Source organism: Corvus hawaiiensis, chromosome 5, assembly GCF_020740725.1.
Source record: "Corvus hawaiiensis isolate bCorHaw1 chromosome 5, bCorHaw1.pri.cur, whole genome shotgun sequence".
NCBI lineage: Eukaryota > Metazoa > Chordata > Aves > Passeriformes > Corvidae > Corvus > Corvus hawaiiensis.
The window spans coordinates 36,138,252-36,262,922 of NC_063217.1; the positions used below are offsets into that span (position 1 = coordinate 36,138,252).

At 36.3% G+C, this 124,671-nt stretch overlaps 3 long non-coding RNA genes across 3 annotated transcripts; 2 read left to right on the forward strand and 1 right to left on the reverse strand.

Annotated features, from left to right (window-relative positions):
• Window positions 1-38,616: 38,616 nt before the first annotated feature.
• Window positions 38,617-70,530, reverse strand: LOC125326694. The gene is made up of 4 exons (XR_007203946.1): window positions 70,145-70,530; window positions 48,797-48,841; window positions 46,796-46,851; window positions 38,617-40,535 (listed from the first exon to the last, which is right to left on the reverse strand). It is a non-coding gene; the product is annotated as an uncharacterized LOC125326694 (long non-coding RNA).
• Window positions 70,531-70,733: 203 nt separating this feature from the next.
• LOC125326693 lies at window positions 70,734-94,843 on the forward strand. Its single transcript, XR_007203945.1, has 2 exons — window positions 70,734-70,771; window positions 88,086-94,843. It is a non-coding gene; the product is annotated as an uncharacterized LOC125326693 (long non-coding RNA).
• A 5,593-nt stretch (window positions 94,844-100,436) lies between these two features.
• LOC125326781 lies at window positions 100,437-120,803 on the forward strand. The gene is made up of 3 exons (XR_007203992.1): window positions 100,437-100,448; window positions 104,472-104,475; window positions 120,261-120,803. It is a non-coding gene; the product is annotated as an uncharacterized LOC125326781 (long non-coding RNA).
• Window positions 120,804-124,671: the final 3,868 nt, after the last annotated feature.

The following is a 124,671-nucleotide window of genomic DNA, read 5'->3' on the forward strand; positions in this document are numbered from 1 at the left end:
ATTTGGCACTGGATTTATACACTAATCAGCCTTCATCATAGTATTTTATGACCAACAGGTTTGAACTTAACCGCTGTCTAAAAACTGGTTTGATCACTCCGGAGTAGATTATCAATGATGACAAGTAAATTAAAAGGTGTTTTAAAAATAATAAAGAGTATTTAATGTTCTAGAATTTTTTTGTGCCAAAACTGTTCATTAGTTCAATAGTCAATATTTGGAGAAAGCAGTTGAAAGTGTTCCTTAAATATTGAGAAATTTAAAGGCAAATTACAATACACTTCTTAAAGTTCAGCTAGGATTGGGAAGAATAAGTTTGGGTTTTTTTAATATGTAAATAAAAGTCTCCAGTGAGCTGTTTACTCATACGTCTATAACATTCACATTCACATGTATAACATGAAGTGATTATTCTAGTACTTTTTGGAAGTGTGTTCCATTTTTTGGCCTTATACTAAAAAAATAGTAGTCCAAAAGTAAACAGCTGGGTATGATACTGAACAGAGGCACATGTGACAAGAACTCTGAATACTGAGCCCTCAAAGGTACCACAGGAACACTATCTCAGGTCCTTCACACAGCTTTAATTACTTATCTCAGCAAGTGCTACTGCAGAGCTAGGCAGGTAGCAGAAAGGTGGGCAGTGTCCAAGAGATTTCAGGTCTCTGACAGCACAGATGCTGCCCATAGGTACCCTATCTCATTGCTCAATCTGTTTGACCAAGAAGCACTAACCTGAATAAATTTGCTAAGCTGGACCTTGACAAGAGAGCAAAAACATGTCCAAAGGCTTGCTTACATATTCCAGCCACATCCAATAAATCTATTACTTCTTGAAAAAATTGCTTCACTTATACCCCTTAGGCTACTGTAGTTAGGATATTGCTTCAAAAGCAGTTGTCTAGTTGCCTCCCAGATGTACCTGGGGTATCTTTAATCAAGACAGCTTTCACTGGTGTTCATAGCGGTGAAAGAAGATCATGGACTTCATCATACTTCTTCCTACACTTGAAGGATTTTGGACCAGTTTGTTTGAAACACTCATTGGAATGACTGCTGGGATCCCAGTTCCTGAACTAAGCACAAAGGTAGAAACATATCTTCTACATTTATTATTGATATCCTTATTGTTATTTTTATTGTCATCATCCTTGTCATCATCTTCAACACAGTTAGAGGAAAATATCCTACACTGCACTCAACAGCTCCAGAGGTGAGAAGCTGCTGCACTCTGTGTCCCCAGTCCAACCAGCAGTGCGGGTGTGTTCCCAGCAGGCACATACAGTCAGAGCACCTATGTACACCACATATGTATTCACCCAGCCACGCAGACCCCAGACAGACAGAGCACTCAAATGAACACAAACAGCACCAACAGCCTGAGGAGGACAGAGGTCTACAGTACATATATACAAAGGTATAATAAATATATATTAATAATATAATAGAAACATAATTCAATATAATTTAAATGTACAATAATTTGATCATATGATTGTGCTATATTTAATTATATATAGTCAATATATAATTATCCTATATAATAATTTTATTTATTTAAAGGATCCTTTCTTATTTTCCCCTCCATCTTACAAGTTGATGTATCCTTTCTCTTTTTCTTTCTTTCTCTTTCTTTCCTTTTCTTTCTTTCTTTCTTTCTTTCTTTCTGTCTTTCTTTCTTTCTTTCTTTCCCTTCCTTCCTTCCTTCCTTCCTTCCTTCCTTCCTTCCTTCCTTCCTTCCTTCCTTTTTTTCCTTTCTTTCTCTCTCTTTCTTTCTCTCTCTTTCTTTCTTTCTTTCTTTCTTGGCTGAAAAATATTTCAATAAGCTAAGAACACTTAAATGCTAATCACAGTTTTGATCACTAATTACCTATCAAAAAGTTTAGCATGATGATCACTAGGATATGCAAAGAAGGTTTTTATGGCCAGCGAGAGATAGAGAAATTCAAAACAAGAGACTCTGCAGAGCAGCAAAAGAGATGAGAGGGTGACAGATTAAATATATAAATTAACTACTCTAAATAAAGGAGGCAATGTTGATGCAATAAAACTTTCTTTTCAATATGCACTTATATTCGATTAGGGACACCAATAAAAAGAAAATGTTGTAGAAGGCCAACAGATGCCTTGAGGCAAATAAAAATCCCAAATGTCATCTTCACAGATGAGACAATAGTTCCAATATTTTATATTTCCTATGGACAGACACAGCTCCTTTAAAGTGTGACCAAAATGCTTCCTGTAAAATCATGCATCAGAGGATTTTGAGAACAGGGAAAGGTTGCACAAATATCTTGAAATATGGCCTGTCCTGTTCTGCAGTTTTTTGCAGTGGTTCTGACTTTGCAATCCAGAAAATATAGTTTGTGTATAGATGACTTTTTGTATATATTTCAGATATGATGATATTATAATATAAGATACGTGGACAAATATCGATCTGTAATGGTTAAAATAGCAAATTCTACTAAATAATCTTTCCTTGTATCTTTGAAGTCAATGAACCAAAGTTTACTTGCACTGTAATATTCAGTAAAACTCAAAGAGTTATAGAGGAAATGTGACACAGGAATAGGGAGGGTTATTGCAGAAAAATCCTGCTGTTCCAAAAATACATAGCACTTTAATCCCAAGGAAGTATCCATGTTATACTTTGGCATTAAACTCTTGGACCAGATCCTTACATGTTGTAGTCTAATAGAACTGAAATTTATTCAGCAGTAAGGCAGTTTGTCATTCTGCTCTACAAGTCATTAGCAGTAAACATTATGTAAATTAAAAAGAATAGAAAATAGCATAAACCACAGGCTCAAGCAAAGGCGCTCAAAATATTTAGAGTATAAGTGTGTAAATCTGAACAAATAAATTAGCAAATCATGAACTAAAATTGCTCACTTTCAGTTCTAGGAAAAAAAGTAAAACCAAAACAAACAATTTTCCTGGATAAAACTGAATATATAATCAATAAACTTTATAAAGAAATGTCTATCATGGCTGGTCAAAGGACTACAAACAGCACATTGGCTGATGAACTACATATGGTTTTTGCATCCACCTTTTTCTTTTATGATAAAAAAGAATTTTTGCTGAATGTGTTTGAGAGCCAAGGACATGGCCTGAATCTCCACAATTTGCACAGGATGTTTTCTTAGATTTGGGGTGTGGCTTCCTAAAAGTAAAGATTTTTAGTTTCTTTTTTTCCTCTTTTCACTCACTTCGGCCAGAAAACACATCATTATTGTATTCAGTCAGTAAAATCATTAGAGCCGCATCTTCAAATTTTACCTGAATTTCTTCTCTAAACAAGGACATTGTGCAAGTGTTGCAAAGGTATTTGCCATCCATTGAAGCAGAAATTCTGGAGTCCCTTAAGAAGCCAGAAAAATGGTAGGGGGTGGAGAAGGTGATAAAGACCTGTCACTCATCTGAAGACATTGCCTTCCCAGGGTGATTTCCCAAACAACAAAGCACAGCAATTCTAGGGCTAATAATGCCTATGGAGAGTAAAGAAGAACAGATGAAGTATTACGGTATTTAGGAATACAAATGTATTTACATCTTTTCACCAGAGGTGCTACAAAGCCATTGAATAAATGTAAGATAACAGACTAGAAATACTGATCTGGAAACACTCAAGGACAACTGAATCTGCGAACCAAATGTCAAATAAAAATATCAGCTTCCGTCCTGTGTGCTAAGATACAAGATACAAACATAGTTACTTAGACATAATGTACACAGCCATGAAAGTTTTCCACTGAAATATGTCTGTGCCGTAACTAGGAAAGGGCTGCTGCAGATGCAGGACTTTGGTGAAGCAGAAGCTGTCTTCTTCCTAGTAAGTGGAGTAATACAGTATTAATGTAGTATATTTTCTCACCTGAAGAGTATTAAAAAGCCTTGTGGAGGCTTAGCAGTATCAAGATACTGATTCATTATTTTACAACTCAGTGTACTCTGATATACCCCCTCAAAAATGACACAAAATTATGAAGAAAGAGATCTTGTTTCTTTGTCTCCTCCTTCCCAAACATAACTCACAGGACACAACTTACTCAACAAAGGTTCACTGAAGATACATGACAATTCCAATATATTACCATACCACACTATTCTATCATATACAGTTTAGATATATATATATATATATTTAGAGTCTCACCTTCTAAATTTTTCTGGGAATGAGGACATTTCAACTCTTTTGCTGTGTATTTCTGCACTTATTTATTGGTAGTTTTAGTGCTACTGAAAAAGGTTGGATTGGCAGTCCCAGAGAAGAAAATCCTACATAGAAAAAGGATAGGGTCAACAGATTTCCCTGCGCTAACGCAGCAGAGTGTTTTGGTGTTAACTTATAAAAGAAGGTCAATCCCATTGGCCACTTAGTTTTTAGCCTTTCTGATCAACCTGCCAAGTTTTCCAATTAGCGCTAGTTGCACTCAATATGATCTATGATCTGCTTTCTAACATAAGCAGGCTGCTACACAAATCTGCTTCATGTAGGCAAACAAAACCAGTGTTTTATCATTTTAAAGTCACTTCTAAACTAAGCATTATTTGCATTGACAACTAGAAAGAGAAGCTTTGAAATACACTCATATACACTGTGTATATACATATATATATATATGTAAAATTCAAAGAGAATGTTTTGGTGAATTCTGAACAAAATCCCTGTTTACCCACAGCACATTACCCATTTTAATATAAATGAATCACTTCTGGAATCTGTAACACAGTTAAGAACAATTTACAGCACTCTAAATAAAAAGGATAGATGTTTCACACCATATGCACAATAAAGGAAATGACAGGGCATGTGGGTATGTACTATAAGACTGTGACAAATATTGGCATGAAGTGAAAGGCAGGGAACAATAAATAGGGACATATCAGTCTGAAACACAGCTTGTCTCTTACTGTTACATCCTAATCACATATTACATATAGTTTGCTAGTGTCAAGAGACACAAAATTCCACAAGACTTAATAGCAACAGAGTATGAAGGTGGTGTCTTTTTATGAAGAAGGAAGAAATTACGCCTTGAGATTTTTTGAATGTTAATTCCCTGGAATAGCACTCAGAGCAGGTTTGAACAGAAGAATGACAAAACTGACTTTATGGCTTTCGTGGATTGTGTAAAAAAAAAAAATTAAAATACAATCCACATTAAATTAAACTCAGTGTTGGATGTGGGGGTATTTGAAGGGGCAAAGATAAGACTGTCACACAAATAAGGTGGGCTTGTTTATCAGGTATGTTTCTTTAGGGATTGTCAAGGATGTGAAATGATCTTAAATTTTTATTACATTTGCCATTTGTCTGCAGGAGCCCTAGGAAACCCGTCACTGTGCATCATCTCACTATTGTATTCATATTATACTGCCTTTCTAAAAATGGAAGAGAAGATAAAGGTACAATATTTTTGATGCACACATAATGAAAGGTGTCAGAGAAGAGGAAACACTTTTTAAGCATTCTGAGATCCAGCAGTAAATTTAATTACTGCACATAAAAGCTTTAATTATCATTTTAAAATAGGTTTTCTGCTAATACTTCCTATATGCCAATTTCATTACAACCATAATAATTCTTATATGCCAAAAACAAAGGAAAATCCCAAACGAGAAGAGTCAGACACCTATCATTACTGATAAAAGACTATTTTAACTGTGGTAAAACTGCCCAGGAAAGACAGAGTTACCATATGCTCTTCAGTAATATATAATAGCATTAGAAAATCTTAAGGATACATCTGAAACTGCAGAACAAATTCTTAGTTAAATCATCTAACTAACAGGAATTAAGTAGAAAAAAACCCTGAACTTATTTGGCTCTGTTGGATGCACATGCCATAGATTAAGTAAAAAATCTTGGTACTTGAATTACAGTCCTGGTCATCAAAAGGACTCTACAATTTAAGAAGTCCTTCAGCTTTTCATACTCCATTTTTAAGGTATCTATTGTAGATAATGTGGTGCTGTCATAGCATAGCAATATCTATCCTTGTACAGAAGTGTCTGGACCACCCACATATGATCTTCAGGTAGCAAAATATGTTACCAAAAGTTTTTGCATACCTTTTCCCATCTCAGAATTCATTCCCTTTCTCATATGAAGTCTTTATGATTCTTTTTCCCTCTGTGGATTGTATTACAATTTATCTTTCACTGTAAAGCAAGGAATACCACTGATATTGTTCAGAGTGAAAAGGCACATAAATACAGCTCTGCAGATAATGACGGCCTGTTACAACTTTAAGAAAGGTTCAACAGCTTTTTATTTTGAATAACTTTGAATTACTGTTGAAGGTTTGTGCAAGCCATGAGGACCATATCCCAAAGTTTCTAGTAAATTGATTTTGCAGCAGGGAAAATAATCTTTATAAAAAAAAAAGGTTATGAAAGCAAGGTTTGTAAACAATTACATTTTTCTTTCCAATTTTTCACTATGGATACCTCAGATACACTTTTGAAGTTTAAAAGACCTGTATTTGGCTTGGCTTAGATTTCAGTCCCATTTGAAGTGACTTCTCATGTATTTGTTTCAACAATGAATAATCCCACACTGCCAGTGTGAAAAACTATTTTGTATATTTTCTAGCATACTAGGTATTGTCCATACAATCCTGGTCATAAGCAGGATTCAGCTTGGAAAAATTTTCCTCTTAGATTCTGACCACGTATTTTCTTCTAGAAGAACAACAACTCCAACTCACTTTGATGACTTTTAGGAAGAATGTGTTTGTAGGTGAATATTACACTTTTCAAGGAAGTATATGTTAGTCATGCAATCTTTCATTCTCAAATGAGCAAAGGTTCAAAAAGGTCATGAAATGCTTGTTGTGATGGTTACTATCACACCAAAAAACCTGGCATTATGATACTCCATTGCATTAGTGTTATGAACAGTTGAAACCTCTATAGACAGTGCAATTAATCACTGAGTTGTGTTCCCAGCAACTTCTTATTGACTGGGATATTAAGAGAAATAAGTCTGTGTCACCATAGGATATTATTTTCAAGTGTCTTATTGTTGAAGTCAGCAACACATGAATACAGCTGAAGAAGATGAAAGACTTCTAGAAATATTAACCGATTAAAATATTAGCCAATTAAACAAGAGTAAACCATTTGCTTGGGGTTGTCACTGTCCTTGGCTCTATTATTGGCTCCTGTATTTGCTTTTTTTTTTGCTGAGTTCTTAAGTCCTGAGTTCTCTGCCGCACACTGGTAGGCTGTGACAGATTCTGCTCTCACATATAATTTAAAAGATAAAATAGTGAAAGGAAAAATTGGATAGAGTCACTCTTCTATGCTTGGATTCTGCAGGATTTACTGGTTGAACTATTTTCTCAGCTATGCCACAGTCAGTAGGGTATATTACATCTACACTTGCTTCAGCAGCTGCTCCTTAATGTGTCACTGGCGTGCCATTCATAAGCAAAAAATCTCATGAACCTCATAGTGCAAAATCTGGCTGCAATTCAGAGGAAAGAAAACATGCCCTTCCTACTAACTCCAGGAATGCACAAACATTCAAGTCCCCAGCACAAATAAGAAACAAGTTCAAGTCCTATATCAGTGAAAACTGGAATAAAAAGATGCAATTCTTGTGGGTGATCAGCATTTCATACATTAATTTGAAATTAGAAAGATCTTTCACATTTTTCTCTAGGTGTTCCACTGAAGTTCTCATTTTGAATATTATATGTTTTGATAGAAAAAAAGTCTTCATAAATCTTAGATTTTAAAGGTAGATATGGACATTTAAATCACCAAGATTGTTAGCCTGTTAACCAAAATCCTGAAATCTATATTTTCTCTCTTGAGCTGATAGTTTTTCCTGCTTTTATGCTGTCTTCATAGCCTATTCACCTAAACATCACACACCACACGTTCTCAAGATACTTCTAATGTGTAGATTATTGTATTCACCTAATTTTTTTTCTGATTAGTTATGTTCTTCCTAAATGTTGATTTTTTCCATAAAGCAATTTCTGTAACTACATTTTTTAAAGTCACAGGTACCATTGAATCAATAAATATTTCTAGATTGTTCACTCCATTTTTATGCTCAGGCAGTGAAGAAGCTTGTTACAGTGCAGATACTGCAACACGCTGTATGAGACAACGAGGCCCGTGGAAAAGAAATAGATATGGACCGATTCTTGCTAGATGTTTCAGAGATGTTTATTTCTCCAGCCGCATGGCCGGGGCTCTGCTGAGGAACTGCCGCAATCACGGGACCCGAGGGTCCTTGCCCGCGCAGGGAAACACAAAACAACCAATGGGGAACGAGGCTGACCAGGGGCAGGGAAACCCCGTGTCTCCTCCCCAGGGCCCCTCTCCCAGGACCACATGGCAGGGGGAGGGCCCCAAAAGAAGCTCTTGTAATAGACTGTATTTCCAATATTATTCAGGAGTCAATCAAGAATGGGAGAGTTTTTCCAAAATGTTTGTGCACATTCTTTCAGAGGACGTTGCATCAAATCATGTGAAAATAACCATCTTTCCAGGGCCAGCAGAATTACCTACTTAGGACCTGATCCAAGATTCATAGAAGACACTGGGATTTTTCTATCAGTCTTTGTGGACTTGTGATGTCATAAAAAAAAGAAAATTTTGTACCCTGCATGAGAAGTGGGGCCCAATAAGCAAAATAAATGAGATACATCCACTTTAACACTGAATATTAAACATCTCAGTTTAGGCAACCTGTTTTCTACTTGTATAGCAAATTAGAGGTGTACAAATATTTTATAACATAAACAGACCTCATTTCTTTCTCTATCTCCTTATCCCCTTCTTCCTTTGCCAAAAAATATCTTTTGAGAAGCAAAAAGTAAAGGTACTTCTTCCAGAAGCATGTATATAAAAAGTTTTTCAAAGACGCATCACCAAATGAAACTGTTCAAAACGATTGATATCGGTCTGCTTAGCCAGCCTACATCAAAGTTACCAACAAAAACCTACAAATGCAATGCACCAATGTAGCTACAATAAAACAGAAAGAAATGTTCCATTCATCCTTGAGGTATAGACTGTAAAAAACAAAGTGCACTTGTAATTATGATTTATTTTGAGCATGGCAGTTGAGTCCCTGGTGTTATTTTGCTGAGGATTTCTTGCCAGCAATGTGAAAACCAGAAATTTTTGCATTTGGCAAGGTTAAGCAGGGAAAACTTGTTCTTCATTAGGATCATAAATGACTTCAGCATCTCTACTGAAATTTGTGACTGAAATTTGTGCAGAATGAATATACATCTGAGAAATCATTTTTTCGGGCTTTAAAAATATCCCACTCTATATTTCTGTGTTAAAAAAAAGACTAACTAGACAAAGAAAAAAAAAATTGAATCAGTACTCTGGGTTGACTTTAAGGAAAAGTCATAGAATTTGTGAAAGCAGTGTTTAGATTTAGCTAAATTATTTTCATGTTACTGTTTACTGATCATTCATTTGGTTCCATTTTTTCCATTGTTTTCTTAAACACAGGTACTCCTTATGAAACTAGGCAACAAAATGTACTCTAGCAGGTTCAGACATAGGGTCTTGTGCATTTGTTTCACATTTTGTTCCTGTGAAATTTCACGGGGAATGCTAGTTATTACCACTTGGTAATTCCAACATTATTTATTATGTGTGAGACACTGCAACAGTACGGTTTACAAAATGCCTCCCATGAAAATGACTGTAATTTTATCTGTTTCACTGGAATATATAGATTATTTCCCATTATCGTGAATGTATTATGCTTTATCTACAACTGTAGAAAATGTGATCTATTTTTTCTCAGAAGAGTATGCAATATCATAATTACATTATTGTCTTTTCTATGTATCAAAATTGCACTAATTAATTTGATTTTGACTACATACATCAACTGAGCACTTTTCTGAAGTATAACATGATTGCAGAAAATACAATACATAACCTGACAATAACTCCAGATTGGAAGGGTAGAGGTTCAACTGCTCCCCACACAGAAAATGTTGGCATCAAGAAATCTGGATAAAAATAATAATAATAATAATAATAATAATACCTCCATTTCCTCAAAGCATATTTCTAGTGAAACAGACCAATTTTGCAGTATGACCAGAAATTTCCATTTGCCAGCACCTGAGATGGGAATACACTGTATAACATGTTAATTTCATTCCCCAAGACAGGGCTTCCCTTGCTGTCAAGCATATTTCAAAGCTAAAAAATGCAACAACTGTTTCTTAATATTCAGCTATGTAGTGGCTGGGGTCAGATGAAGCACACAGCAAATGAGGAACAAATGCCATTCCTCCCCATTGCTGCAAACACACACACACAAACTGAACTTATAACAAATCTATTTGGCCTGAGGGAATGAAAGATGTTCGAAACCAGAAGATTTAAGTGCCAGTAATGGTTACTCAATCTGATCAGAGATTTTCAAAACATACATATATTTTTAGATAAAGTTTAAACAAAATTGGGAAAAAAATTGGTCAGAGGTATAAATATGAGCACTTCACCGATACTTTTTTGACTACTGGAGTATCTATCAGTGGAAAAAAAATCATCAGATCTGCTTGATTGAAAATGGCACTATTCAAAAGGAAATACCTAAGAAACATTCTTTTTTTTTTTTTTCTTTTTGTAAAACAAAAGTCACATATTTACTGAAAACCAACTGGAGATAAAGTGCTCTTGGAGTCAGAGACCAAAATTACTACCAAAATGAGGAGGGGGGTGGGGGAGCTTATTAGCTTATGGAAGAGAGAAAGAAGTTGTCTATTTATGAACTGTGGAAAGAGTTAAAACAAACACAACATTCACTGAATTTTGGAAAGCAAGTATTTGTGGGGGATTGAGCTCACCCTGATACTTAAATTATTTTTACAAAAAAGTGGAATCATTTCACCATATCTATCATGAAGTATTCAACAAAACAGCAACTGAGAGCAACATCAGAAACAAAGGTGTTATTATTTAAAAGTTTATTATTGAAATGTATTTTTTTAACTCCCATTTTCCCAGAAATTATTTTTTGTAAGCCTGTGAGACCAAGCTCCCCCTGCTAGAAATGGGCATAGCTTCATTGAAAATGAGCTATGGTAATTTACCTCAGTTGAGGTTCCCCAGGTCAGTAGAATGAAAGCATTATTTCCTCTTTTACTGTGCCATGACAGTATTGAAGGTTTGAGGGTTTGTGTTTGTTTTTTGGTTGATTTGCTGGGATTTTTTTTCTTAATTTCCCTAGCCATTCTTTTCCTTCTCATTTCTTAACATGTGTCCTGGACTTTTTTTGTAATTTTGTTCAAAATTCTTCATCTGCTTGCAATTCATTTGAAGGTGTTACTAATAGATAATTATTCCCCTTTTTTGCAGGGATTAATTTATCACATACATTTACATCTATTCTACATTTAAATTATTTTGTGTTCCTCATATATATGTGAATAACACCTTTATATCAATTCCAATCTAAAATCTCTGGTTTAAAGTCATAATATATTGTCTACATGATGCAGACCTGCACTGTTTTCTCTCCAATGTTTATACTAAAATAGACACTCAGTTCTCTGCTTTTCTTAAAATCAAATAACTAAAAAATTATTTTGTTATTTTTTTACAAGAGAATAAAATTACTTACACAGTGATTAAAAGCTACTTCCCTTACTCAATATTACATAGTTGACAATTAATATTTTAGCACATATGCTAGACAAAGTTTTTTGCTTCAACCCTTCTATGACAGATTCCCACTGAAGGGGATCTGGTTCAAAACCACTCCTCCTCATCAGGTTCACTTTCTGTAGCACGGAGTGACTATTTTATTCTTTTCTCACACAGAATGTTTCCTTCTCCTCTATCTTGGAAGCAAGGATGCAGAGCAAGCATGCTGCCTCTGCAGCCCCTCACTGTAGTCTGTGATTAAAGAGTAATATCTCCATTTTGTTCCATCTCTACCCTTACAGATTTTTTGATAATACTTCCAGAATTTTTGCTTCCAAAGGACTTTCTTTATTTTCTGTGTTTACTTAAACTGAAAAGTTTGCATTTGGAATAGAATATTGTGTCTTTCCCAGGAAAGAACTAGTCCATAATCATTTCCTAAGAAAGAATTAGTCCATATTCATCTGCAGGTATTCCTATTGCAGTTTCATTACAAGAGGCATTGTGCCATCACAAAACTCCATGTTTTACCTAAGTCAGTATTTTAGCTTTCCTCTGGTAAGACTTTCCTTCTTTCTAAAGAATTTCCCTAGTAGTGAGGAAACAACAATTTCTCCTGTCATCTGAAATAGTTGTGCATGTACATCTGTTCCTAGGGGTACAAAGATAAAAGAAAATGGAAACATTTATTTGAGTAAATATTGAAATGTAAAAGAAGGGAGATGAGCTGCCTTATTACTAGGTAATGTTACCTGTATATTTTATACCTTCCTTTATAGTGTCTCTGAAACACAGTGCTTGACACATGAGTTTAAAAAAAACTTGGGAAGATTTAAGAACAAACAGACCAAACATATCAAAAACTCTTCAAATATATCAAACAAATCCCATAAGCCAGAGTCTGAATTCTTTAGACCCCAGAGTGCAATCAAAGAGGATCAAAAGTTTTCAGGAAAAGTAAATGATTTATTGGCATGGGTCTGTACCAAAGAGGACATTACTATCCTCAGATTAGTCTTTACAGGTAATGAGAGTAAAACCACTACAGAGATAAAGGGATCAAAAAGAGTTGATGGAACAACTTCAGAAACACAATTGAAATCAATCAAAAGGACCAGATTGTGTTCATCTAACAGATCAGTGGAAACTAGAGGATGGAGTAGCCAACCTAGTAATATACACATGGCTTAAACACATCCTGAGAAAGAACTAAAATAAAAACCAGCTTAATACTCTGTTTGGTCAAGAAAGATTCTCAGGATGAATCTAAGAATTCCAGAAAAAAACCTATACTTCTTTGCAGGCCTAAACCGTAAAAGCTCTGTAATTTACACTATTCATTGAGAGTCACATTCCAGATTGCTAAATTTTACATATTAGCAATAGAACCGAAACAAAAAACATGAAAAAGAGTGTTTCCTTCCATTAAAGTAAATTAAGTTTTAATTCTTTCCTGCCTGTTTCTTTCAACAGGAAAATATGAAAGAAAGAAATAACATAATGAAAAAGTATACCATATCACATAATTATTCTGAGGAATTTTTTAACAATAGAAATTCAGAGGAAGGCTATATTTTATGTAAAACAAAACAAACTTAATTATACAGGTATGTCATACCTAAACATTATTATGAAAAATTTGGGGCTGTTCTATAAAAGGGGCTAGCCTACAAAGCCTTAGTATTAGAGAACTTTTGGGAAATAATGTGGAAGATTTTACCCAGCAAAATTTTCTTAAGGTGATAATAAAAACTTCACAGAGTACTTAAATGTCTATGTGCAAAAAAGCCCCAGCAAGTCAAGTTTCTGGTAGCCTGTTATGTTGTGGTGCAAGCAAAATGTGGACTAAGGAACTAAGATAGTTAGAAAGGCAAGGAAGTGAATGTTTTAAAGTTTATGATTTTGTTTGGTTTTTTTAACTTATTTATGCAACTACTTCCAAGATCTATCTGTGTAGACGTTCTGTTGAACAGGCTTGTAAAACTCTAATTGACCATGCTATTTTCTCACATGACTATTGTAGATATTTCCTTGTAGATATATCCTTCCTAAGGAGATAAAATGAAAATTATTTTATTTTTAAAAATCTTTTACAACATTAAATATATACACATGTTAAAAATTGTCTTGCATGTTGAAATTTTCTGAGACAACCTACAAAACTGATTAGTCTCAGACATAAATATATGTAATAAAAGGGACACAAAAATATTGAAATGTAGTCTAGTTAATTCCACTGACATACTGGAATATTGGAATATACTGGGATATCTGCAATTTTTCATCTTTCAAAGCAAATATTGCAGTCAATTACAGAGGAACTCAGTAGGACATCTTAGAAAGTTTTTGTGCATGGACACGGTAATTAAATACTCTTTATTCATGGAAGACTCATTTATGCACACCACTAACTGCAAGGTGGATTTTTCTTACTTCTGGTCAGACAACATTATTTCAGTGATGGAATTTGAATTTCCATTAATTATAGCAAGGTCTGTCAGCTGACATTTTCACTCTGGGTGATATAGTGCTGTGTGAAACCTAAATACAGCTCAGATTATTCTGAGAAGCCGAGCAGATAGTCTGGCAGCCGGCCACGCTGAGCTCCATGCTGTGGCAGCTGCCCTGTTAGCAGCACCAGCTGATCAGGGACGTCTACCTGAGCTGTTGTCAAACCTTTGGCTGTCATTTAAACACCCTCTAAGAGGATGCATCAGAGAAAACGGGGAGTTGAAAGCTCCACCAGAGATTGGGTCTTCACAATCATGGAAGACAACTCATGCAAGTTCCAACAGCACTTCATTGCATGGCTGAAACAAAAAGGGCACTAAGAAGAGAGCAATTTTTGGCAATGCACAACTCTGGTTTCTCCTCAAATTTGATTGTAGGATGCTAACAGTGTAAATTTAATGCAAACATTTTAGGCATTAAAAAGCAAAAAAAGTCTTGTCTTTATAAGGCAGCAGTCAAAAAACCTGAATGAAATGAATGAAAGCCATTTATTTTCATTTTCAAAAGTGGCCTGACAAATGCTCTGTAAGCAGTAAAGTGGGATTCTTTTAGCTAAAAAAATATGACTTCTAAATTGTCACTGGATTTCCAAACACTTATATCTAATATGTTAAAGTAAAAAACATATAAAAATCAACTCCATCCTGAAATATATATCTTGACTTAAAAAAAAAGTACCCCCCTCAAACCAAAACAGAAAAAAACCCCACCCAAAACCCCCTAATAAACCTAATAATTCTGTTTGGAGTTGGAAAAAAAAAGAAAAAACTGTGGCTGACAGAGCTGTTTCTGAAACTGAGACCCTGCAGACTGTAATTAAGCACAGGTGTCTCTGACACTGTATTCCCTACCACTGCTAATGATTACATGAGAAAAATTAAGTATGAAATTAGATATAAAAACCCACGATGATGGCTCTTCATGTATTCTGGCATGAAGAGCTAAGAAAAAAAGATATGTGAAGGTCTTTTAGGGGCTGTAAAAAAAAAAACCTAAGGTGAGATTCACTTATGTGTTATGTTACCCTGAATGAACAGTCGCATAAGAAAAGATTTTAGGAGTTGTCACACATGCAAAAATATAGGCCACATCATGAAAAACCTCCTGCTGATATCACAGTAAAAAGCAGTATTTGAAAGTGTAGTTTAGTTTATACCTTTTTTCTTCAAAGTTGCATCCTGTTCCAGCCCTTTTGTCTCACTTTCTGCAGACAGTTTTTACAGGAACAGATAAGAGCTAAATTGATGATGCATATATCCTATTTTTACTAGACATCATAATTTACAGAGTAATATATGACAGTAGGTCCTCCTTAAGGGAATGAGCTTAAGTAATTTACAGTTAAGTACAGTTTAGACATGGAGCAGCTAGTTCTGATCATTTCTGTTCAACAGCTTGGAAAGAAATAGTGTAAAAATAGCACTGTCCCTGAAAGAAAGAGCTGGACAGCCTTTGTCTGATACACCTCTATTGCTGTTACATACACGAGGAGCATCAGCTGAACACGATTTTGTACCTGCAAGCATTTTATTAAATGGAAATATGGAAAAAAGGATTCTGGCAATATAAGAAGCAGATGTCAGAATCATTTGATCTTCCTAATGTATCAGATTGTAGATAAGATAAGCAAAGACATAATTTTTTGGGAGCTGCTACCACTATAAGAAAATAGTGTTGAAGTCATTAGATGAAAAATGATGTCCATAAACAGCAGTCATGTCATAAGTTTGTATATGAATTTGTCACCTGATACAGACATCGCAGAGCAATAAGTGAGAAAGATGATCCAGTTTAATGAGGTCCAAACATTGAAACAAAGGAGCCCAAGGACAGGGACAAGCAGAACAAAAGCATTCTTACAGTGATATTAGAGTGATAGTGCCATCATATCAGGAGACCTCTGCAGATCTGAGGAAAAATGCTTCAAGAACTAACTGACCACCAGTTGAGCTGTTGAACTGCTTACGAACACAATAAATTGTTTGGCATATCCATGTCGGCTTAAGTATTACATCATATATTGGCAGGGAAAATATGCTAGTAAAGACCATGACACTGGGGTGACTTCCTGTGACACATAAGATCAGTTGCCTGAACCTCACATTCAGTCTGGTGTCCCTTAGGATACCCTGATTTTCTGTGTGTGTGACTGATATGACAGAGGACTTATGTGAGACTCATGTCATTGTGGAATGACAGCTGGAGCCCATATGTAATGCTCTGAGGGACTTGGATGTCCTTACATAGTCAACCTAATGAGGACCAAATTCTTAAAGAGGAACTTCTCTTTCAAGGATGTTTACAAGCACCCAGAGCGCGGGATGTTTACTGAATATAAAATTTATGACATTCTCAGCCATGTGCAGTACCTTTTCTAAGAGAAACGGAAAAACCAGTGAGCTGTTATAGGGTATTGCTGTATGAGGCTCATGAACACCTATGCATTTTATCAAAGAGAGATGCATCAGTGTTCAGAATGAAACATTTTTCTGTTACATACTCAAAGAATAGCACCTGGAATTACGATTATGAACAAATTATATGTGGAAAGTTACATGATCACGCTTATTTTCTGAAAGGAAAACCATTGCCACTCCAGGTCTCTGGACAAAAAAAAGACAGGGATTAGACAGGCTTAATATAATAGCTGGCATGTTTTAAGCTTTTGATTCAATTAAGTTGTAACACTAAAATGCTAGGTCTACTTAACTTGCAGTGCAGTGTAAGACCCAACATGTGGGGTTAACCAACACTTTCATGATATACAGTATTTACAGCACATTAAAAAGTGATGCCCTGTTTCTGACCTGCTCCAAAATGAAGGGCAAATTGCTTGCAAAAAGAAAAAAACCAACAAAACAAAGCCCTATTTTTTTCTATGCAAGTATTGCAGATCAATTGCTATATTATGTGGAAAATTTGCATAAATATTTTATCCGTTTCACCACTGAGAGAGCATAACTTTTTTTACCCTGCTAAGCATCCTTATGACTGACCTAAAATGTTCAGTGGTTAAATTGTCCCTGGGACCTGATTATATTGAAATCTTCTCTGCAGGTATAAAGAGCTAGCTGTAAATACAGTAATTTGCTCCCTATACAATTCTCTCCTTTTCCAGTTTTATTCATTGTCTAATGAAGGTCTCACAGCTCAAATATTGGCTATTTTCTTTTACCTACAGCAGTATGCATTTTATTAGTTTCATTTTTTGGATAACAGATTTATACCTTAAGTTTATCTCCAGGTGGGTTCCCATAGTGTAAGAGTGACTAGCCCCATGCTTCCCTTCAGCTAGAGCAATGGTTGCAATTGTTAGGAGAGCTGTCAATCTCTTCTTAATACATTCAAGTCCTTTGGAGGAAAGCACAGGACAAAGGGAAAACCCAGAAAGGAATACTTCTGAAGCGGATTATAAAGGAGGCTGAATGCTAGTCAAAGGTGCAGTTCCAACACAGTCTGATTAACACTCTCCCATAAAATAAGGACCAGAGAGTAAGCCATTAATTTTATGGCTATTTTTTCCCACTGCTTGGTTTTTCATAAGTTGGACTTCCTTCCAGGCTAATTAACCACTAAACATTTTACAAGCAATCCAAGTGCGGAAGCAGTAAAAGATGAATTGCACTTATGAAGTAATTGACAAAGGGTATATTGGGCCTTTTAAGCAATGATATTTGCATCTTAATACAGGAAGAAAGGAACCCTGGTACTGCAGTTTGATAGGTCATTAGTTAATTCTCAGAACTCTGCACAAGATAATAATGGCTCAAGGCTAGAATGAACCTGCCTGGATTAGGGTGGAGAACCCTACCTCAAAACACTGCCAGAGAAAACACTAAATGTTTGTGTCTTGGTATTATCAAAATACCCTCTGTGTTATCTTAGATTAATTCCCTGGCTATTTTCTTTTCTTTTGACAGCAAAGTCAGAGCTGACAAACCAAGGCAGTTCTCAAGGAAATTCAATTACTGAAATGTCTGACAGCTTGCTTTGCTGCTTCTAACTAAAGTTTTGAAAGTTACATGCTGCATGTATAATATGGTTTTCACTACAAAGGAATAGATTTGCATTTTCTAGGGGGAAAATCATTTTCAAGCTGTAGGAGTTTAATGATAAAAGATAAAAATTGAAATGCTGAAGTTTGTATTTTGCAAAGAAATGAAGTGAGTTGAGTGGCTGCCACATGAAACTAGGAAAATACTGTGTTTTCTTAAAAGCAGAATTCACTTGCCTTTCCATAAATGAGGGAATGCCAGTCTACCTGAATAATACCTGCATATATAATTTTCTAATTAGTCCATATGATGCAAGATGCAAATGTTTATAAACTTTTCAAAAAACAGGAAATTTTTTTTTTCCTATCTCAGCATCAGTAACATGAGCTCTGGGTCCTATGAAGTGGTACCTCCGTGTTTGTCACTTAATTATTTTTAGAGATACGAAAATGAAAAATGTCTTGGTCACTGCACTTGCTAAAAGCAAGTCATACCACATTTCCTCTCTGTTAAACTCATCCTTTTCCTTTTTCTCCAGAAATCTGCAAACAGACAAAAGGCACATCTATAAGCAAGGAATACTCTCTCACAGAGCTAAGCTGTTAGCCAACTCCAGCTATCATATAGAAGGGGTAAAGTTAGAAGCAGATTCTGGAATAAGAGCTTTGGGCTGTCTTGAAGTTGTCAAATCAAAAGTTGTGATTCAGCAACTTCAAGAACAACTTAAATTCATGGGGCGTGTTCCTAATTCTTATGAAAGACTTAGCATTTATAATTTCAAATGTGAAGTGCCTTGGTTTGGCACAAATATCTTGAAAATCATATTGTTGCCTACTTACTAAGTAGATACCCGCTAAGTGCTAACCTGACAGTTGCAGTATGCTCCTGGGAAGCAGTAATTTCAATCTCTTCACTGTCCAAGCTGTAGGTTAAATTACTCTTGAAAGAGAAGGTTGGTGCAGTAGGATGTGGAACAATCCATTGTGCCAAAAGGAAATATATTTTAAAAAAGGAAAGAGAACTTATGAGGTATCAGCTTTTTCTTTTTCCCCAAGGCTCTTTATTCAATTCACATACAACTGTCATTTGATTGAAAACAGAACGGGTTCCTTCTCACACAGTGCAGAATCTCAAGGAGCAGCTGTAGTCACAGTTGCAGTGGCTATTGCCCATTCTGCTGCACTGAATCTTGCATTACTGTCACATAACACCTCAGATTCAACGAGAGGAGAAAAATGTCTTTCCCTAATAGTATGGCTAACATAATGCTTAGTGCACCAGCACATACCTCCTTTCGACTGGAATTAGAAGCTACAATTTATCACTGAAAAAATATATCAGGGTTGGTGTTTTTGACTGCGCTGGTTTAAAAATGTAGCCTTTGCTTCACTACTGTATCACTCCTGCTTTATATCAGAGAAATTCTATTACAGAAAATGAGCTTATGCCAGCATAAAATTAGAATAACACAATGATGAAACAGCCTCAACTTTCAGAAAAAAAAAATAGGTAATGGGAACAAGGAGGTAATAGGTAAAGGAACAAGCTGTAAACCTTCCCAGCATGCAAAATTCCTCTGAAAATTTCTTTAGATTGCCTAGATCACCAATCTGGTTTAGATGCAGATTCATTGTTACTGAATCATTATGGAGTGTAGACATTTACCACATAGTACTCCTTTCACTGGGGCTGAATGACAGTAACTACTACAATAAAACTACTCTCAGATACTTTTTTCGACAAAATGTTAAATTCAGAGGTAACTTTAAAAACTTATTATTCCAAGTGAACAAACTGGATAAGGCTCAGAAGAAACACCTACCAAAGGATCTCAGTAAAAATTAGACTTCCAAATCCATTTTCAAAGATGACAGGTAAACAACACAAGAGACTAAAGTTTTGGGGTTTAGGGTCTTCTGTGCTGTAGTGTTATCTGATAGAGACAGTAAAGTGTTTTGAAAAGTTTTACCATAGTAAAAAAAATTACTACCCTAGAGACAGAAACTCAAGAGCATAGGCCAAGTAACAGAGCAGGAGCCTCCAATTTGTAACATGAATAAATTAGCTTCAGGGATCAGCATACAAGGCATGTTGTATATTATCCTGCTCCACAACCAAGTGATTCATGTGAATATGGGCTTGTAGATGGACAATCTTCCTCAAGATTTGGACTTGAAGAATTTAATTCCATTTCATTTCACTCCATTCATTCAGGCGATTAAACAATCAGCAGACTTTCAACTAAATTTGATCTAACAACCCTTGCTATTTTTACATTGCAGATTAAGCACTCGTACACTACTCACTTCCAGCAGTTAAAAACAGAAGTACGCCTACTGTCTCCTAAAGGCTAAGCCCGCATTTTAATAGGTCTAGAGAGGTGCAGTAAACCACCCCAGATCCTCAGCAGAGCTGGATCTGCAGCTACAATATAACCTGCAACTGGGGTAGTTTGAATATACCATAAAGTATTCATTACCTTGAATATAAAAGTGTAACTCACATCTACAACTACAGTGTGGCCAGCATCTTAGAGATGAAAAGCAGTATTCTCCAGTATCACCTCTGGGAGTTTTCTAGTGTCCCCCTGTTATTATTGAAAATTCTTGCTGAAAGCACATTAAGTTATAGTGCTTGGGCAACAGAACCAGCAATACCATTTTGGTGCAAACTTTTAAAACAGTGTTTCCTTAGAAAATCTGGATGTGACACCTAAATTCTCAAAGGATTTGGCTGTTTTATACAAATTCAATACACTATTTTAAGGTTTTGTGCTAATGATTTTTATGTATTGTTACACACGCTCAGTGTGTTTGACTACAGCAGGGATTAAATAAATTGTGTTTTAAGGATTTAATGTTGAGAGGGAAGGATTTGGCTATGTAAATTAAGGTCTAGAAGGTCCTTGGTTCATTACACCTGTCTTTGGGGTTTTGTATCACCTTCACTCTTTGTGAAGACTGCTATGTATATTTTCAGATACATAGGATTAGATGAAAGATAACTAGAGTTATTAAAAACTTCTTAAATTAGCTTTGAAATTAAATATAAAAAACAAACTTGCCTGTTTTTTAGAGTCTAGAGCAATAGTTTACATAAATAGAAAAAGAAAGGAAAGGATTTACTATGGACTCAGTTAACTCAGCACAAACAACTGAGTCACAAACAATTTTCACAATCTTTTGTGGTAATGGATGTACCCAGACGCCCCAGAGCAAACGTATCAAGAATTGGATTAACACATAAAAATATAAAACATATTTGGTCATAAATACGCTTGGCTGAAAAGTATGCCACTGAGGCCTTCTAACAGGGCCCTCCTCAAGTCTTATTTTCATTATTTTAGTGGGAAGTGGGAGCTGGTTACATTTTTTTTACAAGATTGAATTTCAAAGGCGTAAAGTGCATTAAATATTTCAATTATGCTTTTCTAGAAAAAATATTTATTAATTACCTTTATTAATAATATGAAAAACCTAACTGTCAAAAATTAATGTATTATCTCCTTCAGGTATCAACCAATAATACTGCAGTAATGACCTTGTTGCAGGAAAATCTCCATTTTATAACACTGAAAATTGATTTTGTGAAATCTGACTGAACAAAAGACAGACCAAAGAGAAAGAACAAAAAAAGAAAAAAATCTGATGCCTAATTGATAACAAACAACATTATTTAAAATGTATGTTATTTTCTACATCACAATCTTCAGACTCCTTGAAAAGACTAAATTTGATTTCATCTCCTCGAATTTTAAGTCTTGGACTAATCAAGGAATAAAATGAAAGCAATACTTTGCACATAGTCACAGCAACCGAAAATAATTTTTGTGTTATTTAATTCCACATTAATACTAGCACAGAACAGTTTAGACAGAAGACAGTGTAAGATTGTCATGGTACTTTGAACAACTGTGGTTTACTGACACCTTCTTCTGTCCTCACATGTATGGAAAATATCTGATTAACCAAACAGAGATTAATCATAAAGAATTACCCAGAGGAACCATTTAACTTCTGAATTTATGTTTAGGTGGATGTATTTGGCTAAACAGAAATGATAGATAACAGTTGGTTGGATTTTTCTTCATTAATATTTCAGTAATATCCATATATCCAATATGCAAATGTTAATTATATCACATTTACCATGTTTATTAACATTTGAAGATTTTTATGGTATGAGTACATTAACATGATCCTTGACTGAAAGAATCAAGAGACACAACAGACTATGAAGTGAGTCAAAGAAAGAAAGAGTAAGTTAGGAGGTATGATTGATATGATATATAAAATAGCCGAAATAATATAGCATAGTCTGAGATATTATGCAAGTACTGATGTTAAGGAGCTAACTAGGGTCTATACATTGGTTTGCTTGTTCCTCAGTCCTGTTCTTAAATATAAACCTATTTAGCTAAGAATTACATTGGACAAAGACTTAAATTGGTTCACCAGACTATCAGGTAAAGCCCAGGTTGGAGGCAGATGAATTTTGTGACATTACAACCATAACTAGTGGACTATGAACAGTCCACTAGAAAAGTCATAGAAGAGAAAGATCCCGTGACAGATTGAAAACCATAGAGTAAGTTACCATAAACCCAAAGAACTAATGGAAAAAATTATTTTAAAATTATTTAAGAAGGAAGTAAACCCAGCAACTTCTCAGGTCTTAAATGTGCATGAAATTACCAGCTACTCAAACATAGCTTTGGCGTGCAGTTGCTATATGAAGAGCCTTGGAATCTGGGCTTCCTTTAAATGTGCAAATACATATCCTGAAGAAAATCATCTTCTAACCTGTACAACAACACAACACTCATTTTCTTTACTCAGTGAATGCGGTCTAGCAAAGGCCGCAGACCTGACACACACTCAAGTCCACATAATAGCAATCTGGCACCTCTCTCGCTCTTCATCCTGATCATCATGGAAGTAGACTGCAGTAATGTTGCATGTGTCCCCAAATACAACCATACTGATGTTTTTTACATAAATAAAAGTGGTGAAATTACCAGGTGTAAGCAATGAGTTCTTTTTTGGTATTTCTCATGGGATGAATGTAACTATTCATAATGAATTCAGACCGGAATTTCATTATCAAGCCAAAGGGTATAGGAAATGTATGTTAATATTTTCTCTCAGTGGAATGCGAAATATGAAGTCACAAATGATCCTCATGGTTAATAAATAGTTATAGTTATTACACATGATAGGAGTCCAGATTGCACCATTCTTCCTCATAATGCATGGTATCTTCATTTTCAAGTGGCTCTACTGAAATTAATATTGCTTTATGGAGAACAAGTTATGGCTCAAAATGAAGAAGAATAAAAAATATTTCATTTGGGTTTTGGACAATAATTATAATACCTCCTATAATAATCTAATAACACTCTACCCTCTCCATCAACAACCTGGATGCACATATCAAAATAAGGAGATGCAAGGTTATACAAGGTCTGGATCACAATCAGTGTGTTTGCACGTTCCTCCACAGATGACTGCAGAGAGATCACCCACGTATGTAATTTTCAAGTATTTGAAGCTGTTGGTAAGAGTTAGGCTTAATGGCAGCTATGAACTATTTTTTTGTCTTTTTTAGTACGTAAAACTTAAGCTTTTAAATTCTTGTGCTATTAGACATTATAACCTTTTAAAAGTCTTCTCTCCATTTTTCTTTTTGCCACTTTATACACACTCTTCTTCATGCCTTATTGTGTTTAACATTCTTTCAAACACTGTTTTTCATCCCCATAATAAGTTGAGTCTGAAAGGACCTTTGCTGTGTCATCTATCCATTTCATCCTCCCTGTCTCATGTTACTTCTTTTAATTTGCTTGGTCCAAGAGATGAATAACTATTTCACCTTGAATACCTCTGGAGGCAGTGACTCCCTAAAATCCTTTGGCAGTTTGTTTCATTGTCTATCTGTTTTGATAGTTTCAAAGATTTTCATACTATTTAACCTACATTTTCCTTGCAACAGCTCAAATTTATTACTCTGTCTTGGGTGACTAATGAGAATAATTTCCCTTGTCCCTTCACATATCTGTAGAAAGCTATCACACTTTTCTTAAGTCTTCTTTTCTTTAGACTGAACAGCCAACTTATCTTATTAACCTTTTTCTCCCCTCACGGATCTTTCTTTCCAAACCTTCTATCATTTTCTTGATCTCTCTTTTCTTCATTTTATGTCCCATTGCTCAAATGATAAAAGGAGAAGACAAAAGCCAAGAAAAACTGTAGGCAAGCTTTTGAAAACAAAGCACAAAATAAGAATTTGTTTTAATTCATACTCAAAAAATACAAGTGCAAAGAATAAAATATCCAACTGAAGATCACCACTGGGGGGCTGATGTGTGCACACATGCAGGCTGTGTGCGTAATTGTACGACTGTCCAAATCCTTTGGAAAATAGTGTGGCTGCTTGTCAAGATCTAAAGCAAAAGGACTGCGATTTTAAAACAGAAATACAGACTCAAACAATCCCTTGCCTATTGAAATAATTTGTCCTTGCCTCAGCTGCAGGTCTCGTTTGATTTTTCTTTTTTTTTTAAGCAATAGTTTGATGCTTTTGCTTCACAGTGCTACAAAACAAAACAAAGAGAACTTTTTAAAAGTAGTAAAGAACTAATTAAGTCATGTCTGACTTAGGATATTAGAACAATGAAGCTCTGCTAGTGGTCAGTCTTTAAGAAGACAAGAGCAGCATTACCAGGTCAGAACAAAAGACCACAGCAGTGTCCCTGGCACTGGTCAGCAGGAGGTGAATATATAATATAAGAAGCAGAATATGTTGTACTGACAGAGCCTGAGTATGAAATATTTTAACTGAGAAGAATTTAGTTTACAATGGATTTATTGTTCAGTTTGACCTCTGTAATTGGTTTGTTCCTTGTTTCATTGAGCTCATCTTTCTCACTCCCTTGTGCAAGACTGACTTCCACAGGAACTCTGCTGGGATGGTATTAATCAGTTTCAATTAAAAACATTACCACTGATGATGTTCAACTTGCCAAGAGAGATGATAAGTACCAATTTGAATTGGCATGTTTCACTACTGAAACAAAGGCAAGTTTTCTGTGACACAAATGGGGAGAGAAAGCAGACACTTGCAGTTCTTATTCGGTTTAGGATTACTTGGGAGGATTCGTTTTCCTCTTTTCCCCCACCTCCTCCATCTTCCTTCAGTCCCCAGATGAGTCTCATGTCAAGAAGAAAGTCTCACGACAGAAGAAACTGGAGTGTTATCACTGCAGGGGACTCGTCTAAAAAGTAATTAAACTGCTCAACCAGAACTCTTATTACCATTTTCCTTCACAACTTCATCCAGAAAACACAAAGAGTGAACTCAAAGCTAAAACATCAGAAACATCTCATAATGCTGTTACATTCTTATGTTAGATATTATTCCATTTATATCTATGGTATGTGTAAGGAAAAGCTGCTATTTGAGGATCGACTCTCTTACTGCAGGAGTCATTAATAACCACCAGATCATTGCGATAGCTTTCTCTTTGAACACACTGTGCTGCTGGCACAGTTTTACGAGACCAGAGACAGTGAGACTGTGCTCTGGTGCTTAGGGGCTAGGCTGAACTCTGCCCAGTGACAACGGTGGTTCCATTCACACAAATAGCTATGGCTTGGTAGGTGCTCCTTATCTTTACCAGGACTGTTAATGACAGGTGAATTATAATAGAAATTTCAAACATCCTTTTTGAAACATAAAGTGTGAACTACACGCACACACACACACACACACACACAAATAATCATTTTATAGAATTCATTGTTTTAGCATTAGGAGAAAACCTGATCTGGGTTATTAATTGATAGAGTCCACTTTGGAAGGGGTATTCAAACTGTATGGTTGTAACCATGTTTCATGTGGTAATATATACCACTTCCTACAATCTCTGAGCTAGCTGCTAACATGGTCATTGGGATGGAATATGATGGATGAGATGAAACATTTTGAATCTTTATCATTCAAAATATAAAAAATTCCATCTTGTTACTCTGTGTTAGGGAATATTATGTCATTTCTATTATATTAAAGCCATTAGAAAAGGGAATGACTTCTTTTCTCTTTCCAGTTCTAACTCAAGAAATATTTCTCTCAGATACTCTTTGTTGCATCCTGATGGAAACCACAAAGAGATTTCATTTGTCATGGCATTTTTGCCTGTGTCAGTCAGGTAGCCAGACTGTTGTGCTGAGCGATGAGTTGTGCTGTCCATGCACTTACCTCCATTCTTCCCTCCTCCTTCCCCCCTGTTGAGCAGGACTAACAGCTGGGTATCCTGTCCTCACAGGACAAACATAGGGTTCTTACTCCTTTTCCATTAATTTTATTAGTACCTAATGGAAATTTACTAAGGTTGAAGAAGTCCTTTATGACACTTAGTGGCTACTGACTTATGCAAAGAGTTAATGAATGAAGGAAGTGTGTGTTTTGAACAAGTTGGTGTGTAAGTGGCCCTTGACTCAGAAGAACGGGATCTTTTTTGCATGCTTGCTGGGTTTTGCATCAAACAGGCTGGAATCACATAGCAATTGGGAAGGGGAGCAGAGAGAAGGATTGTGGTGCGTGTTACCCAGAGTGCATGAAGCAACCAAACTATCAGATGTGTAGCCTATGTTTTATAAGAAAATTCTAGGGAATGAGTGTGATTCAGTTTTGAAGATTGGGAACAGACGTTGCTCTCCCACAACCTTAGAAGCAGCACAGTTGACAGTGATTTTGCCTTTTCAAATATGGGAGGTTGAGACTACAGTCTGCCATGCTATGGCAGTCTTCAGCTGAAAGGTCCTTCTTGGGATTCATTCGCACTGATCCCAGATTAAGGAAGCAACCAACTCAGTTACTGAACCCCAGATCTATACAGCATCCCTAATAATTTCCTTAGGCCTGCCCCTGCACTGTCTCTGACTAAACAGAAACTTGGCACATTACAGGCTTTGACCTCAGAACCAGTATAAAGAATGTACTAGATTGTGTCTTTTTCTATGTATACAGTTCCCATCAAACCACTTCACAGATATCAGTGTCTATAGTAATTATAAAAGTGCTGTCTCCAAATGATATGCAGCTCATTCACTTCACAATAAGTCTCGTCATTTTTACCTTCAAACTTTGTCATAAATTAGATCATTTTGTGTGGGAGGAATCACTCGTGACAAATGTGACATATAACACAATTGTTTAATCTGTTTTCCAAAAGTGAGCTCAAGTTTCTCAGATATTATTCATACGTATTTGTAAATGGATTGAATTATTTTTCTTCTGAGGTTATTTGTTTGCTTACACTTATTTATAATGAATTCCCTTACACCCATCTGTCACCTGAAAGGAACCTCAAAATAGGTGCTTTCTGTGACTTTGAGATCCTTTTGTAATGCCAGAGTGGTGAAAAGAGGCCTTAAGGTAAATGACAATTAAGTGCTACCTCTATTTGCCATTCATCATTCACTATTTCTTATTTGTATTGTGCAACTTGTCAAATGCATTGTTTCTTTTCAATGAATGAGGAATTAGAAGGTTTGAAGCAGGAGAATAACAAAGGTGTTGAGTAAATAAAGCACTTCTCTTTTGTCACTCACCCTGAACAGGAGGTGGAAATTGGCATGTTCAAAGTAAGTGCTAAACCAAAAAGGAGCAGCAGGGTAGCCCATACAACAAAGCAGAAATTGAAACATACTTTACACCAGGTCCTGAAAGACAAGTGATGAGGAAAACTGTGCCCAACATTTGGGATAAATGAGAGACAGAACAGAAGTAATCAGAAATGAATAAGTCCCATAATTATCATGGTTAACAATCCATTCTGTTCTCTTTCTCCCTTGGTCATACATTTTATGTGAAAAGCTGGAAATCTGGAACCAGAGGAGACAGAGGTTTACCCTGTACTGGGAGAAAAGAAGATTAATTCTCATTCCTTGCCCCTATTGGAATGAAAATGGATCCTTAACACTGCACTGATGACAAGCGTACTGAAGAGAGAAAATTTGAATAGCTCTACTGCTTTCATTATGGCAAGAATAAGCCTTTTTTTCTCTTCTGCTGGAAAGAAACCCTTAAGTAGAACTCAAAACAATAATCTAAAAACTTAAACCTCCAATCGCCTCTTTCTGCTGAAACATCTTACAAGTGCTTGCCATTTGTAAAACAAAAAGACATCAAAAAAGATTTCCAACAAAAATAAATTAACAATGATTTAAAATGGTGAAAATTCATCTTTCTTTTTTTTGCTTTTCCAGGAAAGTCGTTTCAGGTTTAAGTTGTATCCAAAAGGCTCACAATTTTATCAATAACAGAGGAAGCCATACTGAAGAGATAAAATTTTCATCCATTCTGTACTTCTAGATAATAGATTTATTTATAGAACCTTTATGAGGTAATAGAGTCTACTTTACAACAGTTGAAGTTTCACGGTAGACACTGACATAAGGCCTTGAAAAATTATATTACTACAGAGTTCTTGGTAGAAACCAATGACTATCACTACTCTTCACTTTAGAGGACTTGCTAACTTTTTGTCCCATTCTTTTTTGGCTGTTATCTTAGAGGTGATCAAAGTACTTTTGGAACACATGTTGCATAGCAATATTTCTGAAAAACACAGCTTCCTTAAGAACACCCGTACAAAAGTTTCAAGTGACAAACAATAAATTGCCTGTCTCAGCAAAATACCTATTAAAGTGGCTTTTCTTCAGTGGATTTTAATAGGAAAAAAGTGGAATTATCCAATTCTAGTCTAAACTAATTCTGCCTAAGCTATAACAAAACCTCCACAATCACGCAAATCATACTATTCCATTTAAAATGCTACAGTGTCATCAGTGCACTCTCCCCACTCCAGTCCTGTAAAAAAAAAACCCAGAGGAAGATACTGAGATAAAGTTGTCGCTTCAGATCCGGTTCTATAGTGATGTACAAATATTTTGTAGCAATCAAAGTAAAATCAGGCTTTCTTTTCTGTTGCAGCATGAAGTTTTTTGTGTCTTTACTAATGCAATATTCCCTTAATTTCACATCCTGAGCTCAAGACTCACTACCAGTTGGGAGTTTCATCTCTGCAGCTGAGCTTGCATTAGTTTTATCTTCTAATGTGAGCTAGCTGAGGTAACAACCCTTTCATTTGGAACCTCCATATTAGAAGAAAGAATATTCTGATATTGGTCTCAAATGTAGTTCTGCATGCCCCCTTCATAAATGCCAGTGTTGTAGGGTCTGCAGAAATTCATCCAAACAGTGCTTTACACGGGTCTTTTAGCATATGAACACTCAGCTAGTTTAGCATTCGTAACTCAAGCTAGGCAGCTTCACAATCAGACACTTCAAAAAGAGAGAGTTGAGGTCTGTGTATGCATTCCCAGCAAGTTCCCGCCTGCAATGAAAGAGAGCCTTAGAGCTTGTGTCTGTTACAACAAATTTTTGGATAAGCTTCTATACAGCTCAATTCAATTTCAGTATGCTGGTGAAAATATCTAAGAAATTCGGGATCCCAAGCACTAGTAAAAGTATGCAAAAAAAGAGAAAATTATTCACATGCAAAAATGCTCACAGGAGACTCCAAGACAATGAACAATGGATGGTTTCCTCACCCCATCACACTTTGTTTCACTGAAAGATGTCCTGAAAGAGTCCTGAAAGATTTCCTGAAAGAGTCCCTTTTCCCCATCCCTGGCAATGATGTAATGTGGTATCATAGTATCTTGGCCACATCCTTCCCACTGGTCTGGGCCAGAACCCACAACACCCTCCTTCTTTCTAAGTTTTTATTGCTGACCAGATGTCATATGGTATGGAATATCCTTTTGGTCAGATTGGGTCAGCTGTCCAGGTAATGTCGCCTCTCAAGATCTTGCCAATTCTTAGCTGCTGATGGGGGAGGAGTGTTGGTGAGACAGCACTGATGCTGTGCCAGCACTGCTCAGTGGTACTCTCTTAGTTTTGTTACTAAAGTTTTCTTTATATTCTTTAAAGTTTTGAGCCTGCTTTGCTTTTCTCCTAATTCTTATCTCACAGAGGAAAATGAGTAATTGATGGATGCCAATTAAACCCCTGCACTTAATTGGTGTTTCCGCCTGGTTTCTCAAACCGAACCCACTACAGGTACCTAAAACAATGGTGTGTTTTCAATACTTTCCTAGCAAAGCATAACACTGTGATGGTTGCTATGGGGAAAATAAATTCAGTTTCAGCTAGAATCAATGCACTGATTCAGCAGGATCATTTGGTGTCAAAAAAATTCTAATACTGAAAAAATCCCAAAACCATGGTGAGGGGTTAAAGAACCACACACACATGGAGATGCAAAACCAACCAGGAATAAATAGTTTTTGTTATAGAGCTACAGTAAAATAACACTTGAGACTTTTGGCTTTTTTGAAGTCATTTTAATGAAACTGGATCAGAAGGATGAGGTATTGAAATTTTCTGTGTAAACAGTTATTCTCTGTTGTTTACACAGACCACAGTGGATGTCAAAAGTCAGTCTGAAAAATGAGTAAAACTCATTTCAGAAGTAAATGCAACTGACATATAGATCTCTGGTAAGAGGTCAAGAGAACTATTGTTTTTTGTCCCCAGACTAAAGGAAATCCCTACTTCCAGCTGAATAACAGGTCAAACTTCTGCTCAGCGTCCTTCTGCTGAAATGAACTAATCATGTAGGTATAGGTGAAGAAGTGGCAATACAATAATAAAGAACATATGCCCATCAAGTGAAACTAAAGCACATAGGCAGTGGTTATTCAAAATATCTTTTTGTAGAAAAATAGTTGTTCTTGGAACTGAAATGCCAGCTCTGAAGAATTAAGATTTCATCTCTTCAAACTTTCACAAGTAGCTGGATGAGTGCCCACATAGGCTAGATTTGCTGACAAACACTAATTTTAGAGTTAAACTTATTTCTAGTGATATAAAGGTCTACTTGACCTGAACACAAGACAGAGGAGCAGATAGACATATACATGTAAATATGCGCGAAGGAATCTAATTCCAGTGAGAACTGCAGCTCAAACAGTAAAGAAAATTGGTGTTCTTTGTTAAAACTATTATTTAGAAGGCAATAATTGGCACTTATTAAAAGCATTGGTCTGGCTGTGTTGGAAAAGATGTAAACACAGGCAGGAGTTTTTTGAGCTTTCCACATTTGCCCCAAAATGCTTTTGAACTGACCTGGAAAGTATTTTAGTGTCTTTTAGCCTGTCTTCTGACCGTGCCAGTTGGGGCGCCAATTAGTGCCTCTTTGGCAGTGGTTTTATGTGACTTGCATGCCTCTCTAGGAGGCTTGGGGCTAAGATGGAAGGAATGTGTTTAATAAGGATGGAGAGAGAAGCTGAATGGAATGCAAGTGCCTTTTTTTAAAAGTCAGCAGCTCAGCTAGTGTTGACCCAGATGGATATCTGTGATAAGCACCTGTCATGGCTGTTACTACCCTACAGACAATTACCAAAGCTTAGATTTCTATTTTTTTCAGGTTCTAGATTATAAACCCTGCTTTTCATTTACCTATGCATATTGTCCTTTCAGCACTGTAAATACCCTTCTATGCCAAATAGTGAAAAACACAGTCAAAAACTGTGTGAGGAACACCCTTCTTTTTTATCTCACTCCATTTACTTCCCACCTCTAAACTTAACCTTTTTCCCAAAAGAGGACAAGAAGATGATTTTTGTTAAAATTGAATTCAGTGTCTCCTTCATTGCACAATTTAATTACTATTCACATGATTTAATAGAGACAGGACTCATAAAACTGATTTATTACATTATTATTCTGTTGTGATTACAAAAGTTGTGGGTATATTCCTGAAAATTTAAGATAAGTGTGGATACCAACCCCTTTACTGAGTGTGACAAATGCAGAGAGCTTTTGTTTCAGCAGTGAAATGCTGCTCCATTATAGTATTTCCTATCTTAGAGTTTTACCCAGCCTGTGATATTTTGCCATAATAATTCCGACCTGTTATTTGCAGCACAATATCCATGGAGTTGAAACCAATACAAGACCTGCACATTAAACGATTAACTCTTGAGGAAAGCATAATGCAACAAATTAATAAAAGTATAGGGGTATTATGCCAAGAAGTTGGTGGTCTCAGTCAAGTTGCTGATACACAAGTTTCCACATTAAATAACACCACCAGCAACAACAGCTCTGTTACAAACCCTACCTGAGATTAATAAATGTGGGAAAAGTTACCTGAGAGTAGGATAAAAGACTATTTTCAAGGAATTAGAGGGGGGAATTCTCCATTACTGTTTTTATCCTATAAATAGACAGGGCTAGAGTCTGAAGGGCAGTCAGCTTGGCAACTTTCCTTCACTTTCCCTGAGTTCTGAATTGAAATTATTTATTTTTAACTCATCATATACCTAAGATTTCTCTTCAGAACATTTTACCTGTAATATTTTATAAATATAAGAGAGACAAGAGAAGCCAAGTTACTTTGTCTTGATAAAAATCAAGAGTAGTAGTGAAGAAATTGTGAAATAAGAGAGCAAGAGTTTTCAAGAAACAAAACTCATAAAAAATGGGTAATTTCTACAATTGTAATTGTTAGAAGAATACTACAAAAGGAGAATAGGAGGTATAAAAAGGTACAAATATTAGGTGCAAGAGTTATCAGGTAAAAAAGATACTTATATAAAAGTTAGCAGAAGATTTAGAATAGCATATCCAGGTTAAGCCAGTAGAATGATTAAGAGCTATCTAGTTAGTCAACCTTTTATAATTATTGGAATTATTTATATAGTTAGAGAAGTATGCCAGCACTATCTGTCTACAGACAAGATCACCTGAAATTGTACCTGACAAGAAGTAAAAATTTTGCTTGAGAAAGTCAGACAAAGATTAGTGAAATTTCCCATTGTATTTCCAAGGCAATATTCTCTTCTTATTAGAGATATGGTGATGCTTGCAGTCTTCCTGGCAACTGCACATCTTGAAAGATTCAGCATTGCTCAGGACTGTAAAACTGTAAAACTTCCCAAATCTGTTTTACCACTGACATACAATATGGATTCACAATTCATCACTTACGATTACAGAAAGCACAAAAAGCAAGATCAGATGGAGTTCTTCTAGTTCTTGCTTATGCAATGGGCTGCTCAGGTAGGCCAGATTAGCCTGCCTAGTCTGAAGCCATTTCAATTCAAAGCTGTGATGGATGGGGACACATTATGGACCAGTTTATTGTCCATCTGTGCTTATTAATGATAAAGGCATAGTAAGTAGATTACCCATGCTGTGAAAATGATCTCGGTAATAGCAATTGCCTCAAATTAAATGGAAGTACTAAGATTATAATTCTGAGAATAACTAATTTTTATTTTTCTGGTCATATAAGCACATTATTTCTATAAAGAAAAATTAAAATTGTTCAGAAAAAAATGAAGGCATTTTTATTTGCCTAACAAGAAAAATAAATGTAGGACAAAATAATTTTGTGTCATCCGCAATATTTCACCTCCTTTTTCTTCACTAATATTTTATGGAATTGCCCCCAGAATATTTTATTTTAAAAATACTAGAATTCAAATATTCTTGAAAATTTGTCTAAATCTTGTCAAAACTATTAGAAACTTTCATTTAGGAAAAGAAGGACCTCAAATCTTGAGGAACAAGTGTCCCAAGCTTAAGAGTTCCTGTAGTTACATTCCCTCACTATGAGAGACTTTAGAGGATTTCTCTGTAGTATTTCCTTAAGTTTGATCATATGGTGTCTATAACTACATCCAAAAATGCCTGGGCTTGTGAACACTCCCCCACTGTGCTGTTATGACATTTAAATGTATTCTGTAATGCTGTTGGTTTTTCACCGGCATGTCATCATCAAGAGATCCTTGCACCTGTGTACCACACAGAAGGATGCAGAAAACTTCCATAGAGTAACACCAAAAACCCCTATGCTGAAATACACTTGCTCTCTAAGCTGTTAAAGATGAAAAAATAGCTTGAGGTGAGATAAAAGAATATGGAGAGAGATCTACTGGATGGCAGGGAATGACTTCACCTCTAAGGTGCTGCTTTCCATGATTGCAACAAACTTGTTTTGAAAAAGAAGGTATGTTATGACTGATAAACAGAGATCTTACTCATTCTTCATTATTCCTTTTAGAATTTCAGAAACCTTAATTATGATCAAGATAGTTACATTAGGTGCAGTTAAAAATACGTGAAGAGACATGGAAGATATTCACAGAGTTCAGCCTAACGAGTTTAATGATATGGATAAATTAGGAATCACACCCTAGCAAATCTATGCTTGCTTGCTCTTTCAGGGGACAACAGAGCACTCAGCAGACCCCATTCATACAGTCAATGGGTTCTACATGTCAATTTTCTAAACTGAAGAGCCTCACACTAAAATTAGTGAGAGTGCACATGGGTTCAGAGCCTTGTATTAGTTACCATTTAAGAAAAGTGTAAGGCTTAGCATAACATGCCAGCTAGCAGTAGGTTTTACTTCAGTTTATAACTGGCAATACCTGATGAAAGACATCTAGCAGTAGAGATATGCTTTTCTCAGATCTGTGTATCTTTCCCTGGCAAGATTATTTTTGAGCAGGGAAATTATGTATTTACTAAAAAGATTTACTGGAAATCATTGTTCTAAATTCGAGAAAGGGAGACAGTAACTGGATGTAAGTAATAAAACAGGAGAAGGAGAAACTTAAAGTACCTTACTTTCTAGTTACATGCACAGTTTTATTGTACTAAAATACAGAGTGACATATATGCTACAGCTAGGACTTCCAAAGACTCCCTAAGACATGACTTTCAGTAAGCCCAGGATAGTCCAACATCCTCAAACACCTTCAAAACCTCCAGATTAAACAAACCAGTAAGCATTGTTTGAAGGAGAAATTCTGATTCTACCATTGTTTTCAATATTCCAGTCTTAGCTTCCCATCTATAAAGCACTTGCCTTTGGACTGTGCAGAAGGGAACCACTGTCACTAGGAGGTTGATCTCTGTCAGGGGTACACATAGTGGAGCTGTGAACAGAGTCAGAATAAGCAGGGAATACAGTAGCCTACAACAGAGATACCTGGGGTTCTGACTGTGAACCAAGGAAAACCACCTTTGTTGCATTCATAAGTTAACATACTAGGGCTATTGATTTACACTCACTTTAGCACTCATTTTAGCCCTGGTTTGCAACCACAAAGAGTTACTCTTTCAAAGAGAACTCAGTCCTGTTTTCCTTTGTGCGCAAGTGCAAAATGTCATGTGCGAATAGATAGATAAAGTAGTTTTTCATCACCCGAGTAGGCTTTGGCTCATATATATATATATATTATCACTACTGCAAGCAGATGACAATGCCCAAAACTTACACAGGGCAGAGATCTGGGGCTCTGGGGTTTTACCCTTCTCTCGTACAGATGAGTCACAAAAAGATATTTTTGAGTACATTTTGGATTTTGTCTAAATGTGTGTCTGGGCACCATTTTACATGACATGCGAGCTTGCCCCTTTTTTTTCCCTCCAACCAAATATAAGCTCACTCTGCAATATTACAATCTGGCCAGACAATGTGCAGCCTGTTCACATGGGCCTGAGCCTAAACCAACATAAATTCCTGACAGGATCTGATAGTTCACAACCAACACCTGGCCAGCAGAATCTGTACAATTGCAAGGTTACAGCTGGCACCCATTTGATCCACACAGAACTCACACAGTAAAAGCCTGTATCTGCCTCGCAAACATCATGTTGGCAGAGCCTGAGAGACTCAGCAATTGAATGATGTAGCCAATTCATCTCTCAGGTAGCTAATACTAGATAAAAAATGCTGCAGTCACATGACAGAAACTGCTTCTCCCTCTCTCTGTCAGCTCTGTAAGTATAAACTCATTTTGTCATCTCATAGCGGTTCAAAACACTTGGGTACTTACTGGCAGGCCTTTTGCTGGATCACAAGACTTCTGCCTTCCCACAGCAGCAATAAACCTGACATAAAGGCATAAAAATGGCAAACACTGTGTTTCACGTCCTTCGAGTAATCTGTCAAAACAATTCTAGGTTCACTTCTGAGCTGGTTCACATTTCTGATGCTGGACAATCCAACACAATCCAACACAATCCTCTCTTCAGTACTAAAGACTGCAGAGTATTGCCTCATCCTCAGGGTGAGATTTTGAAAGGGTGTCAGTGTTCTGCTAATTCTTCAACAGGTGAAGTCACTAGAAATTATACTACTAAAATCAAAGTAGATAACTTTTAAAATTCTGATCTCTTGCCTCTTAATTGTTAGATTCAAACACCATGCAAAATTAAGTATTCTATAAAAAGCTGCACTTCGAACAACAAGCAACAAGCAGGAATATAATCAAAAAGCTCAACTGATGGAAAAATGCATTATGTTTTCCAAATAAACTATAGTTTAGAGCTTATTTTCTATATTTAATGTAATAGAGTGCACCTGCAGAGCAGGTAAGATAGCTGACCACCAGTAATAGAGCTCACTACACTGGTTTAGGGAACTCTGTTCCCCAAACATTGCAGTGAGGGAGCTAGGTCCCTCAAAATTATGTCTACAACCACTGGCACAGGTGTGCAGAGACATCTAAGCTAAATAGAAGGGAACTTCGATGAAAGGGCACATCTTAAACCTGGCTCATCTCTGGGGCTTCTTTCCTTTATTACAGGCACTTGTTAGACAGCCTTTCATCTTCTCATGGAGGCTAACAACAAAACCTAGAAAAAGTGATTCTTTCTTCTAACAAGGTGGTGGCAGTGCAGCATCCTTTCCTGACATACATCCTGACATTTCAGTGGCTAGTGTGTGAAGTCAGGGACTAATAAATTCAGACTCTTCCACTGTCTGAGAAGACTCAGACCTCACCTCACCTCACCACTGCATAGGCTATCCTGGTATGAAGGAGACACTTTCAAATAATTTTGATTCAGTGTGGAAGAATACATGAATATTCTCTGGTAGCTTGAAACAGGCTAGTGGTGTATGAGCACAGAACAAGTGACTGTCTGCATAAAGGCCTCTCTGAGAAGCAAAGGTCCAAATTATACTTCCTGATGCATTTACATTTTCTGGTTTTGTATATTGTCCATTCTGTACTAAACAGCCTCCGAAAAGAATCACCAATTGCACAGATGTTTTTATTTCATTTTTCTTTCTCTGGTCTCAGTTTAGTAAACCTGTCACCACAGTTTGTAAGTGCTCATTTTATTTCTGTAGTTTCATTCTCTACATTCATGTTCTTTTTCATACATGTATAGTAATCTCTTGAAACACACACATTGACAGTTAATCTACAAATATTTTCCCTAGGAAAAAAATATGAAAAATTTCTGTTTCCTTTCAGAAGCCAAAGTGGGTTTTTTCTTGATTTTGATTTCTTAAAGCATGTACAGGAATCTCTTTTACAGTTTTTCAAAATCCTATTTACTTTTCAATGTAATGTCATGGGTTTGACTGTATCTTGCAACATCAAAGCCTAGAAACCAGGTTACAGGGGAAAAGGATTTGCCTTCTTGGCATGCTTCCCAGAAGACAAAACAAAATTCTCATATCCACTGTCTGCTCTTCTAAATTTCCTACCTGTCATCATTAAATGAGTCAGTGTCAGGATGTAAATGAGAACCTAACTGCTTTACCTGTGGATCTAGCTGCTGAATTTGAAAAACAATCAAACAAACAAACAAGCAAACAAAACAAATAAAAAAGAAAGCATATATAACAGAACATATCTTTTTATTGTATTCTAAATATGTGCATCAATATTTATCTTTGATAATTTAAAATAGAGATAATAAGGCATATACATTCACTACACTAACCAGACAATCTATTTAAAGGTTTATTGTACCCTTACAGTGGGTCCCCATTAACTTTTTAGTTCAGTTTGTGAGCACATCATCAAGCGTGTAGCCTTCATGGAGCTGCCTCTGAGCACATGAACTCAATTCCTGTTAAAGGAAGTCAAGCTATGGGAAGAACCAAAGACAATAAACTTTGCATGTTTCAGTTATTAATGGACACTCAGTCAGCAGGACCAAAAGCTAGAGCAGGTGTGAAGTGAAACCTCACCAAAACAAAACCCAATGTTAAACTTACAATGTGAACACCAGGAGTACCCCACTTACTCTTTTAACACTCTTACCGTGCTGCAGTTCTTTGTAGAGGGACATGGTAATATGAATCTCTGAATCTCCTCCAACAGTGCCCTTCTTTCTCCTCTGAAGAAAAAAATAAGCCAGCTGAGGCAACTAACTCAAATACAGGAGACTTGTTGAAGCAAGAGTATCTCCCATCATTGTCAAGTCCCACTCATACTGCATCAGGTTTTACAGCAATAGATACAAGACCTGACAAAAGAAATCCTCTCAAAACAGATGAATCTACGCTATTACACTCATGAACAAATAATTCAATTATTCGTCTCAAGGTAAATGGAGGTTTCACTTCTTGTTATATTGTGTGCAGTTATCTGGCAGAATGCATTGCAGGGAGAGCACCTGCTGGAAAGAATCATGACTTTTTTTTTTTTTTTTTTGTTAAGGCAAGCTAATTTTATAATCAGTAGCAGCAATTTGTTCTATTATTTAAACAATGTTAATATTGTGGAATCATATATTTTGAAGAATAAGTTTTCTCCATGGAGGCCAGAATACTTATTCTTCATTGTGGAAGGAAACATGCCTCATGGGCTCCTTGTTACACTCTATACTGGAACAAGGTTGGAAGCTGGCTTTTCTTATTCCATAGGTGTTGTCTAAAGTCAGAGATAGGATGATGAAGCCGATTGAGAAACACAGTATGAAAAAAGGAAGATTTAAAACAAAATAATTTTTATTCACCTCCCAGACAAGATTCTGATTCCTAGATCATTATCTGTTTGCTTCTGATTTGCTTCCAGAGACAATTACTATCATCTTGCAACATTTTACATAATTTTTCAGTTTCAACAGGGCAACTAAACAGACTTTTAACTGGAGAATATAATATAGTTTTCTTTAAAGATTCAACTGGCTTCACAGTATACAGCTAATGAGCTATCTAAAAGTGTATCAGTGAAAAGAGCTCATTGTGCTGTGTCTTATCCTATCTGTAAATGAGTCTTTAAAAGCTCTGATCACTATCTCTATACCATCCTCAAACAAAAGGATACATTGGCACCAAGCAGCAAGAAAAGCATTAAGCTGAAATGTTAGAGGAAAAAAGCTAGTTAATTGATACATAGATTTCTCAAGATGATAGCTTCTGCTTGAAGAAAAATAAATCTTCTGTCATGAGGATAAAAAACAAAAAGCCATTTAAATCCAGATAGAATGCAATGGCACCAAAACATTGAAAAATCTGCTTTTGAACCTCGTTTCTCTAACAGACAAGTACACTTCTCACTGCTCTTCACTTAATATACTCAATAGTAAAGTACAGAAAGAACCGGTTCATCATTATCACGAATTTGCCAATTATAAGAAAAACATGTTGGTGAATATAAATGCTTTGTGTTTGACGTTGTTCTCATTCCTCTACTTTTCTTGCTATGGCAGGTAACTATCTACTTCTCTCCTATGGATTGCTATTGGGAATTTTATCTTTCAGAGATCAGGAACATGCTGGAAAATTATTTATTTCTCATCAAACACGTAAGGCAATTTAGAATCCCCAGATAAGGGAAGGAATTCCTGCAGTTCTTCCAGAAAAATTCCAGAGTTGTTGAAACATTTAAATAAGAAAACCAAATTTCCAGTCATCTTGCATGGACTGTGAAAAGAACACAGTTCAGTACTAAAAGAGATGTCCTCCCACCTGGGTGGTTATGCACTGTAACACAGAGGAAGGCTTGATTGCACGTTTTTAAGAGAGTCATAAGTAGCCATCATCTCACATTCAAATAGTTCTTTGAAGTATCTTAACTCATGGTGTGCCTTGCAGTTGATCACATCTCTATTTCTTTTGAGAGTTTCTTATTTATCTGTCATTGCAGATGTTCGTGATAGACAATTCACATCCCAAGGTCATGGAAGTAAGTGACCTTTTTGCTGACTCTTCCATGCATTGCAAGATAATGCTTAAAGGGTTAAGCTGATTTTGTGTGGATCGTCAGTGACATCCAGTGGCTATTCAAGGTGATCGCAGGTGTGCGATGCCAATCCAGAGTCCCACTGTAGTGGAGCGATACGAACTGAAGAGGACGTTAAATAGCTGACTATGTTCCTTGTCCTGGTTGATCTTATATGCTGTGAAAATTATAATTATTGATTTGTTTTGCAATATTATTATAATTAGCTGCATATTTTTCTTCTGTGGAGCCCAGTTCTTCCAAGCATATCTTGTCCATTCTGTCATCACAAGTAGAAAATGGAATTGCCCAGGAGATAGCCCTTATGTCAAGAGTGTATAATAACCAAAAGGACAATCACATGAGGGGAAAGGGAAGGGGAAAGAAAAAGGAAAAAAAAATACTTAGACCCCACCACTCTAAATTTCATTGTCTAAACTACACGGTGAACAGGAACACCACTGCTGAAAAAATCATAGATGGTTTTTATTTTGTTACTTCATGATATTTAATTCAGTCCATGTCTTAAATCTCTTCTTCTGTTCATAACCAATGAGACATATTCCAGGTTTAGACTCTAAATTATCAAACCAATTTTCTATCACAATACCACCCATTTCTTGTTTTGTTCTGTTTTAAATGAAAACCAGTTACTTTGAAATCCTTTTTTTTTGTCTTTCCCAATTTCTGTTTCAGTTTCACTCTGCATAGACTGGGTTGTCTTCTTATATCTGCATATTATTCCAGCATAGTCCCTACACAGTTTGAGGATCTAACCATGCATGTGTTGGCCTTGATAACTTCTCAATCTCCACAAAAACTTTAAGTCTGTTTTCTAGCTATTCATGCTAGCTCATGCTTGCCATCTCTACTGTATATGTTTATGAGCTGTATGAATAAGATGCAGGTCTCTGCCTGTGCTTGGTGGCCTGTCTGTGTACAGAAATTTGTAAGCCTGTTACAGGCTCTGGCTAAGGAACTCTCCTCTCTACCCAATATTCTGCCTGGTCACCACCAATAGGTACATTTCCAAGCAAACCAGAAAACTTTCCAGCTCATTTAACCTGTGAATTAAAACCACATTTCATTGTCTTCTCAATTGTTCAACTTAAAAAAAACCCAAACAAAACCATCCCAAAACAACCAAAAAACCCCACCTATATCTTGGTACTATAAATAATTCATTAGCTTGTTCTCTAAACTCACTACCATTTTATGTTCATTAATATTTTTACAAAACAATCCACTGCTCAGTAGCATAAAAAAAGTAGAAGTTTGGGTTATGACACACAAAATAATATTCAAACCATACTAAATATTTCTATCTCATTGGCACTTAGCTATCAAAGTCTATGTACCTCAAAACATAGAGATTTTGTCCAACCAGAATCTTTTTTAATAAAGGCCAAATGCCAAAATGTGGTGGTTTTATATCTGGCCAACAGCCAATGAAATACCAAGTGTAATACCATTTTAATGTATAAATATTTATTCAAAACTAGAATATCATGTAACAATGTACTTCTAATGCATCCATGAAATAATTTTCTTTTCTTTCCATGTACAACATATTCTAAAGCCCGTTTGTTATAACTTAACCAAAAAAACAATGGGGAAATGCAGAAATGCAGGACAACACACAGAAGTTATACTGATCAGCATGAATACTTTTCTGTGACAGAAATACTGTTCTCTTTTACCCTCCTGGTGCTGTCAGGGTACACCAAAAACAAGAACTTGTTCACTTGGCTAAAACAACCTATCTTCCCACTTCAAATATAGAGATTCAATTCATAAGCAATTAAGATAATACAGAAATCTGAACAATTCATCATCATCATCATCATCAGTGCAGTGCACATTTCATATTTGTAACTAGATAAAGGAAAATTATTAAATTGCTACACTAAATCACAAGATTAGAATGCATACTGAAATGGACAAAATGAAAAGAGAGAAAATAATTCTGAATCTCAGTCAAGTGTGATTAGTTTACTTAATATATTGAGAGATATCATTTTACTTTTGGTAGTAACTGTTATCTGCAGACCTGCTTTTAAGGAAGACAGTAAAAACATTCACACATCTTTTAAAATATTAAACATAGGTTTAGAAATTGATTAGGTCATAGAAATGCATTTGTAAGGCAGAACTGTCTAAGGGAAAGAAATACACATAGATTAGGGGAATGAAATAGATCACTAGATCATAGATCACATAGATCACTAAAACTACTTGAATATTTGTTGTCAGGCACTTATATCCTGTCTCTCAAGTTCTCCTAAATATTTGCTCTGAATTGATTCTAAAACCTAAACATCAACACTAGTACTGAATGAGAATAAAAAAATTGTTATGTAAAATAGATGGCACAACTTCAAATCACAATTGGAAACACTCTCAAAGCCTTCCAAGGGATGAAACAGCATCAGATGAGGGAACCTCAGGGATCATTTACAAAGATGCCTGTTCTTCAATCACTCTTTAAATTGAGTAAAGTAAAATTTTGTGACTTAAGCCAAATGTAAATTACTTCTTAAAACAAAAGCAAGGCAAAATTCTCTTCTTGTATCCCTTTTTATTTCCTTTTTTCAATGTAACATTAAACTTACATTAAGTTTTTTTCCATAACAAAAGCAGTTCAAAACATGTACAAAGTTCTCCGTAACAATGGTGCATTAGTGACAAACCCTATGCTTTTTAAGCAGAAAGAAATCTACATACATAATTACTGTCTTCTGTATTCACCATCTTACTGCAAAATAAGAGGATAGGTGTCAAAATCTACTCTGAAGTTTCTAAATTGTTTTGTGAAAAAAGGTGATTCCTAATTAGGAAAATCTTTACTCAATTTTCCCATCCCCACCTCCTCCACCCACTGAGGGTACAGATTATTCTGTCATAGCAATTTTTTCAAGCATACTGAGTTATAAACTCACAAGAGTTCCATTTGTCTGTTATTCTGATCTCCCTCATAACATGTCCAGTGCATGCCACATATGGATTCCTATGTCTACAGTAAGCATTCATATATGTTAAAGACCAGAATGTGCCTTCCTGAGTTCATTAAAGTTACCCTGTACAAGTGACCCTCAGTGTGAGGAAAAGTGAGATGGTACTCCATGGGCTTGATTTACCATATTTCTCTAGTTTTTTCTGTGACTAAATTCCATTTCTAAGGTCCCTTGTGAAAACAGAGGGCAGATTCTGCTGCCAGGGAAAGGAAAAACAATCTCTAATTTGTCTCTTATGCCTGACCCTTCTGCTGAGACATGCATTCATCTTCATTCACAGCCCAGCTTAATATACTGCAGTTTGACATCCTAGTGTCTGAAGCCACACAGCAGTTTACTGTAATGCTAAAGTGGAAGTGAAAGAGGGAAAGGTATCATTTTGTCACCAGATGGAAAGATGAGCAGAACGGGGTTTGACGGGATGCTTAATAAGTGTGTTAGAGAACACTGCCAAAATGGTAGATCTATTCTTTAATGCAATGATTTTCCTATAGGTATTCTCTACTCTTTAAAGGAAGACCTCAGACCTGATTTTACCATCTTTTCTAAAAAAGTGAATAACAGCTTAATTTGAAAATAAACCTTCCATCTCTGTGGTACAAGGAAATTTGTTCTTAATTACTTTGTTACCAAATGATAAAAAATGATTAGAAATTTGTTAGTTGGTCACGGGGGTTTTTTTAACTTTTTGTTACCCCTTACTCATTTTCACTCTCCATTTTATAAGCTCCTTATCTAGCCTCTTATTTTCTATGTAACAGGGGAGAAGGTGAATGTTCAACTGAATTTCTTTGTGATTTTTATTTTTTGATGAGGACAATCTTTGTTATATAGTAGAATAACTTGGATAAGGCCAATTATCGGTCTCACATTGATTAAGAAAATCTGTCATTTTGGTCAAGTTTTACATATTGAATTTTAATCACATTACATTTTTAAAATCTCATTAAAAGTTTTTGGGTTTTTTAACACAGTTGGTTCACCAGCCCTCTATTTCATTTGATTTCTAATCTTGGTGTGACAGAAATTGCATGTATTTAGAAATTAAATAATTACCAGAAGGTTTGCAAAAACAGCAGAAGCACAAATATTGATTCAGCATCTAACCCACTTTACCTTCATTGAAAGTTAAGTGTTTGCTAACACGGCTAACACTGGATGCCACAATGGTTGTGGTGTATCTTGCTGAACTTAAATCTTGAGTTAATGTAAAGCCCATGTGATACGAAAACATGTTCATGCTTCTTATAAATATTTTTATAAAGATATTTGCATTACTGTGAAGCCAAACTACATTAAAAGTGTGCCTATTCCCCTCTGTAGTGTAGCTACAAGGGTATACATTTGCATTTAAGAAGTTTAACTGTATTTACACATCTCATAGCTTTGCATTGTAGATATATAAAAAGGAAACAATTATAGCCTCCTCATAAATTCACTTTTTTATATAAATAAATGTCATCTTATGGTATTAGTATAAGATATATTATAACCAAAACTAACACAACATATTGTAAAGATTTAATCACCCTTGCTGTCTATAGATCAGAAAGCCTAAGAGTATCTATCAGGGATTTTTTTTTTATGTACTCTTTTATTCAGACGAGGAGAAATTATTCTTGATCTGTTGTTTTGTTTAAAAGCAAAAATCAAAATATATAGTAACACAGACTTTCAAAGCACACAGACTTTCGTGTGTCACTGAAACCAGACTTAAGAACTTATTTTTTTCTGAAGATTTGTGTTTATATCACTTTTGACTTATTACCAGAGAAGCATTTGCATTATGACACAATTCCTTGGAGAAGCTGCCACTTCATTTTTGTTCACAGTCCTTGAGATACTGTATTCACAAAAGAAAATTTTATGGCTGTAATTGACCAAAATGTAGAAAGTAAAACAATGTAATTAGTATATTCATCTTGGAAAGAAACTGATTTTGAGATTCATTAAGATACACAAGGTTTCTCCATAGAAATAAGTCATGTCCACTTTCAGAAAAAATTAAAAACTCATCAGATAATGTAGCTACTCAGTGATAGCATTGATTCAAAATGTTCCAGTCAGAGCAGTAAAAAAATGAAAGAACGCTCTGATAACTCTAGAAAATAAAATAAAGGTATCTATCACAAAACTGAGCTTTTCCAATGCTAACATTGCTTGGTGAAGAAAAAAAAAATGAAAGAAATTTTAAAAAGCATTAAACCAGTCAAGCTGAAGGCTATCTCATGGGTGGCATTTCCATAGCCACATGAAGCACAAGAGGAGGCCTCTCCATTGGCACAGTAACATAAGCAATACATAAAAACTCAGTTGTTATATACGTGTATGGACATGCACAGGGATTTCTTCAGTAACATTCCCATTTGGGGTAAACTCCCTGGAAACAGCAAACAGATGGAACAGAAACTCTTACCACTACACACACCATCAGAGTTAGTTTATTGTACCTGGGGAAAAGTGTCATACCATTTAAAGATCTGTAGCAAATTATTTTCAGAACAACCAGGGATATCTAGGAAGTATTCTGAGAACACACTATCATTTCATGTAGCAAAAAAAGCCCAAAAGGCACTGTTTAGTCAGAGGTATTAACTACTAAACATAATTTAAGATTTCCTGGAGCTGTGTGAAATCATGTATGTGGGCCTGGAATTTAAGGAAACAACAATATTAAAGCAAGAGTAAAAATGTCCTAAAAGATGCTGCATTATGAGTGATTCGACACCATTCCACCAATACCTTTCCTTCAGGAAAGAAAACATGTTTAAAATCTGGTGTCTCTATATGCAGGCAGACTATTATGCTCTGTAAATAGGTTTAAAATGTCCTAACATTTTTGAGGCTTTCTTATCTCTTGCTCATTTACCTTTCTTTAGATTGCTTTCACACTTTTCCCCCTTTCCATTAAATTATTCAAGAACTCCTCTTTATAAAGGTCACAGTCATAAAAACCAGGGAACAGGAGCAGTAACATGTGATTCACAGGACCAATGAGGCAGCACACAAAGTGGATTGTGAAGGACTCATAAAACCTGAGGCCAGAAGGAATCGTCAGATGGTCTAATCTGATCTCCAGTATATGACAAGTCATTATATGTCACTTATATAGACCAGAGAGTGAAAATGCCTCAGCTTTTCACTAAAAATGGTAATGTTATCTCTTCGGCAACTAACTGCAGGCAGGGGCAAGTTGACCAAACTTATTGCTAGTATCTCCCATGAAGGTTATCCTATACTTCATGGAATTATTTCTGTATCCTATGAAACAAGATTCAGGGAGATTTACTACTCAGAGCAGAGAGAAAATAGCACTCCTTCTTCCAGCTTCCTCTTCATTCTGGCAGAGGTTCAGTCTGGCACCAGCACTGCCTTGACAATCAAGCACAAACAGAGGCTTTGACAAGCAGAAACAACTCAAAGTAGGCTCATGAGCTTCACTGTGTGATTTGTTGCTGATATAGATCCCAGCTGAGTTAAGTTAATGAAGCCACTGCCTAATTAAACCATATCTTTTACTTTTTTACCTTTCTGCCACAGACAACAGATGGGTTTGGCTAGTACTTACTTTGGCGTACTCATTGTTTTCTTTGGTGGCTTTGTTCCAGTGGCTCATAATTTGCACTGTTTAAAATAAAAGTAAAATATTGTAAAAGGTGGCCAAATTCTTGTTTGCATTTATATTCCTTCAGTTTCCTGTCACTGGTTCTTCTTATGACTTACCTCTAATGAAAATAAGCCAATATCCAATGGCGCTGCTAACACACTTCATTCAGGCCACCTTTCAATCTTACTTCTGCCATTCCAAACAAGTGCCACTTCTGAAGTATTGCAGAGCAAGTCATTTTTGTGCAGTATGTAGATAATATTTCTGGCTCTGCTTTGTACCTTCTTCGCTTTTACAAGTGAACCCCAGATCTGTGTGGAGCAATATAGCTTGATTCCAGCAGCACTGATCACACAGCCAAACTCCGTGCCTTCCCGACTTGGCTTCACTTACATGTCCACTGACCACTGACTCCCACAGTTTTCAGTAAACTTATTTCCCATTCTGTAGATCTAGTTCTCATTCTGTGTTTTGTTGGGTTTTTTTCTTTATGCAAAAATTTTGTCATTATGATTACAAATGTCTATTAAACTGCCTCATCATTTTAGGAGAGACAAATACTCATCTTTTAAACTCACTACCATGCTTCATGTCCTGCATAAATTCTACTGATTCTATCTATCTATCTATCTATCTATCTATAATTTAACATAAAACTGTTGAGAAAGGTATTGAATAACTTTGGATTCAATACCAAAAGCTTGCAGCAACTCCCTAAGTAAAACTCATTTAATAACAATTTCCCATTTATGGGTTATGTTTTCATCAGCATGTTAATTATGGTTGATTTAACCACATATTTCTCATTGATATCTTACAGCATTAATCTTTTTGTCAGATTTTTAGTTATTAAATACATTAAAATTATATATTCATACATTAATGCCTCATTCATACATGCTAAATGCCTCAGTAATAATTCAAAGATATAGTTACCTTTCTGAGGGAAATTTGTAAAAGGCTGGTTTGACAAGACTTACTTGCTATAAACCCACATTGAATGGCATTAATTATATTCCTAAACAATACTTGCAGTAAACAGCTAGTGAACAATCCATCAAACAAAATATGTTTGCACACTGTATTTGGCCTCTGTCAAGAGAAGTCAGTAGGAGTGTTTCCATCCATTCTTTAGTCTTTGGATAAGGCCTTTATCAAACACTTTAAAATGTGCACATTAATTTCAAAGTCAGTCTGTTTACTGACACTTCATAAACATGTAGAGGACTACATTTAGTGAAAAAGCTTACTTGCTACAAGTGATTCATCCAGCTTTAGAAAAGCTGTATCTACAGAGCACTGAAATACTGGAGTTAACACTATTTCAAGGTCTTCCCTTTGCGCTTCAAGTTGATAATCGCTGTTCATATTTTGTTGGCTTTTCACAGACGACACCACTAAAAAAGAATTGGAATGCTTCAAATGCAAGTAAGCAGATAAATAGCACAAGGCTCATGGGCTGGCCTCAGTAGGAATTCTTTAGAAAATGCTAGAAGAGAAAATGAATACCTTGTTGCTAAGTTACCTTTGTTTCATTTAGTGCCATAATTATTTGTTGCTTAAAGAAGAAGCATTGACATTTTCCCCCTTAGTCCCTGCCATATGGAAGAGAGGCTTTTAAGATTCTCTTATGAGAGGTGCACATTTATAAGATATACCTTTATGTTCTCCAAGTGGAAGAATCAACATGCTAGGGGATAATCAAGACATTTCAGGTTTCAAAAACTTCTGCTGTTCCAAAATAATTCTGATATTTCTGACAGTTTATTTTTAGAAGCAAATATACTTCCTAACTACTTGATTATATATTTCCCTACTTTTTAATCAATCAGGAAATGTGCAGATAAAATTATCTGTCATACACTTTAATCACTAAGTAGAACTGTTTCTCCCTTCTGGAGGGTTAACAAAACAGATGGTATGAGTGAATAGGCTCATATTTCAGTTTTTAATCACACTCACCACCAGAGGTCTTATTTGGGTCCATATGATTTTGATGTATTTACCCTAAAAACAATAAAGAAACACTGTAAATTATAAATAATGCCAAACCAAATGCCATCCTAAATATATTCAGCTGAAGATGTGTGGAAATGCTTTCCTGAATTTTGTGGGAAGCGATTTTTACCTGAAGACCTCGAAAAAACCTTTGAACATCACGATGCTTCTATGTATGTGTAGGTGTGTGTAGAAATATTAATCTTTTGTTCTTGAAGCAGAGACAGTAAAGGATACTTGAACCATATAGATAAAGGGATGCAAGCAAAGTCACAAACTAAGCCAGTAGCAGAGCTAAGCAAAGTAGCTGGATCCAGTATTTGATTCTGATTCTTAATGATGTATTTTAGACAAATTCTGAAGACAAACCTTTAGCACTTTCTTCTTCTTCCAGATGTCAGTTACAGCCTGGCATCACAAGTATGTGGGAATAGAAATACCGCTGCACCCCGGGCTGTGTGAGCCATGGGATAGATAGAGTGTCCTGTGGCTGTCAGCTTAAAGTGCTGATGTACCACTTCAATGCTTATACACAGAAATAGTGGAAGCTATAGAAAGTGTCAAGAAGAGCAAATTAGTCCTTCTTTTCTGTATTGTCTCTTGAATCACATCCACAAAAATTGTATGCATAACATTTTTTTCCTTTGGAAGTTTTCCTAATCAGATTCAGAAAAACCTATGCTCAGAAATAGATGTGATGAGTCCGTAGTACCAACACAGTATGAAGCCATCCATGACCCAAAGCAGCAATGCATGTTTTTTAGTACATATTTGACCAGTAATTTTAGTTTAAAAATCTTTGGGAGGGGGGGAGTGGGGCGAGGGGGGAAGGAAAGGAGCCATAGTAACATTTCTCTCTAATGTCAAGGAGAGGAGGCAATAGTTCTTCCTTCATTCAAATTCTTGATTGCATAGTCCAAAACCTAAATACCTGAGCAATGAACCAACAAGACACTGGGATAAACACATGAAAGAAGATAATGTATTTATTTAGTCAAATAAGTAGCTTGTCCTTCCCAGGGAAGCTCTTCCTTACGCGTCGGAGCTGGTTACCTTACTCCTTGTCATGTGTCTCTATAAACAGCAGCTGTTTCACTGTTATTTGACAATAGACATAAGCTCAGTGTTTGACAAGCAGTCAGAAATGAGGAGCTATACCCTTGAAAAATAAGCAGTGTGTTAAGATATATAAAGAACCACCAAGAGAGAGAAAAACCCTAAAAATATTTCTTTAATCACTTCCCTTACAGGGTTACTGAATCAAAGAGAAAGTCCTAGGTTTATTTCAGTATCATTTCACCTTGCTTTCATCAACTCCCATGCTGCATTTTTACATTTTCTACCTATTTAAGGACCCACTGAGGAACATGTTCACACATTCTTACTCATTTATCTTTGTCACTTGTAATTACCAGAGTGGCCATTTTCTTACTTGTGCATATTCCCGCTCTACTCCTCTTTCTTTCTTTCCTCCTAGGAGGAGTGTGACACTCTTTATTCTAGGCACCCTTGGCTGTACCATCTGTAGGAAGATCAAAGACAGGGTCATATCCATCTAATAACAAGAGAGGAAACAATACTGTAGGTGAACACTCTATTAGCCTCCTTCTTCATTTTATTCAGGTCAGTGCTCAGGGACTTTCAGATGTCTTTGAACAAATGGATGTGAAAATGAAAGACAAGTTATAAAGAAATAAGTTTCTTTTCTTACGCAAGTTAGGCTGATAGGTTGAACCATGCAAGTGTTATAATAGTGTTTTCCCTGGGCAGCTCAGGAAGTATCTTTTCTGAACAACCCTTACCCTTCAAAATAAAGCATAAAAATCTGCTTCCATCTTGAGACTTGCAGCTATTAAAAAATGTCCAGAGGCAATAAACTGAAGACTTGTGTAGGATACTGAGGACATTTATTATTGACAGGAAATCAGTCTTCCATGATAGCTGAACTCCAAGATCTCTCTACAGAGGGGAACAATTTCTCCACTGGTGTAAACAGGCAAAGCTTTACTGACTCTGGTAACGCTGCATTACTTTATACCAGCAGAGAATTTAAACTAAAATCTTAAATTTATTTTGGATGCCTGGAACCCAAAGTTTGTGTCACTGTGCTGTGAGAGCACCCAGAGCACAGGGCTACAGAGGACAGGGGCTTGTGGCTGTCATGAAGCCTGTCTTCTGCACCACAACTGCACAGCAGGAAGAACACGAAAAGCAGTAGCCATTAGGTTTCACCTTAGGAGACTTTCTCATTTCTATCTCTTTCCAAGAATTTTTGGTTCAGCTGACTACCCTAAAGAATAAAGCAGCTGTTGTGATCCTCTTAGTACGTCTGAGTGCTATGTAACTGAGACAGCCTGTGTGTGTCTCATTGAAAAATATTTATATTAACTAAAAATCAGACACCACATTTCTTGCTGGAACAAAACTTACATATATGACAATATTTGGAACAAAAGTTCCAAATGCTTTTCTCAGGTGTTCTTTTGTGGGTTTTTTGAATAAAAATACTTCTTGTGTATTACAGAGAAAGTCATTGAAAGGATGGAGAAATATTTTCAAAACAGAAGACAGAAATAAAGCCCACAAAAATTCAGTTATGTCAGTATATGTGCATATGAGACCTTTTCTAGTGCTGATAATGCTGTCACAGATACTTTGTCTAATGCTGGTAATATTGAGTGTTGCAATAAAATCCTATGAAGAAGTTGAACATGTGCAAAGTTTCTAAAAATGGCATTGATATTGACTCTAGCATCCTCTAGCTGAGGGCTTGCTCCTTTATTGGATTATTTTTTCCCAGATGGAATTATATAAACTCAACTTTTCATCTGTGGAAAAGTCCCAGGCAGTTAAATAGAAAACACATTCCTACTGCAGCGTTCTAGAGGATGTTCCAGTGTTTCTTTTGTTAACAGCTTTTTCTCCACTAAACTCAGTTTTTCAGTGGGCTCTCAAAAACTACAAATGATTAATTTCTCTGTTCAGTAGGTCATCTAAATAAATTCCTAACTTCATGAATATGGGTAGTTTACTTGAAGATATTGAGAGTGCTTTTACTACATGGTCAATTCTAAGTTAATGGTAAGAGTTTTGCTAAATTAGGGCCATTGTACATGTATATAAGATTTTTCTATATATATCCCCTTAATGTAGAAAAATATATAATATTTATAACATATTATAAATCATATAAATATAAAATAATAAAATAGAAATAAATATAATAGTATTACAATATATAATAAATATGTAATTCTGTTGCTATATTAACAGTGTTTAAGGAAATCAGTTGGTGCATTCAATGATCTTGTCTTGAAAAATCATAGTAATTCCTGTCTTTCAAAATTTCTTTGGGTAGTTGTTGCAGTTCATATAAGTTCAGTCTTTTAAAATAATTGTGTTACTGTGGATCAGTAGGAGGGTAAGATGTGTTTTTCTCGGCCTGCTTGCCTGAGTAGGTAAGAAAAATAAATATATCACATAACTTATTGTTTAGTGCCTACCATATTTAAATATGCCACGCTATTAGTTACAAACCATATTTTTCCAAAAAAGAAAAGACAGTATTAAACAAGGCATTCCTCTAATCAAACTCTGCTATACAGCTCCTTGCCACTCTTTAGAGAACCAGATGTCTCATTTTCATATATACAAATGTTGAGGTAGCAATCACTGTACAGGAATAGCTGCTGAGGCCAATTTTTTGTGGGTTTTGTAGGTTTTTTAAAGCTTGTATTCTTTGAAATAACCCACTGAAACCTTGGAAACTACTACTAAGAAAGCCAGCACTTCACCAGACTATCATGGGGCTACATTTGTTTTACAGACTTACTTGAAACAGAGCCACAGGTAGAAGCATAGTCATGTAGATTATAGCTGCAGCACACAATAAATAAAAAAAATTGAAAGAATTAGTTTAATAGACAAAGAAATTACAAGATGTGGATAAACAGACCTTCAACAAAACAATGTCCCTTGCCACATTAAATGAGAACAAGTCGTCTTTTTCCTCCAGGATGTAAAGGAATAGATGATGGGAATATGAGTCTAAGAATCGAAGCTGATGGAAAATACTCCTTTCAGAGTTGAGATATTTTGAACATGATGACAAAAGTCTATTATTTTCAGGGCAGCTCATTAAAATGTATGAAGGTGTTGCCAGTATTAGAAAGATACCACTTACAATAAAGTCAGTAAATTTCAGAGAAGGTCATACCAAAGATCCTATATCAGGTGAAAAATACCTATATGGTGCTATAATGGGACTCAAGAATGTGCTGGCAGAAGTTCAGGTTTCTTAGGTCACCTGTCATCATAACAGTGACTGCTGGTTCTAAGAGAAAGATGAACGTATTTTAAGAGAGCTCTCTGTGGATTCAGCAATTGTCTTCAGCTGCACAGTGTCAGAGTCCTTGTCTGTTCCAAAATAAGTTCAGATCAGTAGCACAGAGGTATTTTACCAAGTGCTGTGGTCCATGCAATTCAGTGGACAGTGAAATAACCTGGTCAGAGATGCATGTTTTGTAGACATGCATATTCTGACAATCTGGAGCTCAAAAATCTGTATTTATGGTTAAAGTTGTTGAAGGATTTTGTTGAATTGCTTTTGCATTCTGTTGGAAAAGTGCTGTCATTATTAATTGGTCTTTCATTTTGCTATTTTCCAGGCAGTTCTCACAAATCATAGGCAAATTTTAAATTCTTTAGGACAGGAGCTGTCATTGGCTTTCTATTTGTAAAGTGCCTAACACAGTAGTTTGCCTTTTGGTCCACCTAGAATATCAATTTCAAATAAAATACCCATCATCTATCTCAGCTAACCTTTACCTGGGATAAACATAAATATTACAACACACACAGAGTTGCAGTAATAAGGTAAAAATCAGCACACCTCCATATGAACTCTCCTTACACAGATTTATGACCCAGGAGAGATGCTTGTGAAGTTCAAACTTTGAGAAGGATGGAGAAGCACTTAAGTTATTGAATGAAAACTTTTCTTAACCCTGAATAAACTCTTTTCACAACAGTTGCACGGAGGACCATATGATCAAATTTTCCACACAGTTCTAAAATGAGGTGGAAACATGTCTGACTGTTCAGCATTGATAGCATATCCTTTTCCAGGAGAATAAGAAAAGCAAAAGCAATCACAACAGTGATACTACAGTACATGTAACCTATCAAAAGTGTTTTAACAAGCAAATTCACAATTCATGTTGATGTATGAACTACAGTTTCCATTTGAACTACTGTGCCGTGTAGTTTCAAAAAAGACAGGCCTTCCAAACTTTGCTTAAAAATACAGGAACTAAAGCAAATGAACAAACTGTTTAAGAAATTGTTAAATTTTCTCTATTGTTACAGTTTTAGTCAGTCAAGAGACTTTTCATGGAAACTAAAATAAAACAAGTTCCAAGTCAGATCGTAAAAGGCAGGTGTCATTTTTAGATGGCATTCAATCCTCTGACCACGCATGGGTTTCCAGTAGCCTCTGAAGCAATGTCATTCTTTAAGTTACAATACAGGACTCAGAAATATGAGTGTCCAGGGTGATTGCCTTGTCCAAATGTTTCTTTTAAATTAAAAAAAAAAAAAAATCAAGAAGCCACAGAATCACAGAATATTTTGATTTGGAAGGCCACAGCCCTTGACTTGTATTGATAACTTTAAAAAAGTCTACTTTCAAAGGCAGATGGAAATCCGTGTTCCTGGTTAAGTCTATTAACAGGATGGGTAACAGACAAAAAGTGTTTTTCATTGCAATTTTTTCCTTAGGAAATAATCTTGGTTAACAAAACACTGGAATAAAATAACTGAATAAACAATATGGGAGTTTGGCTGAATGACAGGCTACAGTTTCACAAGCCTTTTCCTTTAATTTTGGAAATAGAGCAGTCCTATTTTACTGTACTTTTACCTTTTTATCATATTGTACTTGAACAAACATCCGATTAAACCAAATCCTTGGATCATTTGTGTGGTTGATCATAATGGACTCCTGAAAAGTAAATTTCAGGTATTGAATACTGAAATTAACTAGTATCTGTAAAAATTGGTATAACATTGATGCTGACAGTTCATAGCATTATAGAGTTCACGCAGTTCAGATCTCAGATCTCTCCTGAAGCAAGCTGAACAATCAAACCCAGCCTTAATAATTTCATCTTTCTGGGTAGGAGTACACCATTCTTCAGCTTTCTTAATTCTATTGTGGTCTTTGGGATCTCAGCAAGTCTGTACTTTTGCATTGTTTCCACTGTATAATCTTCACCATCGTAACATCATTTTATGTCTCTACATGAAACTTTAACTTTCCTCACAACGGAATCTGGCAGATAAAATTTTGAGCAGGCAGCTTGCCACCAGAAATGCTGATTCTCCAATAAGAAAATCTCTTCTAATTTACTGTACAAACCACATATCCTGGACCTTTGTCGGACTCCCTGATGTCTCATTTGGAAAATCATACAGAAATAACTAAAGGCCAAGGCCCATATGTAATTACCCATTAAAACTAACAAAAAAAAAAAAATAAAAAAGCTCTCAGATTGATATTCCTGAGGATTACTAGAAGACAAGTTTTCCTTCTTCATGTTTGTGTATTTACCTCCCAAACAGGTAAACTTTGGTTGAGTTTTATTCTGCAAGAATCACCTCAGCTATGTGAAGTTTTGGGCACCACAACTTATGAAAGATATTAAACTTGGAGAGCATCCAAGGGAGGGCCACAAGGATGGTGAAGGGCCTTGAGGGAAAGCCGTATGAGGAGCAGCTGAAGTCACTTGATCTGTTCAGCCTGGAGGAGAGGAGACTGAGAGGAGATCTCATTGCACTCTACAATTTCCTCATGAGGAGAAGAGAGGGGGCAGGCACTGATCTCTTCTCTGAGGTGACCAGCAACAGGACCTGAGGGAATGGCCTAAAGCTGTGTTGGGGATGTTTAGGTTGGATATTAGAAAAAGGTTTTTCACCCAGAGGGTGGTTAGGCACTGGAGCAGGCTCGCCAGGGAAGTGGTCACAGCACCAAACCCAACAGAGGTCAAGAAGCATTTGGACAATACTCTCATGGTGTCATCCTTGGGGGTGTCTTGTGCAGGGCCAGGAGCTGGATTTTGGTGTTCCTTGTGGGTCTCTTCAAACTCATGATATTTTATGATTTTATGAACTGCACCTTGGTCTCCAAAAGACCAAGAAAGAGTTTTCCTATTCCCTGCACTTATAGGCAAGTAGCTAAAGCATCTCTTCTGACTTCAGCTTTTGTCATGACTTATGGAAAGAGTGTCTTGTTATTGTGAATTTGTTTCACTTTGTAGTATCAGTCCTACCCTTAGCAATGTTGATATAGAGCCAAGCAACTGAGACAGTAGAGCAGTGAAGAGCAAATTAACTTCAGTAGCATTCGGTTCAAGGGGTTTTTTTCTGTGACTTACGATAGGAAAAGAAAAAAAATGCATCATTTTTTAAGAAAAAATGAAGATGACACAAAATCTTGTGCTGGTCAGTTTGATAGAAAAATTAGGACTTTGATAGTGATGCAAACATGCAAACACAGTAGATGTCATATTTTTAAATAGTTCTTCATGAAAAAGACTTTTTGGACTTGAAAAATCCATTGCATTCAATCAAGCAATGTCAGCAGCAGGTAATCAAATTCCATTGGCACAGTATTTTAAAGCTAGTTTTTACAAATCCCTCATGTTATCCTGGCTTCCAAGAATATCAAAAGATGGAAGAGCCTTCCCCTTCATTCTCTGGATTATTTGCATTCAATATCTAAAATGACCCCACTTAAAAAAAAAAAAAAAGGAAAGGATGAAGTGTTTCTAACTCTTAGAGATCTGAGATAATTCAGCCTCCAGCTGCATACATTTTTAATATCACTGACAACATGATAATTGACATATGTGATTCTGGCTCACACTTCAGATTTTAAATTATTTCACTCGACTGAAATGTGTTTAAGTGCACTATCGAGACACTTCCAGCAATTCAGCTTTTAATGATTATCTGTCTCGCCAGTGCTACCTTTGATGTTGAAATGTTTAAGAAATAATGTAATTTTCCCACATTCTCATTGGGTTATATTCAGATGTTTCTTAAATATTTTATTTAAGAACTCTCCCTGACCCCAACCACAGTAAAAATTTGAAAAGGTTTTACTTAGAGTAATTTCATGTCTTGAAGTTTGCTAAATTCATTCAGATGATCAGGACCTCAAAACCATCGATTGATGAATCTGAAATAACATCAAAGGAATAAATCAAGAAGTTGCAGCAGACATAAAAATACAAGATGTAGCAATAAGTTTCTAACAATGAGTGTTTCCAAGATTACACTTTCTCAGACTTTAAAGATAATGATTATGTTCTCGTGAATTAAAATTGGTAGCTTGAGAAGTTTTGTTACCCCATGTGCCATGGTCCACCAGGCTGAAAAGGAGCATGTACAATCCTGTGCTGGATAATATTTAATTCACTGGCAGTTAATAGATGCTTAATTGAATGCTTCAGATCCATCACACTTTGCCATAGAAATCTCCAAACTCTAAAGGCAAATAAAGAGACTTAAAAGACTATGTAATCAGCACAGTTAAAAGAAGCAGATCCATGCTTTCATTCATTATTGTACATTATTTCCAGCCACAGAGAGAATCTGTGAGGTTTTTACCTATTAAAAAAGAAATAAAACAAAAAAAACCAAACTAGAATGTAACCTGGAGTAATGATCAAAAACATTCCAACATAAATGCTGTTACTAATGGAAAATTCTGAAACCATTGCTGAAATAGACCTTATTTCCTCACTAAAAAGAGAGACAAACTCATCATAACCTTATGCAACAACTACAGTTTTAATCTTTCTTTTAATTTTCTATGTCAAATTAACCTTGCAGCCAGGGCAAAGTTTTAAAAGCTAAGTTTTCTTTCGTTGAAAGAATAGTTTTCATTAAGATGTTGCCTACTTTTGTTAATGTTTTCAGACAATGAAAACACTAGAAATAGTGTTCCACTGAGAAGTGCAGTTTCATTTTAAAGGGTTTGATTCAATACAAAAGACAGATTTGTAGCTTTCTTACTGCCTTCCTGTCATCTTGCCCTTTAAGATCCCCTCTCCCCTTTAGCACTGCTAAATCCCAGGATATCCAGATAGTTATGTTCTATCACCAGCATGTCTTTTTTTTTTTTTTTTTTAATGTATTGCATTTGGTTTAGAGAATCTTATTTTTCTTTAGATGATATTTTGTACTGCAATCAGCCAGAGATCACTTTATTGATTTTTTCCTAAAGATTTTGTTTGGTTGTGGACTGAGATGCATGACCTTCTTCTGCTTCAGGCTACCTTTTAATTAATCACTATGAGTAGAAATAATCCAGACAACAAAGACTTCATCTGACAAGTGGTTTTTCTCCATTGCACTTTGGTTTGCTTGTTTTCAGACCCTTTTTTCTAAAGAATGTTTAATGGTATCTAAGTGTGCAAGCTCAACTAACCTCCATGAGATTCCTGGTATGGAAAAAGATTCCCCACGAACCTTCTCCTCAGGCAGAAAGACAATCCTTTTTTAAAAAGACAAGCTTTTTCATATGCCCTGCAAGTCAACTAAGCACTTCACAGGCTGAACATAAAGTTACCTAAGTGTAACTGCAGTGTCATTTAGTCACTTGACAGAAATTCATGATGAGAAGATGTCACATTTCCACTCCTCAGAATGGATGTCCTATAATAGAAATAACCAATCCATTCCTCTCCAATAAGTTTCATTCAAAACATACAGAAATCTCATCAAAAAAATTCAGCTCTGCCTATGCTGGCACTGATAGCATCAGAATTCCCATTATTACTGTTGCCATCTTTACTCTCACATCCATGATTCTCTGTTGCAGGGGATGTCTCATGATCCTTTTCACAACACTTGTAGAAAAAGAGAGATGACAATTTGGGCAGAAATGGTCTGAAGAAAGAATGGAGGGCAAATACAAAGAACATCAGTAAAGTTTGAGGGAGTATGTAGAACCTCTTTCCTGGAGGTTGGATAGCTTAGTAGCAGTTTTTCTTTCCTCAGATCAGTGATTACCTGGCTGCTGGTTCCTGCCACTGGCACAAGGGAAGGAATCACCCATCAGTTCCAGACCAGTATGTTTACTGAGGGTGCAGAAAAAACCTGAATGTCTGTGGCTTCAGCTTGCAGTGGGGATGACTGGAGATGGCAAGAGCTAATTAGTATCAAAGTACTGAAAGCAGTTCCAGAGAGAGTGACAGAGACAAAGAGAGAGAGAGAGAGTTCAGCAGAGCTTGATCCGTGGCACGCACTTGGCTTTATCTCACCAAAGTAATGTGCCCGACTGGTTTTCAAGGCACTGATATGAGAAGATGAGTTTTAAAAACTAGAGGGTGAGTAGGATGCACAACACCTTGTACATGCTGAATTTGTATAACTTCTCCAGGCAGCGGGCAGGCAGGCTATTATAACTTTATTGTTTCAGGATATAAGCCTATTATAGTCTGCAAATGAATACAGTGACATTTTGCTGTATCGGTTGAAAAGATTAACAGTTCACAAAGCAAACTGCCGAGTGCGGCAAATTAAATACATTAAAATGTGCAAGCTTAAAATTCTGTACTCCCTGTGCTATAAACTTATATACAATACAGTTTAAAGGGTCTCAGTGGCTCAGTTAATAATGCAGTGGCCTGTCAGCTTTCTGGATGCGATTTAAGTCTGCTAGGTTGCAGTAAGCCATGGCAGGGTGTGTATTTCTCAGCCATTAATGAATGCTGTAGGTAAATTGTGCAGTAAGAAGGTGGCCCTGAGGTATACTAGTGCCACAGTAAATGTGCTAGGACTATTTTAGATGTTATTATTAAAAAGAAAAAAGGGTATTTTAGATAAATATCAAACAGCTTAAAAGTTCATTGTGGAGAAGGACTGGAATATTCAGACACACTCGCAGACTAAATCCATGAGAAATTTAACAGAGCTTCTTGTCACACTACTTGTCATTTTTAAGTATTTTCTTTACTAAAGCACATCTGACAGAAGAACTAGGCTTAGGAACTTTCTGTAATTTTAAGAAAATTAACATTAAAAAGACTGCAAATCCTTATGAGTCCCAAGGATTTAACATGGGGTGTCCTCCAGTAGCTAAAATATATAGTCTCCAACATAAGAAACACAAATATTTCAAAATAAATGGCTTGACCTCAGCTAATATTAATTGCCATTAATATGGATAGAAATACCCTGTTTCCTGGGGCAACAGCAATTTGACCATTTAAATGCCCACACAAAATCCATGGCCTTTTAGACCAAAACTCTTTAGTAAAACAGAATGGTATTGTGGAATCAGGTTAAAATGCTTACACAACAAGTCTAAGGAGACACACAGAAAAATATTCAAGGCTTCATTTTAAAAAGACACTCAAGATTTTTTTACATTTAGTCCTTTTGGACCAACCTGTCAATTTTACATGTTCTGAAAAGGGTTATTTTTTAACAAGTAGAGAGATGGGTAGGTTCTATCAAATCCAGTGCTAGAAAATTATGTTCACAGATTTTTTGCATGTATCAATTACTATCTAGAAGTTCTTATCCCAGGTCTGGGTCTAGACCACAGCTGAAAAATGTGCTAGCTAGAACAAGAAGATGATAAAGCCATGGGAATAAGTAGATTTGCAGAGCTACTTTCCTACTCTCATGAAAGTTCAGATTTGTTCTGCTTCAGAATCAAATAGAGGATTTGCCTTGCAGCATTTTTAGCCATGCTGAATGGTTACATATTTTCCTAAATATTACTTAATAGCGCTTTGAGTATGTGGATAAATCCTTTTGCCCACTCTGGCTTTCATTGCTCTGGTTCAGGAACACAGAGACTGTTGACTGGTGGAAACTTGCCTTTTGCAAGGATGAAATAGAGCTTAGCAGTTCCTCAGTCACTTTCATAAACCCCTTGCTGCCAATCCTGATGTTGGTGCAAAAATGTGTTGAGATTAAGAGTTCATTGAGTACATTTTAGAATTTAAAAAAATTCTTAATACATGTAAGTCTGGTTGTCCAAACTGTGTCAAAAACTTTGCTCCTACAATATTCCTGAGTTTGAATATCCCAGCTGCCAGGATGGTAAGTCTGGCCCAAGTACCTTAATTTCAGCAGAAATCAGGACAGTTGAAGCATGTCACAGGGTGTGTCGAGACTCAAGAATGTGGCACAATTCTCAGGGTTTTCAATTTATATGTTTTGTCATATACCCAAATAATCTAACCCACTTTTAAGAGTGAAACAACAGATACCATCTTGGTTTGAATGTTCATTTGTTTTTTTAAATATTCTATGAATTCACAGAATCTCAGAACAATCTGAGTTGGAAGTAACCCAGAAGGATCATTGAGTCCAACTCTTAAGTGAATGGCTCATACAGGGGTGGAACCCACAATCTTGCCGTTGTTGTCACCATGCTCAAACCAACTAAACTAATCTGGGCCAATTTCTGCTCTGGTCAGGGTACTTTTTGTACTGTTCTACCTCTGCCCCCACCATGTGAACAGGCATAACCTAAATCAGAGTTAGTGAGTAGTATGACCAAAATTTTCCAGAATTATTTTAAAACACACTTATGAGGTAAGAATTTCTATGAAGTTGATAACATTTTGGATCAATTTTGTCTTCTGTGAAAACTGAAAGAATGGTTTTACGCAGCAAATGTTTCATTTTTCTGACAGAAAAAATAGAAAAGAAAAGTATGTTTTCTTCTTCCACTACCTTCTTGTATTCAATTTTTTCCTCTGCAGTCTTAAGGTTTGCTGAACCCCGTGGGGACATTCTGTGTGTTTTCCCATGAGGATCTATTTGACACCATTTTTCAAATGTCCAGCCATACTGACTGTAGCCTTAAACCTCAGTTACCTGAATATAACTTCCTAACACTAGTGCTGCTGCCTGTGCCAGGCCTCACTGATCTGTGTTAGACATCCTAGTCTCTATCCAAATGCCACATGACAAATTTCATGAAATTTAGTGTGCAGTGGGATTCTGAGAGAAGACAGAAGATACAGCTTGCAGGAATCCCTTAGATATCAGTTCAATGCCTTTTTTCTATACAGGGATCAGCAATTTGAGTCAAGCTTCTAAAAGATTTTCTAGGATGGAAAGTCGTGGTACTTTACAGAAACTAAAGTTGAGATTATTCCAAAATATGTGCATAAGTTTAGCTGCATGAAACATGAGCTTTGTACATGCTTATAATGCATTTTTTTCATGTGACTGACCTTTGCACAAAGGCCTACAGGAATATCTGCAAAAACTAATAGAATTTAACACAGAAGTTCATGTTTTCTACATTTTTTTAATTTTAAAATTAAAATGAATTATTTATTACTTTCGAATACCCATTACAAAATTTTACAGTTAAACATATTTGCAGAAAGGCTGTCATTCCTCACTATGTATTTATGTCTTTTGAGAAGAGAGGGCTTAGAATCTGACTAATTTTCGTTTTTCCGACTAGTCAGCTTTGCGACCCTTATACTTCATATACTTTACTTATACAAGAGGTGTGCACGTTGTTTTTGGGGGAACAGTGATGGCAATTCTTGAACTAAAGTACTACTGTAGCTTGTAAGGGTGAAAAATTCTCTGGTGAATTCTATACATGTTTTCAAAATTCAGAATGAGGAAATATAAATATAAAAAAAAGTATCTAAATAAATAGTAAGAAAATATGGCTAAAATTGTTATACTGATTATTATTATTATTATGATCATTACCATTATCATTATTATTCTTTTTTTTAATCTTATCAATATTAGTAGAAACCTGTGTTGCTGTACTCTGTGTACCAAGACTCTTCAGTACACAAATACTTTCAAAGGAGAGGAAAAGTTTAGGGTTTCTTCCTAAAGAATGGTAATTTTGCAGTGATACTATAGTGAAAGCAGCTCCTCTCCTGGAATAACTCCAGCCACATTGATTTCCAAGGATCTGATAGAGCACTCAGAAGTAGAATCAGTATAAGGCAGGAGGAAGAAAAACAGAATTAGGGAGTTTCACGAAAAAAAGGAGCTCAGACAGCAGAAGAAATAATCGAAAGTCAAAATTACAAAGTATCTACCTGTGTCAAATAAAATCTACTCTGTTCCTAGGCTATGTCCCTAGTCAATGGCAAATCTATCTTTGGCTTCTGATCTGGGGATGAAATGTCTGTCCTAGTGATTTTGAATTATCTTTTATGGATTTTTTTTTTTCCACCTATACATGAATCTAAAGTATCAGTTCTTACCTTTATAAAGTAGCAAGGATCTTGGATCTTCTCTAGATGTTATCCAAATTGCTACAGTCTCTCATTTTACCTCTACAATGCCTCTTATTTGATTAGAAAATAAAAGAAATTGAGTCTTGCGAGCAGTTGGAATAAATTATAATTTTTTATTGCTTTTTACTCCAGCATGATTTTTATTTGGGTTTCAGCTGGATGAAATTTACTTAAGAACCAAAGTCTTATTGAAAAACCCTGTTTGTTTTGATTTAAGCGTCTCCCAGAGGCTTTCTGCTGTGAAAATGGAGCCTGACAACAAGGAAAATCTCAGCTCATGCCAGAAATCTCCAGCTTGATCTTTGCCATGAATATGATATCCTGGAATTCATAATGCTAGATGTAAAACTCATTTAACTCAACTATTATGCTTTCAGCAAGGCAAAGCACTTCAGCTGAATTCATATTCTCTAGTTTTATCTATGGGGAATTTGGGAGAAATAATTTTCCTTTTCAGGATTTTTTTATTTTCCAGAAATTTAACAAAAGGACATTTTTGTTTCTACGTGCAACAATATTTTTTTTATTACTATTCATTTCAGACAAGAGTCCTGAAATTGAATGTTCCTGAATGTGGGGCACAGCTTTTGAATGTGCCAGGGAAAAGGCAGCTGCTTATGATATGACTGGACAGGTTAGTAAGGGAAAAAAGAAGAAATTCATACATATAAGATGAAAATCATGAAGGAGAAAGAAATAGGAGAGATTCCTAATTCTAATACAATTTATGAACCATGGTCAATGCTACCCTAAGTTGAGTTAACAAGACTTTACACAAGACTTTGTGCTATTTAAAATGTACAGCCATAGACTTGCATATTCTCTACTTGAAAAATCACTGTGTGGCAAAAAAAACCTACATACTTTCTAGATCAGGATTCATAAAAGCTGGCATTTTCTATCAGCTTTAGAAGATGCCTTCAAAAGGCAACGATGTGATCTTTCACCAGTCTCTCTTCCTGAAGAATGCTTCAAATATAAATTGTGTAAGCCTTTTAACTGTACTTGTAATTCTGATGGAAATGGAAATAAGTAGTTTTATTAGCTGGAGTTTAAAAACAACTTAACTGCAAGAAAAAGGTTATTTATTCACACACATGACACAGAAAATGCTTTGGATTAAAGTACTTTCATTACAAAAGAGTTGGAAAGGTAAAATAAAATTAAGTTCAGCTAGATCATTTTAATGTTTGATTATAACCCACTGAACTGGGATAAAAATTTTTTGTGCCAGCACTGATGATAATAGGGTTACATACCCTCTGTAAAATAAAATGTGAAATTTACATGCAAAGTGGTGTGTTCTCCTGCTGCACACATATAATTCCCATTAGCATTAATGGGAAATATATGTGCCTATCAAGAAGAAAATATACCCCATTAAATTCCCAACCATCATGTCAGTTTCTGACATCTTCTAATATGATCTATGCTCATACAGCAAAAAAAAAAAAAAATTAATAACTCAGCTGAGATATACAGGTTTTCATCTGTAGATCTCAAAGGATTTTATGAAGAGTAAGTCCATGCAACTCAAAGATACCTGTGAGGAAACTGGAACTTCAGCTATGCCTGTGGCAATGCCTGGCAGGCATACCCCAAAAATCCCTGCAACAGATACTGAAAGCAAAGGAGCACAGAAGTCAACACAGGTGAATATAGCACAGATCAAGTCTGTTTTACATAAAACTAGCTTCTTTCTAAAGACCCATTCTGGGTTTGCCCTGGCTAAGTTCCAAATGCCCATCCAGCTTCTCTCATTCCTCCTTCATGGGATGGTGCAGGGAGTGGAGGTGAATAGGAATAGACAACTTATTGATCTATTGTTTATAAATTAGTGCAATGGGCAAAATAGACTGATTTGGGTTAAACTCAATTTAATTTATTGGCAATTAAAATAGATTTGGGTGATGAAAAATGAAGACACCCATTAAGACACACCTTTCCTCTCCACTTCCTCAAGCCCAACTTCACACTTTTATTCCTGACTTTACCCTGCTGCCCCAAGTGTCACAGAGGGGATAGAGGGTGGAGGTGGCTACGGTTTCTCTCTGCAGATCCTTTCTCCGCACACTTTTCCCTGCTCCAACATGGGCTCTCCATGGGCTGCAGTTCCTTTAGGAAATACCCTCCTGCTCCACCATGAGATCCTCCATGGGCTTCAGCAGAGATACCTGTTGTGGCACTTAAGTGCCTCCTTTGTCTCCTGCTCCTGCTCCTGCTCCTGCTCCTGCTCCTGCTCCTGTCCCTGCTCCTGTTCCTGCTCCTGCCCCCACTCCTGCTCCTCCTGCTGCAATGGGTCTGTTGGCACTGCCCCCAGCCTCTTCCCACACAGGCCACTTCTGCAGCCCTTCTGCTGCCAGCACCCTGGACATTTAAAGCCAATACAGAAGCAAAGCAAGTAGATCAGGATTTCTGCGTTGTGCTAGGTAGACACATTCTTTAAAGCAGCTGGACCTACTTCAGGCTGGACCCACTTCTGGCTAAGGCTGAAGTTTTCAACTTCAAAAATTTTGTAAGTATCTGGGCAAATACACCCTCCATGAGGCTGAAAATCCCATGCATAGTTTATGCCCACAGGTTTCCAGTTCTTTGCTCCGACTGACTCACAAAATAATCTGTTCTCAACGTACGCGGTTCTTACCACTAAATTTAATTTTTCACTGGTTAAAAACAGACCATTTCCAATATGAATATGTCTTGTGTAAAGGACTGTGACACTAAAGTCTTATCCTGAATTAATGTAATTGCAACTGGATGAGCTGACTGCTATTAGAGTATATAAGGTGTATTAAATAGGCATTCTGGTTCATATCACTGACAATGAAGAGAAAGGATATCTAGATGAGAGATGGACTAAGTAGTTTGGCAGGAAACATGGAAAATGAAATGGATTGCTGAAATTTTTTAAGACATGACAGAAAATATGATGGCATTTATGCTATTAAATACAAAAAGGCAATCTATAAATACATATTCACAGAACACCAAACCAAAAATAATTGATTATTCAGAAAAGTCTGTTCATTCAACAATCTTTAATATTTAAGTGTTTGTTTGTGTGGAATCCTTTGAGTCTAATTCTGACTTTGCTGTGAAATATAGAAAAAGTGAGAAGCAAACATTTGCTTTATAGATTTTATTTTATGTTAACATACCTGCAGATTATTTGAAATACTCCAAACTAAAGAGGAAAATTCACTAAACTGTAATTTCAAGTCTTGTATTATTTTCGTATTTTTCTCTTTTCTCTGCCCTGCTTTTTTCATGTTGCATAGATTTTTACATTTTATCATTTATGACAGAATAAAACCCAAATGTCTTAGGGCAAGAATCTATGAAGTAGGCAACGTCCCAAGAATATAGAGTTATTTCCTTTCTTCACCATCTTAGCCTTCAAGGAATTGATTTTAGGGGCATGACAAAAATAGCTCAGGAAATAGGTCCAGGCTCTGATGTAACACAGCAGTTCTGTGATTTCAGCAGAGGTATGCCAATTCACACCTGCCAGGAAATCTGGCCTTCACCCCTGAAGTGGCAATTACAAGATGTATATTGCTTCATGATGAGATTTATATTATCAAGCACATTCTGTGGAGTTTTCCTTGCTAGCTTCAGGGGAATAGATATTTACAGATGAGTCACTGACATGTCTTGAGCTATCACAGAATCTCCAGAGAATCATCAACCTTTTCTTCACAGCAGCAAAGGTAAGAGAAGCCACACTTTCAGCTCTAAAATGTTGCTGGTTTATTGGAGATCATGTCCTCTACACCCCCTTCAGCCCTTTGATTAATTAATATATTTTGATAATATTTATATTTTATATATCAAACTTCCATTCCAAGTTGTTTAGGTGACTATGTTATGATTCATAATTATTTTCCTTAAAAAAAAAGGAAAAAAAATGGATTATGTAAAAATCTGCAAAACGCCAAAGGACAGATTGAAATAATACCATGAAGTCAAAAAAGACAGAAGTGAAAGGTTGTTAGAAATGTGGAAAGTTCTCATTCAAATGTCTCCTAGTATTGAAAAAATGGTCTTTTCTTATATCTGTTTTCTGTGTAAAGGTCTTCATAACCTTTTTCTCCTTTGTAGTTCAACATTATTAAATTCCCTACTGAAAAAACTACAGCTAAAAGTGTCAATGAATATATATATCCTTTGAAAAATTCCAAAATACATCTGAATTATGTCCTTCAGATTTTCAAGTCTGTAAGAGTAGATTTGGCTATAAAATACAATAGTTTTTGGGTGCCGCTATTGTTTAAGTAGCACATGTGCCAGACAAAGTAATGAATCTTTTACTATATGTAGAAGTACACACTCTTCTTTCCTTCTCAATGCATAACTTTAAATATGGATTAAACAGTGTGTTCCCAAATTTTTCTCTAAGTCATATGAAATAAATGACAATTGTATATTATCTTTTACCCAAACATACTTATTTTGCCAAATAACTGACAAAAAAGAGCTATTGAAACAGGTGAAAAGCAGCTAAAAGTCTCAAGGCAACTGTTGTTTGCCTGTAAAATGGAATTTTAGAGAGACTAATGGGTCACAGAAGCAATCCTATTCTACTTACGACAGAGAAAGTAAAACAAAACTGAATGTAAAACAAGCCCTTAGATGGCTAAAAGCATCTTGATTCATAATTTGGAGTATTGTGAGCACAGGTCAGATTTGGACCTGATCCAACCTGTCACTTGACTATAACTTCTCACTTTTTATCTGCTACGAGGCTCTAATTTTCATTGATTAAAACTAAAATGATTTTCCAGAATACTGAAGAAAAGATTAACAAAATTGAAAACTTTGCAGTTTGTCATATTAATGAATGGAGTATAATTAATAACAAGAAAGAACTGAGACACAGTACAATAGCTCAATTCATCACAGTATCAGTAAGTCCATTTAGTGAAGCAGAATAGAAGTGAAATTACAGACTTCAGAAATATGTGAATTCATATGACCATCATGAGAGTCTAATATTTGTATGAATAAAAATAATAACTGTTCTGGATAATGGAAGGAACAAGTAGGTAGCCATGCAAGCCTAACACATTGAGCAAAATTGTGGAAAAAAATGCCAATTGGAAGTTCCACATTTAGATATGACTTGAAAGGTATACCAAGCAAAATTAACCTTAGGGTGTTACAAAATGTCTCACAAGCTTTGCAACTATAAGTAAAATAGGGGTAACATGCAATCCATTAGGAAATTGGAAAATGTATTTTAAACTCTGTCTCTTCTGGATTGATGTTTTTGCCTTCATTGATGTGTAGTCTCTTGAATTACCTACCTAAGCATTTTCTGACAAAAAGAAAATACACAGGAAAGGAAGAATGAGGACTAAAAGAAAAGAGAACATTATTTCCTTTAAAATCTACCCTTTCCTTTTATTTTTATCTGAAACTGTAGCAGTTAAAAGAGTTGCTGAGAGATAAGAGATGGAATTAATTTCTCTTCTACATGAAAAATTGTATCTGGTACCTCCTGGAAGTACCGTCTCATCCAGGGTTGAGCTAGTAGGAAAGGCATTTCGAAAACTTTTTTCAAGGCTTTTCCATTTTGCACAACATAAAGCAGAAGATTTACCAGATCAAATCAGAGCAAATGACCAGAATGCCCCTGTCTGGTGACTGCTGTCTTCAAGAACAGACATGAAATGTTAAATTCTGCTCCAGGAAGAGGTTTGTGGTTTTAAAGCAATTTTTACAGTGAATATTTGCATAGTTGCCCAGCAAGGACTGTCATCGTCATCTTGACTATAACGGGTGATTTTAGAAACAGTGAGCCTACAAACTCCTGGCTGTATTCTTTATCTCTGTCTTTTCCTTGATGAAAAACTTTGCTGTTTTTTCACATGTTTCTAGGATTAAATGAAACTCAGCAGAATTTTGATTTGTACTGAGCTACCTATGAGGAGGAGAGGTTAAGCATCACTTTGGCACCTGTATCTTGCTGTAGATTAAAAACGTATTTAATATCCTGTGGCAAATGATAACTATAAAATTATGATGTCATGTGGTACAAGATTAAATCCTTACTCTTACTCCAGTAATTGTCAAAATAAAGGATTCAAGTTATGCCATTTAGAATTTTAATTGCAGGCTTTGTTCTTAGTGTGGATTAATTTTATGCCATATTATGTTCTTGTAATAATTTTCCTATGAAATGAAGTATCAGGGAATGGAAAATATATCATCTTATGTACAATATTCCATGAATTAGAATAATGTACTCTAGTACCTTGACCTTTTCTATATTCTGTAATTTGACTGAATGGTCATTGCACTTTTCCCTCATTAACAAACTGAATAACCAATTGCTGAATTGATGACATGGGCATGAAGTCAAGAAACAGAATAATGAAATAGTCACAGCAGCATAGTATATAGATGACTATGTCTAAGAAAACACATGAGCCACTAAATCTCAGAATCAGTGAGAGGGACTGGAATAAGAACAGAAACTGCACAAGAAAGAAAATCTTTTCCTGACAATAGAGCAAGCTTAGCCTATTCTTATTAAGCCCTTGTAAAATTCTATTGCCATATAAAACTTTAGAGCAAGTAAAATATTAAGGTCCAATTTAAACAATAAGCACATCACTAGACCAGACAAGGCTGAAAGTTTCTTTAACAAAGAACTTAATATCAAATATTTATAAGCAGATTTAAGGTCTAATGAACTGACAGTCATCATATACACACACTAATACAATGACGGAAGTATTACAAATTAGCCATAGAAGATCACTGTCTACCCTTTCAACCAGACTATACCCACAAGTACAGCACTTCCCCAATACTCTGTTAGTATCTAAAAGCATAGTGCACATACTAGAATTGAGAAAAGTAGGTCACAAGAAGATTGAAGAGATGTTATAGTTGTATACTATAGAGCAGAGAGCATTGCTGTCCTGCTGGATTCAGTTTGTAGCTGATTGCAGTAAGCACTGCTGATCTGGCTACACTCAGCTTTAAAAATACTTACAGTAATTTTGTACCACTGAGTTCCATACATAGTCTTCTCCCACATCTAGTACGGAGTTCTCTTGATCATGATTTTCTTCCTTACTAAAGCCATGAGATTCATAAAGAGGGGTAGTATGCAAGCTTGTGATAATCTTTTATCAGCTTTCTAGGCAGTGTTGTTCTGGTTCACCAGGAGGAAGAATAAAACATGTTTAGCTCAGGATAGGAAGGAAGTACTGCAAATTTGCAACTAAATATGAAGTCTTTCTTCAGTAATGCTATTTTTAAACTGCTGTGTTTCACCAGTCCAGATGGAATTAGTTCCAGGGATTTGCACAGGCTTACTTTAAGCTTGTATTATCATAGCTCCTCCTCACACCAGGAAGAAAGACTGTTAGTGATTATTTACAGTCCTAGGTAACAACTAGATAATTCTTACAGTTAGGTAATACTGCAAATGTAACATTTCCAGATTGCTAACATCAAACTCTGGATAGAGTGAAATAGAACAAGAATTTTTATACTTTCTCCCAGTTTACATAAAATAGCTGAAAATTCATTTTGTAGGTTTCATCATTCATTTTGATGTTCTTTCCTTTTTTCCCAAGAAAGAAGTATATTTAAAATTTCCAGAACTGCCGCAGAGGTAAGTGGTATCCAAATATTTTTCTGTAAAAATAAAATATGTACAGTGTCACTAGTATTTGGCTGTGGATTGATGATGTATTGCACAAGGATATAGAGACATCATTACTATAAAACTTGCAACATTATAGTTTAGGGTATATTTAACCTTTAATACAAATCATTTTTATTTCCCCCATTTGGAATTCACAGCACTTTTTTTTTTAATGTTTAGTTTGTTTGCAGGTTTTTTCTTACGTTTGCCTATACTCTGGCTGCCACAATTTATTTTTCTTTTAACAGAACTAGAATAGTGGACTTGATTGCAAACAACAAGAGTAATATAAAGGATTCCAAAAAGGTTTCAGTGCAAATGAGTTGGAAATTAGGCTTTCAATAGGAACTGGTGAAAACATATTTTACATCAGAACTGTCATTCAAATCAATCTTGAGAAAAGGATAAGTCTGTAATTTAAACTCACAAAACTCCCAGAAAACAGACTGACACAAATACCCTGAAATTCCTGCTTCTGATTTTTCCATGTATTTCCTTGATATGTCTCTCCCCTCCACTCAGATCTCATACCTTTATTAGTCACCAATTCCTTTCATGTATATTATATATAATCATTGGAGAGAATTTGCCATCTGACAATATTTTCTAAGTAATCAAAATGCATGTGGTTTTCTTTCATGCGTGATTAGTTTCTTGACCTTCATTCCAAAACACAAAAGGATCTCTGTAGACACCTAGGATTAACATTTACTTAAATGTCCTCCCAGTAGCAAAGGTAACATTTGGTCTTGGGAATCCACCCTTTACAAATGCCCTACCAATACAATGACCTTATCTAGAGGTATTCCTCTGATCCTTATCTGACTCCAGAGCAAGGGGGATTTGGTGCCTGGGCAGAGACCCAGACTTCAGATCCCCTAGCCAAAATTTGTGTACTCTGAGAAGCAGACCTCTTGAGTGATAATTGAGTCAGAACTGCAGCAAATTAGGCAAAGACCTTGAAGAATGAAGCCATTAAAAGCCTCACAACAGCTGAAAAGGTAATAAAAGGAAGGCAATTTAGCAATAGGTGCTGGAGAAAAGGAAGACGGAGCTATTTCGAACAATAGGTGGCTGGCTTTGAAGCTTTGATGTTTCAACAATTTTCAGTTAATTCATGGCTGAGGAGGTTAACTATGAAATTCTATTACTGAAATTTGAAGAGTCATACTCCAAATAAAAATAAAACTTTAGGTCTTTTCTTTTTCTTTTCTTTTTCTTTTCTTTTTCTTTTCTTTTCTTTTCTTTTCTTTTCTTTTCTTTTCTTTTCTTTTCTTTTCTTTTCTTTTCTTTTCTTTTCTTTTCTTTTCTTTTCTTTTCTTTTCTTTTCTTTTCTTTTCTTTTCTTTTCTTTTCTCTCTCTCTTTAAATAAAGTTGCAGGACTCCTCTGTCTCCTTTATGGACACTGGCTTTTCATAGGGTGATTTTCTGTACAGTGCTAATTACTATTAGCTGAGCATAGAAGTAGTCACTAGATGAAGCTGAACAGAGTGGTTCGTTTCATACCTGGAAAGGTATTAGAGAACGCAAAATATCCCCAGCAAAGACATGTGTGTTCGGGTGCTCTACAGAAAGTAGTAGGGAGCCTTCTGCCAGCAGAGTTCCTCCAAAATTGGTGGACAGAAAAGCTGCAGGCAGTGAAAGGTCTCACAGCCAGCAAATGAACTACTGCGTGGAGGCTGATCTCATACTTTGCCAGAAGTTTCAAACCATGAAGCATAGAATAAAGTAGGTGCTAGTGTCAGAAAAGAACCAAACCTTTCAACACCCCTGAACTAATAAATCAGATTAAAAACTGGAGCACATAACACCCAGCAACACAATAATTTCTCTTAAAACTTCTATGAAAATTGAAAATCTTGCAAGAAGTTGAGTACCACAGCTGCTTTCTTGGTTAATGTGAATCACAGCCCTGTGACAAACTAGGTAATTTAGACTGTGCCTAATTTGCAGAAATGGGGAAAGAACTATAATGGATTGTGCAGCTAAAGCCAAGAGATGATTCACATATTGCATAAAAATGGAACATCATCAGCCCATTGGAATTCCTCATAGCAGCACTGGTGAGCACTGCTAAAATACCATGTCAATCAAGGGTTGTGATACAAAACCCACAAATTAACATTAATTAATGTCATGCTGCTACACCTGCTACCAAGACACGTAAATTGGTAATATCAGTACTTGAAGGAGACACCAATAATAAAAGGTAAATAGAAGAAATGTGACCTTTCAAATGATGCATTTCTTATTTCCTAAGGAGCTCTACCTTGTAAAAGTATAGACCAAGTGTGGAGGACCAGAACTAAGCATTTTTTGTCTCAAATATTCTGACTATTATGACAGGAAAGAGGTGATTGGAAGATATCCTGTGGAGGTGGGGCAGTGCTGTTCTGAGACAACTTCAGTCCCCGCCTCCTCGACTCACTTCCTGTCAGAGGGGTCCAAGGGGTGGTAGTGCATGTGTGAACAAAACAGTGAGAAAAATCTAGTTTATATAACGGGTTACACCAGGTTAACTGTAAAAGGAAGCCAATCTGTCCCTGTCCACCACTAGCCTGCACTTGATTTCTTTTAGGTTTTTTCTCTTGACTGCTAACCTTCATATAGTACCAATACTAACTCACCCCTTTCCGACAGGACATACCTAAATGACCTTAACTTACAAGAGCTAGCACCCACAAGTCATGTATCTGCCCTCTACCTTCCATTTGTCATTCATTTCCAGTAAGATTATAACTGCGCTGAAGTGAGGATTATTTTCTACTATGTAATCGAAATAGCAAAAGGGACCTTGATCTCAAAGGTGGCCCCAAAATACCCTGTAATGTGAACAATTATAGTGCCAAGAGCAAACGTTTTTTTCCCATACTTTTTTCAGTGTTGGGCATCCATTACTCACCATGTTTCAGAGGAAGAAGAGAAGAGGAAAATCTAGGTCTCTGAATGGGAGTACCAAACATAAAGCAACATGATTCTCTTGAGAAGAAATTGAAACTTATTATGTTGATCTACTTTCAGTAATTTTGTTTACTGTTTAGTTGAAATTGAAGGGAAGGGGGAAAAAAGTCACAAGTCTGTTGGGCACTGTCAGTTACACAAAGCTTGATGAAGCAATTGCAAATCTCATATGACCACATTGTAAATCTCGCTGTACAAATCTCTGTTTCCCTTAGTCCAAGGATTTGAGGAGCAATTTGCAGAAAGTACTTTAATGACCTAAGGGAAGGACTTGTGGGTGCATTTTACATTTGTTATATATTTAATTAGATTTACTTTGAGTTTGAGTTTTGGAGATCCTTAAGAGTTTTGTAATATTTCCATGAATAAAGTTATCTGATTTCTGCTCCTCCCCGGTTCAGGATATATAAGCTTTACAGCCCATTTCACATTTAAAAATATGAAGATATTTCTTTACAGATGTTTCAGTTTAAGGCAGAAAACAGATGGAGAACTGTGTCTGCACCAGTTCTGTCTTCCAGAAAACCTTAAAGGATAAACCTATGTTCAGTAAATTACAATTATAAGAGGAAAGTTACCTCTTTCTCTTGCTTTTGTTACATTTATCTAGTTCTTAGAAATAATTTCTTAAAATATTTTGAAGATTTACAATTCAGATTTAAAGAGCTTTTCCCTCATAGCTGGTAGAAAAATTAGGGTTAATATTTTTCTTCTCACTACCTAACTGCTGTTATGCTTTTTAATATTGAGTATTCAAAAAATCCTATTTTCATGAAAGCTAAAAACAATGTAATTCAGAATTAAAACTAAATAGTGACAGTCCTGTCACCATTCACCTGGCTCACCTTTCAGCTGAACCTGAATCCCACCTAAGCAATTGAGTGGAGAAGGGCAACTTCAGATCTGGCTGAGATCATCTGTCTCCCATTTCTTGGAAGCAGGCTTCACAATGTGATAAGTAATGTCAGCAAATGCCTTTTAATACATCTCTCAGCTCTGACATGCCTCTAACTTAATTGCCTAACAGAGATCAGCAAGACTGGCAGGTTCAGAAGTACTCTGATCTCAGAAATCAAGGTAAGAAGCACCCTAGCACATTGGTAGCAGAGTTGAAATGTAAAGGGAGGTAGTACTTTGAGGACAGCACAAGTTATGCATGCAAATATCCAACAGTCAAGGGGGTTCTGCAGTCACCTCAGATGGGGGAGACTGAGTGCAGCACTGTATGCCAGAAATTAAATATTTTGAGGGATGGAAGAATTAAGAACTGGAGTAGTTGACATTGTTAATGGCAAGGCTGTGGCAAGATAGTTTCAAGCCTATGCAATTATTAATACAAGGCAGAAAGGTTTCAGCAAGAGAGTAAGAAACTGCCAAGGAGTTTGGTGGTTTTAATACTCAAGCCTCATTTTTCATCCCACAGGACAGGAATTTAAATCTGTATCTCCTATAGCAGAACAATAATAAAACTCCATATTTAATCCAAAGCTATTTAATCCAAGCTATTTCTCTGTTTGTAAGTAGGTATAGATACTGAATGACAGAAGGAGTTTTGTAACACAAAGGAATAGCATTCATTTAGTCATCATTGAGACCTCTCCTTTGCATTTCACTGTTGCTGAGCAGATTATTGAGGTTCACATTCTGAATCTCATCCAATTCCCCACACACTTTATGCACAACATGTGGCTGCCCTTGTATCATGTGTAGGTGCCCATTTTAGCACCTCCAACCTTTAAAAACGTGTGAACGGGTGAAGCTGGCAGGCTTTGCAGCCTGAGAGAGTTCCTTCTGATTTGTTTGCTAACAAATCACTATTTTTTTCCTGCAAAACTGAAATTTCCTTGAAGAAAATCTAGGAGTGTTTCCCAAACAGTTCCCCTCTAGAGACCAAAAGTATCTTTGCTTATATGCAGTGTATTGTATGGAGCAGTCCATGTTCAGCCATGCCCAGAGTAAAAGTAGATGTAAGCCGTGCGTGCATGTACATAATCAAACACACGCACATCAAATAGTGCCGGTATTACCTATAGACAGCAAGGTGATTCACTCATACAGCATATGAAGCTCAGAGCTTTATCTGTCATATATTTTGGTCCTAAAGGTGCAAAAATAAATGTATTGTCACATTTTATCATGCAGGGTTCTGCTTTGGGGCTTTTTGTTGTTGTTGTTGTTGTTGTTGGTTCTAAAATATTTACTAAACAATAGTTAAATCAACACTGCATTCTGTGCAAGGAGAGAAAGGCACTGCTGTCTCTGGGGAGAGTTTTCCATCGATTATGCCAGAGAAGAGGAAGAACATGTATCAGCTAGATCATGTTCTCTGTTCTAAAAAAGCAGATGCAACTCTGGTTTATGCACTGAGTAGAAAATTAGTATGAGGTAATGCTATCATAAATAATTGCTTAAAGCACCTCAGTACTATGGAGGTTGAATTTTCAAAAAAAGGGAGAAAGGCCTGTAAATGTAAAAGCATGGTGAAGGGTAGCTTTTAAAGTAATTGAGGATTTTTCATTGGATGGTAGCTTTCTACAGTACATTATTTAAAATCTAAGTGTGGAGTACCCTCTAGCTGATATCTGAAGATCAAAGCTGCTATTAGATTTTTTTAACTGCTGTAAAGGTTCAGCTATTATAAAGGAAATTAAAGGAACTAATGGAACAAATAACATAAAATAGTCTTCCATCGAACATAGCAGATCAGTATAACTTGTGAAAGGGTGTTTGTTACAAAAGGCCCCAAAGCTTTTAAATGCATTTTTGGTCTAAAAATTGAATTTCAGGTAGCACAGTTGAAAAATCAAACATTGACTTTAATGAGTGCCATTTAAGATTCACCATTGTTATTGTCAGGATTTATTCTCTCTTCTCTCTGGAAACTAAATTTGAAGCTGAAATGCAAAGGAAACAAGAATTCTTTGATCACAGAGGCAAACACAAAATGGCTTATTAATGATTGCAGCTCAGTGCTCTGCCTGACCTCAGGGCAAGCAGATTTTTTAGAATAAGCCTCAATTACATTATATAGTTTAACCCTTGATGGGAAGGCAATTTTTGGGTCTATAACCTACTGTAATTTGACAGGAGGCCACAGCAGCCATTCAGCATAACAGTCAAATGTGAGGCTCTGCAGGATTAGCACTCCACCATCAAAGAGCGTAGAGCAGTGCCTGGCTCTGCCGTTGGACTGGGGAACTGTTGGATGGTGTCACATGTTAGGCTGTAAATTAGAGAACCATGGAGCTAGTCTGGTATACCTCCTGGATGAGGTAAAACACCAAGCCACCTGTGAAATGACAGTATTCCTGTTTTCATGAAGACTACACTGAAATAAAGATAAATACATGGGTACCCGATGAGATGCAAATGATTTTATAAATCTCTCCATTCACTCCAGGGCTTAGAAGAAATGACTAATTGTAACAGATCATAAGAAATGAACTAGCAGCTCCAATTCTTTATCTGGTTTTGACTAAGTCTAAAGTAAATCTTTGTAAACAAATTCACATTTATTTTTAAACAGAATTGCTTTATTCTGAATGCCGTGTTAGTGGTCCTTTATGAGAGAAAATACAACAATCTTGGAATATAAAACTTTACAAATGATACATGAAAATGATACAATGACAAGGTAGTGAAAGCTGGACTGGGACCTCACTTGTAGAGTAAAGAAAAAGCATTCTTCTAAGTGCTTTGAGTTTTTTCTTTAACCTTGCTCTTTCTTTTTTGATATTTCTAATTCTGAAATGTGACTTTTCCAAATATAAAGCCCTGACAGACAGACACACAGAACATGGCCCCAAATTTCACTATATTTCTGACCAGAACAAGAATAAATGTTAGACCATGAAACAACTTTAACAGCAAAGAAGTAAAAGTTATATTTGTCCCCAGCTTAACGAACACAAACACTGAATATCTATTCTTTCCTCTGCACCTGCAATTAATTTTCTTTAACCAGAGCACTTGAGTCACGCTTCTACAGAGGGTAGCATATATGAAGAACATTTTTATTGTATTTTATACACATGCTATTATTCTGAGGTTGATGTGCAATTTTTCCATTTAGCAGGATTGTCCAAAAAAGAAGGAAACATGGTAAAAATGTGGAAAGGAGTCACTGATTAATAAGTGGTGTAGGAATTTGGAAACTTGTGGAATCTTTGTTGAGTGGAGAGGACAGTTGTTTGAGTTGCCTTTATGTGATAAAAAAAGGAAGCATTGTGGTGGGACAGTAGTCTGCAGAGCACTAACAGGCTGGATGGGCACAAAGAGGAATACAAATCAAACAGTTAGCTCCAAAGCAAGATATTGATTACAAAATTAGCTAAGGCACTAAGGGAAGACAAGGGAATGATACTTATTAACTATTTATATGCCACTGCTGAGAATAAATAGTTAATAACACTTGGAATTGCTCATTTGTCAGTATACATTTGTCTCAATCAGAATTACAGAAACCTGGAAACCTGGAGGATTAATGACTGAAGTATTAAAATCAGTGGTTATATGCCATTACAAAAATAGTATAGGGAAGACATTACAGACATTTCCTGTCCAAAATGGTAATTTTTTGGAGTTTTTAAATCATTGATAGGTTGATGCCATTGACTTTGAATCTTCATAGACTATTTCTCTATCTTGTGCTTCTTCTAGTTAGATCAATAACTAACATGTACTGACTCACTGACTTTTGTAAGCCCAAAAGATTGGCTTCTCCCTGTATGTATCAGTGCTTATAGAGTATGAGTATGAGTAGAAGGAGAGGAAAACACTGAAATGCAGAAATGAGATTTAGCATACATCAGGAACCTTATGACATTAAGAAATATATTTTGCTTACCAAACTAAATACTACTGGATTATCACTTCTATAGGGACACATGATGATGATTTGATTATGTCTGTTCTATAAGCAGGATTAAATGAGTACATTACTACAAACTACTGCATGCAAACTACACAACCCCCCCCTCAAATACTTATGTTCGTCAGGGGAGGAGAAAATTATGAGCAGAAAAATGTGAAATTAGTAAAAAGACAACACTGAAAATTTGTCTGAGACAAATATTAAGAAAAAAAATTTTGACTATTAGGAAAAAAAAGTAACACTGAAATGATAAAGAAAGGTAATGTCTGATTTTAAAAAGTAGCTATTAGCTAGAGGATAAAAAAAAAGGTAAGCTTTTAGTCAATAGCTAAGCTAATAAAAAATACACACATGATGTTAGAAATCATTGAAAGTTCACAAGGAATATGGAAAGGAAAATTCTACATGTGGAAAAATCTTTCATTATCAGACTGAAAATAAAGGCTTCTTTTCAAGGCAAATATGGATCAAAAAGAATCCTAGCAATGAAATTGCCCAGCAGCTAGATAAAAATGTCATTAATTTCAATGATAATGGAGAAGAAAACAAATATTCATTAAATACTTGTTATCCATTTGGGAAAGATTCTCAGTACATATAATGCATGTGTATCATATGATGATTATGAAATACTTATTACTCAAAAGTCAAGAAAATAATTTACATTTTGATATCATCAACAATACAGTTGTTCAGGAATGAAGAGAATGAAAAGAATGGAAATAGAAGGGGTTTCCATGCTCAGACTGCTGATTATGCCAAAGACTCAAGGGTGCTACTGAATTGCCAGCTGTACACAAATTTTAAATCAAAAAGGAGCATCTTGAGTAGGAATAATCCTCAGTAGTGTTCCTCTTGCTTCAGTGGGTTGTGAGCACTGGAACGCTGTGGCCATTTCTTTGGAAGTTTGTACTTCTAAGAGAATGCTGACAAATGGAAAATGTTCAAAGAAAACTCATATAATTAGTATGAATAGTGGAGACCATATCATACAGACAGATGTCAGGAGCATAGTACGTTTGGTGAGTGTGTGACTCAGTCCCAATCTGCAGGAGGGAGTATTTGTCATAAATGTCCACAATACCATTCACAGAAATGATTGATAATATTTCTAAGAACTGACTTGGTAGGACATGGTAATGACTTTCAGAAGTCTGCCCCCTTGTGAAGTTTTAGAAGCCCAGTTTTCCAATGTTTTCAGACATAAATTGTCATTAATTCAAGGTAGATACCTTAAGAGAAGGTAGATACCCAGTACTTTTTTAAATCATGCTAAGCTATATTAAAATGCCTGAGTTCAGAATGGCATATGTATCAATTTATCTAATACATAATAGCAGCATTAACAGGAAGCCTTACAGCAAGTATGTATTTTGGATGGAGCACCGAGGAAGGGGAACTGTGTGCAAGTTAACTATTCCTTGCTGCTGAATGCCCCCTGTGTTCTAGATAACAAGACATGGTACATCCTGTTGGGCAGCAACCACCCTGGCTGGGCAGTAACATGGGTTGTATCAGACACACTCGATTTCATAATCAGGTTTTCTCCTATCAGAAACTACCTATAGACTTCAATTCCACATAATCCCTGCAATGTGAGAAGCACAGAGAACATGCTGACAGTTCACCCAGACTGTTAAATTTTTGGGAATGCTCTGATCTAAAATATAGTTTCAAAGCCAAAGAATTCATGACTGAATTTCTGTTGTGAACAACTTGGTGCTGATCTATCATGGTTCCTTTTAAGAAGGAAAAACATGTCCAGCATTTCCTGTTTCAGCTACACTTGAAATAATCATTACTATTACAGGCTGAGAAAAGAGTCTTACCATGCTTATTGAATGTAAAGATAAGTGAAGCCATGTGAAGCTGGAGTTCTATTCTAGTAGGAGGAGCTACAGAGCACACCTAGGCACACCTGTCTACCGTCATTGATTTGCAGTTCTAGTTAAAGCGCCTTTTGAGTATACAGACTCCCGTTTTCTAAAATTCTATCTCCTTCAGAGACAATTTCAGTTTGAGGTTTTTTTAACCAGATGCCAAAATCCTTCATCAAGAACTTAGGCTTTCCCCAAGCTTATCACCTATTGGTTACCTGCAATAAATTGTAGGAACGTCTGAAAGTTGCACTGTGTTTGGAAAAATACTTCTCTTAATGTTTATACAGAAAAATACAATAAGACAAATGGCACATGAGCAAAACTAATTCTGAATGGTGTATTGTAGTATATCAGAGTATTCACTCTGCCATGCCTATCAAGGGAATGAATGGTAAAAGAAACCTAATCAGAATGATATTAGAAGACAGCAACAGCTCCAGTTTGTGTTAGGGAAACAGAAGAAACAACGTTCAGCATATAAACACAGCAGCACTCTAAACACTCCAGCAGGAACCTTGGCATTCAGGCAATTAATCTGATAAGAGGGACAAAGACCAGTGAGGAAATCTTTGGCAGTTAGTACTGTGTTCATATATATGCAATTACTCTATGTGATTGTGACGAGCAAAAGGAGTGTATATTTTGTAAACAGCCGGCTCAGACAAGATAGTTTATGTATTTTTTTTCCTAGAATGGAGAGGGAGTTAGGTTTTTACATCCCAAGTTATCATATATCAACATATACTATATTTTCCTCAGGGAGAAAAATAAACAAGCAAACAAACCAAAATAAAGAAAATAAGAAAAGGTTAAAAAGTTTACAGTGCAGTTCACTTCTGCTCTCTCTCTGAAACCCTGAACTGCTCCTAGCCATTAGGGTATATAGGTATCAAGGATTCTTTCCTGCAGTCCTCACATGTATTTGCATAATGTTTAGGCGCAGAACCAATATTGTGTGACTAATTGCACAAAACACATAATGAACTCTAGACCCTAATGGCTATAAAAAAGTCAGGCAGGCAGCTACTTATTTTCTCCATGATGCCATAATACATCTTTCTTTGTAGTATCTCAGCTCTTGATCAAAAGAATCTGTAGGGTTAAAAATGTTCTCTTAAAATACTCAGCAAGAGAAACTCTAAAATTTGCATCTATTTACTGATTATTTGTAAACAAGAAGAAGCTGAAATTTAACATTTCCCAACATGCTATTTAAATAGCTCTATCTAACATTGAGAGTCCTCTTTATCTCCTTAGCAGTCTCAGCATTTTTCAAAGTAGTTAATTGTACTGAAAATCCAATGCTGGCATGCTATTTTTAGATGGTTTTTCCAGGCTTGGTTGCAGGGATGAAGTGATTCTTGTTAATACACCATCAATGCTAAGGACGTGCCTAGTTTGGCTTTATTAGGAACCAGTTCAATATTCTGGGATGAGCAGTAAATCTTGGATGTGAATTTTGTTCCCTCCTACCAGGTAAATGGTTTCTTGTAAACTCAAGTGCTGCTGCTACACTTCACTGATGTGCTTGGAATGAGTTTGTGAGAAACAAGGAATAAAAGAAAGAGTTCTACCAAGTACAGATAGGAAACAGAGATGCAGTTTCTTCAGAAAATTTTTTGCACTTATTACTCATATTACTAAGATGCTGAGCTAAACAGACAAAGGGATGCAACTCAATCTCAGAAAAGCAGTACAGCAGCACAATGAAGTCTGTGCCAAAAAATAACAAGTATTATATAATGCCATAATAAACTCTTGAAAAATAAATCATATACCTTATGAATTCTATTGCTGCTTTCATACTTCAGTCCTCAGTGCAGAAACTTCTATTTCTGCAACATAATTTGCAGAAGGCAGTCACTGTGCTACTCAAGGTAACAGTGGTTTATATTACTTTTGTACTCTACAGTAAATTCAGATTGAGTACCTTACAGTCTGATTTCACTGTTTGTATTATTCATCCCCACTGAAAATAAAACAGGATTTGTTGTGAAACTTGGGGGAATTACTCAAGGCTCTATTTTAAGGGGTTTCAGATTCCAACATCTCAAGATTTGCCGCTGATTAATTCGTTATAGGCCAAGACACTTGTGCATAGAATGTGTGACTACCTAGCCTCTATCCACATGGACTTAGCAGAGCCAGTACTGATAGGTTTTATCTAGGTGCTTGCTAGTGTAGTCTTCTACCATGTGAAATATTTCAGGGGCCTGTGTGGCCCTGAGAAGTTCCACTCAGCAGCAAACAGGTGTAAGGTGTTTCCTTGCAATCAATGCATACCATGGGGAGAGAAGGAGGGTGTTTCACAGCTCTCTTTTTGAGCATATCCTGCTGGAAGAGTAGTAACCCATGAGAGTTATCCAATACCTTGAAATGTTTGCTACCAGTTATTGCAGAGAAAGCAAAGCCACACTGACCACTAATGCTCTTTACAGAATGAGTGTTAGTATTTTAATAAATACTGACACAATTAACAGTGTTATCTTTTAGAACTAGTGTCTTTGTCTGCTGTTCTTCCTTGAGAGAGTCTATTATATAAATCATGTAAGCCAAAAAGATATGATTATGATAAATACCTTGTGTCGATATAAATTTGGCCAATAAAATGAAAATCTTGGTCAGGACTTGAATTTGCAAGTAAGCTGGGTTCAAGAAGAGTATTACAAAGAATAACAAGCCTTTGATTTAAATGTCTGAGTGTTTGCCTTTAATGCCCTGTCAGTCAAACCTGGATTTATTCAGACTTCTCCTGGCAGGGACGTTTTCAGTAATTTGAACAACAAATTAATGGTATCTTTTATTTATATCAAGATACCAACTAGAATTTTCATTCAGATTAATTGTATGCCTGGGAGACTTTTGCAGTCTTTAAGCTTGTCTTTTTGTACTGTCAGCATATTAAAACCAATCTCTTTTTATCTCTGGAAAGTGGAAAATATTGTTGGTTTAATGAACTGATTGTTTAGAGAATTTTACTTTAAAGGAACAAACATTTCGGATGGAGTTTGAGTCTCTTAAAAACTTATATTTTTATATTTGTCATATATTTTTGATACTTTCTAAAGGAATAGTATTTTTTTGTGAAAATATATGGAAAGAATGAAGAAACAGTGAAAACTTTAGAAATATGCAGTTTCAAGCTTTAAAAAGTCGTAGTTTGATGATTACTTTCAGCACAGTGATCTTTTATCTCTCTGATGTACAGCATCATTTTTTTCTGCTTTGTATCTCTAGAGATAGAGAGTTCTTTTATCAGCAGCACACTTTAAGTAGAACATTCTCCTATGCTGAAAATTTTAAAGGACTCTTTTCTAGGTTGATGATTTCTGGCTTCCAAAACACCAGGCATTTCCTCTGTTGGAAGGGTTTCATTTTAAGAATTAGAAGGGTTACCCTGAGTAGTTCTCCTCAATAAAGGTTATAAGAGATGAAAATTCAAGTTATTCAATAAGCACCTAGATGTCAAGGTCCAGAGGCATGGTAAAGCACTCACAAAAAAGAATAGCAGATGCTTGTAAGTCAAAAGATTTATAATGTAGTTGTGTACAAATGTCCCTTTTTTGTTATTTTTTCCATAGGTAGCTTAGGTAACAATATATTTGAGGCTGTTTCTTGTACACCAGACTGACTGCTGGTGGTGCTGTGCCAAAGAGAGAGATGGTGGGCTTTTTTCACTCTGCTGAAACTTTTGCAATAATCAGCTCAGGATGAAACACAACAGATATCACACAATAGCAACAACAAATTGCCACTTAATATAAAAAAGCAATACTGAATAGTCAATATATACATTCAGGAAATTTATGGGAAACAGTATTCGTTCTGTACTTCTTTTCACTACTGTAGTGGTTTGGTCCAAAACACTCATTACTGTTTATCTGCTGTGAGATAAGAATTAGGAGAAATGCAAAACAGGCACCAAACTTGAAAGAATATAAAGAAGTTTATTAACAGACCTAAAAGAAGAAAAAAAATTATACCACCTTCAGAACTCTCCTCCTTCCCCCACCTTCCTCCCTTCTCCCACTGACAATGTAAAAAGACAACCCTTAAGATGTTCAGTCTGTTTACCACTTCCATAATAACCTTGTTCAGTCCATTTAGAAAGAGAAGTCTCTTCTTGCTCATGCTATGAAAACAGTATCACAACGAGACAGCCGCCCACTTCCAAATAACTTTGTTCAGTCCACTTAGGAAGAGGAGTCTCTCTGCCTGCGTGTGAGTCCTTTCCCCCGACTTGCAGCTTTTCCCGCAACTGCTTTCAAGGGTCCACTCTTGAAGTTTTTTGGGGTACAATTTTAAGGTTGAGCCGTTCAGAAACAAAAACAGAGGCCCTTCTCCTTCCCTGGGAGCAAAGGGTCTTCATCATCTTCATCTTTAGGACTATCTCTGGGAGCATCTCTAGGGACTGAGGTTTTCTCCTTTCCCGTTTGGAGCAAAAGTCCTCATCTGGTCCATCTCTCCCTGTCCAAACTTCTCATGAAATTACAGCTGCGTCAGCATCTGCCTATCTCAGCGCAGGTGCTTTTGCTTACGAGTTGAACACTCCACCCCCATATCTTCATGAAATTACAACAGGATACTCTGATATATCATAGCTTCACAAGAGAATTTCAGCTTTAAGCATCTCCTCTCTCTCTTCCCTCAGGTTTTCAGCTCTTCACAGCATTAAAAGGGTTAATCTCACCTCGGCCTTGCAGCTTTGCAGCTGGAATGTTGAATTTTTCTTATCGCAGTGGAGAGGGGGGAGAGCCGAGCCGCTCCAGCTGCCCACGGCAAGGCAGTGGGGGGGTTCCACGGCTGGAACAGGTCCATCGGCTCCAGGATGGCCGTGGCCCAGCCTGGCCTGGCCCAAGCAGGGCCTGGCCGGGCCCGCTGGCCCCCACACGGGGCCTGCAGCCACCTGTGCCAGCGCCGGAAACGAGAGAGAGCTTGGAGGGGGAGTTTGTCTGTTCTTAAATGTGGATCACAGATGTGGTCACAACTTTAAGTGGCTTAGAGAATTGTCCATATTCAAACTGGCCAGCTGATAGGTTCTTTCAGTTCCCAGAGGAAACTGTAAGCACCCCTTAGCAAGGACGTCCCTTCCGGGACTATGCTTGCTAACCTATGACAACTACTCATTCATTTTTTTCACCACTTGTAATACAGATTTCTTACTCTACCTTTTATAAGTGACCATTGCAACTCATACTTCTCAGGCATCATGTCAAATGCACTTTGTACCAGCTTTCCCCTCAACAGAGGAAAGTAGATCTACCTCTTCAGGTTGAAAGTAGTGCTATATCTTAGCTCACCAAAGAATCATGTAGCTGCCTGATGAAAATGCTACTACACCTTAAAAAAAAAAAATGACCTAATGCTATTCTAGGAAGTATAATGTCATAACAAAGAGCAGGAAGGCCAAAAGGCACAGCGTGCTATTTACTGCACTACAGAGTTGGACAAGTGGTGCCTGCTTCAGATCTTGTTGCTTTTCTCAACCTTTCCTCTGTGCTTTTTTCAACTTTTCACTGAAAAATAACTCTCCCCTTATCCCTGCTATACCCTGAGAATTCTCAGATTATTTCCTGGGCCCTACAGCATTATGTCTCTGAAAGAAGGCTTCCTCCAGAATCCAAAAGCCTGAAAACAAAATCATTAATTTCGGAACAAGAGAAAAGTTTTGCCTGTACTGACTCCTTGTGGGTTTTGGATTACACACAAGGTAAATGCCTTGTAGCATACATAGCAAGTCTCTTTTTTATTGCAGTCAAAGCAAAAAAAAAAAAAAAAAATTCATGTTTAGCTTCTCAGAAGGATAAAACTCTTTCTGTCAAACTAGATTTCATTATGTTTCAAAGAATCTTGAAAAAGTATTTGGCTAGGGTAGTGGATGTATCATGTGAACCCAAACTGATGGAGTCAAATTCTTTTTTACTCCAGAATCAATGCAAATATTTTACTTTGCTTTGTGCTACAGCATGGATTTCAGGTTAAACTGGTCAGTTGGAACAGTGACATGCCTTTAGCTACCACAATGTTTTTTCTGGATTGGAGCTTGGCAATGCCTACTGTAGCTGTCTAGAATGATTTTAGAATCTACCTCCACTTAATTTATTAGGAAAAAATTGCAGCTAATGTAAGATGTGAAAAACAGCCAGACCTCCTTTCTTTGCTTAATCTTGTGTGTCTGACAAAAGGTATAATGAGTACTGCCAACAAAGGTATCATGTATGTTTACCTTATATAAGAAAGGTTGTTGTGTGAGGCACTTATAAAGTCCCCAGCCAAGACACATTTGTATATGGTTGGCTAAACAGGGGTTGTGTTAAACCTTTGTTCCAGGAAGATAAGTTAAAAATGAGGTGAACTTAAGAAGTATTTCCCTTTATCAAAAAGATATATTTGTCAATGCAATTCAGTCAACTGATGTTTTATAGAATTTCACAAGATACAAAACTCCCATTCCCCAGAAAGTCTGAAAGGATTTTCTTACAAGATCAATGAGACTATATATAATTGTTACTGGGCAATACTCAATATTTTGCAGAATTCACACCTGAAATATTATGTTATGACTCAAATTATTTCTGCTTAAGAATTAGTGTAAATTTTATTTCCAAAATGATGAAAAGAAATAGAAAGAATCAGATTCAATTGGAAAATTACAACTCTGTAAGTGTTGGTGAAAGCAGCACAGAGAGGTTGTAGATGCCCCGTTCCTGGAAAGGTTCAAGGTCAGGCTGGTCCTTGGGGGAATGGACTTGATGACCTTTAAAGGTCCCTTCTGTCCTTCCATCCATCCCAAGTCACTCCATGATTCTGTGATTCATTCTAAGTGTGGCAGACATTAAGTGATAGGATGGATGGGCTTCACTTAGTCTTCCCATCCAGAGGGTTCAGTTACATTTCTTAAACAATGCCACCTTGTTCGTTTCCTAGGACTGCTGGGTCTGCCTTATAAATATCTTAACTTTGGAACCTTCCTTCTCTCATTGACTTTAGCACCTCCGGACAAATTCATGACCATATTTATTCCGGCAAGCAGATTCTGTGGTCTTCTGTCACACTGGATACCGGTCTGAAGTAGCAACATAAGTATTGTTATGAGCTGCTCATCTGAGGAGGTGAAAATCATTCATTACATCATTATCGGTGTGGCAGTAATGTCAGAAAAGCTGTCTCCTCTCATCCATAGCACGTCAATCCAAACTGTGTTAAATAATACAGGGCCCAAGGGGAAGGAATGTAGATTAGGGAAAACTACCAGACAGAGGAGTTAAGGAGAGGATAGAGAAGAAAGGGTTGATCACTCTCGTTTTATTCTGAGCAGCAGGGGAATGTTGAATACAACTGGAAAAGAGGGTTTAATTCTGCTTTATTCTGCAATTGCAGTGAACAGAGTGCCAAAAACAAGCAATATATTTCTGAAAGAAGCTGCTTCTGAAGCAACTTAATGTTTTAGTAGTTTTCAGTTAAATCAGGCAGAGGAAATTAACGATGGACTTCTGTGTTAATGGTCTGGAAAGTGCTGCACTTCCTGTGAAAGCGAAGTATAAAGGTGATTTGATTTCTTTTTCAGTGGTATTTTGGAAATAGATGACCACAGAAGAACGTTAATGATAATGATGAAGTGGCACAAAGGAAGAATGAAGGAGTTACGGATGCTTCATTGGGAAATCAGATTTTTTTTAAAAAAGAGAAAAAGCCTGTAGGAGTGGTGCCATGAAAGACTCAGGACAAGTCCTTAGAAGTCCAACATGAGCTATCACAAAGACTGCACAATATGAAGAAAGACTCACCATGGCCAACACAAAAGAAATGAAACTAATTCAAAAATGGACATTTGTATTAAAAAGACAATCACCTCAGAATTTATTTCCAAAAGAATCTGCATATTGTGTGGCAAAAGCCAGAATTTGGGAGGGTGTCTGAGACAGAAAGGACTGCACTGAACTTTATCCCTGGCAAGAGACAAAGAAAGGTGCTTAGAAAGGACAAAGTGTCCAGTGCTGCTTGCTCAGGTAAAATATTCAAAAAGCAGTGCTTGGCCATACAAGACTGTCAGGCTGCAAATGGGACAGCTTTTCTTTTTAACATCTCGCACACCTTTTAAAGACAGCACAGTCCTGAGGATGCTGACAATACTAAGTAAGTCAGCAACAGGCAGGTGGCTAAGGTGAAACTGATGTTTTGCAAAGATGGGTTTGGTCCATCTCATGGAGTATGTCAATTAAATACAAGTGTGTAGGAAAATTTCATTTTGGAAAAGATGCAGTTTGTAACAGTGGAAGTGAAAAAAGTAAATCCATTTTTTTAGCTAAAGAGTCGCAGAACTTGTTAAAGGACGGAAACCATGAAAAATTGTGGAAATACTGAGATTGAATTTACAAGAACAGGACAGCTACTTCAGACACCTCCTAGAAACACAAATCTGGCCTGCATAGGTTGAGGAGGAGCAGAAAGTGCCTGTGCTTTGGCAGAGTCATCAGAGGAACCAGGAGGGATTCTCACTGCTCATTTAAAAGCCCAGAGGTGAGATGGAGTGATGTAGAACCGGAAAACTGTACCTGCAGATCCAAAGGATTGAACTGAGTACTTATAACATGGATCTCTTTCTAGTAAAGTGTTTAATGCCAATAAATTTGTTGTGCTGGATGTTTCATTAGGGCTCTGATAAGCAGTAACACATCTGCAGGTATTGTTTTCAAGTCTGCATTGGAAATGCTGTTTCTAAAGGCAATTTTAATTTTGAGCAGCACGAAAGATATAGTTGAGAAAAATTGATTCTCTTATTATATATATTTCAGTATACAAAGGTTTATATAGGCTACATTTTGGTCTGAGGGAAACAACCCAAAACAAGGGAGTAAACAGAAACTTTGAAAAATTTTAGAGAGTCAGGTGCAGGTATAGAACTAAACAACTAAATCCTTGTGATATAACTTACTGACCAGACTGGTTACCTCAACAGTGTTATGCAAGATGCACAGTAATGAAGTTCTCAGAGTAATCATCATTAGATGGAAAATTAAATAACCATCAAAATTGAAAATATTTTGAGGTGGAAGAGCTATTGGCAATGCATATGAAAGGAAAATTATGAAAGATAAAGAAAAATCAATTAACAGTCACTATAAGCTAGATGTAATATTAACAAGGAGAAGAAGGAATTTAATGAGATAAAGAGTGTGTCAGTTAATGTATTCAGTGACATTTCCACACTGATTAAAAAAAAAAAAGAAAGAAAATACCTGAAAATACCGGAAAAGGTAGGTATAATTTTTGACATGGATATTAAAGTCTTTTAAAAGTACCGTTTTTAATATTCACAAAATAAAAGAAGGAAAAGGTCACTCAGTTCTCCTGCCAGTTCAGGCAGAGACACTTTCCAAGATTTTCAACATTTCTCTTCCTGTATAGTTTCAAGTGCTTCAGGCAATGAGAGTACCACCACCTCTCTTTAGAAACTGTAGCTTCATACATCTCACTGTCAGAGAACAATTTCTTATATTCTGTTTAAATATTTTTTGTCTTAATTTCATTCAATTTCTCATTATTATTACACCATTTACTACCATAAATAATTACATTCTCTCAATTTGTGCAACCTCAATTAATGCAACTGTCCTTTCCTCTAATTTGTCAACAGCTTTCTGGTAAAATGATATCCACAAATGAACTCAATGTTGTGGACATAACATAGTGATATGCCTACACCAACTGCATTTCAATAGAGGGGTATGGGAGCTGACTCTAAGGGGGTACTGAGAGCTTTCTTAAATATCATTTGCTTTTTCCTAACCTTGCTCAGAAATGATCTGTGTTAGTGTGTGAGAAGCATGGTGCTAAAAAAGCCATAGTGCTTTGGAGTGGTCTCTTAGTGGAGCACTGCGCTGACATGTCCTAGAGGTATGGAGATAAGCAGGCAGGTTAGACTTGCAAGAAAGGCAGTTCCACACATTGACTCAGAATCTAAGTTTCAGGTGTTCACTGAAATAAAAGCCTCAAGTTAAAAATCTATGTTTTCACAAACAACAACAAAGACACAAAATCAGATAATAAACCAGCATGCTCATTTTTTATTACTATTATACAATATACACTGCTTATCCATTCAGTCTCATAGAAAAGAGCTTTTCCTAGATTTTGCCTTTCCAATGCTTTCAAAACCAAATAACTGAGCTTTCTCTATCAAAAGGAGGCTAGAAACAACATAACCTTGTTTATAACTTTTAACTTTTTGTGGTTATAATATTTGCCGGATATGAATGATCAATGAAGTTCATTTTCCCACCACAGCCCTCGCAGTGCCGTGCTTTGCACTGGCAGCTGGAAAGGTGCTGATAACACCCCAGTGTTTGGGTACTGCTGGGCAGGGCTGGCACAGCATCAGCACTGTCTCTCAACGTTTCCCCATCAAGGGGCTGGTGGTGGGCAAGATCCTGGAAGGGGACCAGCTGACCCAAACTGACCAGAGGCGTGTCCCATAGCATATGGCATCAGCTCAGATATGAAAGCTAAGTGGGAGGCATTCATTAATTACAATGTTTGCCTTCCAAAATAACATCTACGTGTGCTGTAGCCCTGCTTCCCAGGAAGTAGCTGAACATTGCCCGCTGATGGGAAGTAGAGAATAAACCTATTTGTTTTTATGTTTGCACCCAAACTTTTGCTTCTGTGGTAGTAAACTGCCTTATCTCAGCCATGAGTTGTTTTTCCATCTTATTTTCTCTCCCCTGTCCTACAGGGACAGGGAGCAATAGAACAACTTGGTGGGCACCTGGAATCTGGCCAAGGTCAACCAACCACACTGCTTTATCAGCAGGACATCATTCTTGAAGAGCAACAAAGAGAACTTTCCCACATTTTCCTCCTGACTCTTTTTTCTTTTGAGTGGAAAAAAAGCTCAACTCTGATTCCTGATTCTGCAGGCCTTTTTGGTTATTCTAGCTCCAGTCAAGAAAAAAAGAGAAATCCCACAAAGTATATAAGGATAATTTTGGAATGTGTTTAACTGAGGAATTAGCTTGTATTTTGTTTTTCATTATGAAGAAAGCATATTCTTCAGTAAAACAACAAAAAAAAATCAATTAAAAATATCTAACAAATTTTAGAATAACTCCCATCTCCCAGACTATAGGCAACAGATTACAATTGAAGAGTTGCTTGAGTGCATGGTGAAGCAGGAGGCATCAGATGGAAACCCTTTATTGATAAAATGAGAAAAGTATTTCAGGAAATAGATAAAAAATATAAAAGAATAGGCAAGGGACGAGTTCAAAAAGACAAAGGAAAATGTGTGCAACCCAAAGCAGAATAATCATCTAGAGGGTCACCAACGTCACAATAATATATTTTAAAATAGCCTGCAGACAGTGCATAAAAGGCACTATAAGCATTCAAAACAAACTGAAAGGCGTATTTCACAAAAAGAAGTTGAGTTTGAAAGCACAGGCTCTGGAGTTCCCTGTACCACTGTGACCTTCTATTATCCAATGTTCAACATTTTCTCAGCTGTCATACCCATAATAATCTGCTGCCCAAAGCCTGGAGGATGTGAGTAAAAGCAAAAAACTCCCACTTCAGTTCACCAGATAGCATCATATTCCTACTAATGTTTTAACCCAGAGCATCCTCACAGTGAACCTGCAGTGTTCAAATTACTTTATGCGATTACTTGATCTGTGCAGGCATGGACAGCTAAGTGATTTCTCATTTCCTCACTCTCAAAACATCTCTTTGGCTGGATTTTTGGGGTTTACACTCTGGGTGTTTTCCCTTGGTTTTGTATTTTTAACAGACTTTTCTGTAATAACAGAAGTTACCTCCATACTTGCAGGCCTGCCTTACACACAGCTAAAAGGAATAAGGCCAGAAAGAACTGGCTAACATATCACAGACCAAGAAAATTAAAAAATAAGTAAAAAAAAAAAAAAAAAAAAAAAAAATTCGAATTAGTATGAACAGTGAAAAAAAACCCGAAGAAATAATGCCATGGATGGTTAACCAGGCAGCTGAAACTATATAAAATTTGGGGAAAAAACTTTTCTGCTGAAAAATATATATAAATATTTGCCCCAAATAAGGGATGAGAAAGTTAATTAACTAAAATACTAAAACCATAGGATAAATTCCCAGGCAGTTTCCTTGGAAACAAAATTAAATCAGCAAATTCAGATTATATTAATATTAATAAGAAAAAGTATTTTGCATATTGTTTTCATAGAAAAGCATTAAAAAAAGTATAATTTCACTAGACAGTAGGAAAACATATTACCATAATGCTTGATAAAACATGAAGGTATACAACAGGTCACCAGATAATTTTGATTGTGTATTTCTGCATAATAGAAACCTTTGTGATTAAAGAGGACTCCTTATTTGCTTACAGTTCCCTGCATGCTTAGGTTCTTTGCTGGAGCCGGTCTAGGTTTCTCAGTTATTATCTTCAGCTACTTGTCCTGAAGAAAAAAGTCGCACATATGTGAACCAGTGAGTCCCTGGTGAGACCCTGATGGAGAACATCTGGTCAACAGAGGGGATACTATGACTAGTCTATCGTAAGAGAAAGGCCTGAATCCACCCCATAAATAGTGAGTCATAGTTGCCTGCTGACTAGATACCAGATTTTTTAAATATTCTTGGTCCAGACACTCAGGTCTGGTTAGAGGAGAAAGGTCAATAACCTGCAAACGTGCAAACAGTGAAATCATTTAAATACTTATGTCAGCAGCTGGGAAGTCAAGCAAACAGTTTAATCACGGCTTGGTGGTCTGGCAGGGAGATAACCATGCATTAAATACCTGCTTCACATGTCAATCACCAGAGTATAATTTCTCACTCAGAAGTTGCATTACCTCTTTTTAAACTGCTATAACACACCTTAAGCTTAAAGCACTCAATAGCTATGTTGAGTTATGGACTTGTGCAGGGCACATGTTTGTCAAGGAAAACAACATGTATATTTTGTTTATGCTTTATTGTTTTCTGCTTAGAGCCATATATACAATTTTTTCTCATGGATTTCTCAAAAAGATTTGGTTACTTAAAATGTCTACTGAAATAATGCATTGAGAGGTTCTCAGGTTTATTTTCTCTTTACAATACTTTGTTTAACTAATTTATTTTGATTTCCCTGACAGCAAAACACTATTTTGGCCCTGAAAAATGCATTGCAACCTGTACAGGCTTCTTTTATTTATGTTGACTTACACTGTGCTATCTATAAATATTTTAAAAGATGAAGTAGGTGGATTACAGCCCACCCACTCTTTCTTTTTTTTCTTTTTCTCAGACACGCACACATTTAAAATTGCACGAATGTCTGTTGAGTGAGGCTTGAAAGTCTCCCTGGATCTCTATTTCCTATTCAGAAGAAGCAGAGAAAAGTCAGAAGCAAGCCTATCTGTGTAACCATGACAACAAGTACTTGTATATAATGCTTATCTATATAGTATAGTTTCTGATTCCTTCAAGAGTTCACGCAGCCATAGGCTGAATTCTTTGGTAAGCTATCTGAGCCATGTCAAATGGTTCAGTGGAATCACATTAGTATTGCTGGGCACTGTAAACACTTTGCACTCAAGAATGAATGAGAAAATATGCTGAATGGTGGAACAGAGACAGGCCTGGGTCTGGAAGGTGAAAGAAAGAAAAAAAAAAATATGTGTCAGTAATTTTCCAGTGATTAATATTTGACAGATTGATTTGGAGTTGCTAAGAGAGATCTTCAATTGCTATTCCACATCAAATTAGTGGCTAGCAGATAATATATATGGATTTTTGGAGAACTGGGATTTTGTAGACTAGCAGACAGAGAGAGGCATTATGCCAGCTGAGTGTAAAAGGCTAGTTGATCAATAATTAAAAGAAACATCTTGAGTTGAGGTTAGCATTAAGTTATTTGAGGAATGAAGAATTCTCTGGTTTGCAACCTTCATTCTTTTTTCTTTTTCCAAATAAGTAGTTTATTGTTTTGTGTAAAACATGTATGAATTATTGTAAGATTGTTGGAATAATACATAAAATTACCAATGTTTGCAACCTCAGAGGTTATTCTGCCTTTAACATTGTTAAAATTTATCATTATTACAGAGAAAATATTATGCTCCTTTTACATATAGATATTTTTTCTTAATTAAACATTTATGTTATTTTATAATCTAACATGTTACCAATATCCTCATAGCTCCTTGTCTGGTACTTGGGGATGGTCTCCAAAACTATGCCTACTTCAAATTTCAGGTGCTGGGATTTTTAAGCAGTTAGAAGTCTGCCCTCATACTCTCATAAAAATGTCAAAGAATAAAATACAATAAAAAATAGGACTTTTCATTATAAGATTGTTGTTTTTTTATTCTTTCCCCTTTCTTTTCTTCATCCATAAAGTTTAGCCCAATTAACTTTTGGCTCCTGAAGAATTTCTCTTGGTAAGAGCCACGGCCAGAAGGGTTTTGCCTTACAGATTTTAAACAGAATAAATAGGTCAAAAATCAGGCTAATAATTACAGAGCTAATTATAACACTAATAGAAGAAAATGTGCTACCACAACCTGATAGCTGAGTAATTCTCACAGCTATAGGTTGAAAAAAAAAGACCCAGAAATACAAAGAAATTAGAATTTCAATCTGCTTTAAGCAAAATGAGATAAATACTGACAAGAATCATACAATATCTAAGGTTAAAAGAAAGAACAAAATATAAAACTTTTGCATTCCTTCCTTTGTTTTGCAGAGGCAGAATGAATATCTCCAAAGTTAAAATTAATTAATTACCCTAGAACTACATTTTTTGTCCTTTTAATAAGATGAAATATATCCTTTTGTTTTAATACATAAAGTATTCAAAAGGTTTCAAATGAGTTCACTGAAGACCACACAAAACTCTAATTTAGCAAAATTTATGTCTTCAGGGGAAAAAAGTCTGCTAGGGCACCAAAATGGCTTCTGAAAGGACAAAGAAACACTATAACACCTGAAGCAGATATAATTTTTTTTTCTTTTCAGAAAATGCAGCAATTAAGGGAGAAAAATCTATTCATTTATACATTATGCTAATTGTAACTTGGATAATACGTCACTCACTAGGCCAAGCAATTTCTGAGCTTGAGCAAGAGGGTGAATAACATGCTTTTTGGCTCTCTAGAGATTCTTAGCTTGATTCCCAATGTGGATATAAGGAAAGACAACTATATGGCAAAAAATGAATTGGCAGAATTGTTTTCTACCTTTTTTCTTCTTCTCTACCTGAAGATGTGTAATTCAGAGTTCTGAACGCAAGTCATCAGGGCAAGTATGACCTCATTTCATTCAGGAAACTTCAGTGCAGTCAGTTCACAACCTGCCCAGTCAAACAGACCTATTCAAGTAATTACACTGTAACATCCTACTACTCTTCTAGTCATCAAGCTTGAAAAGTTACCAATGCTGAACCCACTTGTAGAAGCAGGTGAAACTTTAATAAATGTTACAGTAGCTTGCAAAGAAATGAAAACTGCCAAAAATACGAAAAGTAGAAGACAATTGGATGCAAACTGAGAGACTTACTGTTACTGTGTAGACTGAGATCCTCTCAGGTACAGTAGAAAGCGATAGATAATAACCCTCTTTTAAAATTTAAGCTTAGTGAGCAGACAGTGAGAAAGCTGTCCATTCTACCCCATTTACCCTTTTGAGGGCAAACCAAGTGAAATCACTCCTGGACAATCTCATGGAGGAAGTTCATATACTGTTAACTTTGTTTGCAAGGGCTGCCCTGTGTTGGTGATCTTTGGCTATTAGGATGTACAGAGCAACAGAATGCTTTTGACCTTTGTTACCAAATCAGCAATGTTTCCCTCCTCCTTGATCCCCTTTTCTGTGACTTCCCTCTGTACATATTTCCCTCTTCTGCCATTTTTAATCTTGTCTTCAAAATTATTTCTGCATATAAGGAGATAAACTGTCTACCTCTGTAATGCCTGAGAATGGTGAGTTGAAGACCAACCAGACCAGCCAAAAAATGCCTTAGGCAAAAGAAGTGCACCAGGTCCTGGGAGAATGGCTGCAAGAGGCAACTAAGTATCTACCTGTGACTCATAAACCACCTTAAACTCTGATATTTAGAGATAAATTTTTCCTCATTATTTATTATACTACTACACTTGTCTTTCTGTCTATTTTGGCAAAATTAGAAAAGTAACTGCTGTGCTTGAGGTTGTTTCAGGGTTAAAATTAACCTCTTCTTTCCTGCTCATGTGGCTTGCTTAGGAAAGATAGAACTTTGTCAAGTAACTTCTCTGTGGCAAAGAGGCTTGAATTACCTTTGCTTTGCATAATCCCCACATTTCCTTTTATTCCTTTCTTTTCATGCTGCACGTTACTTTTCTCAATTTTGGGTTTGAGCTTTTTTTCCTTATGTTTTCCACAGGACTAAGTAGAGAAGCCCCAAACTAAAATCTCGAACCATGTTTAACTGCTTAATATTACATAGTGAAAAACTTCTGAACTTTCTGGGTCCATTTATCTCTCCTGAATTAAGAAAATATCATATTGCCAACCTTGACTAGTTCAATACTTACTAAACTTCCTCAGCAATCAATACTACAGTTTTCGTTTGAGGCAAAATTATTATCATATTCTAAGTGCCAGTTATATTTAGGCAAGATTTGTCGCTTTGAATTGTAATCAGAAGAGGTCAAAGGTAATTCAACACAGACAGCTCAACATGTTCAATATAACTGTGTATTTGTTTGTAGTAAAAATGCTGAAATATGTAAGGGTTTCTGTTTCTGCATTTTCATATAAAACATGAGCTTGCTCACCTGTAGCTAGTTTTTATCTTCTTTAGTCACTAGCCTTAATGTCTCACTCTGATAGTTTCTTACTTTAAGAACATGGGATGAATTATGTATTTTTGGTTGCATAACATAAGGGTGAGCTCAGGGTCCTCTAGATATCTCCCCCTTTTGATTACCTTGGCATTTCCCTGACTTCTGACCAGCTTTTTCCATGCCATGTTGATCAATATCCAGCTGTAATAACGAGAGCTTGCCTACCTGTCAGCTGTATGTGATTTGGCTATGCATTTTTCTATTTCATAGATCTGATCCTCTGTAATGGAATTCTGGCAGAAGATACTGCATTCAAGGAGTCTGTGGTCTTGAGCAACCCCTATCTGCTTTACTGGGCCCTGTACTTAGCGCCTGACAAGTCCATGTGTTAGCATGAGGGACCATAGTAAAATCCCATATGTATATACATACAAAAAATGTGCTGGAATGTGCTGAAATATCCAGGATACATGCCATTCCTGGATACAGTTGTTAGATGCATGTAGATGGGTATGCTCTGGTGGGCATTAAGAGATAAAATCCCTATGTCCAGACAAGATATATAGTTGTGTTTGCTGCATTAAAGAGCAGAGTTATGGAAGGAAGGGTGAACCTTTCCACAGCCACGCTGTAGCTGTCCACCTGGATTCCACCCAGTGCTGTGCAAAAGTCTTGTTCCAGTATCTGCAAGGACGTAAGGTTAAGTTTCTGTGTATAATTCTCTTCCTCTTTCAATCTTATTACTAAAGCTGTTTTACTTTGTTGTTTGTTGCCTGTTACAAAATAGTTCTGGGTGCTGTGTTTACACTAGGGTGTTCTGAGATGAAACGGGGACAACAGCATTTAGACCACTCAAAGCCCTCTTCTCTGATTTATTACCTTCCATTTTTATGTCTGGTTTTGACAAATAGCATTTCTTATACCCTTTGTGTCACTGGATCCTAAGAGCAAACTAAACCAGCTCTGCACTGGTGGTTGGACCAGTAGGGAATTTAGAGTGGTTGTAGATACGTGTCAAATTAATATAAAGGCTTTTACTTATGTAATAGCAGAGTGTTTCCCTACTAAACTTCAGTGCCTTGTGCTCATATATTTTCATGCACAGATATTGCAGCCCTCTGCCTATCCACACTCTTTTTTTCCAGGAAGAAACATGAGGGTTCTTGCCCTGGAAGCCCTGAATTCTGAATTTAGTCCTTCCTCTATGTGGAAATTCAAAGGGCCACATTGAAAATATGCAGAAGGAGGAACAGAAGGCAAGAAAGGTCATCCTGGCAATGCATTTTTCTGCTTCCTTCCTGGATCACTAAAGATTAATTTATCAGAGTGAAAAAAAAGTCTATGCAATTGTCAAAAGTATTTTCTGAATTCACACAAAGGAATCATCACCCCGGCTTTGCCTTGGCTTGTGGAACATCTACACTTTCATAGCTTCTGGCTTTTTTCTCAGTTTATCCCAGAACTGCAACATTTCCACAGTGCAAGTGACCTTTGACAATTCAGCTGCACTGGTAAGGAGTGAATTAATAATTGGTGAATTTGTAAGCCCTGGCTATGGAGGTGAGAATGGACACAGAATGCTGGAATTAGTGGTTTACATGTCCTACACTGAAGATTACCTAGTCCTCCCTGTCTTTTCCTTGCTTCATGTCAGAACAGATATGTCCCCTGTAATTCTCATAGTGCAAAGCCCATTTTTAAAAAGTTTTTTTTCTGAGAAAGAAAAAAACAAGCAAACAAAAAAACCCATGTACCAAAACTGAAACTCCTAATCCACCTTGATATAAATCTGTCATATTAAAACAATGATTAAATTTTTCTTGCAGTCTCAGGTGTGCTAGCATTTTACTTCTGTCTTTACTTCTCACTCGGGTTGCAGTAGTATTACAGCATACATATCTATGACCTTTTGAGCAACATTCATCAAAACATTCTTAAACACAATTTTGTAAGACTTGAAGTTAACTTTAGGCCTTGGGTCTGAAATTTTCCAATCTATTTTGAGGAATTTCGAAAACATGCAAAAGGCTATTCTTCTGCTTTTAATTTTGCTTCTTTTGCTGCTTTGCTTTTTTAGGCACTTACAGTGCTGCAAAATGCTGATTTCCTATGAAGACCAGTAAGTGGATATTTACCTTTCCCATGTTAGGTCTGAAGATGGATTCATCTTCTGCATAACCCTTTTTCTAGATTACAGCTGTTTTCAGCAAAGGCAATGGAAGTTTTGCCTTAAATGAGGTCTTTGACATGCAATAGGAATCAAAATGTGCAGTAATGCTTTACTAGCCTTCTGCTTCAAAAATTATTCTCCTAATCATTAATTATACAGTGATTGCATATATTTGAATAATTTTAGATTTTAAATTTATATTTTTACTTTGAAACAAGCAAAAAATAAACAAACTTCTTTAGGAAAAACATAGTTTATAATGTTAGGATTTATTTTATAACACTGAAATATATGAAAGGAATTTTATTTTCCTTTCTGGGCAATTTTTCTATATTAAATTGATATTTTATGTTAAAACACATCTTACAGCATTTAAGGCATTATAATAGAAATAAATATTCAGTTGCATCAAAAAAAAAGCTTCTTTTGATCCTACAAGGGTATATAGCAATGCCATTATTACCCATTTTGCATTTGTTCCAATTAAAAAATGTCACCATTGAATTTCGCATGGAAAGAAAATCACTTACAGTGTTTGATATGCACAAAGTACTTGACTGGCTATGACCACAGGTTTCTGTACATACAGGGAATGTTTTCTTGTTGACACACAAAAAAAATTCATTGAATGTGTACTGTTACTGCTGCATTGAATTCTGTGGTTGGTTTCGGCCTGTGGACTTCATACGCTCTAAGTTCCTGTCATATCAAATCTGACTTTCTCAAACTCCATTGCAGGCAAACTCATGTTTCTGATGGTTTGGTTGGAAAGTAACTGCTGGGTATTTGAACATGATCTTCAGTTAGCATGGAGGGTACAGCGGCGAGTTAAACTCCTGATATCATATCAAAGAGAAAATCGTGCTCAATAAACTCTGAGAAGTCCAAAATTCTCCCAGTGCTTTCTTTTTCCTCGCAAGGCACTCACCATTACAATTTTCCATTTTGGCAGAACTGCCTGGTCATCCTTGGGTAGAGCAGCCCCAGGTACTGCTCACACCTCAACCCAAGAGGATGCTTTTGCCAGGAGGAGAATCTCCACCCTGGCAGGGCTCAAAAAGCACCTACAGACCTTCTTGCAAAAAGCAGCCTTTCCCTGTTATATAGCAACAGCCACAGCTTAATGAATCTGAAGAGAGAAAGGTTCAGCTTCTTTCTCTGACTGAGGACTTTGCAGTCCTGGAGAATGCTTTAATTACTGAGCTGTGCTGGCCATGGATATTTTCCTATCATTATCCTGAAAGTGCACCAGGGCATTTTTTTCCATTTATACACATAGTAAGTGGAAAACAGAACTATTTCTCATAAAGAAGAGAAAAAATTGACTAAACCCCATTTTAGCACTAGGGTAAAAAGTCCATAAGTTTGTATAGAATGTTTTACCTAAAAATATCAGCTGAGAAGAAAAAGAGGCCATATTGATGCCCAGGAAACTTATAACTTTTTAGGGTAGGACAGGATATCTGATTTATAGCAACATAGCAGAAGTTATGGGGAAACAAATTAACAAATTGAAATTAAAATCAAAAGACTCAAACCTTACATTACATTTGTGAAAGCAAGCTGAGTTTTGTTTAAGACTCAAAGGCTTTCAGCAGAGTGTTTCACCAAAGAGGAAAAGAAAACATGAAAACTTAGCAGTAAAATTAAGAGCTAGAAAACATAGATATGCCTACAGAAGAAGAAAAACTGAAATAATAATAATAAAGAAAAGCTGAAAGACCTTTCTCAGGAATGAAGGAAATAAATCAAAAATAATTAAGACCCTTGCTTGGGGCTAGTTCATATAAATCAAAAAAGCCTTAGGTTGAAAAGAAAATTTAATTTAAAAACCCCTTCCTTGTGCCAAAGATTTATCATTTTGAATGCCCAGTGGGAACAGAATAGGTTTTTTTTTCCTTAACCCTAAAGAGATGCACTTCTGTTCTTGTTGATAAATCCAGGTGACTTGTATGTTACTAAGCCTTCTGAATTTTTTTTATTATCTCATTTTTCTTTCATCTTTAAGAAAACAAACAATTATTTTAATGTCTCAATATCTTGTGTTTGATTGGTTATTGTAAAAAATAATTTGACTTGAAAAAGTGACATTTGAAGTTGCTTTTTCCAAGATATTTTTAGTTCTTCATCATGACTATCACCTCACTTTGCAAGACTCTCTTTTAAATGCTTTTACATATCAGAGTCTAGCAACCAGGCAGCACTACAGTACAATTCTGTAACTGTTACATACTCTATTTTTAATGTCACAACTCAGACTAAGTTGAGACCAAAACTCTCACTATTATCCTGGAAGGAAATCTGATTTGATTGCATAAGGCAGGATTTCAATCAAATCAGTAGTACTGCCATGACAGGGGATGTGGCTGGGAAATGCAACCCAAAAAAGACCCAAGACCATAAACAGAAATGTGATCAGTGAAATCTGTGATGTCCTGATATTTGAGGTTCAGATGATCATCTCTAGCTAACAAGTCACCATTGAAAAGCATCCCAAGGTGAAAAAGAGGAATGAGGATAGAACAGTGCAAGACAGCAATAGCATGGATGGGGGCAGAAATAAGGTCGTGGTCTTTCTGCTTTTATTTCTGTAAGCAATGCCATCACTGCAAGAAAACTGTGAAAGAAGTCAGCAAATAACAGCGATGGAAAATGAGGGAGAAGATAGAACTATAGTACAAAGGAGAAGGCAGGCACAGAAGGAGAGTGGACCCATAAGGTATATATGTCTGAGATGAGAGGGGTCTGATTATCTGAGGCATGATCAGCCAGCTGAGAAAGGTAGGAAAGCTGAAGTCAGTGAGAGGGAACTTGATTGTTCTTTATGATTAAGTGCTTGAATTATGAGACTATTCAGTGGGAGAAAACAATGAACAATTCAATTTGTCTGGCTCAGAATAACTTCTATGATCCCTGGACACTAAGTCATATCACCCCCATTGTCAGGCAACTCCAGTGGCTGCTCATTAATTTCAGAACCCAGTGCAAAATGAACTTCTTGAGTATAAAACTCTCCATGAGCTTGCTCCAGTCTCTCTCTACTTCGTCTGCACATTTAGCACTGGCTTTCTCTTTTTCCCTCCAGACAACATTGCTGGTGTGATTAAAAGCTCTTGTTTCTACTGTGCCACCACATCACTTACTTTCCTGGTTTGCCAGTGGCTGTATGAACACAGATTATTAATAGAGCTTGTGCTGTCAGAGCAGAAAAACAAACCACTACTAAGAAACTGCACTGGATTTTGAGCAAAGAGCAATTCATGTCTGAAGATGCATTTTCAGTCCTGCAGCTGGATATGCAATGTTTAACAAATGTAGAAGTTTGTGGCCATGATCTGGCTGTTATTGTGCATGATGTCCAGTGATACTGTAATTTGCCTCTTGTCTCTAGCCAGTGAAAATGATCTGATAGAAGGAAGTGGAAAGGTACTAATACCTGTGAATTAGCTCAGGGTTAACTTCATGCACCAGAGAACAGGAATATCTAAAGTAGGCATTGAAAAACACTTGAGGATGAGCCATATTTTGTGAAAGACTGTCAGATTCGTGTTACTTTCATTGCATATCTATTGCTTGTTACAAATCTGATTAGCTGTCACACCTTGTTAAGCAGCAGGCTCTCTGGTGTTCATATTTAAGCTCTTAGTTTGACTTTTGATACTGCTTTTGTGCCAACATATGGATTGATTTTTAAGATTAATTTCTTATTTACTTTTCACTGGTAAAAGAATATAAGGATGCAAACAGAAATAGAGAATCTTAGAAATAGGAGTTTGCTTTCAAAATACCAATGCCTTTAAAGGCAGCTAACCCCATTACACATTCTTCTTACTGCCACAAGCAGCCCTGGTTTAGGGAGTTTCCAAATGAATTAAAATTAATTAATGAGCTTAGCTTTTTTGTATCAAATATCATGAGGAGGCAGGTGCCAGCACCTGCCCAAGGGATCTTTCACTGAGTATAATCCTTCTCTAAAGAAAACAGAAGAACAGAACTTGGACATACTGTTCTACTTTAAAAATGATTTACTGCAGCCTCCTTATGTCATTCTTTGGGTATTAGTCATAACAACATCCACACACAACCAATCCAGGCTTCTGCCCAGCCCAGAAATCTTGGAGCCCTACAGAATTTGTACTTGGAACAAGCAATCAAAATATACCTCTACCCTATGTGACTCCACAAAGACTGAAATTTTAAAAATTATAAAAAATATAGAATATGTGACAGTTTATTTTTTTCTACTTCCTCACATGTACAGGAGTGCAGTTATTCTTACACTATCCCTGATGCATAAAGTAAAATGATTTTATTTCTACTGAAAGTCTGCCTAAGATCACCAAAGAGTTGTGATCCAAAATAAAGAGTTGATCCAAAATAATTCTTTTTTCCGCTCTCTAACACTGATGTGGAGAAACACAATCAAGATCTCAGATAAATATGAGACCTGGAGAGGCAAGACCCACCCAGAACTTCCCGTGTGACACAAGGAAATCAGATCTTACTTCTCCACCCACACAAATGAACCCTAGCTGCTGGTTTAAATGCTACGGACATGAGGGAATGGCTGTTGGCATACCACAGATAGCTGTCCCTTTGAGAGGTGCTTGAAAACAGCCAGACCAGGCTGCTATATTGGTACAGACTCATGTAAGGAATGACTTTGAGGGTAGATGCTGGATGAAGAAAACACCTGCCATATAACTTGATCCTAAGGAGGTTCCCAACCAAACCTGATGTGGAAGACTTGGGTTGTCATCGCCTGTGGTGTGTCATTATGGCTTCAACGCTTTGTTCCCTTTGAGTAGGACAATCATTTTCTGCCAGACAGGTTACTGACAAGCAATGAATTTCTCTTCAGAGGTGAGATAAAATATGTAAGGAAGTAATCTGAAAAAACACTACTGAAATCACAGGGTTGGGAGACATTTCTCCTGCAAAATATAGATGTGTCCTAACAAAATCAGTTGACAGAATGAAGCAGAGAGGTATTATGAACAGAGGATAGACTGTACAGAAAGAACATAAGCATCACCTTAAAGCTGAAATTAAAATGGGGTGAAAGGTACAGAGTAGGAGAATAGAATAGAACAGAAAGAGTCAGAATGCAAGGCCTCACACTGGGAGAATAAAATAATGTTGATTTCTGCAATTAGCCTGGAGATAGTGGACTGTGATGACTGAATAAAATAAATTGGTCCTTGTTTTGATCTCATTATGTATATAATTCATCAATGTAGTGCTTGTGAAAAGTGGAAGTTTAAAATGCAGCCATTAAGCTGTTTTCAAGTAAGCCTAGGAAATCTTCAGCCTATTGTGCAGAAAGCCAGTAAGCGTTCAGTGAACACTGTGCAGAATCGTTACCACAAAAGAGGTATTCGGATTGGAATTGGTACAGGCACATAAGAATGATTAAGGGACCGTATGGCCTGTCTCACTAAGGCACGTTAGGAAGCTGGGTTTGTCCAGCAACCCAAAATGTACAACAAAGGGGAGAAGACTGATTTGTCTTTGTGCATCAAGAAGAGAACATCAAGCACTAACATTAAAGACAAGGACAATGCTGAAACAAGGACAAATGGAGATAAAAATCCTGTGCATACATATATCATAAATCAGAAAAGGATTTCAGCCTACAAAGCAACTGGGGAGTCAAAGAGTAAGACATCAAAATAAAGTGCTTGGCATGTTTTCAGAAGGATTCTCCTGTCCCTAATACAGAATCACATAATTGATGACACTGGTATTTTGTACCATTCCAGCCTTCATGCTAAACCCCGTGGGACAGTGTCTGGTATCTCTGCTTATGTTTGACAATTTATCAGTCTTGCTTCTGTTACAAATTTTGCTGCACTGCTCCCTGACTGACCTGAAGAAGCCCCTGTATACTCCTGTCTGATCCGTTTGTGTCACAGGACCTGGGCAGAAAGAGAACTGCAACATACTCACAGGGTTACAGAATAATCTGTACAACTACCTCAAGGAAATCACAGGTGAAAGCAAGGCACTATCATAAGTGAACAAAAGTAAGTGAATAAAAGTAACAGGGTTGATCCCATAAGACACTTAACAGAGACAGATAGATAAATTCAAGTCATCACTGAAGACAGGCTTTAAAAGGAAGAAATCAGAAGGTATTCAGTGCACCTATGAATAGAGGAACAACGATTATTTTTTTCAGGCTGAGAGTCAGGAACACAGTGCAATGTTAGAGTATATCAAATGACTGCCATTTGGTGTTAAAGGCAAAAGTTTTAGCCATTCCTTGATTTTTTGAAATAACCAGATATGTCTTGTCTCTACCCAGAAAAAGTTCAAATATACCCAACGTGCAATTTATGTACTGAATTATGTAAATATATATATATATGCTGTTTACTTGTAACTAAAGGAAGAGAAAAATATAAATATGGAAGTACAGAATGAAATAAAAGATAGAAATATATATGCCAGATGCCCACTGGTATTTATACACATTCAGTGAATTTGCAGTTTTATAAGATTTTTACTTCTGTTCTGCACCAAAACATTAGTAACACATAATAAAATGTGTTCATTATTTATTATTGACAAACAAATTACGCACATGCTCTCCTAGAGTGAGAAAACTGGAGATAAACAATCTGCAAAGAAGGAGGAAACATAGGAAAAACTAGGCAAACAAGGAAGGAATCTTTTAATGATTGAAAAAACATACTGATACAAGATAAACAGCCTCCCGGGAGTTAGACAGATGATTGGGAGATAAATTAAATAGCTTCCCAAGAGAGATCAAGTGCTGGTACATATTCGTCAGTAACCATTCAGAAGTGATGAGGAACTCTCCATGGCCATCTGGAAATGGCTCTAGCCAGCCTGGCCTGATTGATTTTATTAGCTGCACAATCTCATTTTTGTTTGATTGCTTTGTATCTGTATATGCATTAGAGGAGAAAGCATTTGGGATTTTCTCAAGTCTGCTGTTTGCTCCTCTGGACAATGCTCCTCTCCATTTTCAAAGTCAATACAATTTTTCTTCCTTCTAAGATAAGGCCTTTTTTGCTCTGCTGTTCATACAGAGATTTCAAAATAGTATCCCCCTGAAAAAGAGTGGAGGGGGAAAAGACCAGAATTTCACTTTTACCCTGAGGATATAAAGCAGAAAAGCAAGTTTGGTGTGAGGTGATGAAAAGGCCTTCCCCAGGGCAATCCTGGGTGATCCTACCTGTTAACACTTGCACTGCAGAATTTACACTTATTTCTCAAACCAAGAAATGTCTTACCCCCAGGAATATTTGAAGATTCTGTGTGTGGCCATGGAGAATGGGATTTGGCATTTCACAAAAGATGCAATATAAAAGTCACTCTGTCAAATATCAGGGCAAATCACCTAATACTTTAATGCATCTGAAAAGGAGAAGTTTCACAGTACCCCTCCATCTAATTAGGCCTCTAACATTTTATAAATCTGTTCTCCTTGTACACTCCTTCAGTGATTGCAATCTTTATTCCAAAACACATGTTAAACACTTTGGAGTGCTTTCAATAGATCCCTGTTCTCACAGCAATAAGTCATAAAATGAACCATTTGAATTTACTGGTTAGAGCTATCAGTCCTGCTGAAGAGGGAAGGAGCAAAGAGGAGAAGACCAGATGAATAGTTTGGATAATATTTTTTATTATATTAGTTCACTAAAGCAGATGTAGTAGGAGTGATCAGTGGGGATATATACAGATTGAAACAGGCTGTAAAGTTACACGACTAAACAGCATGGATGACACATTTACATTTTTCAGAAATAAATATTTGGCACAAATATGCTCAGGACGATTCTTTAAAATATGGCAGTGCTTTTTTACTAGACAAATAACTATTATTCTATGTATAGCACAAAAGTAGTGACAGTTATAGGGGGGCATTTTCTATATTCATTAAAATAGCTATAAAAATTAATGTAAAAATGTGATTATAAAGTGTCACATAGAGGCAAAGTAGAAGAACTGAGAATACAGGAGGTTATGGGCAGATATACAATTGATAGCTTCTTTTGTAACTATGCTTACAGAACACTCAGTGCTGTGATGGCTAAGGGCATCTGAGTGCCAGATATTTGAAAAGCAATCTTTGGGAAACTGAGACGACAGTCTGTAATGCTGATACTTAAATAGAATATAGCCCATTTTCAAGCAGTTTGGGTATTCAGCCAAATACCTGAAGGTTGAATGTTTCAGTCTTTTGAGGAATTAGGCCACGTATGTAGCTCTCTTGGCTAGTTTCTTTGGAAAGTTTTGCTCCTAGTGGTTTATTTTTGGAGCCAGATTCATGCCTGAATCTGTGACTTACTCCAGCTTTCCAGGTTTTGTCTGAAGGTGCATGAGAAAGCCCTGAGATTGGCAGGAGAAGCCAGGATGGCAGCCCCTGCACCTGGGCTATCCTGCAGCTGGGTCCGTCCCAGCCCAGCAATCCTCAGCCACGCACAGAGAGCTTTCTCACAGCCCCATCCATGCAGGTTGGGAGGGCTGAAGACAGCTCCACCTCTCTTAGAAAACAGGTAATTTTGAATTAGGAGACAGCCCTTAAGCACCCTGGTGTGACAGAACCATTAGTGTTTCCTAAGAGCCTGATCCAATTTCCACTGGCGTAAAAGCCAGTTATGAGTATGCTTAACTACAGGCCTTAAGTCAAATATAAATAAGCTTAATTATGGGCCCTATATCAGTAATGAGCATGCTTAATTATTTTATTTGTGTTAAGCCTTGTTTTCTCTCGGGTAATTTTAAATTTCCTTGGCCTGTGTTCAAAAAAAATTGTCGGTGTAACTTTCTATTTTTGCTCCTGTTTCTGTTCATGAAAAGAGCAATGATGAACATATATATCTTCCCAGAGAGCATAAAAAATTCCAGTGTGTTATGTTGGTCTGTTATAATTAATTATCACTTACATGTCATTTTAATAACTTTATCTTAAACATCAGATGTTAAAAATGATGTAAAGATATTTCCATTCCAAACAACTTTATGTAGTATTTCAAATTTCAGACTTTAATAAAGTGCTTAAAATACTACTGCTTTGGACTGTGACTACGTTAATTAACCATACCCATCCATAATCAAACATATTAGTCTTTTCATGGTGAAAAGGCAATTTCTCCTGCCTGCAGACAGATATTTTTACTTGGATATAATATATCTGACATTTATTTAAATAACAGAAAATAGTCAGTAGGCTGGCTCAATTCTTTCCAGGGACAGGGAAGATTTGTACATTTTAAAGTGGTAACTGGATCTTCTTTCACATGGAACATCTACTGCCTACAAATTTCACTTTTCAATCAAGGTCACAGTGACTTCTATCCACTCCAAAGTTGTTTTTCCAGCATTATATTTCTTTCTTTGATTAAATTTGCAATCATTGTCCCTAAAATCTCTCAATGCTGATCACTTTCAAAGAACTTTATGATAAGACTATTTGGAACAGACCACAATTTTAAGCACAATCCGTAAATTTAATATGTAAATATTTTTCTTCCACTTTCACATTGTTTTTAAGAATTCAGGATGTGAAAAAAACTCAAGATACTGGCAGAAAGAAGAAGACCTTGACTAATATATATCACAAATATACCACTTTGTTGCATATACAATGAAGATTTCAGTTCTGAACTTGTTAGCAAGAGAAAAATATGAAACATGCACAATAGAAATAACTTCTTGATAAATCTATTTCCGTTTACCTACCCACATCTTGTTTAGTGTCTACAGCCCTAAACAAAATTCCCTTTGCGACCCACATAGCCTGTTTTGGGGATTTTTTGTGGTTAATTTAGCACCTTTCTCACCTTTGCTGGTTTTTCTTAGTCCTTTTATGCAACATATCAGTTAAGATTATGCTTTCTCAAATAATTCATTATAGAAAAGCTATGTCAAACTTGTGCTGTTTGCTGGATACCAGGGGATTGACAGGTGGGCTGACAGACATTCCAGAACTATCAAAGACATAAAGGTAACTGAGTGAGTGAGTTAGCGTCCTGTTCCACAAGATCTTCAAAAAGTAATCTCTTCATGTTGGTGGTGAAAGAGATTAAATGTGAAGCTTTTCACTGAAGCAGAAACATGGGTGCTTAGCTGCACATTTTCATATGAAAAGACAATTCTCTGACAATAATAAAGAAAGCCACCACTGTGAAATAGGTATCCAATGGACAAATGTGAAGAGATGAAGTTGGTTTTGTTAATTTTTGCATTCTCATTACAAAGAAAACTGCGCCAGAAGAAGGCCACAGCCAACCTTTGGAGCCAATATTCTCAGCAAATGCTGCTGCCTCCTACTTGAGCTACAGTGGCAATGTAGATGTGTTAATCATTCTGAGAACCATCTGCATGTTGTTAAGCAGTCCTGTAGATCCAAAGCAGCTACACCAGAAATATTTAAAGTGCCTCACTGGAGACCAGAGGTTAGAGAAAGATCTTAAAGGATAAAGAGACAGGACAGTTAAAGGGATACACAGTAATTTATTTTGCCAAGAAATCTGTGAACAGCTAGAAAGATTTCAGTCCAACCAACATAAGAAACACCCTCTGTCAAAGCTATTAATGCAGCTAAAATTATACCTTAGGAACCACTCTTCGGTTTTCCTAAGGGGTAAGGAGACATAGTTTTTTCACCAAGGCCTCCTAATCTCAACATGCACTAAAGCACTTGGGAAACCCATTCTGTGCACGCCTTCAGTGCAGTCACTTGGCTTATCAGGTGACACATAGCATCTGTACAGTAGCATTCACAGTCACCACCAACCTGACAGGCTGACAAACTTCTATCCTGCGGCAGCCTGATTAGGGGTATATGTATCATATCTTCATTTATATTACTGCTCATGCAATGTAGATTAATGGTTGGCTCTAATTATAATGTTTGGTTGAAGTACAGAGTTGCTTCTTTTCTTATTTAGGGCTGGTAAAAAATCTGGTTGTGACAAGTTTTATTTCTGGGATAAGTGACTTCCCAGATTCTCTCAGCCATTGCTAAGCAGGTAGTGTTTAGCCTCTGATGGCATCTAAAGCTTACGTGTTTCTCATAATCTCTAAAGAAACCTGAAAAAGCCCCACCAAGTTTTCCCATTTTTTTGCACATGCAGCCATGAGTTTCCATTTGAAAAGCTGCCCATTATGCCTACTAGTTGGGCCAGCAGGTCACCTAACTTACTACAGCAAGGCTAACCTACGACCTACAGCTGGTGTTGATAACTGAGTCCCATGGGGGTGTTTGCCCTGCCAATTCTTGAGCAGACCATCTCACAACTTATGCCTACACTGTATATTATAAAGCAGTATTTCAGAGGTTATGCAGGCTTCTCTGGACCACAGGTCTCATGATGTTTAAGATCACTATAAAGCCTCCAAAAAAGATGTTACTGTTTCACATTCTCTTGGTTTTGTTAGGAGAACTTGCTCATCAGTGCTCATCAATGGAAAGTTACTCAATTAGCATATCCCTTTTTCACTTATTGTCTGAAGTCCTAAGCCTTGAAAGCTGTATGTCTGCAAAGGGAAAAATAGTATTCAGTATATCTGTTTCACATTCCTATTTACTTGCAGAGAACCTGAAGCAGTTTACTAATTGTAAAAGGAATACAATAGGACAAGATTTTTTTCGGAAATTTCAACTCCCTTTTAGCCAGCATTAAGTTCAAAAGTTCCTTCTCTTCTCAGAGCCACACTACAATCTTCACTAACTCACTGGTGTCTCTTGCAAGTCTTGTCTCCTTGTCCTAGCCTTCAGAGATGCACACATTCACATATGAAAATGCTACTGAAAAAGCACTCTGAAGTGTGCTGCAATTGCTTTTATTTTTAAGCAATAGCAGGTGCTGGCATTCAGGGTGGAACAATTTCCATTTCATCTGCTTCCTTGCAGTTTCTTATCACTATATGGCTGAGGGTATTGAGCCTACTGTCAGTAAATTTGCAGATGACACTAAGCTGGGAGTGTGTGTCGATCTGTTGGAAAGTAGGAGGTCTCTGTAAAGAGACCTAGAACAGTTCAATAGATGGGCAGAGTCCAATAAGACTAAGTTTAAGAAGTCCCAAGTGCTGAGTCCTGCATTTTGGCTGCAGTACCCCCTGCAACGTTACAGGCTGGGGACAGTGTGGCTGGACAGTGCCCAGGCAGAAAGGGACGTGGGGGTGCTGGTCAACAGCCAACTGAACATGAGCCAGCAGAGTGCCCAGGTGGCCAAGAAGGCCAATGGCATCCTGGCCTCTATCAGGAATAGTGTGGCCAGTAGGACCAGGGAAGTCATTCTTCCCCTGTACTCGGCACTGGTGAGGCCACACCTTGAGCCCCGTTCTGGGCCCCTCAGTTCAGGAAGGATGCTGAGATGCTTAAACGTGTCCAAAGGAGGGCAACAAGGCTGGTGAAGGGCTTGGAACACAAGCCCTATGAGGAAGGATGTTGGAACCCTGGGTTCAGAGAATTTCAGTCTTTCAGTGCTGACAGGCAATGGTCCTCAAAAGCACACTGCATTTGACCTGAGGCCTTGGGAAAATTGTGTGATAACACTGAGATTGTTGCTGTGTAATTAAAAATAAATTTTTTATGTCACTGGGTGGAATACGTAGAGATGTAGAAAAATTAGGTTTATGGGATTTAGTAACAAGATGGAGGATTTTGGGTGTGGGTTTGTTCTTCTTCTTTCCTCCTTCTTCTTCACAAATATGGGTGTTCAGGTATTGTTTCGGTATTGGTTCAAAAAGCCCGCAATGTGGATCATAAATGAATAGTTACTGGGTTATAAGTAAAAATAAATTAGTTGTCATTCAATAGTTCGGTGGATTGGACTTTAAAAGGCCTTGGAAGTTAGAACTCGGGCCCATTTCCACCTTGTTAACTTAGAAAGCACAATCTGTGCAGCTATGCCATAGGGAAGAGTTAATAAACATCAATTAGAAGATAAACTCTGCGTCTCCTGCATTTCAATCTGAACTCTGAGTACAAGAACTCGTGAAACAGAGGCAAAGAAAAGAAAAGAAACAGAGAAAATTAATAGAATGACTGAGGGAGCTGGGGTTGTTTAGCCTCGAGAAAAGAAGACTCAGAGGTGACCTTATCACTCTCTACAACTTGTAGTCAGGTTGTAGTCAGGGGTTGGTCTCTTTTTCCAGGCAACACCTGACAGAACAAGAGGACACAGTCTTAAACTGCACCAAGGGAAATTTAGGTTGGATGTTAGGAAAAAGTTTTTTACTGAAAGAGTGATAAAGTTCTGGAACTGTCTGCCCGGGGAGGTGGTGGAGTCACCATCCCTGGATGTGTTTAAAAAAAGATTGGATGTGGCACTCATTGCCATGCTTTAATTGTGGTGGTGTTAGGGCATGGGTTGGACTCAGTGATCTTGAAGGTTTCTTCCAACCTGGTGATTCTGTGGTTCTGTGATTCTGTGGTCCTTAAAGCAGTGTCTCTTCCATCCTCTTTCATATAACCATGACAGAGTCCAGAATTTCAATCAAGGAGAGTTCTTATTTGCTAAAGACATTAATATAATTCCTATCAGTGCTTATTATCACAAGTAGGTGTTTCAGTAATGAACTTTATTTGAGTACAGAAATGAGTGAAGTCAGTGTTAAGGTCTTATTCTGTAACTGAAAAGGCTGAATTATTATGCTCATGTTTGAGATTGGTCTTCCATCTGCATGATGCACTGAGAATGATCAATGAGAAAATATGCAGGTCCGAATGATAAGTATGATTGCTATGCTTTCTACACAACTTTCACCCCTGCTGACTCTGACAGTCACAAAGATCAAATCTTTTCAAATTTCTTTCACTGCAGTGTCAGAAAAACCTAATTTATGTTTTGAATCTCCGCAAAATTGTTCATTATGCAAATCCTATTTTGTGAAATAGATGTGAGAGTGAGAGAACTGATTGAGGCTGAAAGGCAAAAGAGGCTATAAGTTATGAGAGATAAAAATGCACTAGAGTGAAAAGAAGAGTATTTCTATTCAGGTGCTGCTGGAAAAGTATTTAAAAGTCCAAGTTCATGTTTTTGTTTCTCAGCTTTGTGCCTTCTCCATCTGAAAATAAAGTAGCATACAAAACCCTTTTATACTAAACACAGCTATTTAAAACCCTTTCATCTGTAGGGAGATACTAAAATCTACTGTCTGCAGTACCTCTATGCTCAGCTTAATAGTGTATGACTGTACTGCAGCATTGCTACTTCATAACTCTTCCTTGGATCATCTCTTGTCAGTCAATTTGCTCCAAATGCTAGTGCAAATTTGCTGATACAAGGGCTGCCTTCAGCCCTTTAATCAGATAAAGCTGCTATTAACAAAAGATGGCAGCATGGCTCATTTTATTGCAAGGCTCCTACTACATGTGTTCATATTTCCTCGAGTATGGCAACCATTGACCTTGGCAGTCTGGATTGATTCATCCAGTTCAAGGATCACTTAGCTTCTGTGCTGAGTGATGGTTGCCTGGCTAACTACAGTCTTTTTCATTTCCTGTTGATTTAACAGTGTTTCTTATTTTATAGATTATCATAGCATTGAATTATAAGTTTGGATCCTAATTCAATTTCAGCCTCTCTCAGAGCCCTTTCCAGAACACTGTTAATCAAGGAAAAGCTCTAGCCTCTGGTTTATTTCCCAACATACCATAAATACCAGTATTAAAGAAAACATGCATACACACATTAGAGGGAAAGAGAAGTCACATGTAATATGAAAATACTAAGCTCCTCACTAACTTTCATTCATTCTTTTACAGAGCAGGAACCTTTGGCTTTTAGAAATTTTATGTGTTTAACTAGAAATTTTTAATATATACCATAATCCAAAGCCAAAAATTAAAAATTTGACATGAAGTATATTTTATAAAATATTTAATGGATATGGTTCTGAGAACAGAATCAGGAAATGAGAGACAAATACTGATTTAGAGTATATGTTCCAAATTGTTTTCACCATTATTTAGTCTGGGTTTTGTGGGGGTTTTTCCCATTATTATTTTCTGACATTACAGGATTTAAAAATTATCATCAAAGAAACATCCTCAAAACTGATAAATACTTTACAAATACAGAGGAATATTTTCCTAAGGCATAACAAGCTAATTTCAAGCATAAACTCTAATAATGGGACAAGCACAGGAAAATTGGTAGGATAATAGAAAAAGCTCATGTAGTTACTCAGTTAAGAATCTACCTGTAGCAATATGCTGGAATGAATATTAACCTCTTATCGGTTTTCTGATTCTGAATACAGTTTCGGCTGATACAAAAAAATACAGGATGTAACTAAAATGCCACTATTATTCTTTCATAAGTAAATATATGCAATAGCTTTCAGTGCTAGGTAGTCATACCTGAACTACATGTAAGTGAAGCTATATGCAAATGAAATAGTCCTGGCACTCACTGCAGAGTAGCTGCAGCAGCATGCAGCTCCTCACAGGCTAATTTATTCAGTTTCTTGGCATGGACACTGAACTGAAAGCAGAAGGGTACTTGGCACCATGTGCTCTGCAGCACCATGACCTCCAAAGAGTAGGGCACCGCCACACAACGCACAGATCTTCTCGGACAGCAAGCTTCCCTCACAGCCAGCAAGCGCTTCCCAGGGCCACCCGGTTCACCTTCACTTGTGTGCAACAGAGTGAGGTCTGCCACCTACACGGCCAGGAGAGCCATGGCTGAGCACACTGCAGCCGCTTATGGAGATAAGGGTGCAGTTCTTCCTCTGAGGTCTGTCATTTCTGACCTGACACAGGACGCTTATTTCGACCTCTTGCCTACCGTGAATGATATTTAAGTTTCAAAGTTTGTTTTGGCTGACCCTCTCAGTCAAAGGAATAACTGTGCTCTGATAATCAAGCTTTTGGAAAGCTTGCCTGTTCCCTATTTCAGTGATTCCTAGCACTTGCCTTTTGTTCCACTGGGCTTCTATGTTTTTGGTTTTTTTTTTCTGATGCACTCAGCCTACCAGTTCTCTCAAATCAGCCATTTTACAGATTTCTGTCCTTTATCGGTCATCCCATCCATCTGTCTTCCTCTAGTAATTTTCTGACTGCAGGACTTCAGTAACATTTTCTCACATATCATTTCTCCCTGGAGCCTCTCTAGGCTACTCCATAAAACTGTCTTACTTATGTCTCACATCGGTGCCCCCAGCTTCATGCCATGCATCAGTGGCCTCCAGCTCATTGCTCTGCATCACTGCCCTTCCAGCCCATACTCATGGATATTGGCCCACATTTTAATTAGGATGAAACTGAAACCAAACAAGAAATATATGAAGTAAAAATGTAAATTATGTTCAGCGAGTTGCAGGTGCTATCATTTTATCTTAATGAGCATTTGGTATATAAAGGACTTTACAAAGCACAAACAATTCTGCTTCAAAAATTCCTGTGGGCTTTATTAACTTTTTGACAACAGCTTAATTTTGGACCTAAAGAGAACAGACATCCTGTCATCCAAGACTGCTTTCCCAAGCCAATAATACACTCCTGTTTTGAATGATAACTCATTGTCATATCAGTGTTTTTCAACACCTCCTGTCCTGTTCACAATAAAATATGAACAAATAAAGTGAGAAATACACAAGGATGCTTTCCCATTTTCTGGTGTTGAGTTAGATTAGTAAAGTATTACTAGACAGAAGCATATCTAAAATTTTTGTGATACAAAGGAAAAGGAAAAAAAACTGGAAGGTTGTCCTAAAGTGAAAACATCCTCAGGAAAAAATAATTAGATTCATTACCCTGGAAAGTCAAGGTAAACTATACATGTAAAGCCATGTTTCACTTCTTTTGAGTAGTTAAATTCTTATCAATCCTTATATATGAGCCTAATGGTTCCCAAACTTCATATCATTTTGGCATTGGTGCTGTTTGCTTCAGCAAAATGCCAAATGTGCATTCCTTTTGTTTGCTTTCTTGGAGGTTTATAAAGCAGTATATTAGTTATTAGGTATTTACATTGTCTTTTTCTGTTCTGTAGATAAGGGAGGAAAATTATATGATGGGTCAAGCACTTAAGCATTATGTCAGTCAAAGTTGTGATAGTTGTCTTGATCTCATTATTCTTACAGATATAAATATAAGTAATTTCTATAGTGATTTCATTTGTAATTCTAGATTAAAGTCCATGGAAGTTAGAAGAAACATCTCTAATATTAAAACAATAATTTACATTTTTTTGATATTTTCAATATTTAAAATATTTATCTAACTCAAAGCAAGAACACTTAAAAGCTAAGAATTAGTATATTTAGTCCTGTCCTATGCACAAATATAACATGGGTTATAAATTTAACATAATAGTGCTGCAGCTACCTAGCCCATTAGTGTGAACAGGATTTAAATCAAATCAACACAAGTCATGAACTGCTGTCTTAACAAATCTGTGGTCTTCCTACCCTATTCCACAATCTCCATCTTGCACCCAAATGTACAGCCGAGTTAATCAAGAGATCACAGGGAAGGAGTCCTGTGAGGCTCTCTCTGCTGAAGTGCAAAGGACCATTCCATCTCCAGAACAGCAGTAAGAGCAAGGTCAACTCGGTTACAGTCACCCAAGTAGCATTTTGCAGTTTTCTCAGTCTCTGTAGACCTAAGCGAACTAATGAGACTGAAAAATAGCCACTTAATTTTAAGCCAAAGAGGGAGCAAGTACTCAAACATTTCTGTGCTGTGACTGCATCATGTTTGAAATGAAAGACATCTGTTGTACTAACTCATTATATGCACAAGGTACTGAAAACAATATTGGTCCTACATAATAAAAGCCCACACAGTTTTCGGTGCCTCCTTGGGGGAGGGAAGTCAGGAGGAATACAGTAACAGACACTACTTTTTAAAGTTTTTTCTGACACTAATTAGGAATAAAAATATTTTTTATTTCACATCAGCTTCTAGATCACTTCATTCTGGATATGGCAATTCAAGTCTGCTTTTAAAGACAAGACACTTCAAGGAAAAAAAAAGAAAAAAAATAATGTCATAAAAGAAGTTAATTTGTCAAACATGCAATTGATCTTTCCATCACCCTTTTAGATTCAGAAAAGCATGAAATGAGTGACATAAAATTTTAAAAATTGAAAGGGTGGTGTACAGAAGTTAAGCAAACTTGAATACTTCATTTTTGTCATCTCAGTCACACCACATAGGACAGTTGAAAAAGGTTGTATCTCATCACAGCAAAGAATAATTTTGTCCAACTGAAACACCTGTTGTAGGTATACAAGATACTTGAAAAAGTCAGTTGTGTTATTTTACGTTTATTCCAAAACTTCCAGTGAGAACTATATGCAAGATTTGCCCACCATCTAGTGAATGATAAGGAAAAATAAGGATGCTTAGCATTCACTTTCAGATGTTGTCCCACTCTGTAGACTGGGATTTTGACCAGGATCCTGTGGTCAACATACAGGCTAAATGCATGAAAATTGAGAGACAGAAAACATAGCTAGCATAATTCTGTTTTTCACAATGCCAAAGATTTGTGTCAAATTCCCAATTTTCACCTAGTTTTGTTCTTCTTTATTTTCTACCTCTGACCTTCTTTTATTTTCTTGCTTTCTAACTTCTTTTTCAAATTTGTGTTTGCTCTCTGCAGTGAATAACATATTCTTCTCACTTAGTCTTGCATCCTCCTGCCAACTCCAACCCCCTCCCCAATCAGCCTATGTTGAGAAAAAAGTGTCTCTCTTGCTCTAATGGTGTTTAGTATCATTAGCCAGGCATCATTCATTACTCAAATCCAACCTTATTTTCTGCTTCAGTGATGGTAGTTCTCAATTAATTTAGCAGGTTTTAGACAAAATAGATGACACATAAATGTGTCTTTTTTTTTCCTGCCAGAGCAAACTAGCATCTGTCTGAGTAGTAATCATAGAGAAAAATCATAGAGTAAAACCAGAATCTTTGTTGTAAGAAATAAAAACACACAAGACAAAACAAAAAATTGAAGTTACTCCATTTTCTTTAAAATCATGTTGTGAAATTCACACAGATTGTCTACTTTTTAAAGAAGGGAAGGAAAGAACAATAACTAGCCTTAAAGTCACACACAACAGCGCATAACATTAATGTGAGTGTATGACCATCAGATTGGACATTGTGTTTAGATGAAAGGTTCAAGGGATTCTACATCCTTTCTTTGCTGCTGACCGATAGAGATACCTAAAGAAAATATACAAACAAGGAACACAGCCAGAGATGCTTCCCACTATGTCCTCCCAGCTTTGAGCAGTCTGTATTTCCTGAGGTGGACGTGGTTGCCTTGTGTTTTTAGAGTTTTAAATGATTTTCCTTAAACAACTTGGCCTTACTGGTGTTTTGAACACATATTTATTTATCATCTGCAGTGTCTGTGTCAGAGTTGCAACACTTTGCAACTGGTTATCACTGCAGCTTATCTGTGCACAGTGTGGAGTACTTATGCTGCTTTGATTCTGCTGTATGATAATTTCAGTTCGTAACCTTCTTTCTCAAATTAAAATAAACAGTTGTTTCTAATCATTCTCTCTATATTACTCATGATGTATAGATTTCTAGCATACCTTCTTTAGTCATTTATCTTCTAGACTGAAGATCCTTGAATATTTCTCCACAGTATGTAATCTCTCCGCATCTTTAATTCACCTCCATCATCTCCCTCCATACCTTTTCTAGTTCTATCATTCCAGGAACAGTATGCTTATGGGTCCAAGATGGGCAGTAATTGCAAAGTAATGCACAGTATTTTGACCATAATAACATTTTCTATCCCACTCCTTGTAAATGCTACGTTTTGCTTTGTTAAATATCACCCAGCAACAAATTGATCTTGTTATAGAATGGAAAAATGAAACCGCTAAATATCTTTTCTCAGTGCACAGTCCTTCACTAGAACAGTAATTCCACAGATTTCATTTTTGTCTCTGGACACTGGTTGTCATCTGTCATTTTATTGTCTCGGTATCATGAATACACCAGTAGTTCCACAGAGTCTTGTGTTACAGTTTATTAGCATTGGCACAGTTGGTCACTTCTTTTCTTTTTTTTTCAGGTTATTTACAAATATGCCAAATATTGTAGGCCTTGACACTTGAACCTTGTCATATCAAATATCCTTTTATTAAATGAAAAGAATCAACAACACTGAAATAAAATATAAAGACTCATCAAGATAAAAATAGATTAATTGCTAAATACATTAGTTACTCTGGGGCAAATGGACCAATATAAATATGTACAAAGTACCAGCACTTGTCAAACAAATTGAACTTCATCTATTCTATGAACAGCCTGATTAGGTAAAACCCAATTATAAAGATAGCTTTATGTCAAAGCATGCTCAAACCATCATTAAGATCAATCCATCTAGAAAAAAAAAAAACCTTACCTGATGTAAGGGCTGTCCATCAAAACAGCTCTGCCACCAGTACCTTCAGAGACCACATCCAGGCTCAAAAAAAACCTCAGGTGATTTGGCCTTATTTTTATAAAACATGAGAATGAATCTAAGGTGGTTTCTAAGGAAACCAAGATAGTAACCGTAAAGGTCTTTGTAAATCAAAATCTGCAGGTGGTAGGAAAGTTAGGGCTTGGAGCATACACTGAGTGAAATAATTATTGTATGTATTCCTTCATATCTTGTTGATAGTTATAGTTTCGTTTGGCTTTTTTGGTAGGGACTAAGGCTGAGAGAGAGACATGTACGTTAAGCACTTTTTGGGGGATGTAAAATACTTTCTGTGGACACTTCATTCTCTTCTCAGGATCTGTTTATTCTCTCTCATACAGTCAACTGGCTTTAAAAGAATCTCTTCTGAGACTTCCCAACCACTTTCCCTGTCTCCAAACCCACAAGGTGTGAGCTGCTGGAGGCACACCTTGGTTTGCAGTCAAGCTCTGAAAAAGAAGAAAGGAATCAAGTTTCAGAAGGAAAATAGGTGAAGGCAAGTATTAATTTTATGCTCATGGTGTAAAAGTTCTCAAAGGAAAGAAAGATAACTAGTCTGGTAGCTTACAAAGGGAGTTCAAAGAAGACCATTCATTTCTGGTTCATTAAGACTATGCTTACAAGGAAATTACCTATATAAAGCTAGAAATGGTTAACAATATGAAATGCTGTGCACAGCCCAAGAAAATTTAACCTTAAGAGCAACTTAATATATTGTGCTCAGGGTCAGACTGAAAATAAAACAGGAAGTGGGGAAAAAAATTAGATGCAAGTAAGCTGCTAATTATGTGGGGTTTTCCTAAGGTCATTATGTGTTTTTCAGTTTATGCTTATAACTGTGTTAGATCTTTTAGCTCTCTGAGAAGACAGAAGAATATTTAATAAGTAAGTAAACTGAATTGGTAATATTTACATATCTAACCATTAAAATAAGATAAACTTCTTTTGAGGATATAGTCTTTATTACAAAACTTGAGAGCCCTTATCTGCATAACAGACCTCTTACCAGGTCCTTTGTAAATCCTTTCAACCATTATAATTAAAATGTTCTAAAATTTAATTTAAATACCTGGTTTCAATTGTGAAACCTATGTTCATCCGATTTAATTAGCTGGAGAAATATGAGTATTTAGTGCTCAGCTTTTACAGTTCAATCAACAGAAATTACAGGTTTGTGTTACCTTATCATTAGAAATCTTTTGATTGTTCCAGTTTTTCACGTTTTATTACCTCTGTTATGTACCAGCACCTCCCACTCTTTGATAGCAAAAGTGAGTATTTTATATTGCATTTATCTATAAAGTAGCATATAGATTGTTTTAGAAAGCAACAATTGCATAGGGGGTTTTCGGTCTCAGGAGAGGGTGACAGAGTCAGAGCAAGCTGGTCATTTGTCTTAGTTTCAATATTACATAAGTAACAAGTGATCTTGGACATAGTTAAATGCTGGAAAGCCTGTGAAGTGTAGTGATATCTCTGATTCTTCAGGTAATCCTAAAAAAGTTGTAGTTTGTACTGTTGCAGAATGGTAGCTGAAATAAACTCCTTGCAAGAGAAACAAACGTAACTGGGATAGGGCTTTTTCTTCTCATCAGGTGTGGTTCATAGACCCTTGTCACCAAGAAGATGTTTTTTTGTTAACAGTCACTCAAACTAAGTCACAGCTTGACTGTTCATTTAATATTGCTATTAAACACAATAACCAAGTTGCCATAGCATTCATTTTTTCTCACCAAATTACATTCACAATTTTGAAAAGAGAAAACAGTAAAAGGTAAATACGTAGCTTAAATTTTGTCTCAATTTGAAGGTTGAATATCTCGCAAAAAAAAATTTCAGCTGACTTGCATGTGATGATATCAGCTCCTACCTACTTATATTTTATTAGGACAAGGGAATTACCTTGCCCCACCAGTGTATTAGACCCATCCAAAAATAATTCTGTGGATTTTTCATTATGCCTAGATAAATTTTTAAAAATTATATTTCCGTCCTTTTTTTATTACTGTATTAATTCATTTAGGTTTAAAATAATAAAGTCCTTTCAGAGGATCTAGATGATCTATTATAACATTCATAATATAGAAATTCAGCAGCACATTAAAGCAATGCTTTCAAAAAGAATCCAATATGTATGCTTCAGCTCCCTTCTCTTTTACCTCTGAATGTCCTCTTGTCCTTCTTTCTCTGTACGCTCTGCTTCATGAGGCATTATCCTCTACCTGAGTATTTTCAGCCTTCCCAGAGTCCAAATATAAAATTATTTTAAAGTGACTTAATTTTATGCTGATAAAGTTCATTGTTATAAACCATAAGAATTTTTTTCTTTTTGTGGAAGATGGAACACAAGGAAAAGCAATAGCATTTAGAGAATTTATGTTTTACCACCTGCTTTTAAATTTTGCGAAATACAAAGGATAAAGGAAGTTTCCAAGTGAGAAATAAGTGAGACCCCAAAATATCCACACTTTCAAAATTGCTCCAGTTTCATCATTTTGAAAGATGATTTCAGATCATGAAAAGGAAGCAAGAAAGTCCAAGAAGGAGCACTTTGACAAACAAGTAATCTTGTATTATCTGTTACGTAAATATTCAGAACAGTGAGACAGGAAGAGCAGGTTAATGTCCCAAACAAAAGTATTCAATACAGTAGTTAGTGTAATATACATACCTCACTCTCTTTCTTCCACCTTTTATAAAACAAGGAATTCCCATATGAAACAGAGAAAATTAAGCAATTCCAAAATTCTCTTAAAATAAACAACAAAAACAAAAGCTCATAGAATAGTATGTATTTTGTGTGCTTGAAATGGTAACATGATCTTCCAGATTGTACATTGGATGATCTTTTCATTCACTCATCCAGTACTCATTTTGCATTTAACCTCCACTGAGGAGATAGAGAAATATTTACCACTTTTTTTTTAGAGAACCCTAGGTGAATTCCACGTTAATACCATGTGATTATCAATCCCACCATTTTCTAAAACTGACTCTTCTGCAGCTCTCCTGGTTTTTTCTTATTCTAGAAATGCAGGCACATTTTCAAGTCTACTATCATATTCAAAGTAATTCAGTAAATTTTACTGTCATAGTCCTTGTCTCCAAATATCAGGAAATGGTAAACAAGGGTAAAAAACAAGTATCATTTTCTACTACCAGTAATATGAAACAAAGCAAACAAGAGCTCCTTCAAACATATTTTAGTTCTAAGAACCATATTTTTAAAAGAATAAATAAATACCCTCTCTTCTTAATAATAGAGTTTCATCATAAAACATCTCTGTAAAAACTATTTAATTTTCCACTACAGGGAGGGAGGATTTGATCTCTTATTAAACATTTTATGGAAAAGTCTAAAAGTGCTTTCAATTATTTATCTGAATTGAAATCTAGGCCTGGGAAACTGCTGGCATTACACACACACACATAATATTATCAGCCCACTGAGTGCTATTAGGTCATAAAATGCTGCTGTAGCAACATCTCTGTTACAGCTGCTGGTGCTCATGCAACTTTTACTACAGTTATAAAGCCATTTATTACATTTTCTTTATGATGCTAATGCATTGCGGTCTGTTATTTTATTGTTCCCACCGTGATAAAGACTGAAATGTATGATAGTGTGGAAAAAAATACAAACCTAATAACATACCCTGCTGCATTAAAAATCTCTTAGATAAGCTTAAGAGACTCATAAAAATATTAACAGGGGATACCAAAAGGGAAATATTTGGTAGGACATTTTCTTTCATTTATTTTATTGTTCCCCACAGAAAGATTTTTAATTGTGCTTTGTCAAAATATACAAAAGATAATATGAATGTGACTCCTTTTCTTAATTATAATGCCATCATTGTGGAAGGATATAATTTGCAGTATGCTATGAGGAAACATGACTAAGTAATATCTAAATAATCACTGAAAAGTAGAAAAGTCATTAAAACTAATCATTCCCTTATACACAGAAGTACATAGCAGTAGATAATTACAATTTGTTCAAATTGTCTACATTCACCTATTTGTTTATCTAATTTTCCTTCAAGAAAATGCTGTTTCTTTTGTGGAACAATCAATTCACTTAATTAACTATTAACCTGGTGCTAAAGCTCATTTAGAGACTCACCCACCAACACTACAATAATTCAAATAAAAATTCATTACTGTTCAACTAAAGTGGAATCTCTAGGTTATGATTTGGATATTATTCTGGATATGGATTATGGCTAGTTTTCAACAAGTGAAGCAGGAAGAATTACTTCAATATTTTGATAGTTACAAGACTGCATAAGGAAGACAATATCTTATAAGAGGGCTCTAACAGCAAAGATTCCTGTATTTACAAAATCTATTTCCCTTTTCCTTAAAACAACCACAGACCATTCTGAAACAACACACTGTGTCCCAGAAATAACACTGTTTCTTCTTAAAATATACATGTTAAAAAGAAGATTGTGACATGGATTTTAAAAACTAACTTTCCAACAACTTTTCACAGAATACAAACATCGAAAAAATATTTGTAGTTTTAAAATAAACGTTATTCTCACAATGCTAGGAAAAGGGAACAGATCTTCCTTTTTCTCTGTTGCCTTTTCTAATGTTTATAAGCTTTCAATTTTAATCTACTCTTTATTGAAGCAGTATGTTGATATTACTTAGTTTTTTTCAAAAGCCATTCAGTCGAACATTTTCAGGAGTTTACAAAGGAATTGTCAGAAATTATCATAAACCAGATGGGGAAATTAAAGA